General features: G+C 42.9%; 5 protein-coding genes and 2 non-coding genes across 13 annotated transcripts; 6 read left to right on the forward strand and 1 right to left on the reverse strand.

The window, feature by feature from the left end:
- Positions 1 to 1,491: 1,491 nt before the first annotated feature.
- On the forward strand, positions 1,492 to 5,003 carry rpl12 (ribosomal protein L12). 2 transcript variants are annotated; one of them, XM_075467942.1, is made up of 6 exons: positions 1,492 to 1,654; positions 2,905 to 2,978; positions 3,230 to 3,328; positions 4,119 to 4,200; positions 4,275 to 4,361; positions 4,853 to 5,003. In XM_075467942.1, the coding sequence occupies exons 1-6, from the start codon at positions 1,618 to 1,620 to the stop codon at positions 4,969 to 4,971; spliced, it is 498 nt and encodes a 165-aa protein (XP_075324057.1). In that variant the 5' UTR covers positions 1,492 to 1,617; the 3' UTR covers positions 4,972 to 5,003. The 2 variants fall into 2 exon arrangements, with proteins under 2 accessions (XP_075324057.1, XP_075324065.1); XM_075467950.1 differs by lacking the exon at positions 1,492 to 1,654 and adding an exon at positions 1,666 to 1,773.
- On the forward strand, positions 3,013 to 3,136 carry LOC142385841 (small nucleolar RNA SNORA65). Its single transcript, XR_012770240.1, has one exon. It is a non-coding gene; the product is annotated as a small nucleolar RNA SNORA65 (small nucleolar RNA).
- LOC142385849 (small nucleolar RNA SNORA65) lies at positions 4,401 to 4,524 on the forward strand. The gene has a single exon (XR_012770245.1). It is a non-coding gene; the product is annotated as a small nucleolar RNA SNORA65 (small nucleolar RNA).
- A 2,589-nt stretch (positions 5,004 to 7,592) lies between the features above and the next one.
- Positions 7,593 to 14,269, reverse strand: pole3 (polymerase (DNA directed), epsilon 3 (p17 subunit)). Its single transcript, XM_075467964.1, has 4 exons — positions 13,878 to 14,269; positions 12,564 to 12,649; positions 9,738 to 9,856; positions 7,593 to 8,225 (listed from the first exon to the last, which is right to left on the reverse strand). The coding sequence occupies exons 1-4, from the start codon at positions 13,941 to 13,943 to the stop codon at positions 8,029 to 8,031; spliced, it is 468 nt and encodes a 155-aa protein (XP_075324079.1). The 5' UTR covers positions 13,944 to 14,269; the 3' UTR covers positions 7,593 to 8,028.
- A 14,782-nt stretch (positions 14,270 to 29,051) lies between these two features.
- kmt5b (lysine methyltransferase 5B) lies at positions 29,052 to 47,146 on the forward strand. 5 transcript variants are annotated; one of them, XM_075467727.1, is made up of 10 exons: positions 29,052 to 29,228; positions 34,207 to 34,458; positions 36,743 to 36,890; positions 37,010 to 37,175; positions 37,477 to 37,586; positions 38,084 to 38,250; positions 38,766 to 38,785; positions 38,863 to 38,999; positions 40,463 to 40,662; positions 43,580 to 47,146. In XM_075467727.1, the coding sequence occupies exons 2-10, from the start codon at positions 34,296 to 34,298 to the stop codon at positions 45,091 to 45,093; spliced, it is 2,625 nt and encodes an 874-aa protein (XP_075323842.1). In that variant the 5' UTR covers positions 29,052 to 29,228; positions 34,207 to 34,295; the 3' UTR covers positions 45,094 to 47,146. The 5 variants fall into 5 exon arrangements, with proteins under 5 accessions (XP_075323842.1, XP_075323868.1, XP_075323850.1 ...); XM_075467735.1 differs by lacking the exon at positions 29,052 to 29,228 and adding an exon at positions 29,303 to 29,750; XM_075467718.1 differs by lacking the exon at positions 29,052 to 29,228 and adding an exon at positions 29,959 to 31,238.
- A 6,043-nt stretch (positions 47,147 to 53,189) lies between these two features.
- On the forward strand, positions 53,190 to 61,466 carry ccnb2 (cyclin B2). Its single transcript, XM_075467861.1, has 8 exons — positions 53,190 to 53,363; positions 53,513 to 53,620; positions 54,879 to 55,127; positions 55,955 to 56,113; positions 56,629 to 56,865; positions 58,772 to 58,912; positions 61,039 to 61,149; positions 61,228 to 61,466. The coding sequence occupies exons 1-8, from the start codon at positions 53,337 to 53,339 to the stop codon at positions 61,336 to 61,338; spliced, it is 1,143 nt and encodes a 380-aa protein (XP_075323976.1). The 5' UTR covers positions 53,190 to 53,336; the 3' UTR covers positions 61,339 to 61,466.
- Positions 61,467 to 64,402: 2,936 nt separating this feature from the next.
- LOC142382236 (CD82 antigen-like) lies at positions 64,403 to 101,615 on the forward strand. Of its 2 annotated transcripts, none has more exons than XM_075467883.1 (9): positions 64,403 to 64,491; positions 81,289 to 81,361; positions 87,604 to 87,676; positions 92,982 to 93,103; positions 95,476 to 95,550; positions 96,016 to 96,114; positions 98,685 to 98,858; positions 98,941 to 99,024; positions 99,996 to 101,615. In XM_075467883.1, exons 2-9 carry the CDS (start codon positions 81,299 to 81,301, stop codon positions 100,071 to 100,073), a joined length of 768 nt encoding a protein of 255 aa, XP_075323998.1. In that variant the 5' UTR covers positions 64,403 to 64,491; positions 81,289 to 81,298; the 3' UTR covers positions 100,074 to 101,615. The 2 variants fall into 2 exon arrangements, with proteins under 2 accessions (XP_075323998.1, XP_075323988.1); XM_075467873.1 differs by lacking the exon at positions 64,403 to 64,491 and adding an exon at positions 78,670 to 78,770.
- The last annotated feature ends 5,523 nt before the right edge of the window (positions 101,616 to 107,138 follow it).

Below are 107,138 nucleotides of genomic sequence, written 5' to 3' on the forward strand. Positions count from 1 at the left end.
GGTCCAGGAAGCAGGCGGGAGGATTACAAACTCTGAGCACTTCAGCATCCATTAAACGTCAAACACAGCTCTGCTGTACAATCGTAACAGGCGGCTGCATCTCTGCAGGATTTCAGATTTAGATCTTAGCTGCGGTCATCATATGCTGCTTCTTTAGGAAGATAAGCAACTTAACTTTAAGATTTATCTCTTTTCAGGGATCTTTCCCCATCAACTTCATCTCTTTAAATCAATCTTGTTGGTTCGATTGGATCAAATCTATCTATCTATCTATCTATCTATCTATCTATCTATCTATCTATCTATCTATCTATCTTTAGCCTTAAATTTCACCGAGTTTATTTCACATCATAAATCAGACTCAATGGGCCCTTTCTCCTCCGTTTCTTCTTCCTTTCTGTGTCTGTGTCTGTGAAACCAAGAAGAAGACTGTCCTGTTTGTTTCTGCCTAAATGACCAATAACTCGCGACCTCTGGTGGTCACAAGTGTAACTGCACGTCGAGTCAAACCAAGTTACCTTTATTTAAACAGAGTAAAAATACAACAATCATTAAAACAACAATGAATAACACATTTTCTATTTAAGAATTCTTTATTCTATCCTACATTTTTTATTTAATTGATAAATGTGTACATTTCTTAATTGTTTGTGCATAGAAATAAATGAAAACTCGTCCGTGATAGACACACTTTGTGATGTATTCGACAACAGGTGCTGAAACCCAACAGTGTACACGAGTTCTTTGAGTACAAGTGAAGGGACTTTAGAAATATTTACCCCGACGGTTCCAGACGGGGACATTGTGGACTGCTGCTTGTTCTGAGGCACAGAGACGGTGAATGTCCTGGAACAGATGCAACATGTTGGAACACATTTCCCTCACGATATTGTTCATAAACCTGGCCAAAGCTTAAATCTCAAGGCCCAGGGATGGCGCTCTTCAGAAAGGAAGATAGATTTAATAAGAAGTGAAAAGAGCTTCCATCTGCAGCTCCACAAACAGAACAAACTCCTCCACTGTTGAGAAAGCAGAGTCTACTGGGTACATTTTATGTCACATTTTAACAGTAATTTCTTACATTTCATCACAAAGAAAAACTAATTTATGAGGCAAAAGCCAATGAACATGTTCAGACTTTATGAATTCCAGTCAAATTTGCCCGTCGGTGTGATTTTGTTCTTGTTTTTATATATTTTAAGAATAAGTTTAAAAGCAAAGCTTTAGGAGAGTTAAGGGACTACCTCTCTGCAGCTTAAGTAACTTTAAATCAGTCTTTAAACTAACTAACTCTGTTAGTTACTTTACTTACTTAGTAAAGTAACTTTAAATCAGATCAAATTAGTACATAAATTATGATTTTAGTGACGTTTATTTGACAGTCGGAGGCAGCAATGCATTACATCCGGTTCTACGCTGCCGGGAGAGAAAAGCAGAAGAAGAAGAACGAACTCTCGCGATACTTGACAGGTATATATTCCTTCGCGCGGCCTCGCGTCGTTCTTTCTTCCCCCTTTTAGCGGTGAAGGTGCAACAGTTATCGGTCGTCCCGAAGCCGGGTTCATCCGACACCCTCACCAAGCAAGCTGAACTGAGCTCAACCTCCACAGCAGCAACATGCCGCCCAAATTCGACCCCAACGAGATAAAAATCGGTATGTTTTCAGGCTCAGAGGGTATTAAAAGCGGAAGCTTTTGGCTCATGGCCGAGATGGAGCCGCTGTGTCCCGGCTGCCTCCGCGCGCCTCGGCCCGCGGGCCGTGCCCAGAAAACGGTAAAGATCGGACTAAACCCCAACAGAAAAGAACCTAGCTCGGCCTGTGTGAGTTTTAATGTCTGTAAGATGTGATGTTAGGTGGGTGTGAGGCAGGTTTGAGGAGGGATTGGAGACGTGGAGCGGACCACGATTCAGTCCACGTGCGAGGAATCCGTGATCTGCTAATGCTAACGTGGCTATCGTTAGCTTAATGCTAACGTGGCTATCGTTAGCTTAATTTAACCCCTGAGGGGCAGATGATGCAGGTTCAGGCTGTCTGGAATCTGTTTTTATTTATAAAATATATGTTTTGTTTTAAGATAGAACAAATCAATTAATCAGAAATGTTAAAGGACTTTTTTTTTATTTATTTATTTATTTATTTTATTACCAGCTGACGTCAGCGTCTGTTTTGTACACTTACTGCAAAGCTAAAATGGAAAATGTACTGATGATTAGATTTAATGCACTTTTGTTCTAATTTCTGTAAATATGTCAGATAGTTTTAGCACTGTTTAGCTTCAGGATGAATGAGTTAAACTAAATGTGGATGAAAAAGCAGGCGCATTGATGTGTACATCAAACATTCGATGGTTGTAGCGTTGTCGGCTGTAATCTGCTGGATCTGCTTAAAGGGATAGTTCGCCTCTTTTGACATGAAGCTGTATGACATCCCATATCAGCAACATCATTTATGAACATCTTCTTACCCCCTGCTGCGTCCTGTGAGCAGAGTTCCAGCCTCGTTTTGGTGTTGATGAAGGTAGTCCGGCTAGTTGGCTGGGGTTTAAAAAATAAAGCGTTTTGCTTCTCAAAACAATATGCGTTCAACAGAGTAATACATTTGCATCACTAAATGGTTCTCCAGGAAAACGTCAGACCTCACAATCGCTTGGCCCTATTTTCTCTCCCTTCGTATCACTGCTATTATGGGATGTCATACAGCTCGGCTGGTGTCTGCATGATGGACCGACCCGGGTGTCGCTGTGGCACCAGGTTTTATTTTCTGATCCGACGGTCCAGTGTGGCCATGAAATAAACCTTCTGTTTGTTCAGAACCTGATCGGGTCTGAAGCTGAAACGGACCGGGCCCTGGCTTTGTTTTTGTACCCCAATCAGCTGCTTTTAATCATGCTTTTTTTCTTTCAGTGTACATGAGGTGCACGGGAGGAGAAGTCGGCGCCACTTCAGCTCTGGCCCCAAAGATCGGACCTCTGGGTCTGGTGAGTATCTCAACTCTTTGACCAGAACCAGCCTCCCGCCACTGTACCTGCCGCTGTGGCTCAGCACAGTCCAGTGGAGGCTCAGAGTGACCCGGCTTTAGGAAACAGGGCTGCCCAGAACCCACGGGCACCTCTGTGCCGATAAGTGCGGAACAAACCCAAAGTCCTGCCGTCTGTTTTCTTTCTTTTTCTGATGTGAACGTGTTGGTCTGACTCGGTTCTGATCGTCCTGTCGGTTCTTTTGTCTTCAGTCTCCCAAGAAAGTTGGAGACGACATCGCCAAGGCAACCGGTGACTGGAAGGGCCTGAGGATCACCGTGAAGCTGACCATCCAGAACCGGCAGGCAGCGGTACGTAAGCCACCTCTGCAGAATCTGTACTGTACCAGAACATCTGAGCTGGGTTTGATCCGTATTTAGTAGGGCCGGGACACGGTTAAAATGTTTAATCTAATTAATCACATATTTCCCTGCTTAATCACATTTGTACAAAGAATCCAAAAATGAATCCAAAAGTAGCGTATAGCTTTTAGCATTTAGTTTAATTCTAAATGTGCTGCCATATGAATGAAAGTGCCATAACATTTCAAATTAATTTTAAAATGAAAATGGCCGAGTAAAAGTTCCGTGCCCTTCTCCATGTTTGGTGGATCCGCCGATTACTTTCTTTTCCTGTTCCACAGCAGACAGCAGCAGACTTTTACAAAATAAAAGCCTGTGAGCAACAAACTTCCAAAATAAAATATAACCCAAGTTATATCGGTGTTAATAATTAACGCGTTAACTCGCCCGGCTCTACTCTGTAGTTTTAGCATTTAAGCGGTTTTAATGGGTTGAGAACAATCCAAGTTTAGTTTTGCAGATGCTGGTTCTGCATCCCCTTCTGGACCTTACTGAACACAGAATCCCTTAAAGGTGCAGCCAAAAACAGGACGAACCTTTAAACTGAACAGCTGGAGAGGACAGGTCGTTGTTTCTTAATAAAATTCAGATCAGAGCTATTTTTAATCAACCACTGGGATGGTTTCAGCTCAGATTTGAGCTCCTGCAGGTGTCAGATTCTCAGGAACTAACAGAACCGTTTGGTTCTGTGATTTAGAAACTTTTTAAAGTCTTAAACGATGTTGTTTTGTCCTGACAGATCGAGGTGGTCCCCTCTGCGTCCGCTCTGATCATCAAAGCTCTGAAGGAGCCTCCTCGCGACAGGAAGAAGGTCAAGAACAGTAAGTGGTCCTGAACATCTGGGCTCCTGGCGGCTCCAGCTGTGGCTCGTCTCACCTGTTGTTTCCCTCCTCAGTTAAACACAGCGGCAGCGTGACCTTCGACGAGATCGTGGGCGTCGCTCGCGCCATGAGGCACCGCTCCCTCGCCAGAGAGCTGTCCGGTAAGTCCCGCTGGGATGTGCCCCCCCCCCCCCCAGCCTCCCGCCACTGTACCTGCCGCTGTGGCTGAGCACAGTCCAGTGGAGGCTCAGAGTGACCCGGCTTTAGGAAACAGGGCTGCCCAGAACCCACGGGCACCTCTGTGCCGATAAGTGCGGAACACAAACCGCATCCTGTTAAAGTTCTCCTGCAGGGTGGCCGCGGGGTCAATTTTCCTGAAAATAAGACCTTAAAAAGTATTAAATTGTCTTAAATGTTTGTATTTTTCTTTTTCCTCTAAAGGAACAGTATTTTTAAATATGTACTTGATTTTATAAGCATTTGTTCATGGGACTGATGACATTTTTGTGATCTTTAAGCACACATTTAGTCGATGTTCTTAAACCCAACCTTCGTTTTACCATACTGTCAGTGTGTTTGCTTGGTATTTCCATCGTACGTTTGGTCTTAAATTTCATTTAGAAGTGGTATTAAATGCGTTTGTGTCCAACAGGAACCATCAAGGAGATCCTGGGAACCGCTCAGTCTGTCGGCTGCACCATCGACGGCCGCAATCCTCACGATGTCATCGACGACATCAACAGCGGCAAAGTCGAGTGCCCGACTGAGTAAAGGACCTTAAGAAATAAAGTGTTGGAAAAGAACCAGCAGCTTGTTGTGTTTGTGTTAAAGCAGATTTTCTGTTGGTTTATCTGAACAAACTAAAATAAATGAAACTATTTAATCTGAAGAGGTGGGAAAACGAGTTTCTCTGAAGTGCCCAATGTTGACGTGAGTTTTCTACTCATCTGACTCCCCCTGAGATGTATGTTTATATATAATCAATCCTCCACACTGGGATGGAGCTCCATCTTTCTCTGGCCCAGAGGCTACAGCAACATGCCAGTTAGCCACTTAAAAACAGAATGTGAGGAGCTGCAGAGTTCTGGACAGAAGATGAAGCTGTATCAGTGAAAGTTTGGAGACCAACAGGAAGATCCAAAGACCGGGCATCTTTATTTATACAGCGCATTTATCCCACAGGCAGCTCAATGTGCTTTCCAAATAGAACAGCATAAAAACAAGCAATTTAGAGAAATGAATAAAAACAAGCCATCAAAGAAGAGGGGAAAATGTATTTATACTGTATATAAAATAAGAGGATTTATCATTATGCTTTATAATTGCTTAAGGGACCATAAGCACACTGAAAGAGAAATGAAAATGTATTTTATGTGAAGCACTTTAAATTGTTTGTACATGAAATGGGCTACAGATTTGATAAAGCAGCATTAAAACAAGCAATTTAAAGAATAGAAAAATACTTTATTCATCCCCCAATGGGGGAAATTTAAAAAAATAGAATAAAAATAAACGCAGTTAAAAGCAAAGAAGAGAGGAAAAATATAAAATAATTAGAGGATTTATAGCATTATGCTTTAACATTGTTTAAAGGACCATAAGCACACCGAAAGATAAACGTGGAGTCCAGTCAGAAGACCGTTACACAGGGTGCTTGCGCAAGTCTTGAAAGTCTTAATAAGTATGGAATTTTGAAGCACTGTTTTCCAGACCTTGAAAAGTCTTGAATTTTCTTGTGAAAGTCTTAAAGGATAAGACCGTTTTTTTGACATTGGGCCCTTGATTTCACATTATAACATGATGTTCTACTCACCCCTGCTTGTTGTTGGTCATTTGGAGCTGTTCCGAAGATATTCGAGAGGCGTCTGGCTGCTCTCTTGAGATATTCGGCCATGAAACGGTTTCCTATGGGCAAGTTTATACAGGCACAAACTATGCTGTTTATAATTTATTAATTACTGTACACTAGCACTGATAACGAGGAGGTGCGTCGCTTACTTAAAAAAATCCAGGTTACTGTAATTTAGATTTTTTTTGTCGTAAAGTGGGTGTTACTGACGTCCTCTGGTGCTACTGCCACAGGCAGCCCACAGACCTGCTGCCTATTTATTCATTCGGATAAAATTCAAAATTAGTAACCCGGATTTTTTTAAGTAAGCGACGCACCTCCACGTTATCAGTGCTAGTGTAGAGTAATTAATAAATTATAAACAGCATAGTTTGTGCCTGTATAAGCCTGCCCATAGGAAACCGTTTCATGGCCGAATATCTCAAGAGAGCAGCCAGACGCCTCTCGAATATCTTCGGAACAGCTCCAAATGACCAACAACAAGCAGGGGTGAGTAGAACATCATGTTATAATGTGAAATCAAGGGCCCAATGTCAAAAAACCGGTCTTATCCTTTAAAGTATGGAAAATAGAATTTTATGGTAGAATTTTACAGTATGCTCAAAGGCAGTGTGAAATGAGAAATAGGAAGGTAGGCTATAAAACTATAATTTTACTAACTGGTCACGTACTGTATTAGCTTAATGGGATGAGATGTGAGTGCAGAGACTGAATTCTACACACATCATACAGCATTTAGCTGTTATATGCTGCAAACAAGTGGAACAAACTGCCAGTGGAGATTAAACTTTCACCAAATGGAGACATTTTTAAATCCAGGTTAAAAACATTTCTGTTCTCATGTGTCTATGCATGAAATCTGCACGCTATCTTTGAACTTATCTGGACTGTTGCCTGTTTTTAAATTCATTTAAATTATTTTATTTGTTTCTCTTTATATTCTTTTATGTATTTTCAATGCTTCTTCTTCTGCTGCAATGCTTTTATTTGATGTGAAGCACTTTGAACTGTTTGTACATGAAATGTGCTACAAATAAATTTGATTTGATACATTCATCCATCCATTCATTTTTTTTATAGATAGTTTTTGTGACACTTGTTTGATGTGAAATTCATGTACTTGTGATTTTCATGTTTTGAAACGTTTTCATCAGTAAAAGCATAATTTACTGTGAATAATGCATTTGTTCATTGAACACTAGCCTATAAAAATTAACATTTCTAATAAACACAGTTGGTACAATCTCAACCAATGAAGTAGGCAGTAGTTACAAGTACATAAAGTTAAGGTCTTGGGGGGGGAAATTATCAGTTTTAAAAAAGTCTGGAATTTTAATTTGGAAAAAGAGCAAGCGCCCTGTTACAGAAGTCGAGTCTGTTGGAGATGAAAGCATGAATCAGCTTCTCCTGATCTGTTTGGGCCGACTCCTTTATGTGCAGGAGCGGCAGCTCTACTCTGGCCCCGCCCCCTCTGAGGCTAAACCCCGCCCCCCTATACGACTAAGCCCCGCCCCCTCTGAGGCCGTCGGTGAGCCAGCCGACCTGCAGCTGCGGTTAAAGGTCCTGTTTTCACGTTGGTGTCGATAACCTGCACACAGAACCACGAACGGAGCAGAGACGACTCGGTTTTTGTACAAAAGATTTATTCAAAGTTTCCGTCAGTCATTCACACGTCTACAAAAGTACAAACGGTTCAAAAGCTCGGCAGGAAAACAGCTCAGTGGGTAACCGGCGGTTACCACCACAGCTGAACTGGCGTTACATCTACTGACGTGTGGAAGGGGAAATAAATTTAAATCCACATTTAGCTTTTAAAGTCACGCTGAGGCTCCTCCCTCCGGAGAAATGATTCCGTCAAATTTAAGGATTTTTAGAGAATGGCCATGTGACCAGGAGAGGATTCAAATAACCACATCTGGGAAGTTTTGTTTAGTTTGATGAAGAAAACAAGAACACCTGAGCCGTGAGACGTCTCCTCCTCAGTTCTCCACCTCCTCCTCTTCCTCCTCCTCCTCCTCCTCAGCTTCGTTCTCCACCTCCGGCTCCTCCTCCATGCGCTCCTCCTCCTCCCCCTCCTCTTCCTCCCTCTTGTCGTTCTCTGAGCCGGCCTTCTTCTCTTTATCTTTGCGCTTCTGCTCAGAAACCTCCTTCTTTCCCTTCTGGCCCTTCTTGTAAACTGTTGAGGACAAACAGACGAACACCATCAGCTGAGGAAACACCGACAGTTACACCACCCAGCGGGGTCACATGGCGCTGAAAGGATCGGATTATTGGCTAAATCACAGTCAGACTGAGTTATTAAGTGCATGTAGACACCTTAATCTGACTAAGAACTGGATCGGATGGGATTCAGACCCCGAGATTACTGGGTTGAAAGTCACTCTAAACCTGCTTGTAGACGCTGAAGCACGTGGTGAATCAGACTTTGCGTTCTGCGCATGCTCCAGATGTTTTCCCGGGGTCGTGACCCGGAAGTCAAAGGAGACGATATTCCTGTTGTTGTCGCCGTCAGAAAGAAACAAACAACGCGATGGAGAATGCTCCGTTGGGCATCGAGTTTGTGCAACAAGCAGCTCATCACAGAGCAAATGTAGAGGGACGTAGCTTCATCTTGCTCTGCGTTCTCCATCTTTCTCCAATGCCTGAGTTTGTTGTTGTTGTTGGTGGTGAAGAGGTCAACAGGAAGTGGCTCTATTAGCAACAGCTGGAATGGGTACAGCGCCACCTATCATACCGGGGTATGACACGCTTTGTGCCTCTGATCCCATTCATTCACCGCCACATATCCAAGGAGAATTACTAGGGCAGGGCGAGTTAACTCGTTATTATCGCATTAGCTTGTTAACAATTTAACGCCGATAAATATTTTATCGCGCATTAACGCAGGTTTTATTCTGTAAAAGTCTGCTGCTCACAGGCTTTTATTTTGTAAAAGTCTGTTGCTCACAGGCTTTTATTTTGTAAAAGTCTGTTGCTGTCTGCTGTGGAACAGGAAAAGAAAGTAATCAGCGGATCCACCAAACATGGAGAAGGGTACGGAACTTTTACTCGGCCATTTTCATTTTAAAGTTGGACATCACCGCTACAGGTGTGAAGCTAACGGAGCTAACCGGCGCTACTTCCTGTTTTACTTGTTTCAACATAAAAGCACATATTTCAAAATACATTTTTTTTTAAAACTCCTGCATTTGCAGCCAAGTTGAATTGTCTTCTCAGCGTAGTAGTTCCAGTCTAAAATATCACTTAAAGGCAAAACACACAACTGATAGCAGCAAGTCATTCAAGGAAACAGACAGTGGAGCGAGGCTTCTACATAAAAACTACAGAAAGATGCTGATGTTAAAAGTGTGTTTGCACAACAAATGTTTTGGCACTTTCATTCATATGGCAGCACATTTAAAATAAAGCTAAATGCTAAAAGCTATACGCTACTTTTGGATTCATTTCCAGCACACCTGATTAAAATAATTGGGTCAGGTCTTAAAGCTCTCCAGAAGGCTGAGGACGACCCATTCATTTGAATCAGGTGAGCTGGAGCAGGGAAACATGGAAAACATGCAGGGCAGTGTGCCTTGAGGACCAGGGTTGGGAAACACTGGTTTAAATCACTACACCTGCTGATCCAAAGAGATAAGAAACGAGTCTGAAAGCTGCCCCATCAGGACGGAGACCCAAACAGAACCCTCACCTTCCAGCGCCTCTCTGAGCGGCTCCAGGAAGCGCTCGAACTCCATCTCCTCCATGGCAGCCAGCACGTCTCCGGCGTTCAGCGTTTTCCGTTTGGCCTTCATGGCGAAGTTATTGGCACTGAAACAAAAGGCCCAAAAACATTCCTGTCAGATGCAACCTTCTGTACTTTGGGACTCAGAGATGCAGGATCTCACAGGATCTCAGAGGATCTCACAGACTCTCAGAGGCTCTCACAGGCTCTCACAGGATCTCACAGGATCTCACAGACTCTCAGAGGATCTCAGAGGATCTCAGAGGCTCTCACAGGATCTCACAGGATCTCACAGGCTCTCAGAGGATCTCACAGACTCTCAGAGGATCTCACAGACTCTCAGAGGATCTCACAGGATCTCACAGGCTCTCAGAGGCTCTCACAGGATCTCACAGGATCTCACAGGCTCTCAGAGGATCTCAGAGGATCTCAGAGGATCTCAGAGGATCTCAGAGGCTCTCACAGGATCTCACAGACTCTCAGAGGATCTCACAGACTCTCAGAGGATCTCACAGACTCTCAGAGGATCTCACAGGATCTCACAGACTCTCAGAGGCTCTCAGAGGATCTCAGAGGATCTCAGAGGCTCTCACAGGATCTCACAGGATCTCACAGGATCTCACAGGATCTCAGAGGATCTCAGAGGCTCTCAGAGGATCTCAGAGGATCTCACAGGATCTCACAGGATCTCACAGGATCTCACAGGATCTCACAGGATCTCAGAGGATCTCACAGGATCTCACAGGATCTCAGAGGCTCTCACAGGATCTCAGAGGCTCTCACAGGATCTCAGAGGCTCTCACAGGATCTCACAGGATCTCACAGGCTCTCAGAGGATCTCAGAGGATCTCACAGGATCTCAGAGGATCTCACAGGATCTCAGAGGCTCTCACAGGATCTCAGAGGCTCTCAGAGGCTCTCACAGGCTCTCACAGGATCTCACAGGCTCTCAGAGGATCTCACAGGATCTCAGAGGATCTCACAGGATCTCACAGGCTCTCAGAGGATCTCACAGGATCTCACAGGATCTCACAGGATCTCACAGGATCTCAGAGGCTCTCAGAGGATCTCACAGGATCTCACAGGATCTCACAGGATCTCACAGGATCTTATAGGCTCTCAGAGGATCTCAGAGGCTCTCAGAGGCTCTCAGAGGATCTCACAGGATCTCACAGGATCTCACAGGATCTCACAGACTCTCAGAGGATCTCAGAGGATCTCAGAGGCTCTCAGAAGATCTCAGAGGCTCTCACAGGATCTCACAGGATCTCACAGGATCTCAGAGGCTCTCACAGGATCTCACAGGATCTCAGAGGATCTCACAGGATCTCAGAGGCTCTCAGAGGATCTCAGAGGATCTCACAGGATCTCAGAGGATCTCACAGGATCTCAGAGGATCTCAGAGGATCTCAGAGGCTCTCACAGGATCTCAGAGGATCTCAGAGGATCTCAGAGGCTCTCACAGGATCTCACAGGATCTCAGAGGATCTCAGAGGATCTCAGAGGCTCTCACAGGATCTCAGAGGCTCTCACAGGATCTCAGAGGCTCTCAGAGGATCTCAGAGGATCTCAGAGGCTCTCACAGGATCTCAGAGGCTCTCACAGGATCTCAGAGGCTCTCACAGGATCTCAGAGGATCTCACAGGATCTCACAGGATCTCAGAGGCTCTCACAGGATCTCACAGGATCTCACAGGATCTCAGAGGCTCTCACAGGATCTCACAGGATCTCAGAGGCTCTCACAGGATCTCAGAGGCTCTCAGAGGCTCTCACAGGATCTCAGAGGCTCTCACAGGATCTCAGAGGCTCTCAGAGGCTCTCAGAGGCTCTCACAGGATCTCAGAGGCTCTCACAGGATCTCAGAGGCTCTCAGAGGCTCTCACAGGATCTCAGAGGCTCTCACAGGCTCTCACAGGATCTCAGAGGCTCTCACAGGATCTCAGAGGCTCTCACAGGATCTCACAGGATCTCAGAGGCTCTCAGAGGCTCTCACAGGATCTCACAGGATCTCAGAGGCTCTCACAGGATCTCAGAGGCTCTCACAGGATCTCAGAGGCTCTCACAGGATCTCAGAGGCTCTCAGAGGCTCTCACAGGATCTCAGAGGCTCTCAGAGGCTCTCACAGGATCTCACAGGATCTCACAGGTTCTCACAGGCTCTCAGAGGCTCTCACAGGATCTCAGAGGCTCTCAGAGGCTCTCACAGGATCTCAGAGGCTCTCACAGGCTCTCAGAGGCTCTCAGAGGCTCTCAGAGGATCTCACAGGATCTCACAGGCTCTCAGAGGCTCTCACAGGATCTCAGAGGATCTCACAGGATCTCAGAGGCTCTCACAGGATCTCAGAGGATCTCAGAGGCTCTCACAGGATCTCAGAGGCTCTCACAGGATCTCAGAGGCTCTCACAGGATCTCACAGGATCTCACAGGATCTCACAGGATCTCAGAGGCTCTCACAGGATCTCACAGGATCTCACAGGATCTCACAGGATCTCAGAGGCTCTCACAGGATCTCACAGGTTCTCACAGGTTCTCACAGGATCTCACAGGTTCTCACAGGCTCTCACAGGCTCTCACAGGATCTCAGAGGATCTCACAGGATCTCACAGGATCTCACAGGATCTCACAGGTTCTCACAGGCTCTCACAGGCTCTCACAGCATCTCACAGGATCTCAGAGGCTCTCACAGGATCTCAGAGGCTCTCAGAGGATCTCAGAGGCTCTCACAGGTTCTCACAGGATCTCACAGGATCTCACAAGATCTCACAGGTTCTCACAGGATCTCACAGGATCTCACCAGGACGTGGCGTACAGCACGAACACGCTGGCCGCCTGAGAGATGGCTCTGCGGGCTTCTTTGGACACATTCACGCCATCTGGAAGCTGTTGGAAACAAACGGTTCGGGAGTCACTTCAAGGCTCAAACACACACAGAAAACATCAGGAAAAGCTGCTCTTTTTACTGTGAAATGTTTTTCTCTAAACTTTAAATGTTTTTAGGACTTTTAATTCTTCAAATTCAGACTAAAAATGTACGTATTTAAGATGGCTTTTAATACCCAGTAGTATGACGACACTTTTATCTTATTTGATTTTGTTGTATTTTATTGCTTTCACTGTTCTTTCATTGTTTTTACTTCTTCTTCTCTTTATTTATTACCTGCCGTAAAGCACTTCGGTACACCGTAAGGATTGTTTGTAAAGGGCTGTATAAATAAAGTACATTTACATAAGAAAAAGAAAGCTGCATTTAACAGACGATACCAGGAGACCGACTTAAAATATGGATTTATGGTGACAGGTGATTCCCACGCACCAAGCCCTAAAGGCTGGTCGCTGAAAATATTCTCTGACATTAAACTGGTCCTTGGCGGGGACCGCTGCTCTACACAGCAGGCACTGATACGAAGGGAGAGAAAATAGGGCCAAGCGATTGTGAGGTCTGACTTTTTCCTGGAGAACCATTTTGTGATGCAAATGTATTACTCTGTTGAACGCATATTGTTTTGAGAAGCAAAAGGCTTTATTTTTTAAACCCCAGCCAACTAGCCGGACTACCTTCATCAACACCAAAACGAGGCTGGAACTCTGCTCACAGGACGCAGCAGGGGGTAAGAAGATGTTCAGAAATGATGTTGCTGATATGGGATGTTACACAGCTTCATGTCAGAAGAGGCGAACTGTCCCTTTAAAGGTGATTCTGTCAGATGAGGCTGTGGTTACAGAGTCAGGATTTTATTAAACGATGGTCGTCTGATATCGTTCGACTCTTTTTTTCTACAGGTTTGAATCATTTGAACACAAAGTTGGAGAGAAAGCAGAATCTTTTTATTCTCAGAGATGCTCTGAGTCAGCAGTTTGGTTTCCCGTTTACATCTTCTGAATCCGGATTAAAAACTTAATGGTTTTCACACTGGGTTTTCTTCAGATTTGTTTTGGTGAATAAAAAAAAAAAAAAAAAAAAACAGAACTAAGCGCAGAACTGATCTAATTTAATGACCTGATCGGTAAATATAGATATTTAGCCAGTTTTGGTTCTAAGTTCTGTGTGTATCGTTGATGCTGCCCGGTTCTGACCGACACGAACCCGGTGTCGAACCCGCGCACTCACCGCCTCCTTGATGATGCGGGTGATGACCGCGTTGGGAAGGTTCAGGTCCTCGGGCCTCTCCGCCATTTGTTCCGAGCCGCTCCGAAGCTTCTACCGCCGGACACGGACAACAGGTGGCCGCCGCCGCCGCCGCCGCTCCTCCTCGCTAAGCTAACCGTCTGGTTTCCAGTTAACACTGAAGCAGCAGCTTCCGGGCGCGCTCAGCTGAGCGTGCGTAATGTTAGCACGAGCACAAAAAGAAAACCGCTGCTCAACGACCGACTCGCGTGTTCCGATCAACTTCAGAGTCCAACCGAAGCCGCCCGCGTGCCCATTGGTGCCGATTTGTTTTGGGACGTTTCCCGCGAACCTTCCAACCACCACAAGCCCTCCGACGTCAAAGACGAACTCTGAACTCTGACGTTAACGTGACGTCTTCCGTCACGGCCAGCGCAACGTAAAGGGAAAAACTACAAATGAGAAAAAACAAGCACAAAATTAAATTTAAAGAAAAAATTAATTAAAGAAAAAGAAAAAAAGAAAAAAAACTACATATAAGAAAAAAAAATTAAATAAAAAGTTTGATAAATAAAATAAAATAAAAATAAAAAATAAAAAAACTACACATAAGAGAATAAAAGTATTAATTAAATTATAGTACTGTAATTACGCTTAAATTTAAATCACGTGTTTTTTTAAATCTAAAAACAGAAAAAATAGAGGATGTGAATCTTACTAATACTTTGTACATATATTTTTTTATTATTTTACATTTGATTATTTTATTTCATCATTATTATATTTTTTGTTTTATTGCACCAAACAGACAGGCCAAATTCCTTGTGATGTGAAAATTACGTGGCAATAAAATCTTTTCTGATTCTGATTCTGAAACAAAACAAAGTCTAACGTATATTAGGGTAAAGGTTTGAATATGAATATGTGTTGGGTGCGCAAGAGAAGCACATTAATTAAGTAATAAAAATCTGACATTCATCGGGTATGTTTTTAGAAAATTACGTTTTTTTAAAAACGTAAATGGCACCGCGGGTTTTCACACCGTTTTTTCTTCAGGGAAAAAAGTAAAGGGAGAAACTACATATAAGAGAATAAAAGTATGAATAATTTAATTCATATTTTTACTATAGTAATTGCGCTTAAAGGTGGTTTTTTTTAATTTAAAAACAGAAAATTCAGAGGATGGGGTGGTCGGTGGCGTAGTGGGTTGAGCAGGCACCCCATGTACAAGAGGCTATAGTCCTCGCTGCAGCTGGCCCCGGTTCGAGTCCTGCATCGGACAGCCCTTTGCTGCATATTGATCCCCCCTTTCTCTCTGTCCCCTGTTTCCTGTCTCTCAAAACTGTCCTATCTAATAAAGGCATAAAAAGCCCCCCCCACCCCCCCCCCAAAAAAGAAAATTTATTAATTTACGTATATTATTGTAAAGGTTTGAGCTGTGCACACCTGAATATGTGCGGGGTGCGCAAGAGAAGCACATTAACTAAGTAATAAATCTGACAATCATCGGGTATGTGGGCTTTAAAGCCACTGATACTGAATCTATAAACGATACCATTAAAATAAACTGGTTAAGGTCGTGTTTAGAAAATGAAAAGTCTGTGGTTCATATACCAAACCAGCTTTTCATAAAAATCAGGGGTGTCAACCTGCTTCTTAAAGGAGACTCTCAACTTAATAAGCTTTCCATCATTATTAGCATTTCACCAACAAGTAGTATTACACTGGAAAATGTTTTTTTTTTGCCATAACTTTAGTCCCATTCTGTTCTTCAAAGAGTGCCTTCACAAAGAAATTTGGTCTGTTACCTGATGGTGCTCTACTGTCTAATGAGGGTTTTTATTTTTTATCCAAATTTTAATATTGATGGCCGTAAACAGTATAACTAAATGATTAAGGCAATGCCACAGCCTGTGATATCGTTGTGTTGTAACTTGCTACAGAGCAACATAGAGCTTTAAAGTCTTGGTGAGTGGGCAGATTCTTTACACCCCTTTTCATCAAGGCTAAATCTAGTTTTAAAACACCTCCGCCAAACCTAAAGCTGATCAACTAAGAGCCAGATTTTCTTTCTGATGACATATTCCTCCTAAAGAAAAGGAAATCCATTTAAAATCATTCATGATGGGATATTCAAGGCTTCGATTTGGCTTTGACCATAAACAGCTGCACACTGAACAAATAGAAACAACAGAACATATATTTTACGATTGTAAATATCCTAATGCATTCTGGGAAGATCTACATTACCGGCTATGTACCCTAAATTCACCAGTTTATCCTATGTTGAGCAAAGAAGATTGACTTTGAAGACTGTTCTGCAGGATTTGGCCCTAAATTCATTCACTGTCCTCAGAAAAATTCTGCTTAGACAAGAACAAACTTCCCCAAACTTCCCTGAGTCTTTAACAAATGCAGAATGCCATCAAACAATTTAACTTCATAAAGAAACTGAACACTACTATCGTCTCCGTTCACACACTTCCTGTTCAGGATGCTCGTTACCAGAGGCTTCCATAAGGGGGCGCACCGGGTCCCTCAGCCCAGAAGCTGCTCCTGTTTACAGGGTGCAAACAGTAAACAGAAGCTCCCTGATGCACAGTAAACACGCCGTCAGTGGAAGAAGTTAGAGTTGTTCTGTGAGGTCCCTAAACCGAGCATGGCGTGAGAAATCCAAACATTAAAGTTAGCTGAAACACTCCGGACCGGCGTAACCTTCATTTCTGAGGTCGTGCACAGCCGACGCACTGAATGAACACAGGATGTGTGAGGCAGCCGTGATAAACACGTGTTTTAGGCCCCACTACACTCTTTTTTATCTATTATTTTCTTCTTGTCTTGATTTAACATGTGAGTTTGGCTGTCAGAATCAACCTAATGTTTATTTAGCCGATTATTTCTCTTTCTCTTCTTCTTTTTACCTTAAATTCCACCTAATGTGAGCGCTGTGCTGAGACATAATGGCCCGTCTCTTACACATGTATGTTGTGACATTACGGTGTTGTGGTTTATGTCATTATGTTTGTAAATCCAAATAATTTCAACAAAGTTTGTTAAAAAATAAAAATACATGGGCCCAAAATCAATTCAAATCAAATCAAACTTTATTTATAAAGCACTTTTCATACATTAAAATGTAGCACAAAAGTGCTATACAGTGAACCCTTGTTTTTTGCGGGGTTTACGTTCCAAAAAGAACCCGTGATAGGCGAAATCCGTGAAGTAGAAACCTTTTTTTTTTTACAATTATTATACAATAAAATACTGCGTAATGCATTGAAACCAAAGAACAAAGCCGTTTTACAGGCCCAAGCATTTGTTTAACAAATAAAAGTACTGTATAAACGTTTTGTTTTTTTTTTACAAATAACTACTGTAGCCTACTGTAAAATAATCATTTTAATCATCAATACGAACTGAAGGCTTCAAATTGCGGAGATCAGCGCCGCCTCACCGCGACCCGAGTCACTGGATTAGAACGGGAGAAAATGAAAAATGATTTTGAAAAAAAATGCAAAGTACAGTGGGACAAATAGTGACTCACGTGTATTTCACTGCTCTTCTGACTGAGCCGCTGCATCCTGACTCCGCTCTGTAGCGTTTTTTTCTTCTAAAGCCCGCGGTGCAGGTGTGTTTTTTTCGAGAGAAGAGCTTAGTTATCGGTAGTTGTTGTCGCTCTTTTTTTTTCTGGGCAAAAAGATTTATATATACCGACATGCCACCATCGATTATGTTTGAGAACTGTAATGAACGTGTACGTGTATATTTTAAACCGCAACGTTATTGACACACAGGTAAAGTAGAAGCGGAGAGACTGTTTAGCCAATCAGAATGCAGAACACAATGCACGATGCAAATCCGTGAAGCAGCGACACCGTGAAAGGTGAACCGCGTTATGGCGAGGGTTCACTGCAGGGGCGTCTGTAGCTTGAGCAAACATTCGGGGCTGTAGCCCAGACATGAAAATAATTTTTAACGGGGGTCAGGGGGTTTTTCCCCCGGGATTTAAAAAAAAAAGGGGGTGTTAAAATGAAAATTTAACACAGTTCATGACCAGCTGCTTAACATGTTGAATGCCGAGCTGTGAATGTTGGCATTCATGTTTTGATAAAATGCCGAGATCCATATATCCAAATGCTGACATTGTGTCTGTGTTAGCCTAATGCACAAGAGAGAGAGAGCGAGCGGTTCTGTTGTCAAGAACCTGGGAGCTAATGTGCGCTGTTAGCACTTAAGCACTTCGTGGATACTACTGAAACGTGAAGATTGTGACGACGTGACAAATTTGTTTTGTTTAGATCAACCACTCTCAGAGATCGCATGAAACACCGATGACGGTGTCTTAGCTCTGTGTTTGGGTAACCCAGCTTGACCGTCGGAGCCCAGTCCACTGACAGCAGCTAACAACGCGCTGGGGCAGCCTTCAAAACAAAGCCCAAACGTAGCCCGTATTACATTACTGTTGATTGGCATTTAGCAACATAATACTTTACTGCACTACTACAAAACTGTTAGATTTCCCACATACCTTTGAAAAGTGGTCACCGCAGACACGAGCATTTGCAAATTCAGCTCCTCCAGTCTGTAAACGTAGGTTAACTATCCACTTTTTTTGTTCTGTGAGTTTTTTTCCATTTCTCACCTCTATGGGCGATTACCTTCGGTACCCGATAGTAACCCTTTCCCTTCTCTCGGTTAGACCGATTGCTACATCCAAAAACGGCACAAAACTGAGGTATTTTGGGCAAAAAGTGGCAGACAAAACAGTGTTTTCAATGGGCTCCAGCTCAGGCTGCCCACCACCTGGGTAGTAAAATACGGAAGTGACGTCAAGTGAAACCCTCCTATTAAAGGCACAATGTGCGATTTATATGTCATTTTGAAGTGTATTGCATACAAAAAACACCTATACATACCATAAGAGTGTGCAGAAATAATCCTACTGGCATGTCCTAACCAAAGTTTATACGCAGCATAGCTGAGTTTTACTGCAGAATTAGCAGGCTAACTGATAGCGCCGGACCGGCAGTTTTTCTGGCCAGGAGGTGGCGATATAGAGTAAAATCAACCTCCGTTCAACCCCAGGCAGGAGAAGAAATCGCTGGTCTGGCGCTGCCCCCGCCGCCCCCACCCCACTCACTCCTCCTCAGAGCAGGTAACGCTCTCAGCCTCCACTTGTCTCTCTGCCCCCTTTCCCCTGAAAAAAAATCCTGATGTCCATCTTAGGCTATTACTTTCAATGTCACCCTCAGACAAAATGGCAAACCAATGTAGAATAAACCCCTTCTGCATGATGGGAAACCTTTACTTGTTATTTTCGCGACAAAATGAATCAACACATGTCCATATTTGGGCATGTCAGAATCCTGCGGTCTGAGCTGGTTACAAAGTTGCATGATGACAGCAGCGCCGCGGTAGTCTATCACCGCTCAAAGTGTGGTCCCGTGACGGAGCTCTCCTTCGTTTTCTTCTTCTTATTATTATTATACATATTTTTCTTTATGTCAGTCCAGAGAGATTCGGGGCTGAAGCCCGGAGATTCGGGGCTGAAGCCCCGAATGACCAGGTCTCTCGACGCGCATGGTTCACTGTACATGTTTAAAAGCAGAAAATAAACTAATAAAAGGGCTAGAAATATAAGTTGACTAATATAATTAAATGAATGTATAAATAAGACATTAGTTAAAAGCCAAATTGAATAGGTGGGTCTTGAGCCTGTTTTTAAAAATATCAACAATCTCGGCGGCCCTCAGGTCCTCCAGGAGGCTGTTCCGCAGCCATAGTGCTGAAAAGATGCCTCGCGGTAAGTTCGTGTTTTGGACTTGCCTTTGGACTTATCTTTGGACTTATCTTTGGACTTATCTTTGGACTTATCTTTGGACTTGTCTTTGGACTTATCTTTGGACTTGCCTTTGGACTTATCTTTGGACTTGCCTTTGGACTTATCTTTGGACTTGCCTTTGGACTTATCTTTGGACTTATCTTTGGACTTATCTTTGGACTTATCTTTGGACTTGTCTTTGGACTTATCTTTGGACTTGCCTTTGGACTTCTCTTTGGACTTATCTTTGGACTTATCTTTGGACTTATCTTTGGACTTATCTTTGGACTTGTCTTTGGACTTATCTTTGGACTTGCCTTTGAACTTATCTTTGGACTTGCCTTTGGACTTGTCTTTGGACTTGTCTTTGGACTTGTCTTTGGACTTATCTTTGGACTTATCTTTGGACTTGTCTTTGGACTTATCTTTGGACTTATCTTTGGACTTATCTTTGGACTTGTCTTTGGACTTATCTTTGGACTTGCCTTTGAACTTATCTTTGGACTTGCCTTTGGACTTGTCTTTGGACTTGTCTTTGGACTTGTCTTTGGACTTATCTTTGGACTTATCTTTGGACTTATCTTTGGACTTGTCTTTGGACTTATCTTTGGACTTGTCTTTGGACTTATCTTTGGACTTGCCTTTGGACTTGCCTTTGGACTTGCCTTTGGACTTGTCTTTGGACTTATCTTTGGACTTGTCTTTGGACTTATCTTTGGACTTGCCTTTGGACTTGCCTTTGGACTTATCTTTGGACTTGTCTTTGGACTTGTCTTTGGACTTGCCTTTGGAATTGCCTTTGGACTTATCTTTGGACTTATCTTTGGACTTGCCTTTGGACTTATCTTTGGACTTGCCTTTGGACTTGTCTTTGGACTTGCCTTTGGACTTGTCTTTGGACTTGCCTTTGAACTTATCTTTGGACTTATCTTTGGACTTGCCTTTGGACTTATCTTAGGACTTGTCTTTGGACTTATCTTTGGACTTATCTTTGGACTTGTCTTTGGACTTATCTTTGGACTTATCTTTGGACTTGCCTTTGGACTTATCTTTGGACTTGTCTTTGGACTTATCTTTAGACTTGTCTTTGGACTTGTCTTTGGACTTGCCTTTGGACTTATCTTTGGACTTGCCTTTGGACTTGTCTTTGAACTTATCTTTGGACTTGTCTTTGGACTTATCTTTAGACTTGTCTTTGGACTTGTCTTTGGACTTGTCTTTGGACTTATCTTTGGACTTATCTTTGGACTTATCTTTGGACTTGCCTTTGGACTTGCCTTTGGACTTATCTTTGGACTTATCTTTGGACTTGCCTTTGGACTTATCTTTGGACTTATCTTTGGACTTGCCTTTGGACTTATCTTTGGACTTATCTTTGGACTTGTCTTTGGACTTATCTTTGGACTTGCCTTTGGACTTGCCTTTGGACTTGCCTTTGGACTTGTCTTTGGACTTATCTTTGGACTTGTCTTTGGACTTATCTTTGGACTTGCCTTTGGACTTGCCTTTGGACTTATCTTTGGACTTGTCTTTGGACTTGCCTTTGGAATTGCCTTTGGACTTATCTTTGGACTTATCTTTGGACTTGCCTTTGGACTTATCTTTGGACTTGCCTTTGGACTTGTCTTTGGACTTGCCTTTGGACTTGTCTTTGGACTTGCCTTTGAACTTATCTTTGGACTTATCTTTGGACTTGCCTTTGGACTTATCTTAGGACTTGTCTTTGGACTTATCTTTGGACTTATCTTTGGACTTGTCTTTGGACTTATCTTTGGACTTATCTTTGGACTTGCCTTTGGACTTATCTTTGGACTTGTCTTTGGACTTATCTTTAGACTTGTCTTTGGACTTGTCTTTGGACTTGCCTTTGGACTTATCTTTGGACTTGCCTTTGGACTTGTCTTTGAACTTATCTTTGGACTTGTCTTTGGACTTATCTTTAGACTTGTCTTTGGACTTGTCTTTGGACTTGTCTTTGGACTTATCTTTGGACTTATCTTTGGACTTATCTTTGGACTTGCCTTTGGACTTGCCTTTGGACTTATCTTTGGACTTATCTTTGGACTTGCCTTTGGACTTATCTTTGGACTTATCTTTGGACTTGCCTTTGGACTTATCTTTGGACTTATCTTTGGACTTGCCTTTGAACTTATCTTTGGACTTGTCTTTGGACTTATCTTTGGACTTGTCTTTGGACTTATCTTTAGACTTGTCTTTGGACTTGCCTTTGGACTTATCTTTGGACTTGTCTTTGGACTTATCTTTGGACTTGTCTTTGGACTTATCTTTGGACTTGTCTTTGGACTTATCTTTGGACTTGTCTTTGGACTTATCTTTGGACTTGTCTTTGGACTTATCTTTGGACTTATCTTTGGACTTATCTTTGGACTTATCTTTGGACTTGCCTTTGGACTTGCCTTTGGACTTGCCTTTGGACTTATCTTTGGACTTATCTTTGGACTTGTCTTTGGACTTATCTTTGGACTTATCTTTGGACTTGCCTTTGGACTTGCCTTTGGACTTATCTTTGGACTTGCCTTTGGACTTGCCTTTGGACTTATCTTTGGACTTGCCTTTGGACTTGCCTTTGGACTTGCCTTTGGACTTGCCTTTGGACTTGCCTTTGGACTTGCCTTTGGACTTATCTTTGGACTTGCCTTTGGACTTGCCTTTGGACTTGCCTTTGGACTTGCCTTTGGACTTGCCTTTGGACTTGTCCCCAGCTTTGTAAGTACTGGGAGGATATATTTAAAACTCTCTCAATAGTATTTGAGATTCCTCTTAATCAGTCTCCGCTGACAGCTCTGTTTGGAGTGACTGAAGAAGCTCACCTTCCAAATTATAAATTAAATGCTATGGCTTTTGCGTCTCTGATTGCTCGCCGGCCAATTCTTCTCAAATGGAAGGACGAAGCACCACCCATATATAACCACTGGATTCCAGATCTAATGCAGTTCTTGCGGCTGGAGAAAGTCCGGGAGCCTTTCATCACACACGTAGAGAACTGCGGGCTGGATTTAACAATTTGAGGTTGATTGTGTCTGGAGCTGAGTGTTGCCATAGCGTGGGATGCACCAACTTTAATTGATTGCGCCTGATTTATTTATTTACTTATTTTTTATGTATTTATTAGGGCTGGGCGAGTTAACTCGTTTTTATTGCGTTAACTCGTTAATTATTTAACGCCGATAAATATTTTATCGCGCATTAACGCAGGTTTTATTATTTATTTTATTATTGTAAAAGTCTGTTGATCACAGGCTTTTATTTTGTAAAAGTCTGTTGCTCACAGGCTTTTATTTTGTAAAAGTCTGTTGCTGTCTGCTGAGGAACAGGAAAAGAAAGTAATCGGCGGATCCACCAAACATGGAGAAGGGTACGGAACTTTTACTCGGCCATTTTCATTTTAAAGTTTTTCCAGACGGCGGAGTCGACAGAACCAAAGTCATCTGTAAACACTGCCAAGTTGAATTGTCTTCTCAGCGTAGTAGTTCCAGTCTAAAATATCACTTAAAGGCAAAACACACAACTGATAGCAGCAAGTCATTCAAGGAAACAGACAGTGGAGCGAGGCTTCTACATAAAAACTACAGAAAGATGCTGATGTTAAAAGTGTGTTTGCACAACAAATGTTATGGCACTTTCATTCACATGGCAGCACATTTAAAATAAAGCTAAATGCTAAAAGCTACACGCTACTTTTGGATTCATTTTTGGATTCTGCGTACAAATGCGATTAATCGTGATTTATCAGCGAAATCGTGTGATTAATTAGATTAAAGATTTTAATCGTTGCCCAGCCCTACATATAACTAACAAAGAATATTAGCCAAAAAATCTAATCTAAATAAAGCACTGAAATTAATAAAATAAAGTTACTCATAATTAGCAAATTCAGTTTACAACTAGAACCAAAAACAAAAACTAACTTTACAAATAGCTCCTACAGAAGCCCAACATACAAACCAACACTTCCCTTAACTTGGTTGGGTTTGGGCTGGTTCCATGACCCAGTTAAACTCTGATGTGGATCCGTTTTCATTAGAAATGGGACATCATGGACGTTTGACTCGTTACTTTCTGACAGAATGAAAAATGAACGCTGTGATAACAGAGACCTCCAGCAGTCAGAGAAGGTCAGGGGTCTGACAGCGGAGCAGGTATTTAGGTGGTTTCCATGGCAGCGGTCTTCTTCACACATTGTGAACCACACTATACAGCTGAACATCTCCTCCCACTGACCCCGGGCTTCTGTGGCTGTTTCTGGGCAGCGCTCCAGGACAGAAAAGGTTCCTTCAGTCGTCTTCATGAGGGCTGCACATGTCGGAGTAACACCCAGATGTGCAGTATGAGGTCATTGTTTAGTTTGTAGGGAGCATTAAAGTTTTATTTATGTTCTTCACACTGAGGATTAATGAATCAACTCCCTCTGACTGTTTAAAATGTTCATGTTCCTGGAACCACAGGCAGAGGAGGAGGAGTGGCAGCTATTTTCAGATCAGGGTCACTAATCAGTCCCAGACCCAATATTATTTAAACTCTTTTCAATCTCTGATTCTCAGTTTTTCCCAAAGTGGAAATCACAGAAACCTCTTGTGTAGGGCTGGGTATCACTGCCAAGTTCTTAGGGCTTTAAATCGATTAATCACTATTCGATTCGATTCGATTCGATCCGAATCGGTTCCATCTGCTCCTCTTGGCGCCAGGATTTAACCCCAAAATGTTGCATTTTGACATCAATATTTCAAAGGGCTGTAGCTTGACAGTGTTAACAGATTGTTACATTATATTAGTAACACCTGAAGCCACCCAGTGGAAAGAAGTATTAGCAAGATTTTACACTATATTCAACGTGACAGCCTACTTAATTAAATACATTTGTAGGAGCCATTTTAGTCTCACCTATAGGTAGGTTTAAGTGTAGTTTTAGATTTAGCCACTTGGGGCAGCACTTCACTTTTATGGTAGCTCACTTAGTTCTAGGTATAATTACAGGTGCCCAGAATTAGTGGGTTGATGAATGCTTGGACTGGGGAACACACGGTTCTTACCGTAGCCGTGTGGATTGGAACCAGTAACTTCATGAAAAAAATCATTAATGAAAAAAATAAAATAAATAAAAATAAAAATCGATCTCATGCCCTACAAATCGATTTTGCAAAATTTTAAATGAAATCGATCCAAAATCGATTTAATCGATTTTTTTACCCAGCCCTACTCTTGTGTTTGTTGTTGTGTATCGTCCACCTGGCCCTTATTCTGAGTTTCTGTCTGAATTCTCAGAGTTTTTATCCCAGTTACGTTACATTACATTGGTTGAGCTTAAGGTGGTGCATTGACATCCACCCCAAGATGTCTGCCAGGCACGCAGCAATGCCTCCACTTGGGTGTCAGAAGGGGGGAAAAGACAGAATCAGCTGGGCGTCATCTGCATAGCAGTGGTAGGAAAAGTTATGGGAGTGGATGATAGAAACCAAGAGATGATGTGTTGAAGGAGAAAAGAAGAGGACCCAAGACCGAACATTGGGGAACCCCAGTGGTGAGCCTACGTGGCTTCGACACAGACCCTCTCAGCAGGGCTGGACTGGGGAAATTTTTCAGGCCGGGCATTTTTAACCAAGACCAGGCCACCACCAGGTATTGAAGGGGAAAAAATTAAGTGCGCTGTGACAGCATGTTTTTTTTTTGGTCCCTTAAACCACTGTTTCCCAACTGCCTTTGACGTGCGTACCCCTTAATTCTTTTGTCATACCATGAGTACCCCTTCACTCATGCTCTATGTGACTATGCTGCACACATTTGTTAATTTTTCCACATACCCCCTGCAGTGTGCTTGCGTACCTCTGGTGGTATACGTACCCCTAACCCCTTGTTGGGAATCACTGCCTTAAACGATCAATGTGCACCAGGAGACATTTTTAACACTATGAGAAGTATAATGAAAAGTTCTCCCAAAATACTGTTATTATTGGCTTATCAAAATTATGATCTATTGACCGTAGGTCACATCACTTTTTAGACATGTGTCATTTCTTTCAGCCTTGTTACTTAAATTTAAGTTGAGGAATTATATTAAAAGATTAATTAATTCATTTTAGTTAATATAATTATAATAAATGTAACACTGTAGGCTAAACTACAGTAAACATATCCGATATTTTCAGGCATTTTGCAGCATCTGCCTGAAGGGCTGCTTTCCTTTGATCCCTGGCTCTTTCAGCGCCACCCTTCCTTTTCTTCCCACTAACATCCATATTGCCCGCTATCGTTCTGCCTTACACTACCAACCTACCAACCGAGGACGAGATGGAGGGGTAGGCCTAATTGGCCTGCCCCTCACCTCATTGGCCCAGGCTTCAATCAATCATGACTAAAGGGCCGATCTACCAGTTTATGCACCAATAGGAGGGTTTATAAACCGTTATCCACATATTGCGTTATGTTTTAAATCTTTATTATATTATATTTCGTTAAAAAAAAAAAAGCGCAGGCCAGTAAGTCATCAGGCCAGCGGGCAAATGCCCGGTATGCCTTACTATCAGTCCAGCGGTGACTTTCAGTGTTACCTGGTAGGAGCGACCTGTCAGGTAGGACGAGAACATGGAGAGTGCAGAGCCAGAGACACCCATTCCCTCCAGGGTAGAGAGAAGAATGTGGTGGTTCACTGTGTCAAATGCTTTAGACAGGTCCAGGAGAATCAGGACAGAGGAGAGAGTTAGCTCGAGCAGTTTGGAGTGACTCAGTTACTGCTAGGGGGGCCGTCTCAGTTGAGGGGCCCACCTTGAACCCGGACTGGTGGGGGTCCAAGAGGTTGTTCTGGTGGAGGTAAGAGGACAGTTGTTTAAAGACAACAAAGAGTTTTGGACAGGAAGGGTAGAAGGGATACCGGTCTGTAGTTCTTGATGTCTGAAGGGTCAAGAGCTGGTTTCTTTAGAAGAGGAGTGACTCTGGCAGTCCTGAAAGCAGAAGGAAAAGAGCCTGATGTCAAAGACGTCGTTGTTGTTGTGTATCGTCCACCTGGCCCTTATTCTGAGTTCCTGTCTGAATTCTCAGAGTTTTTATCCCAGTTAGTGCTGAGTACAGATAAAGTCATTGTAGTGGGTGACTTTAATATTCATGTAGATGTTGAAAATGACAGCCTGAATATGAACTTTAATACTATATCAGACTCTATTGGATTTTGAGTTTACATTACTTGACTATACAGTTTCTGAGAAGAAATTTACATATAGAAGGTGTCTATCAGAGGATGCTGTAACCAGATTTAAAGAATTAATTCCATCATCCTTTTCTTCACTGCCATGTGCAGATATGACAGAGGACGACTACCTAAACTTTACTCCAGCAGCACTTGACTCTCTTGTTGACAGCACTATAGTTTCAATGCGTACAGCACTGGACAGTGTTGCCACTCTGAAAAGGAAGGTAATCAGTCAGAAGAGGCTGGCTCCTTGGTATAATTCACAGCTACTTTAAAGCAGACTGCAAGAAAGCTGGAGAGACAGTGGTGTTCCTCTAATTTAGAAGAGTCTCAGTTAGTCTGGAAAGATAGTTTAACAGTGTATAAGAAAGCCCTTCGTAAAGCTAGAACTGCTTATTATTCATCATTGATAGAAGAGAATAAGAATAATCCCAGGTTTCTCTTCAGCACTGTAGCCAGTCTGACTAAGAGTCCGAGCTCTGCTGAGCCAGTTATTCCTTTAACTCTCAGCAGTGATGATTTCATGAGCTTCTTTATTAATAAAATTGTTTCTATCAGAGAGAAGATTGATGGAGTCCTTCCACAATTGCCACCAACGTATAATCAAGTAAAGCAGCTTTGGAAGTATCTTCAGACTGATTGGTATTTATACAGCTTTTTATACAATCACAATCGCTTGGTCCTATTTTCTCTCCCTTTGTATCACTGCCTGCTGTGTATACCAGCGGGCCCTGGACCGGTCTGTGGGTCGTTTGGTACAGAAAGCATAAATAACTTACATTATTTCCGTTTTATTTATTATCCGAGTCTGAACAATGTTTTATTTTATTTTTTTTGAGGGGGGGGGGGGGGGGGGGGGGGGGTTGTGCCTCCCTTCGTATCGCTGCCTGCTGCCGCCTGCCGACAGCCGCGCCTGTTACGGTGTTTGCTGCTCGGTCTGCACAGCAGGCAGTGATACGAAGGGAGAGAAAATAGGGCCAAGCGATTGTGAGGTCTGACTTTTTCCTGGAGAACCACTTTGTGACGCAAATGTATTACTCTTTTGAACGCATATTGTTTTGAGAAGCAAAACGCTTTATTTTTTAAACCCCAGCCAACTAGCTACTTGTTGTATTTTATTGCTTCCACTGTTCTTTTATTGTTTTTATTTGTTTTTACTTATTCTTCTCTTTATTTATTACCTGTTGTAAAGCACTTTGGTACACCGTAAGGATTGTCTATATAAAGCTGTATAAATAAAATACATTTACATTTAAAACTCGCCTGGAGCTCGGCTCAAAGGACACAGCAGGGGGTAAGAAAATGTTCATAAATGATGTTGCTAGTATGGGATGTCATACAGCTTCATGTCAGAATAGGCGAATTATCCCTTTAAGTTTTTTAGAGGAACAGTGTAGTTTTTATCAACTGGAGGTTGTTTCACCTTCTTCACCGTCACTGCTGTTTGACTGAAAATTTGCTACACCACATCAAATTGTCAAGTAATATGTGAATCATAGATAAATATGGAAAAACGTTAGTTTCTCCAGGTCGACCCTAAAAGAAAACATGATTCAGACCATCCATGAGGCCCTTATAGGTGCTTCATGGGTTCATCTGTGTTATTCCGTCACCTGTCAGGGATTCTAATGTTTATGGGCAGTTATGCAAATGTGACAGAAATAAATCCCTAGTGTAAAACAGAGTGGTAATTATTGTTGGTATAAGGATAAATCAATTAGACAGAAAAACTGTGTAGTTTTGGATCCAAAACAAGCGAGAAAGACCCTGTTTCAGGACCCGCAGTTCCACTGTTAACGTGCGGTGTGAGAATAAAGGACCTCCGGGGGTATGTGGGCAGGGGTTCGCTTGTTTTGTCCGGGTTCTGCGGCAGTTCTTCATGAAACGGGCATCAGAACCGGGTTTGCCCTCCACTGCTGGATTCTTTAGGAAGCGTAAAGATGTTTGTGTATGCAGCACTACTTTTGTACACATCCGACAAAACTAACGACACAAACTAACACAATCATTCATGTTTAAAAAACAAAGAAAAGTCGCCGACAGCGCCCACTTCTCAAATTTCACGTTACTCCCTCACGTGCCGTGTCTCGTTCCGGCCCTGATGAACGGAACGGGTGGCGTATTTGTTGGATCTACTTTATATTGGATGGCTGTGCTGCGGCTCTCTCTGCCTCTCCGCCTGTGCCAGGCCGCCATCTTGAATTTTAATGTTAATTTCTACCAAAAAAAAAAATGTGTTTGCTGTGATATTTTCGTTCAGGGCGCCGTGGCAAACTTGGATGACTTTGCAGGTGTGCTGATTCGTTCCGCGGTTGTTTTTACCGACAAACCCGTGAGTATTGTGTGTGTGTGAGAGTGTGTGTTGTGGACATTTAACGGGACATTTAACGGCTGAAAAGCTCTCAGCGTGCTGTTTACCTGCTAACAGCCATCATGATAAATAACACTGCCTGCACAGGGCCGATCATTACTCTCTGTCTCCGTTAGCCTCCTTTTGGTTCCGTTTACGCGGATGTTGGTGCGGTATCTGTCCTTTAACCCGCTTGGAAACTGGGAGTTTTAAGCCCGGTGGAGCTGGCTGAGGGCTCCAGGCAGCCGGAGCTAACGCAGTGTTTGTTATTCGCGTTAGCCGCCGCCGTGCTGTGCGGGGGTGCTCGGCTTAGGTCGCCGCTGACCCGCGGACGTGTGCGGCTGACCCTCGACACGTCCGGGTGAGGTGTCTCAGGATTATCGGCGGGCGACGCGAAGCCAGAACAGGGACTGCTGCATCGTGTTCTCACTGATGGGAGAAGCTAAAGTTAGCAGCTAAGTTAGCATCCCTCTGAAGTTTGCTGCTTGCCAAGCTAACATGAAAGTACGTTATTGTGTGAAACTCAAATCATATTCACGGTGTTTAAATGGGTAAACTCGTTTATGTGACTGTTACTCGGTTGTTTTGGGGAGTATATTGCCAGCTGGGGGGTGTTTGATGGAACATGTCGAAGTCGTTTGTGTATTATGCTGTCAATCAGCCGTTAAATGGCCCTGTCACAGTCCGCCTCCATTCTCTCTCCGGGCTACACGGTTGTGTTTCTGGGACCCACCGCAGCTCGTAGCCGGCGTTTGCTGCCAGCTAACCGAAGCCTGCCTCGTTAGCTTAGCTTAGCTTCATGCTAACCGAGCGACTGGGTGGAGTGGAGAGGGCTTTGAAGTTGGCTTCTGATTCACCAGCTAAGAGGAAATACAGAAAAGGGGCATTGCACTTTTATTTTTATTTTTTATAATTCAAATATTTATTAGTGTTTTAGTTGGTACAAGACAAATATAGTATCACAGACCACATGTTTACACTCTGAAGATGAAAAGAAAAAGTCAGTTGGAACTGGGGCTGCCACATGAAAAACCAAGTGTATATGCATGTCCAAAAAACAAACAAAAAAAAGCATACAGCATTAAATATACCTCTCAGGTACCAATATAATCAACACATATTTAACAGTTTTTTTAGGCTTACTTTCCAATCTACTAACTATTTATTGTGATATTTGACCAGAAATGATCCCACACTGATACTATAGTTTTGTCCCTATTTTAAGCTTGTTGAGCTTGCATTCATAAGAAGCCATTTTTGCCATTTTATTATCCCATTCCTTCATTTTTGGAGCAGTTTGTGTTTTCCAGTGGGTTAGAATAACTCTAGCTGCCAACGGATACCCCCACCATGATAACTGAGAATTTTTCCACCTGAAATGTTAGGTCAAAGTACAGTTTTGTTGTTTGTGAAACTTTTATTTTGTCCGTGGAAGTGCAGAGAATGGTGAATTGCTGCTTTTTCTGGCACATTATGGACTTCCTACCGCTCTTCACAGAAGATTATCGTGCTTTAAAGTTCAGTTTTGAGCCCCACAGAGAGCTGTTGTGCACTTGAGATCAGTCTCAAAGTACTATGGTTTTTAAGTGGGACCGGATTTAAGGTAGTCCGGATGCTTATTCAGCAATCGAACGGCCCTTATCTTGCATTTCCACCTTAACCGCCGAGTCGGAAGCTTTCGATCCACGGGCCAACTTCTTGGTCGCGAGCAACGGCAGTTTGTTAGCAAACAATACAAAGCTAAATCTGTAACCGTTGGAGCTAAATGTGTAACCGTTGGAGCTAAATCTGTAACCGTTGGAGCTTCGGTGTCGGCCTCGGTTATCGGTGTGGCCTTCCGGGTTTCCGCCGTTTTATCTCGATCCCTTCGGAATGCTGTCTGATCGGTGCTAACGTTAGCTTCACAGCTAACAACAAGAAGGCAGTCGATCACAAAATAATTTGTGACAGAGGTTCAAAACACTTTTTGGTGTGTTCGAGTGATTTAGATGTGTGAGTATGATGCGTTGGGTTGGTGCGATCACGTGATACACGGAGTAAGAAAGCGGTATTTTGTGGCTTTTGATGACAGCAGAGGATCCAGTGCAGTGCTCGGGGTGACCGCTGTTGGGCGCTGTTTGCTCGTTGGAAACATTTAAAGCACCGAGTGTAAACAGCAGCCGCAGCCGGCGTTCCGTGCACCGATGCCGGCCACATCCATCGCCTCAGCAGGCGTCAAAAGCCGGTTAATCAGTGTTTTTTTTTGTTGTTGTTTTTTTGTTTGTTTTTTTCTGCTGATTGCTCTCTGATTATTGATTCAGTCTAATACATTTCATAAAACAGTATGAATTCATTATTTTTTTAAATGATTTTTAAATGTCTTTATTTGTCCTTTAAAACAGTTTAAAATTTAAGTTAAAGTATTTTTTTTTATAAACTCATGTTTGAGGCTAAAAGTTGCAGATGTTTAACTTGTTTTTTCTTGAATTCCAAACTCTTTAAAGTTTTAAAAATTGCAGTAATTTAAACTAAAAATTCTGTCGATCCACACAAAGAGTTAATTATCTTTCTTTGTCTGTGCTCCACTTTTCACATTTTCTGATGATTTTTAAGTGTTTTCCCGACTTATCGCATGCCTCCACCCTTGTTTTGCCTTTGCAGAGGAACATATTTAACCCTCTGAGCACTTCATCACCTCCTCACGCCGTCCATCGTGTCCACTTTGTGGCGTTATCCCACCATCTCTGTCTGAAAAGGATCAGAGTAACTGTCCCAGTGCTTCACAACCCCCGTCTTTGTTTTAAGAGTTGTGTTCTGAACCAAGAAGTAGCACATGAAACCACCACAACAGTCTTATTTACTCACTGGGAAAAGTTTAAAAAGTCCAAAAATGAATGTACAGTTTACTCCAGTGACAAGTGAAAACCTTCAAAGACAGCTTGAAGGTTGCAGAGATTCACTGAAACATGTTCAAACATGAACATAAACCCAGAATCTGAGTCAGAACCAGAGTTAGTTCAGCTCTGAGCAGCTTTAAAGTGAATATCTGCTCTGCGCTCCTTTCTCCTCCAGCACAGCCTGAACCCTCTCAGACGAGCTTTCTGTCCTTTCTTTAAGGAGTCTTCAGGAATAGTTCTCCAGGCTTCTTGAAGGACATCCCAAAGCTCTTCTTTGGATGTGGGCTGCCTTTTGTTGGGTTCTCTGCCAACATGATCCCACACTGCTTCAGTAATGTTGAGCTCCGGGCTCTGGGGAGGATTCATCCCTCCATCAGACCTGCTGCCACTGATTTTCAGTCCACTTCTTGTGTCCTTTGACACAGCTCAGCCTTTTCTCCCTGTTTCCCTTCCTTAAGAACGGCTTCCTGACAGCCACCCTTCCATGGAGCCCATTTCTGATGAGGCTTGGGCCAACAGCAGATGGATCAGCTGAAGGTCCAGATGCATCTCTCAGCTCCTGTGTCAGGTCTTTGCTGGATGTTTTCCTCTTTCTTAAGGACATCACTTTCAGATCCTGTTCATCTGCTGGAGATAGTTCTTTAGGCCTGACACTTCTTCTTCTGTCCTCCACTTGTTCAGTTTCCTCAAATGTTTTAAGGACACACTGCACACCGTGCTGAGATATGCCAAGTTTTCAGCTAACAGCTCTTTGGGAATCACCTTGTTGCTGCAGAAATCCTGTTTTCTGTCTGTCACACTGTGTTATATTTGCTGTTTTTCACACATGCAGCTAAAGAAATGGGAACAAATCTTAATTCCAGTCTAAAACCCACAAAGAGCTTCTAGATTATTCATTTCTGGTGGCATAAAACAGTTTAATCATTTCATTTATATTAATTGTTCCATAATTAGTCATTAAATTATATCTTATATTCATTTTTTTAAGCTTTAAATTGAATCTTATTTACTTTTTCTTGATGTTGAATAACATATAATTCTTATTATTGTCTTTTTTTTTTTCCTACTTTCAGACGTGATAACGTTCATTATTTTGAGATTAGGATTTTTTTTAAACTGAATTTCTTACATAAATTTGACTCTTTTGGTAACTGAAAGCAGTTTTAACGTAAATGTACAAAAAGTTGGAACTATGAAGCTGTTTTTCACAGATGCAGCTAAAGAAATGGGAACAAATGATGTGTCTCTGTGACAGGCTGCTGGGAACAAAGTGCCTAAAGATCCAGTTTAAAATGGTTTCTTTGCTAAGTTGTCTGTTCTGTGTGGACACAACACTGGTTCATCCCGTGAGTTAGGAGCCTTTTTCCTGCCTGAATGCTTCATAGCTCAGAGTTCAGTGGCTTAACAAAGAAAAAACTGGACTGAAGATGAGTGAAAAGGCAGAAAATGTCCAAAGAAAAACAATGAAAGACCTTCAGAAAGTGTTGAAACTGTTGCTGAAGATCACTTAAGCTGCTTGGATGCAAAATATAAAGAAACAAGAGGTGTCTCATGACCAAAATGCTTCAAAAACCAGATAAAATACTTAACATGGCTGTCAAAATCATACAAATGTAGTTGGAAATGAATTGATATACAAGAAATTATAATTAAATGTCTGTTTCTGTTCATTTTAGGCCACTATTTGAGTAAATTAATGTAAAAAAATCTAAGAATTTTTTTTGTTGCTCGTCTGACTAAATCTGAGGGAATGGGGAACAAAGTGCCTAAAGATCCAGTTTAAAACGGCTTCTTTGCTAAGTTGGACACAACACTGGTTCATCCCTTGAGTTAGGAGCCTTTTTCCTGCCTGAATGGTTCACAGCTCAGAGTTAAGTGGCTTAATGAAGAAAAAAACGCATTCCTCTGAAGATGCTCAGGTACGAGGACTGGGCTGAAGATGAGGGAAGAAGCAGAAAAAGCTGCAGAACTGCTGATCAGGACACTTTAAAGGTTCCAGGGACAGACAGAAATGAGGCTGATCAGGACTGTAATTGCAGCTTTTCTCTCTCTGCAGTTCTGACAGTTTCTTCTCTTCTCTCCAGCTTTCAAACTCCAGACCCCAGTCTTCCCCACTCAAGAGTATCTCTTCATCTCGGAGACTAAATGCAACTGGACCCGGGGGCTTGTGGGCATGAAGTGGCTGGGCGAATCCAAGAACATGGTATTAAATGGCAGACGGCACGGAAACAAGTTGACCAGCGAGCAGCCTTTGAGCCAGACGCGCTCCCAGCACCCGCAGCGGGCGTCACTGCGGCACAGCAAGAGCCACCAGAGGAGCCGAAGATGTAGCCGCAGTGAGTTCAGACCCACGCAGGCAGCGGGCGCCGGATTCTGCAGCCACATGGGGGTTACATGGCACTGAAAGGATCGGGTTAAAGGCTAAATTACGATAAGAACTAAAAAGCTGCAAGCAGCTGTATGCGGGACGCCGTAGTCGCGCAGCTCTGCCCACACGCACGATACCCTCTGCGTACGTACGAGCGCATAATAACCCCAATGCGGAGGGGTTTTTGAACATTTCTAGGGGGCGCCACTGAGCCATTTTGCTCCGCCCACACACGATACCCTTTACATACGTACGAGGTCAACAGGGTGGACGTGTGTGCCAAGTTTCATGGCTTTGCGATGATAAGGCTTTCAAACCACAAACGCCATCACACGATTTTCCTCGCCTGGCCACGCCCACACCATTCTGAGTTTTGAAAAGTTGGCCAATGAATTTTCCCCCCATGTCTTAAGAGTAACCTGGTCAAGTTTGAAGTCTGTAGCATTAAATCTGTAGGAGAAGTTTGATCATATGCAAGGCGTGGAATCAGTCAAAAATGGCACGAAAACGCACCTTCCATCCAAAATGGCCGCCTTCCTGTGTACGTGGGACCATGGCGGCAAGAGACTTTTTTGTGCGTCTGGGCATGATGAATGAGTGTACCACGCAAAACTAACCCCATTTTTAAGCATCATAGGGGGCGCTACAGAGCCAATGAGCGACTCCCAAAAATATAAAGTTTAGAATCTTTCATGTCGTCGACTGGCAGGTGGCGCTCGCAAAATTGCACGAGTTTTCGAGCACCTTTTGCAAAGAATAAGACGGAAATAAAGAATAATAATAAACCTTACAGATACAATAGGGTCCTTGCAGTTTCACTGCTCGGTCCTTAATGAGTTATTAAAGGGACAGTTCGCCTCTTTTGACATGAAGCTGTGTAACATCCCATATCAGCAACATCATTTATGAACATCTTCTTACCCCCTGCTGCGTCCTGTGAGCAGAGTTCCAGCCTCGTTTTGGTGTTGATGAAGGTAGTCCGGCTAGTTGGCTGGGGTTTAAAAAATAAAGCGTTTTGCTTCTCAAAAACAATATGCGTTCAACAGAGTAATACATTTGCATCACAAAATCGTTCCCAAGGAAAAAGTCAGACCTCACAATCTCTTGGCCCTATTTTCTCTCCCTAAAAGCTTTTGACCCTGAGAGTTGGGCCTGAACTGGAAGTCACCGCTGTACCGGATGATAAGGCCCCTATAAAGGCCCCCCGAGTTGATTTCTTTTAAAGTTTACGTCCAGATAATGCCAGCAGGTATAAAAGTATATGTGAGGATTGTAAGTGATTGATTAATCAACAGAGAAATGATTGGAAACAACTTTGAAAGGTCACGAATTTCTGATGGTAGAAATGCTAAAATGGGAATCTTTCTTACTTTTATTTTTGTAAACGTTTTGTTAATGGTCCAATAAAACAAGTAATTCTAAGATGTCAAGTTGGGTTTAGATAAATTGTAGGTGGCATCTTCTTTTCAAATAATGACTTATTAAAAGCTTAGTTGCTAGCAAATAGATTGATAGCAGTGATACGAAGGTAGAGAAAATAGGGCCAAGCGATTGTGAGCTCTGACTTTTTCCTGGAGAACCATTTTGTGATGCAAATGTATTACTCTGTTGAACGCATATTGTTTTGAGAAGCAACACAGCTTCATGTCAAAAGAGGCGAACTATCCCTTTAAGTGCATGTAGACACCTTAATCTGACTAAGAATTGGATCGGATGGGTTTCAGACCCCGAGATAACTGGGTTGAAAGTCACTCTAAACCTGCTTGTAGACGCTGAAGCTCGTGGTGAATCAGACTTTGCGTTCTGCGCATGCTCCAGATGTTTTCCCGGGGTCGTGACCCGGAAGTCAAAGGAGACGATATTCCTGTTGTTGTCGCCGTCAGAAAGAAACAAACAACGCGATGGAGAACGCTCCGTTGAGCATCGAGTTTGTGCAACAAGCAGCTCATCACAGACCAAATGTAGAGGGACGTAGCTTCATCTGGCTCTGCGTTCTCCATCTTTCTCCAATGCCTGAGTTTGTTGTTGTTGTTGGTGGTGCAGAGGTCAACAGGAAGTGGCTCTATTAGCAACAGTTGGAATGGGTACAGCGCCACCTGTCATACCGGGGTATGACACGCTTTGTGCCTCCGGTTCCTTTGACTCACAGACATGTATACTTGGATAATTGCCCTTGCTCAGATAAAGGGAATAACCCAACTATAATCCAGGTAATCTCACCATTAGACCCACTGACTGTGTGACTCTTACAGGGTGTAACGCAGCCACTCTGGAGGCAGAGCGGCGCTACGTTCCATCCTCGGGAATGACCGCCAAGGAGCTGTGTGAGAACGACGATCTGACCACCAGCCTCATCCTGGATCCATATCTGGGCTTTCAGACTCACAAAATGAACACCAGGTCGGCTCATCGCAGTCCCAGATCAACACGCTCCCTCTGAGGTTATCCTCCATTTTTTTTTTTTACCTCCAATGAATAACCCTTTTTATGTTGTTTTTTGTTCTTACGTTTCCGGGCAGATTTCGACCAATCAAGGGACGCCAAGAGGAGCTGAAGGAAATCATCGAGCGCTTCAAGAAACACGACAACCTGGAGAAAGCTTTTAGAGCGCTGACGTCGGGGGACTGGTGCCGGAATCTGTTCCTCCACAAGTCCAAGGCCCAGGAGAAGCTCTTCAAGCAGCATGTAAGCGCTTTGTTGTTGCTCCGCCTGCTTTGTTGTTGCTCCGCCTGCTTTGTTGTTGCTCCGCCTGCTTTGTTGTTGCTCCGCCATCTTTGTTGTTGCTCCGCCATCTTTGTTGTTGCTCCGCCATCTTTGTTGTTGCTCCGCCATCTTTGTTGTTGCTCCGCCTGCTTTGTCGTTGCTCCGCCTGCTTTGTTGTTGCTCCGCCATCTTTGTTGTTGCTCCGCCTGCTTTGTTGTTGCTCCGCCTGCTTTGCTTACACCTGACCCCCACAGACCAGCGGCTAACTCTACCTCCCACACAGGTGTTCGTCTATCTGCGGATGTTCGCCACCAACAGCGGCTTCGAGATCCTCCCCTGCAATCGCTACTCGTCCGAGCAGAATGGGGCCAAGATCGTTGCCACGAAGGAATGGTGAGAACGCTTTCTGTTAGAAAAGCCCAGACGGTGAAAACTGAAGGAATACGCTCACTTAGGCTACCTTTACACGGAAACGATCTGAAACCAAAACGCAAAAGTGGCGTTTCGCTTTCACTTTTAAATCTGCGTTTAGACGAGCGTTTTAGGGTGAAAATCTGCGTGCATACGGAAACGCAAAAGTGTGTGACATTTCATATTATCGATGCAGTAAACACGCCAGATGGCTAGGTGGCAACACTACCAAGACCAAGTCTTTCTACTTTCTATGTGACGAGAAACGCAGTTTTGCGTTTGTCATCCTTTACACGGTGGCGCGAGAGTGGAGCGTTTTCAAGAATTCCACTCTGGAGGGCGGTTTCACTTTTTTTCATGCCCCCAAAACGCGTTACCATCTAAACGATATAGTGCATCCGCAAAAAGGTTTTGCGTTTTTAACCCGTTTTCGTTTCCGTGTAAAGTGCCCCTAACTGTTCAACGGTTTGATGTCGCAGGAAGAGAAACGATAAGATCGAGTACTTGGTGGGCTGCATCGCCGAGCTCTCGGAGAGCGAAGAGAACCTCCTGCTCCGACACGGCGAGAACGACTTCAGCGTGATGTACTCCACGCGCAAGAACTGCGCTCAGCTGTGGCTCGGCCCGGCGGCGTTCATCAACCACGGTGCGGACCAGCTCGGTGTTTATCTGTACCGTCGCTCTGAGGTTTAGGGTTAGGTGTTAGGTTTAGGTTTAAGGTTAGGTTTAAGGTTAGGTTTAGGGTTGGGTTTAGGTGTTAGGTTTAGGGTTGGGGTTAGGTTTAGGTTTAAGGTTAGATTTAGGGTTGGGTTTAGGGTTAGGTGTTAGGTTTAGGTTTAGGGTTGGGTTTAGGTGTTAGGTTTAGGGTTGGGGTTAGGTTTAGGTTTAAGGTTAGATTTAGGGTTGGGTTTAGGGTTAGGTGTTAGGTTTAGGTTTAGGGTTGGGTTTAGGTGTTAGGTTTAGGGTTGGGGTTAGGTTTAGGTTTAAGGTTAGATTTAGGGTTGGGTTTAGGGTTAGGTGTTAGGTTTAGGTTTAGGGTTAGGTTTAAGGTTAGGGTTGGATTTAGAATTAGGTTTAAGGTTAGGTTTAGGTTTAGAATTAGGTTTAAGTTTAGGGTTAACCCAATGATTCTGACTCTGACTTTCTTCTTCTTCTTTTCAGATTGTCGTCCAAACTGCAAGGTAGGCGGCGAGCACGCTGCAAGACGAGTTAAAGTGTGGGAACCCGGGGAACTAACGGGCTGTAAATGTGGTTTCAGTTTGTGTCCACGGGCCGGGACACGGCCTGCGTGAAGGTTCTGAGGGACATCGAGCCGGGAGAGGAGATCTCCTGTTACTATGGAGACGGGTTCTTTGGAGAAAACAATGAGTTTTGTGAATGCTACACGTGTGAAAGGTAAGACGAGTCGTGTTCCACCGTTACAGCAACAGGTTAGCCTCCCCCCGTTCCATCAGCGATCAGATGTAGCGCTTATCAGACCCCCAACGGCCCAGACGACCACTACGTAAGAAAGGCTCATCTGACCTCTGCAGAACGGACGGGTTGGGCCTGAGTTTTTGTTGTCATGTATCTATAAAGCACCAAATTACAACAAATCTCATCTCAAAGCACTGCAAAGATACAGTCCAATCCAATTCACTGTGGTACTAGGGTTAGGGTTCATTACATTCCAAATTAGGGCTGGGCGAGTTAACTTCTATATTATCGCGTTAACTTGTAAATTATTTAACGCCGATAAATATTTTATCGCGCATTAACGCAGGTTTTATTATTGTAAAAGTCTGCTTCTCACAGGCTTTTATTTTGTAAAAGTCTGCTGCTGTCTGCTGTGGAACAGGAAAAGAAAGTAATCGGCGGATCCACCAAACATGGAGAAGGGTACGGAACTTTTACTCGGCCATTTTCATTTTAAAGTTCTTCCAGACGGCGGAGTCGACAGAACCAAAGTCATCTGTAAACACTGCCAAGTTGAATTGTCTTCTCAGCGTAGTAGTTCCAGTCTAAAATATCACTTAAAGGCAAAACACACAACTGATAGCAGCAAGTCATTCAAGGAAACAGACAGTGGAGCGAGGCTTCTACATAAAAACTACAGAAAGATGCTGATGTTAAAAGTGTGTTTGCACAACAAATGTTATGGCACTTTCATTCATATGGCAGCACATTTAAAATAAAGCTAAATGCTAAAGGCTATACACTACTTTGGATTCATTTTTGGATTTTGCGTACAAATGCAATTAATCAGGGAAATCATGTGATTAATCAGATTAAACATTTTAATCGTTGCCCAGCCCTATTCCAAATTAGTCCAATTCATACAGAGCTGATTTTAAAAAAACAGTTTCCCAGCTCAGGAAACCAACAGACTGCACTGAAACTTCTCTCTGATCCAATCTCCCGTCCTAAGCTGCATGAGGCGACTGTGGAGAGAAAAAACTCCCTTTTAACAGGAAGAAACCTCCATCAGAACCAGAACCATCTGCTTGGACCAGCTGGGGGCTGAGAGGACAGAAAAGAGGGGACAACAAGCACCGTAACACCTATAACTATGGGATGTTTCAGCCATCCCTAACTATAAGCTTTATCAGAAATAAAAGTTTTCAGCCTTTAATTCATTTCTTAACTTCTTTGGACCAAAGTTGGAAATTAAACCCAAACCTGGTTTGATGTTTTAATCTGCCCGATTTCCATTTTCAGTTCGGTTTTATCTCGCTCAGAGAAACTAAACTCTGAAATGAAGAGAAGTAACATTTAAAAATCGTTTTAGTTTCATCTTCTTTCAACCTGCCATCTGAACGTGATGTGAAAAAAAAACAAAGAACAGATGAACACATTTTGGTTCCTTCTTGTTGCTGCAGACGAGGAACCGGTGCTTTCAAATCCAAAGCCGGGCTGCCGGTGGAGGTGCCGGTGATCAACAGCAAGTACGGGCTGCGGGAGACGGACAAGCGTCTGAACCGGCTGAAGAAGCTCGGAGAAGGAAACCGGAGCTCGGACAGCCACTCCGTGGGCTCCCACACCGACGTGGACTCTCAGGAAATGCCAAAAACACATCAGTGTAAGACTCCCAGGGAAATGCATGTGTGCTGAGCGTCAGAGCAGGGTTTCCATGTTTTAAACATCAAAACATTTTGTTTACACAAAAAATGAAAAGAAAATTAGAGGGATTTCAGGATATCTGCTTTCATATCCTAGGAAATCTAAATATACTGTCCATAGCCTTAAAAACATAGATTTTTGCCATATTTTTTTATTATAATGTCATATAAATCATGCCAGGAATGATTTATCATCAAATCCTTCTGTAATTATCTTCAGAATACTGTTAAGTGTATCACTGGAAAGTTTGGTGTTAGTAGGTGCTCCATAGGCTGAGATATTGATACAGGAAAAATTAAAAAAATTATTTTGAGAAAACGGCATTTAAAGATTTAAATAGGGGAATTCAATACATTTGTATTGGAAACAATTTCTAAAAAAAAAAAAAACTCGTGTCAGTCCACCACGTGATGCGTCTCAACGAATCACGTTAGCAGAAACGGGCAGTAGCCAATGAGATTTTATCATTGGCTATAAATCCGCCTTTAGACATTCACGATCGGTTACTGATAGAAAGAAAGTGCCATTGTTTGGGGGCGACATCATTGTGCAGGAGACATAGGCTGTGTTCGAAACCACATACTGCATACTTCCATTCTGCATACTACATACTTCCATACTGTATACTCAACGATCAGACAGTATGCAGAGCGTTTACCCACAATGCATTTCGCTCCTGCCCGAGCCGAAATCAGCCGGCCTGAAGCTGATTTCCCTTAAGCTCTAAACTCTGTAAACTTTAGCAACATTTGAAACATTTTCAGGTGAGAAAGTAGTCGTTTCAGGGTACCCGCGGGTTATTAAAAGTATTAAAAAGGCATTGAATTTAGTTGTCCAGCATTAAACGTCTTAAAAGTATTAAATTAGCTGTTGAAAGTCTGGAATTTTTTTCACTGCGGTCTTAAATTTTCAAAAAACATCCGTGTGCAACCTAAATTATGACGAAGGTTTTTTTTTTAGTTTTTTTTTTCATAATGAAGATGACGCACAGAACGTCAATACCCATAGACGTACAAACCTAGAGTGCCGCGGCGCCGTCATTTAGAACGAGGAGTGTAGCATGGGAAAGCTTCTGCCCTATGCTTCTGCCTCGCTAGCTAACGTAACGAGTTGACACCGGGCAGCAAGCGCGCGAATCATGGCTGGAAAAAGGAAGTCATGGAGGAGCATGTGTCCGAGGATGGGTGCTGGAGAGCGGATTGAATGCGCGTGTGACCGCTGGAAGCTCCAGGCTGGTTCTTGTAAGATGGGAGGCCGGTGTTCAGTCAATTTCTCCTACTTGTCGAGAATTGCTACTTTGTGGTTTCGCGCATGCGCTGAGCCGATTTTCTAAGTTTCGTTTTCACGCCAAGTAGCACAAATCGACAGAACACCGGCACGGAGGAGCAAAGATCCGAGCAGGCTGCTGAAAGGCGGATTGAATTCAAACTTTATTTTCAGACTTGTAAAAAAAAAAAATGCACCGGCGGCACAGCAGAGAATAAGTTACGTACTGTATTTGAGTTAGCCTACAGTATGTCTGCGCACTGCGCAGTACTGTAATTAAACTTGCATGATAATAAAATTCAGTAAATGCTGAAGCTATCCATTTCATTTTTCTCATTGAAAAACGATACAAATGGCGTTTAGATAATATTCTCCATAAAAAAATAAGAGAAATACCTGTAATACAGTACAAATTCGGTTTTAGTAATCAACCGCTGATAGTGTTCAAATTGGCTCTGGACCAACGTGATCACTATAAGCGGTTTTCACTGTATTACAAAATTTGGTCTTGCACCGTTTATTACTCAAGAAATGACGAAAGAAGTCAATGGCGCAGATGCCTTCATCGTTATGTTCGACGAAAGCCTTAACAAGACCACCAAGTCCAAACAGTTGGACTTGCATGTAAGGTACTGGATCGGCGATTTTTATAATGCAACTTTAAATGTGTTTTTAATTGTATTTTCCATAAATGTACATTCTTTAGAGACGTAATCTCTTAAGAGGTAAAATGGGTTAAATGTGATAAAACTTAAGTGTTTTCTTTACTGAATGTCGTTCAATATTATTTAAATAATGGGTGCGATAGAAGTATTAAATTTTACTTAAAGGCATTAAAAAAGGTCTTAAAAGTATTAAATTTAGGTTTAACAATCCTGGGGGGACCCTGTCGTTTAGATCCCCAACGTGTTGAAAACCTGACAAAATACCGGCTATTTACAAGTTTGTTCCCACGAATTCGGCGCGACTAAAGCTAGCCGCAGTGAGCAACGCACTTCCTGTTATTTTCACAAAATAAAATACCTGTTGCCTTTTATCATAGGGAAAGCCATTACGATACAATTGGTGCTTTTGTTTTGAAAACAGGAAGTGAACCTACCCTCGTTGTAGCTAGCTTGAAACTGCCGTTTTGACAGGAAATGACGATCGGCAACGTCACATTACGTTGCATCTTGGGTAGTTTGAGTATGAGTAGTAACCTCATGATGCATACCCAACATTTCGGAGAATCTAGTATGCATCCGGGAACTTCTCCCTTACTCAAACTCGCATACGAACTCAAAAAGTTAGTATGAGTAGTAGGAGAAGTATGCGGTTTCGAACACAGCCTCAGGGCTTTACAACGATACCGGGCATGACAGACTTCAGTAAATAGACGAAGCTCGGCATGGCGCGTTGGAATGCTAACTGTTTGGTAAATTCGGGTGAAACGTACTGCCACGAGTAAACAAAATGTAATAAAATAAACATTTATGTTTTCAACGTTTTCTTTATAGCGGGTTGAAGGAGTAAACTAGAATCTCAAACTTGACCACTGCATGAAAAATCCCTGTTTTTGCCTTAAATATCCCGCTCTGATGTGCGTTACTTTGTGCTTTTTTTCTGTCCAGCTGCCAGAAAAAGAACGTCTTCTTCATCATCGTCATCGTCTGGCCTGAAGTATAAAAACAGGACTCAGACCCGACAGACTATGTCACGAGCCCTTTCTACCTCATGTTCTAAACAAGGTCGTGTAAACAGTAACAGGGTACCAAAGAGACTAAAATCCCAATCCAAGCCTTCGCTCAGCAAAGTCCAGCTGAGGAGTCGCCGCAGGGGGGCGGAGCCCAAGGCGGCGGCCAAAGCAGAGACTTGCCCGCTGGGTCTCAGGGACTCCAAGGTGTCGCTGTGTAAAGGCGTCACCGTTAAGAAGGAGAAGGACGGGCCGGAGCTGGCGCCGCTGGGTCAGCAGGGCTGCCTCACCCGTCACGCCGCCAAGGAGAACGGGAATCTTCCAGGGGTGCAGGGCAGCGAGGCTCGCCGCTGCTCCACGTACAGAACTCGCAGGTCGACGCGGACCCTCGTAAAGGCGCAGGAGCCGGCGGCCGGCGTCAAGCTGGAGCCCAGCGCCATGGACGGCTTGAGCCCGGTCCCCGGGGGCGTGGTCATCAAAACGGAGCCCGCCGACCTGGAGGAGTACCTCCACCACGGCGTCGGGCTGGAGCAGCCGGCGTTGGACGGCGGCTACGCCAGGAGGGGCTCGTGCACGAGCCGGAAGCAGGCGGCGCGGCTCCGGGCCGAGCGGACAATCAAGTGCGAGGGCTCGAACGGCGAGCCCTTCTCGCCGCTGGCCTCGGGCCACGCCAACAACTTTTCAGAGTGCGGCAACGTGCTGCTGAGCTTCGCCGACAGACACAGGGACTACGGCGGCGTGGCCAAGTGCAGCAAGGCGCTGCGCCGGGACAAGGGGAAGAGCGGCTGCCGCTCGCAGGACAAGGCCAAGAAGAAGCGGCGCATCACGCGCTACGACGCCCAGCTGATCCTGGAGAACAACACGGGCATCCCCAAGCTGACGCTCCGCCGGCGGAGGGACAGCAGCAGCAGCAAGACCAACGACCCCAACGACCACACGGGCGCCGCCGCCCACCCCGCCGCCGCCGCGCTCAACCCCGCCTCCTCCAGCAAGATCAGCATCAAGTTCAGCAAGGACCACGACAAGGACAAGGGCGGCTCCTACATCGCCAAGCTGAACAACGGCTTCGCCCCCGTGGGGCACGCCGGCGCCACCACCAAGCTGAAGATCCAGCTGAAGCGCGAGGACGACGCCCGCCGCACGGCCCAGACCAAGATGGACCAGGTGTCCTACAACGGGGACGCCGCCCAGAACCTGGAGGCCCGGAACGGCGGGCATCGGACCCAGAAGGTCCTGGCCGAGCCTTCGTCCGACGAAGACGAGGACGAGGACGACGAGGAGGAGGAGGAGGAGGACGACGACGACGACGACTACTTCGACAACGAGTTTGAGGACGACTTCATTCCACTTCCTCCCGCCAAGCGGCTCCGACTCATCGTGGGCAAAGACTCGATAGACATCGATATCTCCTCCAGGAGGAGAGAGGATCAGTCTCTGAGGCTCAACGCGTGAGCTGTAAATACCCCCCCCTCCTGTAAATACCCCCCCGCTGATCAACTGTGGTGTTGATGTAAAACAAGTCCAGTAATTTAAAAGAATCTGGGTGCTGTCGGCCTAAAACAAGTCTCTGTCCTTCACCTTTTCGTTAGAGTTAAAGACCCCCCCGACCCCAACCAGAGACTCTGTTTCAGGCCGAACTTTTCCTCTTAAGTGAATGCACTTGTTCTGTTCATGCAGACGTGGATATTGTAGAAAGTGTACAGTATGGCGAGCCCCCCCCCCTCTGTCTCACAGGCAGGTTTTTATTGATCTTTTGATTTTTGTCACATAGTTTGTGAGCTCGGTGCGGTTCGGTTCGGAGGCATTAGAGCGTCGGAGGGTCCGCCTGGTGCCGTGTTCTCACTACGCAGCAGGTCCAATCATGAGTTTGATCACAGCAGCATCATGTCCAACAGCAGGCGGGAACATCCAGGCTTCTCCACTCCCAGTACGGAGTGCCGGTAGGGTCAAACAGCTCATATATGCAGAAAATTATGTGTTACTGTTTTTTTTTTTGTTTTTTTTAAGACACTTTTAAAAGGACTTTTGTAACGACATCTTTATTTCCATCTGTGATATTTAAATGAGGGGGCGTGGCTAACTGACCTTTCCTTAAAAACAACATGGAGCCTCATCCGTACACCCGTTTCCTCCTTCATTAGACGGGTGTGTGGGCCGGGTTTTTACTCATTTAACATCTCGTAGCACATTTAAAAAACACTTTGGATTAGTTTCATCTGTACGTTTCCGCTCATTAATGTCAGGATTTTTTTCATCAAAAGGGCACCTGTTTGAAACAAAAAGCACACGAGTTTACCAAACCGTCACCGACTTCCTGACTGTGTAGTGGCAACACGGCACCCGTGGGAGGTTCGATCCCGATGCGTTTCAATCAGATTCTGTACAGAAAGACTGTTTCCTGTCCCTCAGCTGAGTTATTTCCACCCGTTTTTCTTCGGAATCGCCGGTTATCGGTCGACGGCGCGGCGTTCACAGACACTACAGTTTCTGCGTAGAATCCTCTCTTATACTTCTTCTTCTTCTTCTGTGGTGCTACTTTGATTTCCTTCTCATCTGTTTTGATTTCCTGTCCGGTGTTGCAGGTGGACGTTTGGCAGCACGAATAAAAACGACGTGTAAAAAAAGTTTGGGTCAAAATGGCCGCCTGAGGGAAAGATGACCCGATTTCTAAAAGACGTAAAATTACAAACCCTTGTTTTTTTTTTGTTTTTTTTTATTCTTTTTCTTTAAAATTAATTTTTGTTGTTGACAGAAAAGCAGAAGTTTGGCAGCACGGATAAAACGACGTGTAAAAAGTTTGGGTCAAAATGGCCGCCTGAGGGAAAGATGACCCGATTTCTAAAAGACGTAAAATTACAAACCCTTGTTTTTTGTTTTTTTAGGTTTTTTTTTATTGTTTTTCTTTAAAATTAATTTTTGTTGTTTACAGAAAAGCAGAAGTTTGGGCCCCGCTTTCTTTCTTCTCTTGGAGATCAGGCTCCCCGCCCTCATCTGACCCCCGCAGATGAGGGCGGGGAGCCTGAACGTCGGCCCACCGTCCCCCTGACACACCTGCGGCCCACCTGTAGTCGTGTTATTTTCCGTTGTGTTGTGTAGAAGTAATGGAACAGACCAAGGGATCAACTGAGACTGAACGTTAACCCGTTTCCTGTGTTATTGTTCACATCACCAGCAGCTAACCACCGTGTGACCCCCCCCCCCCCCTCTGTCGGACGTCTCATCACACGCTGTAAAACTCTTCCAGGTGTACCGTCTGTGTGCTCTCTGTCCAATAGAAACAGCCGTCACAATTTCCAGTGGATTCAAAATGTAAAAAGAGAAAAAATCTAAACAAATGTGAATAGATTGCGGACATTTTAGCGTGTTGCGTGGGTAGTGGGAAACATGTAAAGAGAATTAAAAAGTGGGCAGTGCATATATTGTCCAATATGTAAATCATGTGAACACATCTTGTACTTATTTAACAGTTTTGAATACTTGAAAACTATATAAAGTTTCTTTGTGACTCCTGTTTCCTGAGCTTGTTTCCTGCTCTCGGCGTTTTTAAATGAACCCAGAACCTCCCTGTGGCCCCGCCCTCCTGTGGCCCCGCCCTCCTGTTTTGCAGAGATAAGGGGCCCTTGTATTAACGGGATCAAGAAGTACTGGTTATCTGGACCTTTAAGCCGGGGTGCAGCTGTTTGTGTCTGATTTATTTGTTAACACAAGCATTCAATCAGACAGACAAAAATACTAAATAATCATCTTTAGGCAAATTAGAGTTCATCCAATTGATAAAATAAATTAAAATGAATTAATTAATTACAAAATAGCTTAAATTAAAATAATCCAGGTAAATTCAAGTACTTCAATAAAAAATAAAAGAGACTTAGGAAATGTTTAAAACATATGTAACCCATATGTAACCTAAAAAACAAACATTCACCTATCCATGGGGGAAAAACGAGTTTAGGAAACTTAGCGCTACATGTTTCCTCAAGTTAGATGTTGAGTTTCTGCTGAAATGTGCGTTTGTTTTGGTTGCCACAGAAGACACATAATGTAGCTGCTGTTTCTCACTCTTTAGCCTCGTTTCCACTGTGCAGAACGGTACGGGTCGGGTCGCTTTGGGGTCAACTTGTGTTCCCACTGTACAAAGGGGACCCTCAGGGGCGGGCGGAGCCGAAGCGTAAATAGCAAATAACAAATAACATCCATAATGTGGAACTACCTCCCAGCTTCTATATAATAAATAATGATAATTTACCTGGAGACTAATATTGGCGCTGCTACCGAGAGGTTGTTTTGCACCAGATAATGAACGTAAAGAAAGCACATGATATTAAATGTAATTGTAATTATTATTATTACTATCATGTAGATAGTAATAATATAATTATTATTAATATAATTATAATATTATATATATATATTATAATATAATTATTATTACAATCATGTAGATAGTAATAATATTATATATATATATTATTATATTATAATATAATTATTATTACTATCATGTAGATAGTAATAATAATAATAATGAAAAGTGAAAATGGTACAATGCACACGATACACGGAATGACGTGACCTAAAAGTGCAGATAAAAGACAGACCTCCTTCCTACAGAAAGGGGAGGAGCTATGATGGCCACAGATAGCTCCTGTGGTTTCATTTGATGCTCATAAAATCTCTTACAAAAACAGTTTGGCCATGCAAATAGTCAGATCTGTTATCTTTTACAGCGGTATCAGCTGATAATTCAGCCCACAGAAATCCAACGTGTGGTCTAACTTTAAAGGAGTTCAATAAAACACGGGCTCAGGAACACAAAAACACTTTCACTGCAACATGTTCCACGGATTTAGTTTAGTTTTAGTTTTTATTTTGTTGAAACAAATTCAAAATGAGCCAAAATGTAAAATTCTTTCATGAAAATCAAAGTTAATTTACGAAGAAAATCAAACGGGGCTTTAGATGCTGAGATAGCTCCAGATCTTGATCTCCAACACAAAAGCGAAGCTACCTGCCAGAATAAAGACTGGGTTCGCAGTTCCTTCACAGAACAGTTTCACATTGTAGCTGCTTTACAGTGAACTGGACCTTTCTGTGGTTCTGATAACAGGATTCAGACAGACGTCCCTGATATTTGGGTTGACTGGAGCAATCAGTCGAGTGATTAGTTTGGTTCTGACCCAAATTTGCTGCTTGAAAAGTGGAAGTTTTCTCACTTTTCCTCCACTCAGCACCAAGAACACAGCAGCAGGTCAACGATGGAAGTCTTTACACCTGGTTCTACCAAGCTGGTCCAGTCTGAATGCATCGTGTGTGCTTAAACCTTAATGAACCGCACATTAAGACCCGGGGTTCATTTTAATGTTCAGGATGGTTCTTAAATCCGTGAAATTGTCCCAAAGTCTCTAAATACTGAGGACAGGAGTAACAATCACAGCAACCCTGAAGTCCTCGATGATATCAATCCCGTCGTATTATGAGAAGTGTGCGTCTGTAAACATCAGGACAGGAGGATGAACCGTCTTTAACAACATTATTAGGGCTGGGCAACGATTAAAATGTTTAATCTAATTAATAACATGATTTCCCTGATTAATCACGATTAATCACATTTGTACGCAAAATCCAAAAATGAATCCAAAAGTAGTGTGTAGCTTTTAGCATTTAGCTTTATTTTAAATGTGCTGCCATATGAATGAAAGTGCCATAACATTTGTTGTGCAAACACACTTTTAACATCAGCATCTTTCTGTAGTTTTTATGTAGAAGCCTCGCTCCACTGTCTGTTTCCTTGAATGACTTGCTGCTATCAGGTGTGTGTTTTGCCTTTAAGTGATATTTTAGACTGGAACTACTACGCTGAGAAGACAATTCAACTTGGCAGTGTTTACAGATGACTTTGGTTCTGTCGACTCCGCCGTCTGGAAGAACTTTAACATGAAAATGGCCGAGTAAAAGTTCCGTACCCTTCTCCATGTTTGGTGGATCCGCCGATTACTTTCTTTTCCTGTTCCACAGCAGACAGCAACAGACTTTTACAAAATAAAAGCCTGTGACCAACAGACTTTTACAAAATAAAAGCCTGTGAGCAGCAGACTTTTACAAAATAAAAGCCTGTGAGCAACAGACTTTTACAAAATAAAAGCCTGTGAGCAACAAACTTTTACAAAATAAAAGCCTGTGAGCAGCAGACTTTTACAAAATAAAAGCCTGTGAGCAACAGACTTTTACAAAATAAAAGCCTCTGAGCAACAGACTTTTACAAAATAAAAATATTTATTGGCGTTAAATAATTAACAAGTTAACGCGATAATAACGAGTTAACTCGCCCAGCCCTAAACATACTTCATGTTTTTTTTTGTTGCTTCAGCCCAATTTATTACACTAATATGACCCGTCAGTATGTGTTCACCCTCTCTTTCTCAGCAGACCTTTTAGAGGATCTGAAGGCACAGCTGAGCTCATCCTACAGAAACAGAACCTCTTCTTCGAGTCTCAGTGGTGAAGGAGGATGTTCTGTTCTACTGATGTTGGACCGGACCTCTGCCTCATCTATCTGAACCATCGTTTTCTTCTTTTTCCTACGGTGTCCCACAGGGTTCAGTTCTGGGCCCTTTGCTGCTCCTGTTATACCTGCTCCCTCTTTAAGTACGAATCCTCCCGCTATGCAGATGACACTCTGCTGTATTTCTCTTTAAGATGTTTCTCAGCTGCTCAGTTAAAAGTTGGATGTCTGACAGCTTTCTGCACCTTAATGCAGAGGAAACAGAGTCTGAGTCCCACAGATCTGTGTCTCAGGGAGAATCTGGGTCCTCCTGCTTCTTCTGATGAATCTTCTACCAGGAACATTGGGCTAACTTTCCTCTCAGCTTTCACTTTGGATGCTCATGTTAAATCTCTGCTGCTCTTGTTTTCATCTCTTCAGAAATATTTCACAGTTCAGTCCCATGGTGTCCCGCTCCGAGCTGGAAACTGTTCTTCCTGCATTTATTCCAGCAGCTCTGGATTATTGGGATTCTTTGTAAAACTATTTGGTCAGATTGCTGCTGCAAAGCTTCTAACTGAGTCCTCGGCTAAAGCTACTCAGCTTTTCTTTTTATGTTCCAGATATTTGTTGTGAAGCTCTTTGAAATGTGTATCCTGAAAGGTGCGGCATATAAAACATGTTGCTTTACTTTATTTGGATATGTGGGACACAAGCTCATTCTTAGAGCCCACAGGGCCCACAGGATCCTTTAGGCCCTGTGTAAATGTAAATGTATTTTATTTCTACAGCCCTTTACAGACAATCCTTACAATGTACCAAAGTGCTTTACAGCAGGTAATAAAAGCAGAAACTGATCTGTTGACCTCAGAGCTCTACCAGGACTGTTAAAAGCTCAGATAAATACGACGGGGCGAGGCCGTTAAGAGCTTTAAAAACCAACATTAAAAGTTTAAAATCAGTTCTATAAAGGACAGGAAACCAATGGAGGGAGTTAAAGGGGAACTCCGGGGCATTTGAAGCGCGTTTCCATTGCTAGAGGTTGTCAAATACTGACAGTAGGACACAGAGAGGTGCGTATCTGCGCTCCCTGTGTGGAGATCGCGCTGTTCGCTCAGCATGTCATGCGAGGCTAATACGTGGTGGCTAAGGGGCAAGCGCTAACCCTTCCACGTAAAACAACAACTTGCACACTGCAGAAACGTCACACCACTTTATAAACCATCCGACAATAAAGTCACAAGCCTTACCATCAAAACCATATGCATGGTTCTCACATTACTGGCATGGGGACGTTACAAAACAACTTTATAAACAGCATGTCACTCACCGGCTGGTTGTAGGCTCGCGCATGTGAAAGCCCAAAAGAGTCGATGGACGATAATCCCATATACAAAACAATTATATTCTCTAGAAAAACTGCGTTCAAGTATTTAAAACATTACAACAATACATGCCCAGTAATATTGTTGTAATGTTTTAAATTCTTTTAGATTCTGAAAGTAGTACACTAAATACCCCAATACAAAAAACATGAGTTCTCTAGGTCCCCTATATGTCCCGCTAGGTCCCTCCAAAGCCAGCAGGTTTGTTTACAAAATTGCAGACCGGACCGGTAAAAGGTAACCAATCAGGTTACGAGCGGGGCTCTGCTGCCTGTCAATCACCGATTGTGCACGCGCGATACAAGGTAGGCTCGTCCCCACGCTTATTTATCTGGACTATTGAACTTCATTTCGGGCTAGTCTACTTACTGTGTCTTCCATGATCGCAAATGACAGGTGAGTTGATGAATGAGGAGTCGTGTACGCGCATCTGGCGTGCACGTCTACGTGCACGAGTTCTCATGTGTTTTGAAGGGGCGGGACAGGAAGTTGAATAACTTTTTATTTTTCGGTTAAAAAATAAGCATTTCTTGCATTTTGCGACTACGGAGGTCACCGTTTTCAACTTCAAGCGTTCTGATAGATCATGTAAACTCTTAAAATGCCAAAAAGTAGGACTTTACGTATGACAACAACAAATCCTGCAGACTGCAGCTTTAAGTATTGCAAGTAGTTTATTTTTAAAATTACTACTCAAGTACTGAAAGTAAAAGTAAAAGTATTTTGTATGAATTGTCTTTCACTCCGGCGAATGAAAACAGAGACTGTAAGTAGGGCCTGGGGCGGTCTGCTTCCTCACCGCCACCACCACGATCACTCGAAGAGGAAGATGTTTCTGGTTCTTCCATCTTTGGTTCAAACAAAGCAGCAGAGCGAAAGAGGCCGAGCAGAGAGCAGCACGAGCGGTCTTCTCACCCTTCAGTTTGCACACATTAGATCTACGTCATGTATAACTTCGCGCCACAGTAAAATTGAATGCAACGGTTGTTAGAGCAACCATAAAATCTTAAAAGCACGTTAGACTTGAACTAGTGTGACTGTGGGGTTTGGAATGATTCCTAACATGTTTATAATAACGAGTAACGATGCAGCACATAAAAAAATGTATCGGAGTAAAAGTACTCAACTCTGGAAGTAGGAGAAAAAAATAATACTCCAGTAGAGTACAGATACTTAAGTAGAGTAGTGAAGTAGTTCTACTTCGTTACTATACATCTCTGGTATAAATTAAATAACATCTTGGTACCAGACAGTCCAGAACACCCTCCGGAGATGGCAGGTAGCAGAGCTATTGTATGTCAGGCAGGTGGTCATGATATCATGACTGACTGGTTTGATTCCCAGATTATTTTTTACGTGTCGCATAAAAAAAGTACACACATACAATAAATACTGTAGCTGTTCTGTGATGAAAAAAAGTAAAATATAACTTTTATTTTCACCATAGCTGTGGAAACATGATTGTTTACACAATAATTATTAATCTGAATAAATAATAACTTGTTCTTAAGTCGCTTAATTCACTAACATTTGTATATTTGCAACAGATTTTGATATTTTTTTAATTCTATATTGCCACAGTAACGGGTAATGATGTTTGTTTGTCCATGTTTAAATAAAGTTGGACTCATATGTGACGTTAAACTGTCAGCCAATCAGCGCGGTTCTTTCTACAGCAGCAGCCAATCAGACTCGCCGGGGCACTATTTGAATGCCGCTCGTGTTCGGTGTTTACTTCCTGCAGAACTCGGTGAACTGTGCTGCTGGTGAACGAAATATCCGGTTCTTTTAAGTCTAGTTTTTAATCTTGTTGCTTGTAAGACGTTGAAATGTCATCTGTGGAGGCTCGTGCTGCGGTGAGTAAATGGACTTTATGCTGTTAACTTCGTTCTTTGCATCGTTAGCCTGTAGGCTAATGTTAGCTTAGCTTCTGTTAGCTGTGAGAAGTTGTGTTCCTAAATGTCTGGGTTCTTCAAAGAGTTCCGGTTTGTGACTGTCTTTGCAGCTGCTGCCTGCCGCAGAGAACCCTCTGAAAGAGGGGAAACGCTTCGCAGCGGGTCCGAGGAGAGCTGCTCTCGGAGAGATTACCAACTTTAACGCAGCTAACACAAAGGTAGCTAACACAAAGGTAGCTAGCACACCTGAGTTCTGTTCTCAGTCTGCTCTTTCAGGCTGGTTTTGAACACAAACTACATCGGTTTGTATTCCCCGTTTAAATCCGAGTCCTTACAGCTTCACTAGTTGTGTTGAAATGCTTTTTAAGTTGTCAAACTTCAGGTGTTGGTCTTCCATCCAGGTGTGGATGCTCAGACCCAAACAAGCTAAAAGTTTCAAGTCTTTCATTGTCAGATGCACAGAACAACAGAGTCGGACAGCAACTAGCATAACATGACATAAGTACTCTAACAATAACAATAAATATGCAATATGGATACTACAAAATATACATTTTATGTTAATTACTAGAGCTATACTGAACATATAATACAGATAATAGCCTATGCTAATCTAAGACCTATACTAACCTAGAAACATAAGATAAAAATACAATATTGTGCAATATTGCATGTTGTGGCGCAAACAGCAGTGGAGGTAGGCATGTGTAAAGTGTCAAACCAAAAGCAGCAGCCACATCAAAGCTGTCACCAAGGCAGCTTTTTACTATCTCAGAAACCTCAACAGAATTAAAGGTTTCCTCTCCCAAACAGACCAGCAGAAACTCATCCATGCATTCATCTCCAGTAGACTCCATCACTGTAATGCTCTTTTAACTGGACTTCCTAAAAAGAGCATTAAACATCTGCAGCTCATCCAGAACGCTGCTGCTGGAGTTTTAACCCGGACTAAGAGATCTGAACACATCACAGCAGCTTTAAAATCTTTACTCTGGCTTCCAGTCAGTCACAGAATAGATTTTAAAAGCCTGCTGATGGTTTACATCTGTGATGTGTTCAGAGAATATAAAGCCAGCAGAGCTCTTAGATCCAAGGACTCAGGTCAGCTGGTCCAGTCCAGAGTCCAGACTAAACATGGAGAAGCAGCATTTAGCTGTTATGCTGCAAACAAGTGGAACAAACTGCCAGTGGAGATTAAACTTTCACCAAATGGAGACATTTTTAAATCCAGGTTAAAAACATTTCTGTTCTCATGTGTCTATGCATGAAATCTGCACGATATCTTTGAACTTATCTGGACTGTTGCTTGTTTTTAAATTCATTTAAATGATTTTATTTGTTTCTCTTTATATTTTATGCATTTTAATGCTTCTTTCACTCCCTGCTGCAATGCTTTTATTTCATGTGAAGTACTTTGAATTGTTTTGTACATGAAATGTGCTACAAATAAATTTGCTTTGACTCTCTTCTCTCCAGAGAACTGGAGCATCAAAGTCGTCCAAACCATCTTGTGCCCAGAAGGCGGCTCCGGTTCTCCGGCTCCAAGCGGCGGCCGACGCGCTCCCCGAGGAGCCGGCGGACGTGTCCATGAAGGAGGAGCCGCTGTGCCAGGCCTTCTCCGAGGTGCTGCTGACGGTGCAGGACGTGGACGAGCACGACGCCGACCTGCCGCAGCTCTGCTCAGAATACGTCAAAGATATCTACAGCTACCTGCACGTCCTGGAGGTAATTCAGTTTATTTATATAGCGCCAAATACAAATGTCATCTCAAGGCACTTAAATTATAAAGTCCAATTGGCATTCAATTAATTGTAATCATAATTATTTATAAAATAATCCAATTCATTCATATAGAGCCAATTCAAAAACAGTTTCCTAGCTAAGGAAACCAACAGATTGCACCGAAACTTGTCTTCAGTCCAATCTCCCGTCCTGAGCGTGCCTGAGGCGACTGGAGAGAAACGACTCTCTTTGAACAGGAAGAAACCTCTGGCAGAACCAGACTCAGGAAGGGTGGCCATCCGCCTCCACCAGCTGGGGTTTAGAGAAGACAGAAAAGAGAGAAAAAACCCAGTAACACCATTCAAAGGATATCTGTTGGAACAGGGAAACACCAGTTAATGACCACAATAATATCACATATACATAATATCATTTGAGAAATTAAACGGGGGGAAAAAGTGAGGAAAGGTGTGACAGGTGAGGCCCCCCCAGCAGTCTGGGCCTATAGCAGCTTAACTATGGGATGTTTCAGGGTCAGCTGAGCCATCCCTAACTATAAGCTTTATCAGAAAGGAAAGTTTTAAGCCTGGTCTTAAAGGTAGAGAGGGGCCTGATAACTGAAGGCTCTGCCTCCCAAACTGGCAGCTGGTTCCACAGAGAGGGGCCTGATAACTGAAGGCTCTGCCTCCCAAACTGGCAGCTGGTTCCTCAGAGAGGGGCCTGATAACTGAAGGCTCCGCCTCCCATTCTACTTTTAGAAACTCTGGGAACCGGCTGTTAAACCGGCTGTTAAACCAGCTGTTCCTCCACCTGTTCCGTGTTCTCCTCAGGTGCAGCAGGCGGTGCGAGCAGACTACATGCAGGGCTATGAGATCACGGAGCGCATGCGAGCGATTCTGGTGGACTGGCTGGTCCAGGTGCACTCCAGGTTCCAGCTGCTGCAGGAGACTCTGTTCCTCACGGTGGCCACGCTGGACCGCTTCCTCCAGGTAAGCCTGCCCGGACCTTCTTCTTCTGTGTTGGGCCGCACCTTCTTCTTCTTCTGTGTTGGGCCGCACCTTCTTCTTCTTCTGTGTTGGGCCGCACCTTCTTCTTCTTCTGTGTTGGGCCGCACCTTCTTCTTCTTCTGTGTTGGGCCGCACCTTCTTCTTCTTCTGTGTTGGGCCGCACCTTCTTCTTCTTCTGTGTTGGGCCGCACCTTCTTCTTCTTCTGTGTTGGGCCGCACCTTCTTCTGTGTTGGGCTGCACCTTCTTCTTCTGTGTTGGGCCGCACCTTCTTCTTCTGTGTTGGGCTGCACCTTCTTCTTCTTCTTCTTCTTCTTCTTCTGTGTTGGGCCGCACCTTCTTCTTCTTCTGTGTTGGGCCGCTCCTTCTTCTTCTGTGTTGGGCCGCACCTTCTTCTTCTTCTTCTGTGTTGGGCCGCACCTTCTCCTTCTTCTTCTGTGTTGGGCCGCACCTTCTTCTTCTGTGTTGGGCTGCGTATAACCCCTCTGTGGCCCTGCAGGTCCAGCCGGTGTCCCGCAGGAAGCTGCAGCTGGTGGGCGTGACGGCCATGCTGTTGGCCTGTAAGTACGAGGAGATGTACGCGCCGGAGGTGGGCGACTTCGCCTACATCACAGACCACGCCTTCACCAAGTCTCAGATCCTGGAGATGGAGCAGCTGATCCTGAGGAGCCTGAACTTCCAGCTGGGGCGCCCGCTGCCGCTGCACTTCCTGCGGCGAGCCTCCAAGGTGGCCAACGTGAGTTTGTGTGGAGCTGCAGAGAAACGTTTGTTCATCAGAGTAATGAAAATGTTCTGCTGCTTTACTCAGCAGATCCACTTTAATGTGGAGCTGAAAGCACAATCTGAGTTCCAGGACAGTCGGGACGCTGAGTGACCTGGAAGGAAAACAATAACGATTCAAAAACCTCAAGATTTTAACCTCAACTAAATATTAAATGAGACTTTTTACTCTTTCATGACAAATATCAGCTCATCTGGAGTCTCATAAATGTTGGGACATGTTTCCCACTGTGGAGCATCCCCTCTTTAACAACATCTGGATCTGAGACCAGCTGCTGATCCTCTGGGAGAGGAATGTTGTATTTAAGCTGAAACATCTGGACTGCAGCAGCTGGACTCTTCTCTGAAGCCGAGCTGCTGGAACAGATGCAGGATGTGGTTTAACTTTGTCCTGCTGAAATAAGCAAGGCCTTCCCTGAAGCAGATGTTGCTCTAACAGCTGTTTATACCTTTCCAGATGTGCAGGTTCCCAGTTCCAGAGGCTCTAATGAGCCCAATCAGGGATTTCCAGAACAGGAAAAACAAAGCGGGGGAAAAAAAAAACATAAATATTTAAATAACTTGGTGGTGTCTCCCAAATAAACGGTTAAAGTAGCATCTGCTAATTTCAGTGCTGGTGATGGGACACTTAAAGGGACAGTTCGCCTCTTTTGACATGAAGCTGTATGACATCCCATATCAGCAACATCATTTCTGAACATCTTCTTACCCCCTGCTGCGTCCTGTGAGCAGAGTTCCAGCCTCGTTTTGGTGTTGATGAAGGTAGTCCGGCTAGTTGGCTGGGGTTTAAAAAATAAAGCGTTTTGCTTCTCAAAACAATATGCGTTCAACAGAGTAATACATTTACATCACAAAATGGTTCTCCAGGAAAAAGTCAGACCTCACAATCTCTTGGCCCTATTTTCTCTCCCTAAAAGCTTTTGACCCTGAGAGTTGGGCCTGAACTGGAAGTCACCGCTGTACCGGATGATAAGGCCCCTATAAAGGCCCCCGAGTTGATTTCTTTTAAAGTTTACGTCCAGATAATGCCAGCAGGTATAAAAGTATATGTGAGGATTGTAAGTGATTGATTAATCAACAGAGAAATGATTGGAAACAACTTTGAAAGGTCACGAATTTCCAATGGTAGAAATGCTAAAATGGGAATCTTTCTTACTTTTATTTTTGTAAACGTTTTGTTAATGGTCCAATAAAACAAGTAATTCTAAGATGTCAAGTTGGGTTTAGATAAATTGTAGGTGGCATCTTCTTTTCAAATAAAGACTTATTAAAAGCTTAGTTGCTAGCAAATAGATTGATAGCAGTGATATGAAGGGAGAGAAAATAGGGCCAAGCGATTGTGAGGTCTGACTTTTTCCTGGAGAACCATTCTGTGATGCAAATGTATTACTCTGTTGAACGCATATTGTTTTGAGAAGCAAAACGCTTTATTTTTTTAAACCCCAGCCAACTAGCCGGACTACTTTCATCAACACCAAAACGAGGCTGGAACTCTGCTCACAGGACGCAGCAGGGGGTAAGAAGATGCTCAGAAATGATGTTGCTGATATGGGATGTCACACAGCTTCATGTCAAAAGAGGCGAACTATCCCTTTAAAGTTCTCCTGATGAGCTGGAAACATTTCTGGGGTTTCTTTTGGATAAGATTTGAAACCCCAGCAGATAGTTTGCAAACTTCTCGTATTGCTTTAGTGTTTAATCGAAGATCAAATTAATGTCTCGCTTGCCGTTGGCTCAGTTTTCTGTTGTGACTGAAGTATTTGAGCTCTTTAAATCGTTTAAACCTGCACTCGGCGTCCCGGCTGTTCTGGAACTGATTCCTCAGAACACAAAGAGCTTGATCAGACTTTGTTGTGTTTCAGTCTGACGTGGAGAAGCACACGCTGGCCAAGTACCTGATGGAGCTGACGCTGCTGGACTACGGCATGGTGCACCTGCGGCCCTCGGAGGTGGCGGCCGCCTCGCTGAGCCTCTCCCAGCTGCTGCTGGACGGGCTGCCCTGGGTGAGTCCGGCTCGCTGGCCGGGTTCTAACCGCTCAGTTTCATCTTACTTCACTGGTCACTTTAGGTTTAACCCATAAGAACCCACCGGACAGGTGTCACACGCCCTTTAAATGTTCTGGAAAATTCCATGAAAAACTTTTATCCTGGAGTTAAACTCATGAATTGCCAGAGTGCCCCATACTTAACATCCTGGTGGGTCATGTGATTATGTGTTACCACTACGGGCAGAGCGAGCTGAATTTAAATCGCTTTTTGGTTGCTAAAGGAAAGATTCAAACCATTTAACACCCACTACGGAGTTATTTTGAGAAATGTGTTCTATATTGTGGGTTTTAAGTTCCCATAATCTTCCTTGATGGAGAAATTATCCAGGTTCTTAACGCCCAATGTGACATAGGGCTGCACGATAATGGCCAAAATGATTATCACGATTATTTGTTTTTTAACCAAAACAAACTTTATTGTCACATAGGCTTATTATAACTGCTTTCACATCCATAAGGTGCTACATTCCTGGTAATTTACAAATATGTGCAACAAAATAGATCCCCTTATTCGCCGTTCGTTGTGTTGCTTTGTGGCACTCTTTGCATATCACCTTTTCTTGTGTTGCGCCACTCGCCTTGAACCCAAAATGCTTCCGCACAATGGATGACGATCCGGTTCTCGGGACGAGCTCCTCGGCCTCTGCCACGTTAGACATTTTTATTTTTTCTCTGTTAAGATTGTTTATAGCTCATAAGCTCGACTGCTACCTGTTGTATGTTTGCCATGTTACTTTGTCCTCTGTAACTAGCGTCCACATCTAGAAACTAAACTGCGCGGTGCAGGGAGCAACTCTGATTGGCTCATGGAGGCATGTGATCAGACGGTGGTTTACGGAGCGCTAGAGTGGCTTTTACATTACATTTACATTTTGCAGACACTTTTAACCAAAGCGACTTACAATAAGTGTGTTCCACATCGGTAGGCAGTAGAACTTCAGGTCACAAGAAATCATAAGTGCATTTCCTTCCCAAACCAAACAGCTGAGAGCAAAACTAGTGCTAGAGTAAGTGCGGTAAGTTAGGTACTGAAACAGATGGGAAGACAATTTAGGAAAAAAAAGACAATTTAGGATTCAATATAAACACAAGAAACTTGTGCTAAAATAAAATGAAATAAAGGACCAGACTCACAATAATTAAAAGAAAGAAAACACCAGAGGGTTAAAGCGGAGGATCTTTGAAAACACCTTTAATATGGAGCGTTCTATGGACGGCATGACGCATTTTAAATATCGCTCTAACGTGAATTTGATCGCAGGAAGCCAACATCGTGATTAAAATTTGATATATTGTGCAGCCCTAATGTCACGTTACAGATCTCTGACAGTGGGGGGTGGTATTTTCAAAGAAATGTGGTCTATTTACTCTGTGTTATGACCCCCTTAATTTTCATTTAAGTAATGGTCCGGGTTCCTATGGGTTAAAGGCGGGGTAGGGGATCTTTTTCTGGAGCATTTTTTTACATATTGCTTGAAATACTCTTCACACCCCCATTGCAACCAATTAATTAAAAGTTTTGACACAAATATGAAAAGTTTTAGTGGCCTCTAGAATGTACAATCTAGGAAAAACACTATCCAATCATACTGAACGGACCGTAAACAATGATTGGATTCTGATGCCGTCTATCAAACTGCAATCTGCTCCTCCTCCCCCCCCCCCCCCCCCCCCCCCCCCCTGTGCCCGTACCCTGCTCCGTGAACGAATTACGCGTCCAGAAGCTTGGCAGGAAGCTAAACTAGAGCCAGCTTGGCTAGCACCTAGCATTATTAAACGTATAGTTAGCATAAACTAAATACTAAATACGGCAACGATCGATGCTTGCTGTCAGAACAGCGCTCGTGCACCTTCGTGCTCGTGCGCGTTCATGTACTCTAGAGGCGTGCCTTCGGGGGGAAAGTGAAGAAAAGGGTTGGGACTTTTTACCGGTGTATTTTCAAAATGCAGCTTCGCTGGACTCAAAATCCAGGATCTCCTACGCTACCTTTAAACAGTCTTAAATTCTTTGTTTATAATTGTATAAACCTTTTTATTGCTTGAATTTCCTTCGGGATCACTAAAGTATCTATCCTCCTCAGTCGCCCACGCAGCAGCACTACTCCACCTACGACGCGGCCCACCTGAAGCCCATCATGCAGCTCATCGCCAAGAACGTGGTGCTGGTAAACGACGGGAAAACCAAGTTCCAGGTGAGTCTGCTCAGCTTTATATTTAAAACTAACTCCTGGTGCGGCATCCAGATGACCTTTGACCTCTGACCTCTGCAGGCGGTGAAGAACAAGTTCTCCAGCAGCAAGCTGCTGAAGATCAGCCTGATCCCGCAGCTGCGGTCCTCCATCATCACCAACATGGCGGCCGCGCTGCTCGGCAACGCCTGAGCTGGAACCCCGGACTTTTTTGGGACTTTTCACCTGCACTTTATATATATATATATTTTTTTTTTTTTAGATTTGTGATGTGACGCCTGCTGCCGCCGGCCACAGCATGGAGCTTTACCTGGTTTTAATAAAACGTCTTTAACTTTTTAACCCCCCGTGTTGCTGCTTTTTATTATCCTGCAGTCTGAGAAATGTTGTTTTTATTACGGCTGGGCGAGTTAACGCGTTAATTATTTAACACCGATAAATATTTTATTGCCCATTAATGCAGGTTTTAATTAAAAAAAAAATTAAAATGTATATTTTTGTGCCTTTTCAATGGATAGACAAGTTCAGAGAGACAGGAAGCAGGGGGCAGAAGGGGAACAACATGCAGCACAGGGCCATCCGATACGGGACTCGAACCGGGTTTTTATTTTGGCTTTTAATTTGTAAAAGTCTGTTGCTGTCTGCTGTGGAACAGGAAAAGAAAGTAATCGGCGGATCCACCAAACATGGAGAAGGGTACGGAACTTTTACTCGGCCATTTTCATTTTAAAGTTCTTCCAGACGGCGGAGTGGACAGAACCAAAGTCATCTGTAAACTCTGCCAAGTTGAATTGTCTTCTCAGCGTAGTAGTTCCAGTCTAAAATATCACTTAAAGGCAAAACACACAACTGATAGCAGCAAGTCATTCAAGGAAACAGACAGTGGAGCGAGGCTTCTACATAAAAACTACAGAAAGATGCTGATGTTAAAAGTGTGTTTGCACAACAAATGTTATGGCACTTTCATTCATATGGCAGCACATTTAAAATAAAGCTAAATGCTAAAAGCTATACGCTACTTTTGGATTCATTTTTGGTTATTCTGCGTACAAATGCGATTAATCGTGATTAATCAGGGAAATCATGTGATTAATTTAAACATTTTAACCGTTGCCCAGTCGTAGTTTTTACCCGCAAAGATGTTCGTCTTCTCCGTCCTGTTGGAGGTTCTGAAACTTCCAGAATAAGTCGGTGACCAAACTCACGGGTTTGGGGCTGAACCTTATGCTAGTTATGATCCAGTAGATGTTTTCCTTTCACTGAGCAGAAGGAAAATAAAGTTCAGCTGCAGAAACTGAAGAGGACAGAAGACAAAAGCCCGTCGGACGGAGTCGGAGCGTGTGAGGTCATCCTGATGATGTCATCAGTGCTGGACGTGGGAACCAGGTGAAGCTGCAGAATGAGGTCATTTACAGGCGGTGAGCGCTGCGCTGCAGTCTGAGGGCGAGCATTGTGCTCTGCAGGCCGCTCTGACGTCAGCTCCACACGGACCGGAGCGCCGGCGAGATGAAACCTGCTGAGCTCAGCAGGAAAAGAGAGAGTCAGATAAAAGCTGAGAGTTAAACGGGCTTTTAAAGTGGTGAAAATGATTTAACACTAGATCATATTTAAGTTCTAATGTGAATAAATTACAGCAAGCTTTTTATATTTTATTAGGGTTTTAAAAGTTAACCATAAGTATATAGGAGTGAAACTTTTAAGTTAAGTTCAAGCCTTTGAGATAAAAACTTGTTTTACACTCCTGCTGATCTCAGGCGTCAGAACTGCGTTAAAAGCCCAGAACAAAGGTTTAGAAACTCTTAAACTAAAACTCTTATTTCTTTTACTGCCGCTTTGACCTCTGCGCTGCTTAACTGAGACGACTCTCACGCTTTGGATCTAATCTGTCAGGGAGGACTGAGGCTCATCACTCCTTTCTGTGCATTAGGCAAGGCATCTTTATTTATATATATATTTACATTTTATACCACAGGCAACTCAATGTGCTTTACATAAAGACACAAAGAACACCATAAAGCAGCATAAAAACAAGCAATTTAAAGAGAATTAAAAAAAATAGAATGAAAATTAAAACACACAGTTAAAAGCAATCAAAGAAGAGGGGAAAATATAAAACAATTAAGAGGATTTATAGCATTATGCTTTTAAATTATTTAAAGGAACTCAACCATAAGCACACGGAAAGAGAAATGTTTTAAACCTGGATTTAAAAGTGCTCACAGTTGGGCCTGATTAGATGTGAGATATTAAAAAATAGGTCTTTATGAATGAAAAAACAGTCTTTTGAGCTGAGCTTCCTGTATGTTTTTGGGTGACGTTGGTCAGGTGGAAACGGACCAAAATAAGCCTTTAAAATACAGATGTGCAACAATTGTGAGGTCTGACTTTTTCCTGGAGAACCATTTTGTGATGCAAATGTATTACTCTGTTGAACGCATATTGTTTTGAGAAGCAAAACGCTTTATTTTTGAAACCCCAGCCAACTAGCCGGACTACCTTCATCAACACCAAAACGAGGCTGGAACTCTGCTCACAGGACGCAGCAGGGGGTAAGAAGATGTTCAGAAATGATGCTGCTGATATGGGATGTTACACAGCTTCATGTCAAAAGAGGCGAACTGTCCCTTTAAAACAGTAATGATAGTATATGTAAAGATCAGGACTAGCACGTTGTATAATTTATTTAGTTGTTTGTATTTGTTTATGTTATTATTATTAGTGTTATTTCTATGTATTATTATTATTACCACATATTATCATTGTTATAGTATTTATTTGTCTACCTCTTTTTTTTATTATTTATTTATTTTAATTATCCATAGTGCTCTTAATTGTTGTTGTTTTGGTCTTTATTTAGCTATTTACTGTGAAACTATTTAGCTGTGAAATCCTACAACATGTAAAAGACCTGGGGGAGGGGAGGGTGGGTCATACACAAGTTCTTAAGTTGTTTGGAAAAAGAAAAAAAGAAAATTACTTGTATTCCTGTATACACTTATTACTTTTGTCTTGCATTTGATAAATAAATTAAAATATAAAAAAATGAAAAAAAAAATAAAGAAGAAAAAAGGAAAAAAAAACAAACAGTGTTGATAATAACTGTAATAATCTTTGTGTCCGCTTCTTTAATCCGGATTCGGCACCGCGGGGGTTAACCGGGACTCTGCAGTTCCCCGGCCCGCCGCACGGTGGCAGCAGACCGGAGGCTCCCCGCTTCTTCCCCGCCTCCCGCCCCCAGCCCGCCGCCGTGTCTCCGTCCCTTCCAGCAGCTCAGTCAGTCCGAGCTGCAGCCGCTCACACTCCCGCACCGAGCCACCTTCTCTCCGCAGACCTGCGCGCAAACACGTGAGTAGCCCGCAGATGTGCACACTCCGATGTGCACGCTCAGGTTCAGCCTGCTGATTTGATCCGTGTTTTCCTCTCTGAGCTCCGGGACCAGTTTTTATGCTTCTGCTCAAAGGTTAAATCAGATGTTTTCTGCACGGAGTCTGGTGGGAACAGAACCTTTAAACCTTCCCTGCAGATCAGAGCTGACCTGTTGGACCATTTTTAGCACCTTTTTCTACATGTTTCACGCGCAGATGTGCGCACATGTCCACCTGAAAGCACGTGAAACCTTTCCTTTGTCCTGGCTGCTGCAGATTCAGACTGAAAGTTTAACTCTTGATGTGTCACAGGATCCGGCTGAAGACTAAAAAAAAAGTTGTTTTTGAGGTGAACAACGTGGCAGAGCTGGTGAGAAGAAGCAGAACACCAGAGGATTTAACAGGAAACTGCATTATTACGCATTAAATCTCTCTAAACTTCAGACTTCTCATGTTTGTCTGTGAATAATCTGACAGAATCAGACTCCAAACTGCAGACAAAATGTTTCAGAGCCACATTTATCTGAGTTTTCTGGATCAGAACCAGTCTCTGAGGCTCCTTCGCTGTCCTGCCGGAGCAGATGTGGATCACTGCGCCGCTGAAAATAGTCCTTGATAAATGCAGAATCCTCCTGTTCTTAGTCACAGCATCAGGAACCGCTCTGACGTCGGGTTCTTTCATGCGAAGCTGTAGTTTGGAGAAAACTAAACCGGTTCTGAGCCGCTGAGCTCAGAACCGGTGAAGCTGAACTGTGACAGGAAACCGGTTTTATTCATATTTCATACAGTAAACGTGTGGTCGTCCATCTGAGACGAGTTCCCTGCTTTAAAGGAGGTCACGGGACTAGTTGTATTTTGGCTTTAAAGGGATAGTTCGCCTCTTTTGACATGAAGCTGTGTAACATCCCATATCAGCAGCATCATTTCTGAACATCTTCTTACCCCCTGCTGCGTCCTGTGAGCAGAGTTCCAGCCTCGTTTTGGTGTTGATGAAGGTAGTCCGGCTAGTTGGCTGGGGTTTAAAAAAATAAAGCGTTTTGCTTCTCAAAACAATATGCGTTCAACAGAGTAATACATTTGCATCACAAAATGGTTCTCCAGGAAAAAGTCAGACCTCACAATCGCTTGGCCCTATTTTCTCTCCCTTCGTATCACTGCCTGCTGCCGCCTGCCGCGCCTGTTACGATGTTCGCTGCTCGGTCTGCACATTAAACAGTCTAAAACCAGGTACCAAACCAGTGCAAATCCAGACCCAAACCCAGTTTAAATGCAATTGTAAAAGCAGTTTAAAACCAGGTCATTAAACGGTTTCAAATGAGGAACCAAACCGGTGTAAATCCAGGCCTAAACTCAATTTTAAACCAGGTCAAAACCACTTCAAATACAGGCCCAACACCAGTTTAAACATGCAGGGTCGGTGTTCGTGGCCGACAGCCGCGCCTGTTACGCTGTTTGCTGCTCGGTCTGCACTTCGGTCTGCACAGCAGGCAGTGATATGAAGGGAGAGAAAATAGGGCCAAGAGATTGTGAGGTCTGACTTTTTCCTGGAGAACCATTTTGTGATGCAAATGTATTTCTCTGTTGAACGCATATTGTTTTGAGAAGCAAAACGCTTTATTTTTTAAACCCCAGCCAACTAGCCGGACTACCTTCATCAACACCAAAACGAGGCTGGAACTCTGCTCACAGGACGCAGCAGGGGGTAAGAAGATGTTCAGAAATGATGTTGCTGATATGGGATGTCATACAGCTTCATGTCAAAAGAGGCGAACTGTCCCTTTAAGTCAACTTTCTCTCTTTGAAGAGGCTCGTCGGCGCTGAATGAGACGCTTTGAAGTCTGAAACCTCCTCAGATGTTCCTTCGGTTCTGTCTGGATAAAGATGAGAGAGGCTGAATTCGAGGATTGGAACGTGTCCGGTTGTTTTTTCTTGTAAATGCTCTGAGATATCACAGTAAAAACAGATGATGTTTCAGTTTGAGTGCGACTGGAATCAGTTTAACTGTAATAACTGGCGGCCGCTGAACATGTCGGTGGGAGTTAAACGAAGCATCGAAACAAATTGTTTGCATCCAGGATTTTTTTTGTAATCGTGTTATTCAGCCCTGGATTGGTTGAATAAAAACATTCAGCACAGCCCTGCAGGAAGGTGCCGCGTTGCTCATTTGTGAGATGATGAAACTTCATCGTTTTGACCCGCAGCAGAGAGTCGGCGCTGCTTGATGCAGCCGTCGTACACATTTCTCTTCTTATCCTGTTTTATCTGTATCATATAGGCTAATTGATGGATTATCTGAATGAGCCTTTGCTGCAGCCAGAAACCACACTGAAGTGATCAGAAAGTGTCGTCACTGTCGCAGCTCAGCTGTAAAGTGGTGACTTCTGTTATGAGTTGGAGCTTTATGAATACAGTGAATGAAACCAAAGAGATTTTATAAGCTTGTCGGGGTCGGTGTTCATGTTCGTTGTCGGTGTTCGTGGTCGGTGTTCATGTTCGTGGCCGGTGTTCGTGTTCGTGGTCGGTGTTCATGTTCGTGGCCGGTGTTCGTGGTTTATAAGCTATGGTGGAAATTAAGGTTAAAATCAGAAATATTCAAGCGTCAGTATCAGGAACTCTGAGAAGAAGCTCCTGTTCTGGAGGGTGAAGCATCTCTGTGGTGGAGGAAGTCAGTCAGAGACCAGTCGGGTTGTTGCCTGGAAAAACGAATGGATCAGATCAATCGATCGATCGATTCGCTGACTGGTGGCCCGGTTTTTACAGCCGATCGTGTTCCAGATGGAAATGTGGGTCAGTGTGTGTGTTTGCTTGGTGGCATTGACGGTCAGTGTTTCAGCCGTTTCCCCAGAGCTCCTTCGTGATTTCCTCCACATGTGCAGCGGTTCAGCGGCGGTTCAGCAGCGGTTCGGCTGCTCTGACCTTAATGAGATTTCCAGACGCTCGTAGGAGAGTTGACGCCTGCAGGAGGTGAGAGTCGGACATGAAGCTGGAATGTCTTCACCTTCGCAGCTTTGGCTACAGTCCTGTTGGTTCATGCTTATTTTTCCTGAGACGCACCTTCCCACCGGCTCACAACCTGCTCGCCCTGTTTGGAGGAATGTCCCCGAAGGGTTCAAACCTCTCGATAAAGGATCTGTGACATCAACAGGTCTGCGGAAAACAACACCGACTGTGTCGGAGCCTTTTCTCTGTTGTTGCTTGGTCGTCCTGAAATATCGACCCAGTTCTGTTCTGGAACCTCCCAGATTTTCCTTGTTCTGGTTGGGAACCACAGTCCAGTAGAACCTGAGGCATGAAGTATTTAGACATCTGTGGTATTTACATAGGCCGTGTCCCAAACTCGTCCATAACCAGTGTAAAACCAATTTTAAACCAGGTTAAATAATCAGCCCCCAAAAAAACGGTCTAACAGCAGTTTTAAAAGAAAATGGCCCCAAACCAGATTCAACCCACAGATGGTGACAGTGTCTAAAAAAGAGTCTAAAATCCAGGCTAAAACCAGTCTAAAACCAGGTACCAAACCAGTCGAAATCCAGGTCATTAAACAGTCTAAAACCAAGGCCAAAACCAGTTTAAATCCAGGTCATTAAACAGTTTGAAACCAGGTCGCAAATCTAGACCCAAAACCAGTCTAAAACCAGGTACCAAACCAGTTGAAATCCAGGTCATTAAACAGTCTAAAACCAAGGCCAAAACCAGTCTAAATCCAGGTCATTAAACAGTCTAAAACCAAGGCCAAAACCAGTTTAAATCCAGGTCATTAAACAGTTTGAAACCAGGTCGCAAATCTAGACCCAAAACCAGTCTAAAACCAGTCTAGAACCAGTCTAGAACCAGTCTAGAACCAGTCTAGAACCAGTCTAGAAATTCGGTGTAAATTCAGGCCCAAACTCAATTTCAAACCATTCAAAACGACTTCAAATTCAGGCCCAACACCGTTCGTGGTCGGTGTTCGTGGTCGGTGTTCGTGGACGGTGTTCGTGGACGGTGTTCGTGGACGGTGTTCGTGGCATTTCTACGAGACTGAAGGCCGGCGTGTGAGCAGTGATCGGATGAAGGAGAAGCAGCTGAACTCTGCTTTATATCTTAGAAGTTTTGAGCCTTTTTCTTTTTTAAACCATGAACAAGCGTTAAAGTGTTCGGAAAGAAAAACTCAACCTCGAGTAAAAGAACTTCAGTTTCAGACCAGATGATTCAGCCGTTTGTTCAACTGTTTTTTATTTTTCTCCTGAAAATGTTTGAGAATCAGTTTTTACTTTATAGATGTTGACAAAACGAATCTTTGCTCAAAGAAAAATGTTTCTCAGATATTTGATCCTTTGACCAGCTCTTCTTTTTATTCGTGTTTGCTGCGTTTTCTTCCTGATGTTTCCAGATGTGAAGTGACGGTCTGACACGGGGCTGTACATGATTTAGATCGAGCAAACCTTCTGTTCTGAACTCAGAAGGGGAATAGTGACACGGCCGGTCCTCCTGTTGGAGAAAGACATTTAAAAGTCTGCTGAAACGGATTCGTGGCACCGGTTCCTTCAGCAGCAACTTCTGCAGATAATCGCTGTTTGTTTGGCGTCTTCCTGACTAAGTCTGGCCCACTGCCAGATGTTTTTCTTCAGAACCAAGTCGCCCATCTCACCTTCGTCTCCGTGAACTCTCTTTGGCTTTTAGACTCTTTGCTTCGGCTTCACAGAGTTTTCACGATAAAGTCATTTTTCATACCTCAGGTGGGAGAACCCGAGATACACGAATATGTTCGTATACCTGAAACTTTGCTGTCGGATGATTTCAGAGCCTGAAGAAGTTAAAACTGGAGGTTGGTCTGTGTTCGTGGTCTGTGTTCGTGGTCGGTGTTCGTGGTCGGTGTTCGTGGTCTGTGTTCGTGGTCTGTGTTCGTGGTCTGTGTTCGTGGTCTGTGTTCGTGGTTTGTGTTCGTGGTCTGTGTTCGTGGTTTGTGTTCGGGGTCGGTGTTCGTGGTCTGTGTTCGTGGTTTGTGTTCGTGGTTTGTGTTCGTGGTCTGTGTTCGTGGTTTGTGTTCGTGGTCTGTGTTCGTGGTCTGTGTTCGTGGTTTGTGTTCGTGGTTTGTGTTCGTGGTCTGTGTTCGTGGTTTGTGTTCGTGGTTTGTGTTCGTGGTTTGTGTTCGTGGTTTGTGTTCGTGGTCTGTGTTCGTGGTCTGTGTTCGTGGTCTGTGTTCGTGGTTTGTGTTCGTGGTCTGTGTTCGTGGTTTGTGTTCGTGGTCTGTGTTCGTGGTCGGTGTTCGTGGTTTGTGTTCGGGGTCGGTGTTGTCGGATGATTTCAGAGCCTGAAGAAGTTAAAACTGGAGGTTTTCGTGGTCTGTGTTCGTGGTCGGTGTTCGGGGTTGGTGTTCACGAATATTTTCGTAAACCTGAAACTTTGGTGTTGGATGATTTCAGAGCCCGAAGAAGTTAAAGCTGGAGGTTTGGCGTCTGAATCGATCTGAATCTGTTATTTGAGTCACTTAAATCATTTTAAAAACTGTTTTTTAGAGGGAAAAACATAGATTGGCGCTCAGGTGGGAGCGTCTGTTTCTGCTTTTATTGATGGAGGAAATGAGATGGATGAGGAAAAGGACGCTGTCCTCTTCGGGTGGAAGCGGCGGCTGATGGTGAGAAAACGGCGGCGGTTGGTTTCATTGTTCGGGGGAAACGTAAAGCCGCCGCGGGTCGAGTTTCCCCTTTTGTTGCTGCTCTGCAGAACGGGCCTGAAAGCTGCTGTTGTGTCCCAGAGTGGAACCTGAGGAAGAGGGGGGCGGGGCCGAGGCATTGTTGGCGGGCGCCCTGAGAGACGAGCGGCGTCTGATTTATCATCTGCAGGTAAAACGCAGCAAAACTCTCTGAAAACGGCCTCATTAAGACACGGAGGAGCTGCTGGTGCTGGACAGGCGGCGTCTTTGTGCGCCGATATGAGATTTAAATTTCAGGCCACAAATAGACGGAAACAACAGAGATGATTGTTGCCGCTGCTCGTTGAGTCGGTGACGTGAGCTCGATGTTCCGCTGCCAGACGCTGGATGAGCGAATGGAAACTCACATTCAGTGTTGTGTGTTAAACGTGGACCGAACTCAGCAGGTGGGCTGAAGGAACAACAACAGGCTGAAGGAACAGCTTTTGTTTTGAAACTCTGATGGTTACAGTTGTGTTCTGTTGTGTTCTGTTGGGTTCTGCTTTGTTCTGTTGGGTTCTGTTGGGTTCTGCTTTGTTCTGTTGTGTTCTGTTGGGTTCTGCTGTGTTCTGTTGTGTTCTGCTGTGTTCTGTTGGGTTCTGTTGTGTTCTGCTTTGTTCTGTTGTGTTCTGTTGTGTTCTGCTGTGTTCTGTTGGGTTCTGCTGTGTTCTGCTGTGTTCTGCTGTGTTCTGCTGTGTTCTGTTGGGTTCTGCTGTGTTCTGTTGTGTTCTGTTGGGTTCTGCTGTGTTCTGTTGTGTTCTGTTGGGTTCTGCTGTGTTCTGTTGTGTTCTGTTGGGTTCTGCTGTGTTCTGTTGTGTTCTGCTGTGTTCTGCTGTGTTCTGCTGTGTTCTGTTGGGTTCTGTTGTGTTCTGCTGTGTTCTGCTGTGTTCTGTTGGGTTCTGTTGTGTTCTGTTGTGTTCTGTTGGGTTCTGTTGGGTTCTGCTTTGTTCTGTTGTGTTCTGCTGTGTTCTGTTGTGTTCTGTTGGGTTCTGTTGTGTTCTGTTGGGTTCTGTTGGGTTCTGCTGTGTTCTGTTGTGTTCTGTTGGGTTCTGTTGGGTTCTGCTGTGTTCTGTTGTGTTCTGTTGTGTTCTGTTGTGTTCTGCTGTGTTCTGTTGGGTTCTGTTGTGTTCTGCTTTGTTCTGTTGTGTTCTGCTGGGTTCTGTTGTGTTCTGCTGTGTTCTGTTGGGTTCTGTTGTGTTCTGCTTTGTTCTGTTGTGTTCTGCTGTGTTCTGCTGTGTTCTGTTGGGTTCTGTTGTGTTCTGTTGGGTTCTGTTGTGTTTTGTTGTGTTTTGTTGTGTTCTGCTGTGTTCTGCTGTGTTCTGTTGGGTTCTGTTGTGTTTTGTTGTGTTTTGTTGGGTTCTGTTGGGTTCTGCTTTGTTCTGCTGTGTTCTGTTGTGTTCTGCTGTGTTCTGTTGGGTTCTGTTGTGTTCTGCTGTGTTCTGTTGAGTTCTGTTGTGTTTTGTTGTGTTCTGTTGGGTTCTGTTGTGTTTTGTTGTGTTCTGTTGGGTTCTGTTGTGTTTTGTTGTGTTCTGTTGGGTTCTGCTTTGTTCTGCTGTGTTCTGTTGTGTTCTGCTGTGTTCTGTTGGGTTCTGTTGTATTTTGTTGTGTTCTGTTGGGTTCTGTTGTGTTCTGCTGTGTTCTGTTGGGTTCTGTTGTGTTGTGTTCTGCTGTGTTCTGCTGTGTTCTGTTGGGTTCTGTTGTGTTCTGCTGTGTTCTGTTGGATTCTGTTGTGTTCTGCTGTGTTCTGTTGGGTTCTGTTGTGTTTTGTTGGGTTCTGCTGTGTTCTGCTGTGTTGTGTTGGGTTCTGTTGGGTTCTGCTGAGTTCTGTTGGGTTCTGCTGGGTTCTGTTGGGTTCTGCTGAGTTCTGTTGTGTTCTGCTGTGTTCTGTTGGGTTCTGTTGTCTCAGACTCACACATTTTACTGTGGCCACACCTCAGAACCAGGTTTCGCTGCACGGTGGAGCTCCCAGCTGCAGAAGTGATGGATGTCCTGATACATACTGATCAACCTCTACTTTTATTTCACTGCAGGCAGAATGAATTCAACATATTTCATGTCCGGTCTCATCAGATTCATTTAATTTATTCTAGGGCTGGGCGAGTTAACGTGTTATTATCGTGTTAACTCGCATTAACGCAGGTTATATTATTTATTCTATTATTGTAAAAGTCTGTTACTGTCTGCTGCGGAACCGGAAAAGAAAGTAATCGGCGGATCCACCAAACATGGACTGTGTTCCAAACCGCATACTACATACTTACATACTTACATACTACATACTACATACTTACATACTTACATACTACATACTACATACTTACATACTACATACTATATACTGATCGATCAGGCAGTATGCAGAGCGTTTACCCACAATGCATTTCGCTCCTGCCCGAGCCGAAATCAGCCGGCCTGAAGCTGATTTCTCTTAAGCTCTAAACTTTGTAAACTTTAGCAACATTTGAAACATTTTCAGGTGAGAAAGTAGTCGTTTAGATCCCCAACGTGTTGAAAACCTGACAAAATACCGGCTGTTTACAATTTTGTTCCCACGAATTCGGCGCTACTAAAGCTAGCCGCAGTGAGCTAACGCACTTCCGGTTATTTTCACAAAATAAAATACCCGTTGCCTTTTATTATAGGGAAAGCCATTACCATACAATTGGTGCTTTTGTTTTGAAAACAGGAAGTGAACCTACCCTCGTTGTAGCTAGCTTGAAACTGACGTTTTGACAGGAAATGACGACCGGCGACGTCACGTTACGTTGCATCTTGGGTAGTTTGAGTATGAGTAGTAACCTCATGATGCATACCCAACATTTCGGAGAATCTAGTATGCATCCGGGAACTTAAAAAAAGTTAGTAGGAGTAGTATACGGTTTTGAACACAGCCATGGAGAAGGGTACGGAACTTTTACTCGGCCATTTTCATTTTAAAGTTCTTCCAGACGGCGGAGTCGACAGAACCAAAATCATCTGTAAACACTGCCAAGTTGAATTGTCTTCTCAGCGTAGTAGTTCCAGTCTAAAATATCACTTAAAGGCAAAACACACAACTGATAGCAGCAAGTCATTCAAGGAAACAGACAGTGGAGCGAGGCTTCTACATAAAAACTACAGAAAGATGCTGATGTTAAAAGTGTGTTTGCACAACAAATGTTATGGCACTTTCATTCATATGGCAGCACATTTAAAATAAAGCTAAATGCTAAAAGCTGTACACTACTTTTGGATTCATTTTTGGTTTCTGTGTACAAATGCGATTAATCGTGATTAATCAGGGAAATCATGTGATTAATTAGATTAAACATTTTAATCGTTGCCCAGCCCTAATTTTATTCATAAACTTCCGTTTTTACATTTCAGACCTGAAACATATTCCAGAAAAGTTGGACTGGGGACAAATTATGTCTATAATGAGAGAAAATAATGCTTCAAACGGCTGATTTTAACCAGGATCTGGTCCTACAGCCTCCATGATGAGTCTGTGAGGAGCAAATATGCTCAGAGGATCTCCAGTTCGAATCTTTCCAAAGTCTCAGCTTGTTGTTCTCTAAATATTCAGTCAGAAGTAGAATGTTGAGTCCTTCCCCTGTCGGATGGTTTTGCCATTAGCTCGTCTCAGTTTGCAGGCGGATGGACGACTCGGCTGCATTTTTCATCTCAGCAGAAGATGATCCACCTGAGACGCTCCCTGAGAGGAGGATGTTTAAGGCCTCTGAGGTGGAGCTGCGTTTGGTTTGTTTGCGGTGAGGAATGAGCTCTGCTCGCTGTGAAAGATTAACTCATGTCACCATGTCTTATGACTCAGATTAGCTCCGGTTTGAATTCAGTTCAGTTTCACTTCTAAAGTATCAAACTATGAACCTGCTTTATGTGTGAGTCAGTCAGAAATGACTGCAGGGCTCCTCAAGCTGAGGAAATACCATAACTGCTGACTAGCCCTTTGTGACTTTTACATGACAATCTGTGAGGTTGATGTTCTGTCGGCCCAGAAACCCACTGTTCATACTAACAGAACCACAGGAGAAAGCAGGAGGCTGAGAACAACCAGAACAAACAGAACCAAGGTGCTGATTGGAGAAACCTGCTCTCTATTGATGCGTCATTCAGAGCTGCTGAGCTGTGTGTTGTTGTGCCTCTCGGAGGAGAAAGAAGGAGACGTAAACAGAAGAAGAAGAAGGAGACGTGAAGAACAAAAACAACAAGAACAACAAGAAGAAGAAAAAGAACAACAAGAACCAGATCAGACATGAAAGACGGCTGAGCTGATGTTGGGTCTGATGAACCTGCAGCAGCAGGTTAGCTGTTCAGGAAACTGAGCCAGAACCTTAAACTGAGCCAGAACCTGCAGCTGAGCCAGAACCTGTAACTGAGCCAGAACCTGCAACTGAGCCAGAACCTATAACTGAGCCAGAACCTGTAACTGAGCCAGAACCTGCAGCTGAGCCAGAACCTGCAGCTGAACATGGCGTTGGACCACATGAACAGTGACTCCTCATGAAGAAGCCTCTGTTGGTGGTAGAGCTGGGTCAAATAGTCGACGTATTCGACTTATTCGATGTCATAAATTCATCGACATGAATAATTCGCGTCGATGCGTCTCAAATAATTAGTTTTTTTGGTTGAAGTCCCCGTTCCAAACGACCTACTAGATGAACTCTCACTCCAGTCCAGCGGTGGCAGTAAATATGCACCAGAGTCGCCAATCGGTGTAGACGCCTTAGTTTAAAACGGAAGAAGAAGAATTCACAACGATGGCAGCGGCAAGCAGTAGTGGGAGCACTGAAGAGCATATAGCTAAAGAAACACGCACACGGTCTTCCAAAGTCTGGGAATTTTTCATCCTTAACGCTGCTAACAATGTGGGTGTTTGCAGAATATGCAAATGTAATTTTGGCGTACCACAGCAGTACATCAGCGATGCACGAACACTTGAAACGAAAGCACCCTGGAGCTCTATAGCTGCTTTCGGACAGAGCCGTTCTAAGAACGCAATTATCAGAACTGTCCTACTCGAAGTTCGTTCTGATAACAGTCCATACCCAGCGGAACTGTTTCAGTCTGCATTCGCACATGAGTCGGGACTGATGCGCCGCGCACAGCCGTCTGCGACAGTGACGTGTTACGTTAGCCGTTTAGCACCACATTCAACAACAAAACAAAACAAAACCGTTAAAAGTAAGGAGAGAAGAAAAAACGCCACCAAGAAGCTAACATGGAGAGCGGGGAGGCCACCGTGTTCATGGTCTGCATGATGGTGATATTAATCATGGACGATCACATCGGGCGTCTAACATGGAGGCTGGAAGAGCTCACAGAGAGAGTCAGGAGACGAAGGATGGAGCGCAGGCCATACTTTTTCATTTCATGAAGGAAGGAGAGCAGAGCGCCGCAGACAAAGGAGACCACGTGGAGGTTTAACTTATTAAACACCCGCCGGTTGTGTCCGTGTTGTATGAGGAAACATTTCAGCCGTGACAGCATGACAAGGGGCGGAGCTACTGACCACCAAGGGGCGGAGCTACCAACCACCACACACCTCCGTCAGATGCGTTCTAAAGAACCATGAAAAGACCCGACCTCGGAGAAGGAGCTGAAATGGTTATGTCAGGATGGCAGCAAAACGTTAGACTGTTGAGTTGTTGTCTAGTTATATTCCAGGCGTAAAATTTACGTCTTTTAATTACGACTAGAACAGGTCCCGTGTTTTCCTAGTTTAAAGCTGTTGGCGCTACCAGTCCCGACATGTTTCTTCTGTGTTATCTATTTGCTAACACCGGACGGTGGATTTTATACTCTGCCATTATGTAGTTCTAGTCTACCTGTTGACTGTCGAAATTCCACGATCTAGTAGCAACCAGTTCCAAGTAGTAAACACGCATTAAAAGATGACAATTTAAATTAAATAAATCATTTTTTAAGTTGAGCCTCAATCGTTAGATTAATCGTTAGATTAGTCGACTAATCGAAAAAATAATCTCTAGATTAATCGTTTGAAAAATAATCGTTTGGGACAGCTGTAGTTGGTGGCTCTCGGTTCTGACCGGGACTCTTGAGGCCGTTTAGAGACAGCCGACCCAGTTCCAGTCTGTGTGAACTGGGTCAGAACCGAAGCTTCTGCTCCTCCTCGGTGTTTGTTGGTGTGTGCGAGCAGAAATGCTGCGAAGCCTCTTCTGCTTTGGTTTGATGCTTTAACCAGAACCTCATGTTGTTCTTCTTCTTCTGCTCCTCGTTCAGCAGCTGCAGCGCATTGTGGCTCCGTGCTGCTTCTAAATTTAACGCAGCCTTTTGTTTCACGACCTGCTTTTGATTCTTTTCTGCTCCGCCATAAAAGCTTTGTCATGTTTACAGCCTCCAGCCACGGAGGCACCATCATGTGCTCTCAGGAGACTTTAGTTTCACCAAGTTCCACATCAGGAGACTTTAGTTTTTCACTGAGTTCCACATCAGGAGACTTTAGTTTTTCACCGAGTTCCACATCAGGAGACTTTAGTTTTTCACTGAGTTCCACATCAGGAGACTTTAGTTTTTCACCGAGTTCCACATCAGGAGACTTTAGTTTTTCACCGAGTTCCACATCAGGAGACTTTAGTTTCACAGTAAGATGATGAAAATGTTCACTCTATGAAAAGATTCCTGCATTTTTTTGAAGACTTTCTCCACAGAAATGAAACTGAAACGGCTTCTTGTGTAAATACTCTCATTCAGAGGCTATTTTTCCACCTCTTGTCTCCAGTCTGAGGGTTGTGTTTGGTTTGTGTTTGGGTTGTGTTTGGTTTGGGTTTGTGTTTGTTTTGGGTTTGTGTTTGTGTTTGGGTTGTGTTTGGTTTGGTTTGGGTTGTGTTTGGTTTGTGTTTGGTTTGTGTTTGGGTTGTGTTTGGTTTGTATTTGTTTGGTTTGTGTTTGGGTTGTGTTTGGTTTGGATTGTGTTTGGGTTTGTGTTTGGATTGTGTTTGGTTTGGGTTTGAGTTGTATTTGTGTTTGTGTTTGGTTTGGGTTTGTGTTTGGTTTGGGTTTGTGTTTGGGTTGTGTTTGGTTTGTGTTTGGGTTGGGTTTGGGTTTGTGTTTGTGTTTGTGTTTGGTTTGTGTTTGGTTTGTGTTTGGGTTGTGTTTGGGTTTGGGTTTGTGTTTGTGTTTGTGTTTGGTTTGTGTTTGGTTTGTGTTTGGGTTGTGTTTGGGTTTGGGTTTGTGTTTGGTTTGGGTTTGTGTTTGTGTTTGGTTTGTGTTTGGTTTGTGTTTGTGTTTGGTTTGTGTTTGGGTTGTGTTTGGTTTGGGTTTGTGTTTGGGTTGTGTTTGGTTTGTGTTTGGGTTTGGTTTGTGTTTGTGTTTGGGTTGTGTTTGGGTTGTGTTTGGGTTTGGGTTTGGGTTTGTGTTTGTGTTTGTGTTTGGTTTGTGTTTGGGTTTGGTTTGTGTTTGTGTTTGGGTTGTGTTTGGTTTGGGTTTGTGTTTGTGTTTGTGTTTGGTTTTGGGTTTGTGTTTGGGTTTGTGTTTGTGTTTGGGTTGTGTTTGGGTTTGGGTTGTGTTTGGGTTTGGGTTTGTGTTTGTGTTTGTGTTTGGTTTGTGTTTGTGTTTGGGTTGTGTTTGGTTTGGGTTTGTGTTTGGGTTGTGTTTGGTTTGGGTTTGTGTTTGGGTTTGGTTTTGTTTGGGTTTGGGTTTGTGTTTGGTTTGTGTTTGTGTTTGTGTTTGGTTTGGGTTTGGGTTGTGTTTGGTTTGTGTTTGGGTTGGTTTGAAAGCTTCGGTGTGAAGCTGTTTCAGTCTATTCTGTGAAAACAGAAAGTCATGAGGTCTGTGGTTAAAAAGTTGAGCTGTTGCCCTAAATAAAAGCCCCGACTTCCTGCCATCCTGCTCAGGTTTGAGCCTGAAAACGGAGCTCATAGTTCATCGTGGACCCGCTGAGCAGAGTCAGACCTGGTCTGTGTTAAACTCTGTAAAACAGCTTCCATCTGGCTTTCCTGCCATGGTTTGCCAACATATCTTTCCCACTGCATGTTGTTGCATATTGTTGCATATTGTTGCCCCCTGCCACCCCTGCTGCCCCCCCCACACAGTCTGGGCTGTGACAGTAACCCATTTACAGCGATGGGAAAGTGGGTCGGCTGCAGGGCCTCTGCCAGCAACAAACATCGAGCGGGACCTCCATATTTCACCCAGATTTTCATGGATTTATTGGACTCTGAAGCACATTACTGCGTGGAGCGCGGTGCATTCAGGTCGGGTTGGATTTTCCATAACTCATTGATCACACGGGGGGTGTATTTGTGGTGAAGTAACCCGGTCGGCTCCACTTCCTCCTTCAGATTAGGTTTCCACTTGTAAGCAGTTTAACAGCATGTTTTTAAACTATTTGAACAGGTCGGCACAGTTTTCTGAGCTCTTATCGAGGGTGAGACGGGCTTTGGTCAAAAAACCTGTTGGTTTACCTCTTTGTTTTCAGGGTGGAGTTTTAGAAAGTGCTCAACTCCGCCCTTTGGGTCAGGTTTCCAAAGGTCTCTGACAGAACTGTGGAATTAAATGAGTTTGAACTGGAGTCAAAGAGCTCCAGAGGTTCAACCATCGAGGCTGCAGCAGGACGTTGGTGAAGGGTTAGTTTCTGTCTGTTCGTACGTTAGCTGTGTTTACCTGTGTTAGCTGTGTTTACCTGCGTTAGCTATGTTTACCTGCGTTAGCTGCGTTTATGTATGTTAGCTGTGTTTACCTGCATTAGCTGTGTTCATGTATGTTAGCTGTGTTTACCTGCGTTAGCTGTGTTTACCTCCGTTAGCTGTGTTTACCTGCGTTAGCTGAGTTTACCTGCGGTAGCTAGCTGTGTTTACCTGCATTAGCTGTGTTTACCTGCGTTAGCTGTGTTTACCTGCGTTAGCTGTGTTTACGTACGTTAGCTGTGTTTACCTGCATTAGCTGTGTTTACCTGCGTTAGCTGAGTTTACCTGCATTATCTGTGTTTTCCTGCGTTAGCTGTGTTTTCCTGCGTTAGCTGTGTTTACCTGCGTTAGCTGAGTTTACCTGCGTTAGCTGTGTTTACCTGCGTTAGCTGAGTTTACCTGCGTTAGCTGTGTTTACCTGCGTTAGCTGTGTTTTCCTGCGTTAGCTGTGTTTACCTGGGTTAGCTGTGTTTACCTGCGTTAGCTGAGTTTACCTGCGTTAACTGAGTTTACCTGCATTAGCTGTGTTTACCTGCGTTATCTGAGTTTACGTACGTTAGCTGTGTTTACAGACGTTATGTGTGTTTACCTGCATTAGCTGAGTTTACCTCCGTTAGCTGTGTTTACGTACGTTAGCTGTGTTTACCTCCGTTAGCTGAGTTTACCTCCGTTAGCTGTGTTTACGTACGTTAGTTGTGTTTACCTCCGTTAGCTGTGTTTACCTGCTTTAGCTGTGTTTACCTGCGTTAGCTGTGTTTACCTCCGTTAGCTGTATTTACCTGCTTTAGCTGTGTTTACCTGCTTTAGCTGTGTTTACCTGCGTTAGCTGTGTTTACCTTGGTTAGCTCTGTTTACCTCCGTTAGCTGTGTTTACCTGCGTTAGCTGTTTCTGCACAGCTGTTTCTGCACGGCTGGTTCTGCACGGCTGGTTCTGCACGCCTGGTTCTGCACGGCTGGTTCTGCAGCTGGTTCTCCACGGCTGGTTCTGCACAGCTGGTTATGCACAGCTGGTTCTGCACGGCTGGTTCTGCAGCTGGTTCTGCACAGCTGGTTCTGCACGGCTGGTTCTGCACGGCTGGTTCTGCACAGCTGGTTATGCACAGCTGGTTATGCACAGCTGGTTATGCACAGCTGGTTCTGCTCAGCTGGTTATGCACAGCTGGTTCTGCACAGCTGGTTCTGCACAGCTGGTTATGCACAGCTGGTTATGCACAGCTGGTTCTGCTCAGCTGGTTATGCACAGCTGGTTCTGCAGCTGGTTCTGCTCAGCTGGTTCTGCACAGCTGGTTCTGCAGCTGGTTCTGCACAGCTGGTTATGCACAGCTGGTTATGCACAGCTGGTTATGCACAGCTGGTTCTGCACAGCTGGTTCTGCAGCTGGTTCTGCACAGCTGGTTATGCACAGCTGGTTATGCACAGCTGGTTATGCACAGCTGGTTCTGCAGCTGGTTCTGCACAGCTGGTTCTGCTCAGCTGGTTATGCACAGCTGGTTCTGCTCAGCTGGTTCTGCTCAGCTGGTTCTGCACAGCTGGTTCTGCTCAGCTGGTTATGCACAGCTGGTTCTGCTCAGCTGGTTATGCACAGCTGGTTCTGCTCAGCTGGTTCTGCTCAGCTGGTTATGCACAGCTGGTTCTGCTCAGCTGGTTATGCACAGCTGGTTCTGCTCAGCTGGTTCTGCTCAGCTGGTTATGCACAGCTGGTTCTGCTCAGCTGGTTATGCACAGCTGGTTCTGCAGCTGGTTCTGCACAGCTGGTTATGCACAGCTGGTTATGCAGCTGGTTATGCACAGCTGGTTCTGCAGCTGGTTCTGCACAGCTGGTTCTGCAGCTGGTTCTGCAGCTGGTTCTGCACTGAGCTGATCTATGCTGATTGATTTATTTCTTGTATTTATTTTATTTGATGAGAGGTTCGACAGCAGAGCAGAAACGTGGGTTTCTTGGCCGCTCCTTTGGAATCTGACTGCCTGAGATCTCATAAATTAATTTTGGTCGAGGTCCAGATCTCATGTTGAAACGTGTTCCTTCTGAGTTGTGTTGCACAGCTGAGCTTTCAGAACTTATCTTCCTTTCTGCAGGTGAGCACCTTTAACTCCTGAGAGGAAACCGTAAGAACTGTAAGAACCCTGAAAGCTGGAACGGTTTGAATCTGCAGGTTCTGCTGCAGACGGCTGCTGATCCGGGGCAGATTAGGGAGGCGGGGTCTCAGATAGGCATCCCCCTCCTCCACAGACCCACAGACTGAGCTGCCTCTGTGGGGGTAATCCTGCAGATTTGAGCCCCCCGGTCCTGATCATGATGATCCAGGCCAGCTTAAGCACAGAGATCTGCAGCTCTCCCAGCATCTGTCACCACTTGTTCACATTAAGCTCATCCCGGAGCAGATCTGTGCCAACAGGAGCTCAGAGCCGTTTCTCAGGTGGTCCGAGTCTGTTCTGAGTCTGTGTTTCCTGTCTGCAGAAACAGCATCATGGGGAAAGGCTGCGTGACAACGAGCAAGTACTTCCTGTTCCTCTTCAACCTCATCTTCTTTGTGAGTATTCAACCTTTTTCTGCACAGTCACAGGGAAAACGTAGCTTAATACCACAGAAGAAGAACTGAGAAAACTCACCGAATGTTGTTGAATCCGTCCCAGAAACACGGGTCAACATGTGCTTTTACACCTTTGTTTCATATCAGTCATGAATTACAGTTTTCTGAATATTTAGTTGCTTCATTGAGTTTTCTAACAGACAGAAAACAGAAGCTCCTGCTTTTAAAAATGTCAACGTTCATTTTAAGATCCATAAACTCGTGTGTTTTCGTAGTATTTTGATTTTTAGGGCTGGGCGAGTTAACGCGATAAAGATTTTATAATTGTAAAAGTCTGTTACTCACATGCTTTTATTTTGTAAAAGTGTGTTGCTCACAGGCTTTTATTCTGTAAAAGTCTGCTGCTCACAGGCTTTTATTTTGTAAAAGTATCTTGCTCACAGGCTTTTATTTTGTAAAAGTATCTTGCTCACAGGCTTTTATTTTGTAAAAGTCTGTTGCTGTCTGCTGTGGAACATGAAAAGAAAGTAATCGGCGGATCCACCAAACATGGAGAAGGGTACGGAACTTTTACTCGGCCATTTTCATCTTAAAGTTCTTCCAGACGGCGGAGTCGACAGAACCAAAGTCATCTGTAAACACTGCCAAGTTGAATTGTCTTCTCAGCGTAGTAGTTCCAGTCTAAAATATCACTTAAAGGCAAAACACACAACTGATAGCAGCAAGTCATTCAAGGAAACAGACAGTGGAGCGAGGCTTCTACATAAAAACTACAGAAAGATGCTGATGTTAAAAGTGTGTTTGCACAACAAATGTTATGGCACTTTCATTCATATGGCAGCACATTTAAAATAAAACTAAATGCTAAAAGCTATACACTACTTTTGGATTCATTTTTGGATTCTGCGTACAAATGCGATTAATCGAGATTAATCAGGGAAATCATGTGATTAATTAGATTAAACATTTTAATCGTTGCCCAGGATCACAAAGCCTCTGCCTAGAAGTTGTTTAAATGGCCCCAACAGAAGCCTGAAGGATCTGAGTCACAGATCCGGAGGGAAAACCAAGCGGTGGAAGATCCAGAATACCAGACGAGCCTCTGAGCACCACAAGAATTCACTTACAGCAACATGTGGTGAACGAAGGCAGGAGCCCAAATACTGGCACAATGGACGTTATAATTAACTGAGATTCAGTTTTATTTATAAAGGTCGGATCAGAACAGAAGGAATCAAAGAGGATTCAAAGATCCGGTCCGGTTCAGTTGGAGTCCAATTCACTGTCGTACAATCATGATCCCAAAGTTAGATTCCACATCAGTCCAAGAAACAAGTGGCCCAGCTGAGGAGCGTCCCTTTGGTCCGATGCCGAGTCCCGAGAGTCGCGAGGGTCCCAAGCGCGAGGCAGAACCAGGCGTTCTACGAGGCGACTCGGTGTAACTCACGGCTGCGAGCTTAAAAGCAGAAAGCTGGAAATAAAACGGCATTCCGCTAATTTAGGAGCAACTCGGTTTAAATATATAGAATTTATAAGATTTAAAATGTTTAATAACGTTAAATAATGGAACAAAAACTGAGACAAAACACAGAAGCAGAGTGTGAAAAACTAAGTGAACCCTTCTTGCTTCCACAGGAACTCACAGGGTCAGAAGCAGCTGATCAATGCTCTGATTAATTGATCATCAGTCAGTGTGAGCAGCTCTATGAAAGCAGAAGTTCTGTCAGTTTGCTGCTGGATCAGGGGTTCACTTAGTTTCTCACTGCTGCTACCAGCTGCTGGATCAGGGGTTCACTTAGTTTCTCACTGCTGCTACCAGCTGCTGGATCAGGGGTTCACTTAGTTTCTCACTGCTGCTACCAGCTGCTGGATCAGGGGTTCACTTAGTTTCTCACTGCTGCTACCAGCTGCTGGATCAGGGGTTCACTTAGTTTCTCACTGCTGCTACCAGCTGCTGGAAACTGCATACTGCATTCTCATCGATCAGACAGTATGCAGAGCGTTTACCCACAATGCATTTCGCTCCTGCCCGAGCCGAAATCAGCCGGCCTGAAGCTGATTTCTCTTAAGCTCTAAACTCTGTAAACTTTAGCAACATTTGAAACATTTTCAGGCGAGAAAGTAGTCGTTTAGATCCCCAACGTGTTGAAAACCTGACAAAATACCGGCTGTTTACAATTTTGTTCCCACGAATTCGGCGCTACTAAAACTAGCCGCAGTGAGCTAACGCACTTCCGGTTATTTTCACAAAATAAAATACCCGTTGCCTTTTATCATAGGGAAAGCCATTACGATACAATTGGTGCTTTTGTTTTGAAAACAGGAAGTGAACCTACCCTCGTTGTAGCTAGCTTGAAACTGCCGTTTTGACAGGAAATGACGATCGGCGACGTCACGTTACGTTGCATCTTGGGTAGTTTGAGTATGAGTAGTAACCTCATGATGCATACCCAACATTTCAGAGAATCTAGTATGCATCCGGGAACTTCTCGCTTACTCAAACTCGCATACTAACTCAAAAAGTTAGTATGAGTAGTAGGAGAAGTATGCGGTTACTAACACAGCCCTACTTTCTCACTCACTGCTCCTGTGTTTTGTCTCAGTTTTTCATTGTAAAAGTCAGATTTCTGCTTTAAAAGTCTTCAAACTGTTGATGGGAGGATTTTTCTTTGTCGTCTCACAGCTTGAACGAAGTAGAATTTGGCCGTTTCTTCATGCTCTCGTCCTTTGTCGGCGTTTTAATTGCAGCGCAGATGAGGTGTTTGTGGCCCAGTTACCGGGTGAAACCCGTTTCCTCCCATCTGTGAGAATCAGAGCTTCTCAGCAGCCTGGAAGACAGACCGACTCTGTGTGTTTCTGCTCATTTACAATGAGTTCAGAGCCGTGTTTGCTGTGGGCTGCAGGCTGGTGGGAGCTTTCAGATCATTTGCATGAATTATTTTCTTCTGAACTGTTTGTTCCGGCTTGTTGGAGCGCAACACTTCTGGGATTGTTTACTACTTCAGAGTAACAACTCAAACTGTGAGCACGTTCTCAGGTTAAACTAACTGGTTTCTTATTTCTCACACTTACAGGATAAACTAAAGATAAACTAATGGGAAGTTTTAGCAGCAGAAGTCATTTTTATAGAGAAGTTAAAACAAAACTATTTACATCGTTCAATAAATAAAGGAACATACCAGTAAATGTTACTATAAGACACCTCCCTTATTTGCATAATGAAATGTAAGGAGAAACATGAATAAATCCTGTTTATTTAACAAAAATGTGAAGTTATTTAAATTTAAAAACCTTTTTAAAATTAAAACAAAATGATGTGTCACAGAGACGCATCATTTGTTCCCATTTCTTTAGCTGCATCTGTGAAAAACAGCTTCATAGTTTCAACTTTATTGTACATTTACGTTTAAAACTGCTTTCAGTTACCAAAAGAGTCAAATTAATATAAGAAATTCAGTTTAAAAAAAATCCTAATCCCAAAAAAATGAATGTTATCACGTCTAAAAGTAGGAAAAAAATAGACAATGATAAGAATTGTATGTTATTAAACATCAAGAAAAAGTAAATAAAATTCAATTTAAAGCTTAAAAAATGAATATAAGATATAATCTAATTATGGAACAATTAATATAAATGAAATGATTAAAGTGTTTTATGCCACCAGAAATGAATAATCTAGAAGCTCTTTGTGGGTTTTAGACTGGAATTAAGATTTGTTGCCATTTCTTTAGCTGCATGTGTGAAAAACAGCAAAGATAACACAGTGTGACAGACAGAAAACAGGATTTCTGCAGCAACAAGGTGACTCCCAAAGAGCTGTTAGCTGAAAACTTGGCATATCTCAGCATGGTGTGCAGCGTGTCCTTAAAACATCTGAGGAAACTGGACAAGTGGAGGACAGAAGAAGAAGTGTCAGGCCTAAAGAACTATCTCCAGCAGATGAACAGGATCTGAAAGTGATGTCCTTAAGAAAGAGGAAAACATCCACCAAAGACCTGACACAGGAGCTGAGAGATGCATCTGGACCTTCAGCTGATCCATCTGCTGTTGGCCCAAGCCTCATCAGAAATGGGCTCCATGGAAGGGTGGCTGTCAGGAAGCCGTTCTTAAGGAAGGGAAACAGGGAGAAAAGGCTGAGCTGTGCCAAAGGACACAAGAAGTGGGCTGAAAATCAGTGGCAGCAGGTCTGATGGAGGGATGAATCCTCCCCAGAGCCCGGAGCTCAACATTACTGAAGCAGTGTGGGATCATGTTGGCAGAGAACGCAACAAAAGGCAGCCCACATCCAAAGAAGAGCTTTGGGATGTCCTTCAAGAAGCCTGGAGAACTATTCCTGAAGACTCCTTAAAGAAAGGACAGAAAGCTGTCTGAGAGGGTTCAGGCTGTGCTGGAGGAGAAAGGAGCTCAGAGCAGATATTCACTTTAAAGCTGCTCAGAACTGAAATAACTCTGGTTCTGCCTCAGATTCTGGGTTTATGTTCATGTTAGAACATGTTTCAGTGAATCTCTGCAGCTGTTTCCTGTTTTCATATAAAACATAAAGAAATGAAGCTGATCAGGAGTTTTTAACTTCACTTTTTAGTAAAAAATAAACACATCAAAGCTGTTCATATGAAAATAAACTCTTAACTTTAACTACGGAACAAATCTCTCGATCTAAAGTATAATTGGTTCCATCAGGTCTCCTCCCATTTAAAGAAGAAAAGTATTCGTGGTGACCTTCTCATACGAGCAGCTTTAATAAGGAAAAATGTAATTTCTCATCAACAACGCTTGAATGCTTTGAATAAATGTTCAACTCTTTGCACATTTTTTCCCTTTTTGCTCTGATTCTGCCCTGTTCAGCCGTGTTTTCCTGCATTTATTCTTGCTTCTCTTCTGGGATCACTCCTTTTTTAAAAATCCTGATCATTGATGCTGCAGAAATAATAAGATTTTAGGAGCTTTTATAATTGGAACGTGTCCAAAGTGGTTCCCTTAAAGCTGATGCTGAGTGTTCAGACTCCACCAGGCTGATAAAATATCTTTGTTGTGTGTGAATTCAACTTCAAAGCTTCCTGTTTCTCTTCCAGTCTAAACGAAAGTAAAATAAGATCAAACTGATATTTTAACTCGTGATCTGTAAGAAAACTTTTCACTATTTTGAAGTTGTGCGGCTTTCGATCATTTTTCTGTGGTTACGAGTTTCACTTTCCCTCCTGTTTGCACCACCCGATCAGCACCACCCCCCACACAGCATGTAGGCATGTGAGAGCAAATACTTTAGTGTCGAGTCGATACCGCAGTGTATCTGTGTTGTTGTTGTAACCAGGAAACCAAAGACTGGATGCTCAAGGATCTTTAGACACCCGTCATTAACATGATGGAAGTGATATAAAGTATAAGACTATTCATTTTACATAATATGTTTTAATCAGGCACATTTATTTTATTTTATTTATTCATTTAAAACAGGGACAATGCACAAAAGCATTAATCTTGAGAGAAGAGATGCCTTGTGACAGGTCGTAGCAACATTTGCTAATTTCCACCTGTAGTCCACATCTATTAATCATTTGTAAGAATTGAGAGCCACTTAAGCAGAACTTTGAACTTGTACCACTTAAATTATGGATGTTTGTAGCAAATTCATGACCAAAGGGGAATAAAAATGAACAGATGGTTTTGTGTTTGTGCGTTCAGAGTCTAATAGTTAGCTAACGTTAGCTGAAACATTCTAACATTAGCTCGTTTCAGCTAACGTTAGCTAGTTTCAGCTAATGTTACATTCTAACAGTTCGTTTCAGCTAATGTTAGCTTGTTTTAGCTAACGTTTTATGGATATTATATTTTGAACTTGTACCACTTAAAATGTGGATGTTTGTTGCAAATTCATGACCAAAGGGGAATAAAAAGGAACAGATGGTGTTGTGTTTGTGTGTTCAGAGTCTAATAGTTGGCTAACATTAGCTGAAACAAGCTAATGTTGGCTGAAACATTCTAACATTGGCTCGTTTCAGCTAACGTTAGCTTGTTTCAGCTAATGTAGCTGCTGCTCATAATCCTGCTGCTGTTGTAATGTAGCATTTTTAACAGTTTTCTGAATGAAAATGGAAATATGATGAATGTAAATGTATCTCGGTTGAACCCATCTCGTGAAGTTCAAATATCTGGAGTTCCATTATTCAGTTCTCCAGTTTTAATTCTGTCACAGTTTTCTGCACGCACACGGTTAATCTAACGAGCTTCTGTTGATCCTCCAGCTGTTCGGGGTCGTGATCCTGGGCTTCGGACTGTGGCTCCTCCTGGACAATCAGAGCTTCATCGTCGTGCTCAGTAAGTGATCGAGTTTAACGCCTTTAAATTGGTGAAACTGAGGAACCAACAGAGTGAAACGTCCCGCGCTCACGTTAAGTTCATAACAGCTTCTTGTGTTCCCGTTTGTTTGCATTTTGTATATTTTTAAAAGCAGTTTTCATGTGGTTTGATCCCACAGATGGGATCAAACCACAGCTTTCTTGGCAGGACTTTGGTTTGACAATTACTAAACCACAAACAAAGCAAATGGCCCAAAGCATTTCTTACTCATTGAGTTTTACACTCTTTTCCTCTGGCGGAGGACATGCAGCCAGCAAAGAAATGGAGCTAGTTAAAGAACAAATGGAGCCAGAATCGTGGCTCCATTTGTTCTGGCTGCAGTCTTTGTGTTTGCATGAAGAGGGAGAAACAAGAAGAAGCACACAGTTGGTTCTTCAGATTGGATTTCACGGTTTGAACTACTAAAATACGACAAACTGTAGATATTATTGCCAAGAAACCAGCATATAAAACTAATATACATCTAAAGGATTTTATTTAAATGTCCGTCTCTATTAAATCTGTTTCTGCAGAATAACTTGTTTTAAACTCGTTGCTGATGCTGTAAATGGGATCCATTGAGCTCCTTTAATGAAGAAGGAACCACTTTAGACTCGTAGAGTCAGTGAGTAAGAGTCCAGCTGACAAAATGCATAAATTAAAGCCAAACATTGTAAACCTGAATTTGAACGACGTCAGCCGACAGCTAACTAAGGTGGAATAAACACAAGTATTCAAAAGCATGTTTCCCTAAGCTCTAAACTCTGTAAACTTTATTAACATTTGAAACATTTTCAGGAGAGAAAGTAGTCGTTTAGATCCCCAACGTGTTGAAAACCTGACAAAATTCCGGCTGTTTATAATTTTGTTCCCACGAATTCGGCGCTACTAAAGCTAGCCGCAGTGAGCGACGCACTTCCGGTTATTTTCACAAAATAAAATACCCGTTGCCTTTTATCATAGGGAAAGCCATTACCATACAATTGGTGCTTTTGTTTTGAAAACAGGAAGTGAACCTACCCTCGTTGTAGCTAGCTTGAAACTGCCGTTTTGACAGGAAATGACGATCGGCGACGTCACGTTACGTTGCATCTTGGGTAGTTTGAGTATGAGTAGTAACCTCATGATGCATACCCAACATTTCGGAGAATCTAGTATGCATCCGGGAACTTCTCGCTTACTCAAACTCGCATACTAACTGAAAAAGTTAGTAGGAGTAGTAGGAGTAGTATGCGGTTTCGAACACAGCCCTTGTCTGTGACATTGTCCAACCAACTTGCCATCTGGTTGGTTCTGGTCCAACACCATCCATGTTGGCTTGAGGTTCTGTGTTTTTCAGCTGTTGGATGTGTTGCAGTGTCCTCATTTACAACATTTAGCACCTTCAGATACATTTATCTGAAAAGGTTGGCAGGATTCAGTTTAATTTATAAAGCGCCAAAGCACAACAAATGTCATCTGAAGCCAAAGATTCAGTCCATTTCATTGCAATACAATCATAATCCAATTAAATTAATTATAGGGCTGGGCAACGATTAAACTTTTTAATCTAATTAATCACATGATTTCCCTGATTAATCGCGATTAATCGCATTTGTACGCAAAATCCACATGTACAGAGGCTATAGTCCTCGCTGCAGCTGGCCCCGGGTCGAGTCCAGTATCCAGACGGCCCTGTGCTGCATGTTGTTCCCCCTCTCTCTGCCCCCTGCTTCCTGTCTCTCTGAACTTTCCATGAAAGGCACAAAAAAATTTTGTTTAATTTTTAAATAAATAAAACCTGCGTTAATGCGCGATAAAATATTTATTGGCATTAAGTAATTAATGAGTTGACGCGATAATAACGAGTTGACTCGCCCAGCCCTAATTAATTACATTTCAGATTCGACCAATTTATACAAAGTTAATTTTTTTTAAAAGTTGCTTAGCAACAGATTGCACTGAATCTTCTCTCTGATCCAATCCCCCGTCCTGAGCTGCACGAGGCGACTGTGGGAGGAAAAAACTCCCTTTGAACGGGAAGAAACCTCCATCAGAACCTGAACCAGAACCAGGAACCATCTGCCTGGACCAGCTGGGGGCTGAGAGGACAGGAGAGAGGGGACAACAAGCACCGTAAAAGATTCATAAAGTTCAGTCCAATCACCCTGATGTGCATCAAGTCTCCTTCGAAACAAACAAATACAACTTCAAGAGAGAAAGGATAACATTTTCTGCTTTTTCTCGTTGAGAATCCAGGTGAACTTTAGTTTCATGGTGGAAATGTTTGAGCCCACACATGGACCAATTAGGACCAATTAACCTGTTTACAGCAGAGTGTGGGCTCTGTGTTTCAGAATAAAAGCTTCTCTGCTGGGTTGCTTTGAAAAATCTGAAGAAATTGACTTGAAATGTTGTGTTTTTTTCAACAAAAAGCAGCCGTCTGAACACTTTGTTGGTGTGTTTGATGCTGTAAAATCGTTGGAAAATGAGGACGAACCCGTTGAACCGTATTCCAACAGAGCTGCCAGGCCGGATATTTGATTCCAGTGAACCGTCCACCAATTCGATTCTGTTCACTTTCATTTGGAAACTATTACTTCATTGTAATACAAACCTAATCAAACCAGTTACAGATTGATCAGGAGCGTTACTGACACGCTGTCAGAGAAGCGATATTTAAGAGGTTAAGTCGGTAAAAGTTTCAGATTCCAGATGTTCCACATGATGAATAACAGCACATAAAGCTGTGAGAATGTTAATGAGAAGCGGGTTTTTACTCGGTTTGTAGCGAGGCGGCCATTTTGTGCCTGCTGCTGCAGTTTCCCTCTAAACTCTGAGGATCCTCCGAGCTGTTTATGGCAGCCAGGCGGTGACAAAGGAAGAGGAGAAAGAGGCGAGCGGTGTCAGGGAGACGCCTGACTGACCGAGGCGTGAGGCAGAAGCGTGGCGGCAGACACTGAGCGAGTGTGGTGGAGCGGGAGCAGAGCGGCGAGCGTCACTGAGGACGCTTGTGCGCCCAGCAGGTGTCCTCCCTCAGACACTGGGCTCTCTGTGCTGTGTCCAGCATCAGCAGGCATCACATCAGCCCAGTGACTCATCACTACATCACCAGGATCAGAGGCCGGGGGGCCGGGGGGCTGCACGGCGTGAGTCGGGGGTTCGCGGCGCCGGGGAATGCGCTCGCAGGGCGTTAACGCGCAGCGGACAGTTTAGCTTTGTGCCTGCACATAAATGACACGTATCGCCGCTGAATGGAGCGTTTTATGAACTGAAGCGGTGACGATGGCAACGAATCAGTGAGCTGACTGATGCATCATGTGAGGGGTGAAGTCAGACCGCTGCGGCCCGTCTGCACAACGCTGAGCGCCGAGTCACAACCAGAACCAGAACCAGCTGATTTTGGCTCTCATGCTGCTGCTCAGGATGAAACCCTACATTTAGATTAAATTAAATAAAACCCTACATTTAGATTAAATTAAATAAAACCCTACATTTAGATTAAATTAAATAAAACCGTACATTTAGATTATATTAAATAAAACCCTACATTTAGATTAAATTAAATAAAACCCTACATTTAGATTAAATTAAATAAAACCCTACATTTAGATTAAATTAAATAAAACCGTACATTTAGATTATATTAAATAAAACCCTACATTTAGATTAAATTAAATAAAACCCTACATTTAGATTAAATTAAATAAAACCCTACATTTAGATTAAATTAAATAAAACCGTACATTTAGATTAAATTAAATAAAACCGTACATTTAGATTAAATTAAATAAAACCCTACATTTAGATTAAATTAAATAAAACCCTACATTTAGATTAAATTAAATAAAACCCTACATTTAGATTAAATTAAATAAAACCGTACATTTAGATTAAATTAAATAAAACCCTACATTTAGATTAAATTAAATAAAACCCTACATTTAGATTAAATTAAATAAAACCCTACATTTAGATTAAATAAAATAAAACCGTACATTTAGATTAAATTAAATAAAACCGTACATTTAGATTAAATTAAATAAAACCCTACATTTAGATTAAATTAAATAAAACCCTACATTTAGATTAAATTAAATAAAACCGTACATTTAGATTAAATTAAATAAAACCCAACATTTAGATTAAATTAAATAAAACCGTACATTTAGATTAAATAAAATAAAACCGTACATTTAGATTAAATTAAATAAAACCCTACATTTAGATTAAATTAAATAAAACCGCACATTTAGATTAAATTAAATAAAACCCTACATTTAGATCCCTTCTGTGACCGTCTTTGGTCTGTTTTCACCTGATTTTTCACCGTTTTAAAGTCCTTTTCTGTCGGATGTTAGTTTATTTAAAGGAACAGAAATGTTACAGATGTACAACACAGGCTGTGAAGTCTGACATCAGGACGACTTCTGTGCTCCAAATGCAGCAAACAGTTATTTAGCTAATCTATCAATCATTTAATCGATTAATCGTGCAATCTATCAATTATTTAATCAAGTAATTTATCAATCATTTAATCGAGTAATCGATCAATTATTCAATCGATTAATCGTGTAATCCTGTAACACCAATCCGCATCAGTTCTTTTTGTTGTTTTTCATCACCACTCGGCCAATCATTGGTGAGTGGAAATATGAGACGATTCTTTCATCATTTTCACTTATTTCTTTAAGCGAAGATGAAAGTTAAAGAGAAAGTTAAAGAGAAAGTTAAAGATGAAAGTTAAAGAGAAAGTTAGGTAAGGTAAAGATAAATAAATAAACTTACAGTAAAAAGTCGGTTTATTCCACCTGAAACATGCTTTTCCATGCTGAGGCTTTAGTTTCACCTCCCCCGTAGCCTTCCTGTCCCCCATAAACTCGTCTGGGTTGGAGCTTCCTGTCCTGGTCCCCTGCCCCCCCCCACAGGTGTCCCTTCAGGCCACAAACAGCCGGCGGGGGGGGGGGGGGGAGCATCTTTAATGTGAAAAACTGCTGTTTTCTGCTGACTCCACAGACAGATCTTTGTGGATCTCTGCCCTGAAAGCTGAGCCGTTCCTGCACTTTTACTCAGAATAAATCAAATTACTGCAGAAAACGTCCCGTTAAGCTCCTCGTCAGAGCCACGTTTATCATCTCCTTTCCTTCCATCTGCTGTCAGACTTCATGAACCGACTCTTTATCTTTATCTGTTACACGCTGCTTTGTTTTGTTCGCAGTAAAACCGGAAATAATCTGAAAACTCAGCCGAATTAGACTCATTTGGAAAACTTAAACTCTGCTGTCCACTCTGTGTGTCTGCTCAGATAACTCCACGTCCGTGAAGGTGGCCTGTTACATCCTGATCGGCGTCGGGGCCTTCTCCATGCTCATGGGCTTCGTCGGCTGCCTGGGTGCCATCTATGAGAACCGCTGCCTGCTGGGCCTGGTGAGTCCGGAAGGGTTTTACCATCAGGTCGAGACTTTCAGGGGAAAACCGGAGTCAAGCAGGAGTTTTATTTCATGGTCCAGGTTCTGTTTGACACTTTCAGTCGGTAGTTTTTCTCACTCGCTGCATTATAAACTACAGTTAAAGTTCAGTTTATCACTCAGTGGGGTCACATGGCTCTGAAAGGATCGGATTATTGGCTAAATTACAATCAGACTGAGTTATTAAGTGCATGTAGACACCTTAATCTGACTAAGAATTGGATCGGATGGGATTCAGACCCCGAGATAACTGGGTTGTGCCTCTGATTCCATTCATTCACCGCCATATATCCGAGGAGAATTACCCTTGCTCAGCTCAGTCTGATTGTAATTTATCCAATAATCCGATCCTCTCAGCGCCATGTGACCCCACTGAGTGATTCCCTGGTCAGAAAAGCCACTTTTAGCTCCGCTGTGCGTCAGAAATACAGTTTGTTTCAGTTAGTCTGCAGCTGTTCATCCTAAGATCATCATTTGGAATAAAGACGGGTTTGTCTGCCTTTAATAAGACGAGAGAAAACACAATGTTTGGACCTTTAAAGCTGCTGTAAAGTTCTTTGTTTTGGACCTTTAAAGCTTCTGTAAAGTTCTTTGTTTTGGACCTTTTTAAAGGTTCTGTAAAGTTCTTTGTTTTGACCTTTTAAAGGTTCTGTAAAGTTCTTTGTTTTGGACCTTTAAAGGTTCTGTAAAGTTCTTTGTTTTGGACCTTTAAAGGTTCTGTAAAGTTCTTTGTTTTGACCTTTTAAAGGTTCTGTAAAGTTCTTTGTTTTGACCTTTTAAAGGTTCTGTAAAGTTCTTTGTTTTGGACCTTTAAAGCTTCTGTAAAGTTCTTTGTTTTGGACCTTTTTAAAGGTTCTGTAAAGTTCTTTGTTTTGACCTTTTAAAGGTTCTGTAAAGTTCTTTGTTTTGGACCTTTAAAGCTTCTGTAAAGTTCTTTGTTTTGGACCTTTAAAGGTTCTGTAAAGTTCTTTGTTTTGGACCTTTTAAAGGTTCTGTAAAGTTCTTTGTTTTGGACCTTTAAAGGTTCTGTAAAGTTCTTTGTTTTGGACCTTTAAAGGTTCTGTAAAGTTCTTTGTTTTGGACCTTTAAAGGTTCTGTAAAGTTCTTTGTTTTGGACCTTTTTAAAGGTTCTGTAAAGTTCTTTGTTTTGGACCTTTAAAGCTTCTGTAAAGTTCTTTGTTTTGGACCTTTAAAGGTTCTGTAAAGTTCTTTGTTTTGGACCTTTAAAGCTTCTGTAAAGTTCATTGTTTTGGACCTTTTTAAATGTTCTGTAAAGTTCTTTGTTTTGGACCTTTAAAGCTTCTGTAAAGTTCTTTGTTTTGGACCTTTAAAGCTTCTGTAAAGTTCTTTGTTTCATGCCTCATGAAAGGATTTATGATGGAGGAACTAGGGACCACGTCTCTCAGTTCCTGGAACCATTTCAGCTCCTCCGACGAGGCTGGGGCTGTGTTCCAAACCGCATACTTCTCCTACTACTCATACTACTCATACTAACTTTTTGAGTTAGTATGCGAGTTTGAGTAAGCGAGAAGTTCCCGGATGCATACTAGATTCTCCGAAATGTTGGGTATGCATCATGAGGTCACTACTCATACTCAAACTACTGGAAGTATGCAGTATGCAGGATGTAGTATGCGGTTTCGAACACAGCCTGGGTCTGTTCTGGTTTCCATAGGAACAGATCTGACGGAGGTGTTTGGTGGTCGGTAGCTCCGCCCCTTGGTGGTCGGTAGCTCCGCCCCTTGTCATGTTGTCAGGCTGAAATGTTTCCTCATACGACACGGACACAACCTTGGCGTGTTTAATAAGTTAAACCTCCACGTGGTCTCCTTTGTCTGCGGCGCTCTGCTCTCCTTCCTTCATGAAACCAAGAAGTATGGCCTGCGCTCCATCCTTCGTCTCCTGACTCTCTCTGTGAGCTCTGCCAGCCTCCATGTTAGACTCCCCATGTGATCGTCCATGATGAATATCACCATCATGCAGACCATGAACACGGTGGCCTCCCCGCTCTCCATGTTAGCTTCTTGGTGGTGTTTTCTTCTTCTCTCCTTACTTTTACCGGGTTTTGTTTTGTTCTGTTTTGTTGTTGAATGTGGCGCTAAAGTAACACGTCGCTGTCGCAGACGGCTGCGCCGCATCAGGTCCGACTCATGTGGGAATGCAGACTGAACCAGTTCCGCTGGGGAAGGACAGCTAGTTTTAGTCAGAGTTTCTCACATCTCCATCATGAACCGTGCTGGTGTGTTTTGGTCCAGATGTGTTGCACAGATGTTGAGACCAGCTGCAGATCCACACCTGGTTCTGAAGGTGTTTATGTCTCCTCTTCCTCAGTACTTCACCTGCCTCCTGCTGATCCTGATCGCTCAGATAACAGCTGGCGCCCTCATGTACTTCCAGAAGGATGTGGTGAGTGATGTCACTTCCTGTTCACGCATCATCGGCTCGTCTCTTGTCTTGGTTTCAGAAGCTGCGTGTTGCGCTATCAGCACTTTGAATCCTCTGATTGGTTGATGTTCACACATGTTGAACACATGAGAACCAGCAGATGTAGAAACGGGGCTTTGGCGCCCCCTGGTGCTCAGACTGACGCATTTTATTAAATCAATATTAAGTATTTAAAGCTATAAATTAAAAGACAAATGATAAATTCTGATAAATTCACTTCATCAGATGGCAACATATTCACGATAAAGTCCAGAATAAGACAAAAAAAAGACCAACAGAAGACATTTCCACTGTAAACTAAAGACAACAAACAAGCTCGTCAGTTCCATCTTTTCCAGAAATGTCCTGAGCTAGAGAGATTAAATCTCCTCTGGAGCTCTGTGTGTGCATCATAACTCCAGCTTTTATCGTCCCGCTGTGCTTCAGATGAACGACGAGATGTCCAAGATCGTGGCCAAGGTGCTGGACAACTACCCCGGGAACAACTCCACCACCGAGCAGGCCTGGGACTTCATCCAGAGGAATGTGAGTTCGGCCGGAAACACCATCAGATGCTGCTCATCTGCTTCTGTTCAGCAGATCCATCAGTAAACCGTCCCAAACTCATCCGATGGGGCTGAAAATGGTTCAAAGTTTTTCTCGCTGTTTGGCTCTAAAGTGGAATCTGATCTCCAATAACTCACTTTATCACATTTAATATATTCAGATCAGTTTAACTTTTAAAGCATCAAATCACAACAAATATTTCAGTCCAATTCAGTCCAGTTAGAGTCCATTAAATTCCAGATGAGTTCAGTTCATACAGAACCAGCAGAAAGACAAGCGGCCGAGTTCAGAGAACCAACAGGATCCATCAAAAGTCTGTTTAATGCAGAGATTTAAAGACGTTTATTAGTCTGAAACAGACAGGATTCTGCAGCTGATACAAGTCCTGAATGTGTTCTACGTGTTCTATGTTCTAAAAGTTCAGAGTGTTCTACATGTTCTATGTTCTGAATATCCAGAACATATTCAGAACATGTAGAACGTAGAACATGTAGAACATGTTCAGAACATGTAGAACGTAGAACATGTAGAACATGTTCAGAACATGTAGAACATAGAACATGTAGAACATATTCAGAACATGTAGAATATATTCAGAACATGTAGAACATGTAGAACGTAGAACATGTAGAACATGTTCAGAACATGTAGAACATGTTCAGAACATGTAGAACATGTTCAGAACATGTAGAACATGTTCAGAACATATTCAGAACATGTAGAACGTAGAACATGTAGAACATGTTCAGAACATGTAGAACGTAGAACATGTAGAACATATTCAGAACATGTAGAATATATTCAGAACATGTAGAACATGTAGAACGTAGAACATGTAGAACATGTTCAGAACATGTAGAACATGTTCAGAACATGTAGAACATGTTCAGAACATGTAGAACGTAGAACATGTAGAACATGTTCAGAACATGTAGAACGTAGAACATGTAGAACATGTTCAGAACATGTAGAACATATTCAGAACATGTGGAACATGTAGAACATATTCAGAACATGTAGAACATATTCAGAACATGTGGAACATGTAGAACGTAGAACATGTAGAACATGTTCAGAACATGTAGAACATATTCAGAACATGTAGAACATGTTCAGAACATGTAGAACATGTTCAGAACATGTAGAACATATTCAGAACATGTAGAACATGTTCAGAACATGTAGAACATGTTCAGAACATGTAGAACATATTCAGAACATGTAGAACATATTCAGAACATGTGGAACATGTAGAACGTAGAACATGTAGAACGTAGAACATGTAGAACATATTCAGAACATGTAGAACGTAGAACATGTTCAGAACATGTAGAACATATTCAGAACATGTAGAACATGTTCAGAACATGTAGAACATGTTCAGAACATGTAGAACATATTCAGAAAATGTAGAACATATTCAGAACATGTAGAACATGTTCAGAACATGTGGAACATGTAGAACCTGTTCAGAACATGTAGAACATATTCAGAAAATGTAGAACATATTCAGAACATGTGGAACATGTAGAACATGTAGAACATATTCAGAACATGTAGAACGTAGAACATGTAGAACATATTCAGAACATGTAGAACGTAGAACATGTAGAACATATTCAGAACATGTGGAACATGTAGAACATATTCAGAACATGTAGAACGTAGAACATGTAGAACATATTCAGAACATGTGGAACATGTAGAACATATTCAGAACATGTAGAACGTAGAACATGTAGAACATATTCAGAACATGTAGAACGTAGAACATGTAGAACATATTCAGAACATGTGGAACATGTAGAACATATTCAGAACATGTAGAACGTAGAACATGTAGAACATATTCAGAACATGTAGAACATGTAGAACATATTCAGAACATGTGGAACATGTAGAACATATTCAGAACATGTAGAACGTAGAATATGTAGAACATATTCAGAACATGTAGAACGTAGAACATAGGACATGTAAGGCAAGGCAATTTTATTTATAGAGCACAATTCGTACACAAGGTAATTCAAAGTGCTTTACAGCAACATAAAATCACAAGAAGGCAATAAAATCATTAAAAAAAAATAATAATTATAAAAACATTAAAAATAATAATTAATTAATTAATTTAAAAGTGAATTCAATTAATTTTTATTTATATAGCGCCAAATACAACAAATGTCATCTCAAGGGACTTAGATAATAAAGTCCAATTCAAGCCAATTGGAATTCAATTAATTGTAATCAAAAAGTGAAGAGTGCAGATAACACGTAGAACATAGTTCAATTTAAGTCGCGTTGATCATCATTTAAACCCATTTCTGCAGCCATTCACAGGTTTGGAGTTTGTTTCGGTCCTGCATGGAAGCGACTTCCCCACATTAGAAGCTCCAGGAGGAGCCAGAAGAAACCGATTCATTTCAGATAAATACATCTGAATATGTGACACAATATAAAACTGTCAGGGTCGTTGTTTTGAACATGTAAAACACTGAGAAGTGAGAACCCGACCTGGGAACTGAAGCTGAACTGAAGCTGTGGCTCTGCAGATGGAGTGCTGTGGCTGGACGGGCCGGCAGGACTGGAGCGGTAACCAGGTCATCAGCAACAGCTCCCAGATGCTGTTCCCCTGCTCCTGCCAGAACGCCTCGCTGGCCTCCGGGAACTTCTCCGGGAGCGGGTTCTGCGAGGCCCAGACGCCCGACTGGCCCGTCTACGACACGGTAATAAAGCCGCTCACCTCGCCCGTTTGGGTTGCCAGATCTGTTCATTCCTCAGGGATTAATCCACCTTTGCTCTGATCAGGGATGTGCGGCCAGCGCAGAGGAATGGCTCATCACCAACGTCGGGGTCGTCCTCGGGATCTGCCTCGGAGTGGCGTTTATCGAGGTACGTTATCGGGTCATTCATGAAACTTCTGTTCATTCCAACAGAGAAGAAAGAAGAGAGCTGCGTCAGCGTTTTTCTCCGGGAAACGCAACAGAAAAGGCGGTTAATGGAAGATTAAGGTGTTTAAAAGGAGAAAGATCATGAAATGAGTTAAGAAGGTTCCGAACAGGAGCCCACGTATTTAACACAGTTATTTATCATCATTAATAGACGAAGAGAAAGCACCACGAAACGAATAATCCAACACTTTAGGCCACTGTTTTTAATCTGATGAAGAGATCTGCTGCAGCGTTTATAGTTTTTACAAAGACTTTTTAAACCAGTATAAAGACAGTTATGAGGTGTGTATAAATAGATATGTATATATATATTTATATATATATATATATATATATATATATTTATTTATATTTATATATATATATATTTTTATGTATATATATACATATATATTCTTATTTATATTTTTATATATATATTTTTATATGTGTATTTATTTATATATATATATGTGTGTATTTATGTGTGTGTATATATATATATATATATATGTGTATTTTTATTGCATACAGGAATGTAAAAGTGGAGACAAAATAAATAGTGGAAATAAATGCAAAGCGCGAAATAACAGAAGTGAATATATCTGACTAAATGATAAAAATAATTAGGATTTAAGAAATTTTAGGTGAAATCAAAATGGAGAAAAAGAAAAGAATAATTTGGAGATACTAAATCGATACAGAAATAAGATAAACAAAGAAAGAAATTAGATATTTTCCAGTTTAACTGAGTGAATAAAAAAGTAAATAAATTGCAACATCAATACAAACTTAATGAAAGCAGAAAAATATATTTCTCACATTCTGTTAAATTAGTTTAGCATATCTTCATATTTTGGTTTGATTTGAGTAGAATTCCTGTGTTTGGGACATAATAATGAGAGTTTTCCTGGTGTTTGATGTGTTTTGCAGCTTCTGGGGATGATTCTGTCCGTCTGCCTGTGCAGGAACATCCACAAGGAGGAATACACCAAAGTGCCAAAGTACTGAGGTTCAGCCTCATTAAACTGAGGAAACTCAGATTTAAAGGGTTCAAATACATTTTCTGGCCTCTGTTTGGTGAAATTATGACAAAATGTAAAATAATGTTTGTTTTTCTTTGGGATTTATTGGATTTTTCTTCTTTTTGTTTTTGGTTCAGTTTCCTTTAAGCACTTTAGAAATGTTTTAGTTTTTGGATCATCTGAAAGTTAATTTGGAGTAAGTGGTCCCTGATTTCAGATCAGCTCTGATTTCAGATCAGCTCTGTAAGATCAGTCTGATTTCAGACCTGATTTCAGATCAGTTGATTTCAGATCAGCTCTGATGTAAGATCAGCCTGATTTCAGATCACTTGATTTCAGATCAGTTGATTTCAGATCAGCCTAATGTCAGATCAGCTCTGATTTCAGATCAGCTCTGATTTCAGATCAGCTCTGATTTCAGATCAGCTCTGATGTAAGATCAGTTGATTTCATATCAGCTCTGATGTAAGATCAGCCTGATTTCAGATCACTTGATTTCAGATCAGCCTAATGTCAGATCAGCTCTGATTTCAGATCAGCTCTGATTTCAGATCAGCTCTGTAAGATCAGCTCTGATGTAAGATCAGCCTGATGTAAGATCAGCCTGATTTCAGATCAGTTCTGATGTCAGATCAGCTCTGATTTCAGATCAGCTCTGTAAGATCAGCTCTGGTGTAAGATCAGCTCTGTAAGATCAGTCTGATTTCAGATCAGTCTGATTTCAGATCAGCTCTGATGTCAGATCAGCTCTGATTTCAGATCAGTTGATTTCAGATCAGCTCTGATGTAAGATCAGCTCTGATGTAAGATCTGATTTCATATCATTCCTGATTTCAGATCATGCTTGCATGCTTTTAGTTTCCCTTTAAAATCTGAACTTAAGTTGCTTGTGAGGACGTAAATAAACGTTTGAGAAGCTCAGAGAGAGAACTGGAAAGTCCGGCCGATGGATGTTTTTGCTTTTTCTTTTTTTTATACAGAAGTGCTCTGAAAGAAGTTGTTGTGAAATGTTTTTAGTCATTTGTATATAATTTTTAGTGATTATTTGTATGAATTTGATTCCAGCAAATATTTCAGCGCTTGTTTTCTTCAGCAGCTGAAAGTCTTCGTCTTTTTCTCGTTGATTTCTTCTTCCTGTCAGGATTTAGGTCTGGAAAAAAAGAGGTTCTAAAGGTACTCGTTCATCACACCAGACTTTATTTTAGCTCTCCAGCCCAGGTTAACCCGACAGTTCGAGGAGTGATGGCTCTCTTTTAACCGCCTTTAATTGCTTAACTAAGGCAACAGATTATTTTAAAGCGAGATAAAAGGATATTTTTGGGAGAGATGCATCTGTAGGATTTTTAGCTTGTGTTTTTTATCCTGTTTTCTGTTTGTGTGCAGTCTCTATGGAAGACTTTCCTTTAATCTCACCATGGTTACGTCTGTTGATCCAGATGGACTTCTGCTTCTGTAGCTCGCTGAAGTCATCGGTGTGTACTCACAACATTTATTCTGTTTCATTTTGACAATAAACTGATTAAATCTCCACTTTCGTTTTCTTTTCTGTTCCCTCTGATGAGCGCTTATCTCTTAATTCAGCTTCAGATCAATTCCAATTCATTCGGAGCCAAATAAAAAAGGTTTGCTACTTAAGGAAACCAAGGAAACTTCTCTCTGATCTGATCCCCCGTCCTGAGCGAGCACGACGCGACTGTGGAGAGAAGAAACCGGCTACTTGTAAAATGACCAAGTCACAAAGATTTTCCCACTACAAAAATGCAAAACATATATTAATTTTAAATATATTTATTGAGGATTCTTTAAGTACAATGCGTGTTGATGTACCTTGCGTAACCGCATGAGCAAATATTGCACAACACAACTTAATTAACTATGAACAAACTAAAACCTGCTCCCTCTGAAACCTTGATAATTAATAAATAAATGATTAATAATTAATTAACTGAACAGTTAAGAACGTATAGTGTAAAGAAAATGGCCTTTAAAGGGACAGTTCGCCTCTTTTGACATGAAGCTGTATGACATCCCATATCAGCAACATCATTTCTGAACATCTTCTTACCCCCTGCTGCGTCCTGTGAGCAGAGTTCCAGCCTCGTTTTGGTGTTGATGAAGGTAGTCCGGCTAGTTGGCTGGGGTTTAAAAAATAAAGCGTTTTGCTTCTCAAAACAATATGCGTTCAACAGAGTAACTTTGGACACGTTCCAATTATAAAAGCTCCTAAAATCTTATTATTTCTGCAGCATCAATGATCAGGATTTTTAAAAAAGGAGTGATCCCAGAAGAGAAGCAAGAATAAATGCAGGAAAACACGGCTGAACAGGGCAGAATCAGAGCAAAAAGGGAAAAAATGTGCAAAGAGTTGAACATTTATTCAAAGCATTCAAGCGTTGTTGATGAGAAATTACACTTTTCCTTATTAAAGCTGCTCGAATGAGAAGGTAAGAACAAATACTTTTCTTCTTTAAATGGGAGGAGACCTGATGGAACCAATTATACTTTAGATCGAGAGATTTGTTCCGTAGTTAAAGTTAAGAGTTTATTTTCATATGAACAGCTTTGATGTGTTTATTTTTTACTAAAAAGTGAAGTTAAAAACTCCTGATCAGCTTCATTTCTTTATGTTTTATATGAAAACAGGAAACAGCTGCAGAGATTCACTGAAACATGTTCCAACATGAACATAAACCCAGAATCTGAGGCAGAAGCAGAGTTAGTTCAGCTCTGAGCAGCTTTAAAGTGAATATCTGCAGATGTTTCCATGGTAACAGCTGCAGAGATTCACTGAAACATGTTCCAACATGAACATAAACCCAGAATCTGAGTTAGAACCAGAGTTAGTTCAGTTCTGAGCAGCTTTAAAGTGAATATCTGCAGATGTTTCCATGGTAACAGCTGCAGAGATTCACTGAAACATGTTCCAACATGAACATAAACCCAGAATCTGAGTTAGAACCAGAGTTAGTTCAGTTCTGAGCAGCTTTAAAGTGAATATCTGCAGATGTTTCCATGGTAACAGCTGCAGAGATTCACTGAAACATGTTCCAACATGAACATAAACCCAGAATCTGAGTCAGAAGCAGAGTTAGTTCAGTTCTGAGCAGCTTTAAAGTGAATATCTGCTCTGAGCTGCTTTCTCCTCCAGCACAGCCTGAACCCTCTCAGACGAGCTTTCTGTCCTTTCTTTAAAGGGACAGTTCGCCTCTTTTGACATGAAGCTGTGTAACATCCCATATCAGCAACATCATTTCTGAACATCTTCTTACCCCCTGCTGCGTCCTGTGAGCAGAGTTCCAGCCTCGTTTTGGTGTTGATGAAGGTAGTCCGGCTAGTTGGCTGGGGTTTAAAAAATAAAGCGTTTTGCTTCTCAAAACAAGATGCGTTCAACAGAGTAATACATTTGCATCACAAAATGGTTCTCCAGGAAAAAGTCAGAGCTCACAATCTCTTGGCCCTATTTTCTCTGTAACTGTAGAAGCTGAAGCTGCACAGGTGATCAGAGAAATCCAAACAGCAGCAACACAAAGCAGCTCCGACCAGCAGGGGGCGCTGCTGCTGCACAGGGAGACCTCACCGTGGACGCTTCTCCACCTGCAGCAGGTGGGGTCTGTTAAGAAGATGTTCATAAATGATGTTGCTGATATGGGATGTCATACAGCTTCATGTCAGAAGAGGCGAACTGTCCCTTTAAGATGTGGGACATCGGCCCCCCATGAAATTTCCACTGCCAGGGGTCGGAAAGAAACCAATATAGTTCGGAGACTGGACCTCTTTGTCTAATGGAGAGGAGACGAACTCAGCAAGCTCCCAAAACACATAAAAAAAAAGGAAGAATACCAAATCTGGAAAGGAGTGCGAACCCACATCTCCCAAAATATCTCCCAACGTACGAATTCCTCTCCCACCAGTGATGATATCGTATGGGGCGACCGCCCATCAACAGTTTGGAGTCAAATACAGGTGAAGGAGGATGCCACTCAGCGGGGAACCGTTGAAGCTCTGGCTCAGGCGGAAGCAGCCCGAAGGAGAAAAGTTATAAAAGATATAAAAACACATTTTGCATCATTCTGCCGGGCCGGGTGACAGAAACAGATTTAAATATCACACCTGGATGTTTGTTTGTGTGTTTGTTCTCTGCTTGTCTGCTTACAGGTGCTCCTGGTGCTTCTGAGGCTGGATTCCCCACAAAAGCCGTGAATCGTCTTCAGTTTTGTTTTTACAGGTGTAGCAGCTGGTTGTCTCTTCATGTTTCTGTTCTTTTTTTCTCTTCTTTGCTTTCCCTCTCTCTCTGTCCCCCGCTCCGGTTCGGCACTATTATCACATCATGTTAAATATTGTAACAAAAATAAATAAATAAAAATGAGGAGTTGATGGGCGTCAATGGGAGCTTTACATTCATAAAGCTTCCCTTGGCATAGCAAATGTGTTTAGCATAAACGGTATTCAGATTACAATTCTGCTGCCATAATGCTGGACAGGACAAGGGAAAAAAAAACATCACACCTGGATGTTTTCAGGACTTTTATGTCGTCAACAACAACAACTCAGCTGATGATGTCACACACAGCGTCAGCAGGTAACTCCGGTGAACTCAGCAGACAACGTGTAAACGTAAATGTACTTTATTTCTACAGACAATCACAGACCATGATCAGGAGAGCGAGCTCTGTCCTGGACTCCATTGAGGATGTGGGTGAGAGGAGGATGTTAGCTGAGCTGACTGTTACACCCACAGTGCAGGAAGCAGAGGTTCCGCAGGGCCTTCATCCCGGCTGCTGTCAGACTTTAACACGTGCACACACTGATCATGTTGTTGCCTTTCCCATGATGATCATACAGAGATTTTTCTTTACCCGTATCATTTATATTTTATTCATTTCAACTTCACAATGTGCAATATTATTTATACTAGGTCACTTTACTTTTTGGTCACTTCACTTTTTAGTACTTGCTTTTGTTTCTCTCTATTTTTATTCTTTTTTTAATTTCTTGTTTCATGTCTGTTGTTGCTGCTGTGACAAGTGAATTTCCCCTTTGTGGGATAAATAAAGTACATCTAATCTAATCCTTACGGTGTACCACAGTGCTTTACAGCAGGTTATAAATAAAGAGAAGAAGAAGTAAAAACTATAAAAGAACAGTGAAAGCAATAAAATACAACAAAATCGAATAAGATAAAAGTGTCATCATATTACTGGGTATTAAAGCCATCCTAAATAAGAAGGTTTTTAGATGTGAAGAGGCCCTGGTCAGAAATAAGACGCAGCTGGACGGGGGGCTTATTCCAGAGCCTGGGGGCAGCTTTGGGAAAAGGCTCGCTCACCCCAGGGTTTGTATTCTGACCTGGGCACTTCCAGCAGAAACTGATCTGCTGACCTCAGAGCTCTACCAGGATAATGTGCTGTGTTCTTACAGAGCTGTAAGAACACAGCACATCTGGGGTATTTCCACCAAAGCTGAAAGCTGGGCAGGATCCCAGTGATGTTCCATGTTCCATCCCAGCTGTGAACAGCTTTCTCAGCCTCCACCAGGACGGGAAGCCTGCTGCATTATTCAGAAACCGGCCTCTGCAGCCTGCTTTAATCGTCAGTGTTTGCTGCAGAAAAGAACAGCCGTGGACACGAGTCGGACCGCCCACGGAGCAGGCCTCGGGCGGAGGTTTCAGCCGCCTTCTTCAGTGTTTGTGGTTGGCTTCAGCTCCCCGGTGACCTGGACGGGCTCTGCCAGATGGAGCTGTGCTGTCAGCAGAGGGAACAGGAGTGTAACGCTCACAGTTCATCACCCGCAGGATGATGCTTCTCTGCAGTTACACTCAGCTGTGGGTGGAATCATGACTTCTTCACAAAAACACCAGTTTGAGGCGAGAGATGTGAAAATGTACTCGATGAAACCAGCGAGGACCATTCTGTTGGTCACTGATGAGTGTATCCAGAGTTTAAATCCAGAGTAAAACATGAGCTCCTTTACTTTTTCTGTTCTCTTTCAACATGAGTCCAAGCTGAATGTTCTGTGTGGATGTTAACCTCTTTATTCTATTTATTCTCTCAGTAGAATCAGAATTACTCCAGTATGTGTGGGAAGTAACAAACCCATATCAAAGGTCTGTATAAACTAATAAGAACAACGATAAGATAAAGTACATCCAAAAAGAAAAACAGTTTCATTTTCCATTACCAGCTCTCCAGGATGACCAACCATGCCTCTAACGTTGGTATAATTTGAAAAGATGAACCCGCTCAGCTGACTGCTTCCTCTGTGGAGGAGCAGCGACTCCGAGCTCCCTCCGAAGCATCAGCACGAGCACCCGGTTTCCACCAGGTTGTCTGGATCTTCAGCCTGGTGATCCATTAGATCATGTTTGCTCCTGTTCCAATCAGCCTTCTCTCGGTTGTTTCCTGTTTGTCAAGAAGAGGTTCACTCATCCGTGTTTCCAACTGGCTTCCAAACTGGCAATAGAATCACCACCTGTAGATCCCCACTTATAGATCCCACCTATAGATCACCACCCATAGAGCACCACCTATAGATAACTACCAATAGATCACCACCTATAGAGCACAATCTGTAAATCACCACCCATAGATCCCCACCTGTAAATCCCACCTATAGATCACCACCTATAGATCACCACCTATAGATCACCACCTGTAGATCCCCACCTATAGATCCCCACCTATAGAGCACCACCTGTAGATCACCACCTGTAAATCCCACCTATAGATCCCACCTATAGATCCCCACCTATAGATCCCCACCTATAGATCCCCACCTATAGATCCCCACTTATAGATCCCACCTATAGATCCCCACCTATAGATCCCACCTATAGATTCCCACCTATAGATCCCCACTTATAGATCCCACCTATAGATCCCCACCTATAGATCCCACCTGTAGATCCCCACCTATAGATCCCCACCTATAGAGCACCACCTGTAGATCACCACCTGTAAATCCCACCTATAGATCCCACCTATAGATCCCACCTATAGATTCCCACCTATAGATCCCCACCTATAGATCCCCACTTATAGATCCCACCTATAGA

Source organism: Odontesthes bonariensis, chromosome 1 (genome assembly GCF_027942865.1).
Source record: "Odontesthes bonariensis isolate fOdoBon6 chromosome 1, fOdoBon6.hap1, whole genome shotgun sequence".
Classification (NCBI taxonomy): Eukaryota; Metazoa; Chordata; class Actinopteri; order Atheriniformes; family Atherinopsidae; genus Odontesthes; species Odontesthes bonariensis.

What these genes read in the sequence shown, in the direction of transcription:
- rpl12 (XM_075467942.1), top strand. Translation starts at nt 1,618, where the DNA reads ATGCCGCCCAAATTCGACCCCAACGAGATAAAAATCG. An exon ending in CCCCAACGAGATAAAAATCG is followed by an intron (nt 1,655 to 2,904) that starts GTATGTTTTCAG and finishes TTTTTCTTTCAG; the next exon opens with TGTACATGAGGTGCACGGGA. An exon ending in TCCAGAACCGGCAGGCAGCG is followed by an intron (nt 3,329 to 4,118) that starts GTACGTAAGCCA and finishes TTGTCCTGACAG; the next exon opens with ATCGAGGTGGTCCCCTCTGC.
- pole3 (XM_075467964.1), bottom strand. Translation starts at nt 13,943, where the DNA reads ATGGCGGAGAGGCCCGAGGACCTGAACCTTCCCAACGCGGTCATCACC. An exon ending in CCCGCATCATCAAGGAGGCG is followed by an intron (nt 12,650 to 13,877) that starts GTGAGTGCGCGG and finishes TGTTTCCAACAG; the next exon opens with CTTCCAGATGGCGTGAATGT. An exon ending in GCTCAGAGAGGCGCTGGAAG is followed by an intron (nt 8,226 to 9,737) that starts GTGAGGGTTCTG and finishes TGTCCTCAACAG; the next exon opens with TTTACAAGAAGGGCCAGAAG.
- kmt5b (XM_075467718.1), top strand. An exon ending in ATTGTCGTCCAAACTGCAAG is followed by an intron (nt 38,786 to 38,862) that starts GTAGGCGGCGAG and finishes ATGTGGTTTCAG; the next exon opens with TTTGTGTCCACGGGCCGGGA. An exon ending in AATGCCAAAAACACATCAGT is followed by an intron (nt 40,663 to 43,579) that starts GTAAGACTCCCA and finishes TTTTCTGTCCAG; the next exon opens with CTGCCAGAAAAAGAACGTCT.
- ccnb2 (XM_075467861.1), top strand. Translation starts at nt 53,337, where the DNA reads ATGTCATCTGTGGAGGCTCGTGCTGCG. An exon ending in GCTACCTGCACGTCCTGGAG is followed by an intron (nt 55,128 to 55,954) that starts GTAATTCAGTTT and finishes TGTTCTCCTCAG; the next exon opens with GTGCAGCAGGCGGTGCGAGC. An exon ending in CGCTGGACCGCTTCCTCCAG is followed by an intron (nt 56,114 to 56,628) that starts GTAAGCCTGCCC and finishes GTGGCCCTGCAG; the next exon opens with GTCCAGCCGGTGTCCCGCAG.
- LOC142382236 (XM_075467873.1), top strand. Translation starts at nt 78,700, where the DNA reads ATGAGTTTGAACTGGAGTCAAAGAGCTCCAGAGGTTCAACCATCGAGG. An exon ending in ACCGCTGCCTGCTGGGCCTG is followed by an intron (nt 93,104 to 95,475) that starts GTGAGTCCGGAA and finishes CCTCTTCCTCAG; the next exon opens with TACTTCACCTGCCTCCTGCT. An exon ending in GGGACTTCATCCAGAGGAAT is followed by an intron (nt 96,115 to 98,684) that starts GTGAGTTCGGCC and finishes GTGGCTCTGCAG; the next exon opens with ATGGAGTGCTGTGGCTGGAC.